The sequence below is a fragment of the Girardinichthys multiradiatus genome, chromosome 2 (assembly GCF_021462225.1).
Source record: "Girardinichthys multiradiatus isolate DD_20200921_A chromosome 2, DD_fGirMul_XY1, whole genome shotgun sequence".
Taxonomy (NCBI): Eukaryota; Metazoa; Chordata; class Actinopteri; order Cyprinodontiformes; family Goodeidae; genus Girardinichthys; species Girardinichthys multiradiatus.
Window position 1 is genome coordinate 27,590,679 of NC_061795.1, and position 121,896 is coordinate 27,712,574.

The following is a 121,896-nucleotide window of genomic DNA, read 5'->3' on the forward strand; positions in this document are numbered from 1 at the left end:
AAACACTGAAAGACAGGGCCATGTGGATCATCGGTAGAGGGTGAGCATTAAGTTGTTGCCAGCAGAAGCTTGGACGATTCCCCCTTCCAGAAAGGTGTCACAAGTAGACACAGAGCCAAGCCAGGTGTAGCTTCTAGGAAGACAAAACAGAGAGAACTAAGTTAAAAGCTGAAATAACAGCAAATATTGCAAAATTGGAGAGTAGTGTGACAATGTAGCGAAGAGGGTGAAAGTGGTCATTATGTCCTCCAATATCTAGGAGAGAGAAAGGGTTAAACACTAAAAGACAGGGCCATGTGGATCATCTGTAGAAGGTGAGCATTAAGTTGTTGCCAGCAGAAGCTTGGACGATTCCTCTCTCCAGAAAGGTAGACACAGAGTCAGGCCAGGTGTAGCTTCTAGGAAGAGAAAACAGAGAGAACTAAGTTAAAAGCTAAAATAACAGCAAATACCGCAAAATTGGAGAGTAGTATGAGAATGTAGCAGAGAAAGTGAAAGTGGTCATTATGTCCTCCAGCAGCCTAAGCCTATAGCAGCATAACTACAGAGATAGCTCAGGATAACCTAAGCTACTCTAACTATAAGCTTTATCAAAAAGGAAAGTTTTAAGCCTAGCCTTAAAAGTAGACAGTTTGTCCATCTAGAGCCCACTGATGGCCATTGTTATACTAAAAACCACCACGATTGGTTTACCTCTCTCTGTCAGATTGATTATAACCATTGGAAAAGAGAGGGGGTTATACAGGTAGCAAAAATGGAGGGTGTGTTTGCACCTCAACCATAACTGAGCTGGTTTAGGCTAAACCTGACTCCCCTTTACTCCATCTAACAGGGAGGGAAGAAGACGGAGGTAAAAAATAAGGAAGATAGCTCAGGATAACATAAGCCACTCTAACTATAAACTTTATCAAAAAGGAATGTTTTAAGCCTAGCCTTAAAAGTAGACAGGGTGTCTGCCTCAAGGACTAAAACTGGGAGCTGGTTCCACTGGAGAGGAGCTCGATAACTAAAAGATCTGCCTCCCATTCTACTTCTAGAGACTCTAGGAACCACCAGTAAACCTGCAGTCTGAGAACGAAGTGCTCTGTTAGGAACATATGGAACAATCAGATCTCTGATGTTTGATTGAGCTAAATCATTAAGGGCTTTATATGTGAGGAGGAGAATTTTAAATTCTATTCTGGATTTAACAGGGAGCCAATGAAGGGAAGCTAAAATAGGAGAAATATGATCTCTCTTTTTAATTGTCATCAGAACTCTTGCTGCAGCATTTTGAATCAGCTGAAGGCTTTTAACTGCATTTTGTGGACATCCTGATAGTAACGAATTACAATAGTCCAGCCTTGAAGTAACAAATGCATGGACTAGTCTTTCAGCGTCACTCCTGGATAGGATATTTCTAATTTTGGCAATGTTCTGGAAGTGAAAGAAGGAAATCCTAGAAACCTGTTTAATATGGGATTTAAATGACATGTCCTGGTCAAAAATAACACCAAGGTTTTTTACTTTATTATCGGAGGTCAATTTAATGCCATCCAGGTTGAGTGATTGACTAAGCAGTTTCTTTTTTAAAGACTCCGGTCCAAAGACGACAACTTCTGTCTTGTCTGAATTTAGAAGCAGAAAATTTAAAGTCATCCAAGTTTTTATGTCTTCAAGACATGCTTGTAGTCTATCTAACTGGTTGGGCTCATAAGGATTCATGAATAAGTAAAGCTGAGTGTCATCAGCGTAACAGTGAAAATTTATTCTATGCTGCCTGATAATTTTACCTATTGGAAGCATATACAGTACAGACCAAAGGTTTGGCCACACCTTCTCATTCAAAGAGTTTTCTTTATTTTCATGACTATGAATATTGTAGCTTCACAAGGAAGGCATCAAAACTATGAATTAACACATGTGGAATTATATACTGAACAAAAAAAGTGTGAAACAACTGAAAATATGTCTTATATTCTAGGTTCTTCAAAGTAGCCACCTTTTGCTTTGATTACTGCTCCGCACACTGTTGGCATTCTGTTGATGAGCTTCAAGAAGTAGTCACCTGAAATGTTTTTCACTTCACAGGTGTGCCCTGTCAGGTTTATTAAGTGGGATTTCAAGCCTTATAAATGGGGTTGGGACCATCAGTTGTGTTGTGCAGGAGGAGGATACAGTACACAGCTGATAGTCCTACTGTATACACTGTTAGAATTTGTATTATGGCAAGAAAAATGCAGCAAAGTAAAGAAAAACAAGTGGCCATCATTACTTTAAGAAATGAAGGTCAGTCAGTCCAAAAAATTGGGAAAACTTTGAAAGTGTCCCCAAGTGCAGTCGCAAAAACCATCAAGCGGTCCAAAAAAACTGGCTCACATGAGGACCGCCCCAGGAAAGGAAGACCAAGAGTCACCTCTGCTGCGGACGATAAGTTCATCCGAGTCACCAGCCTCAGAAATCGCAGGTTAACAGCAGCTCAGATTACAGAACAGGTCAATGCCACACAGAGTTCTGGCAGCAGACACATCTCTAGAACAACTGTTAAGAGGAGACTGTGTGAATCAGGCCTTCATGGTAAAATAGCTGCTAGGAAACCACTGCTGAGGAAGAACCTAATTTGCACTTGCACCAGCTGAAGGCGCTTCTCGGCTGTGGTGCTGCTTTTAAAATATGTGACAATCCTCCGCACTCTTGATCGGATGTCATCGAGCCCAGGAGTCGCATCAATGGATTTTTTCACAATCAGGTTGAGTGCATGGGCTATGCAGATAGCCTGCCTAACTTTCAGTATTCTGGCAGTGGCTATGTTTTGGGCTGCATCCGTCACCAAGCATCACACCTTTCCACCAATTCCCCACTCCTCCATTAGCCCCTGCACAACAGCTGCAATATTTTCAGCTGTGTGGCTACTGGGGAAAGGATGGACTCCCAGCAGAGTTGTAGCTAACTGCTCATCAGCACCAACAAAATGGCAGGTAACAGCCAGATATGCATCCATGTTAATGGATGTCCACATATCTGCTGTGAGGCTGACGCTGTCGGTGGTCAGCAACTCATCCTTTGCCTTTTCCTCCACATACCTCTTCTCCACCATGGCCTTAACTGTATTCCTACTTGGAATGGTGTATGTAGGATCCAGTTTTGCCACAAATGCCCTGAATCCAGGATAATCCACCACAGTAAAAGGCTGGGAGTCCTTCACTATGAAGTCTACAAGAGCTTCATCAAGCTCTTGCTTTCTGGATCCTAAACAAAATAAATAAAGAAAACAATAAAGAAAAGTAACTTCAATTTAAATTACAAACATTTAACTGTTATTCTTTCTAATTCCGCATGTATATCTATGTTATGCTGACCTATGTTATGCTGACATAACATCAAGATGGCGCCACAGATAGACAAGGAATGGACATTAGACCAGTGGACATCTGTCCTTTGGTCCGATGAGTCCAAGTTTGAGATCTTTGGTTCCAACCACCGTGTCTTTGTGCGGCGCAGAAGAGGTGAACCGATGGAATCTACATGCCTGGTTCCCACCGTGAAGCATGGAGGAGGAGGTGTGATGGTGTGGGGGTGCTTTGTTGGTGACACTGTTGGGGATTTTTTCAAAATTGAAGGCATACTGAACCAGCATGGCTAGCATCTTGCAGCGGCATGCTATTCCATCTGGTTTGTGTTTAGTTGGACCATCATTTATTTTTCAACAGGACAATGACCCCAAACACAACTCCAGGCTGTGTAAGGGCTATTTGACCAAGAAGGAGAGTGATGGGGTGCTGCACCAGATGACCTGGCCACCACAGTCATCGGACCTGAACCCAATCGAGATGGTTTGGTGTGAGCTAGACCACAGAGTGAAGGCAAAAGGGCCAACAAGTGCTAGGCATCTCTGGGAACTCCTTCAAGACTGTTGGAAAATCATTTCAGGAGACTACCTCTTGAAGCTCATCAACAGAATGCCAAGAGTTTGCGGAGCAGTAATCAAAGCAAAAGGTGGATACTTTGAAGAACCTAGAATATAAGACATATTTTCAGTTGTTTCACACTTTTTTGTTCAGTATATAAATTCCACATATGTTCATTCATAGTTTTGATGCCTTCCGTGTGAAGCTACAATATTCATATTCATGAAAATAAAGAAAACTCTTTGAATGAGAAGGTGTGGCCAAACTTTTGGTCTGTACTGTATGTATGTATGTATGTATGTATGTATGTATGTATGTGGATTATTGCCTTAGCTGTGAGATTTCCAAAGGGCTTTCAACATTTCCTTATCCAGCTTGATGAGTTTAAATTTAGCTCAGTGTGTCTTCTTCACTCGTTGCCAACTTCCACTCCAAGTGTTGTCAGTGGGACCCTGTGGTACTCCACAATTAACCCTGGAGTTTAAAGATGATTTATCATTTACATGAACAAACTGGAATCTGTCAGACAAATAAGATTTAAACCAGGCTAGCGCTGTTCCCCTGATCCCTACAGAATATTCCAGCCTTTCTAAGAGAATACTGTGATCGACTGTATCAAATGCAGCACTGAGATCTAAGAAGACAAGTACAGACACAAGTCCATTATATGAGGCCATAAGAATATCATTAGTGACTTTCACCAGAGCTGTTTCAGTGCTATGATGAGCTCGGGAAGCCTGACTGAAACTCTTCACACAGGTCATTGCTGTGTAAATGCTCACACATTCGATTAGTAACTATTTTCTCAAGAATGTTAGATAAGAATGGAAGATTGGATATAGGTCTGTAATTTTTCAAGTCATCTCGATCAAGCGAAAGTTTCTTAAGCAAAGAATTAATTACAGCTACCTTAAAAGCTTGTGGTACATATCCATTTACTAAGGATAAATTAGTCATATCTAAAATGGGGCTGGTAATCATCACTTACCTTAAATAATTTGGTTGGGATTGAGTCTAACATACAAGTTGAAGGTTTAGATGAAGCTAATATTTCTGATAACTCAAGAAGCTCCACAGGATCAAAACAGTCCAAACACAGATCAGGTTCTACAGTTACTTCCAATGTTGTCTCACTTGCTGAGGATGAAGTAATCATCTTCGGGAGTATGTCAAAGATTTTCTTTTTAATAGAATCAATTTTATTTAGGAAGAATCCCATAAAGTCATGACTGCTGAGAGCCAAGGGAATGGATGGCTCAACATAGCTATGACTCTGTGTAAGTTTAGCAACTGTACTAAAGAGAAACCTAGGATTATTCTTGTTCTCTTCTATTAATGATGAGAAATAAGCTGTTCTGGCTTGGCAAAGTGTCTTTTTATACAACAGTAGGCTATTTTTCCAGATTAAGTAGAAATCCTCTAGGTGTGTAGAGCGCCATTTTCTCTCCAATTTTCTAACATTGTGCTTTAAAGTATGCAGCTCTGAATTAAACCAAGGAGCCTGCCTCCTATGAATAATAACCTTTTTCAAGGGGGCTGCATTGCAGAAAATATTGTTATGTCTTTACACTCAATGCCATATGTCAGCACAAGGTCCAGAGAATAAAGACAAAGGTGGGTAGGTTTGTTAATGTTTTGAGCAAGGCCAATTGAGTCTAAGATAGCATTAAAGGCTATATTTAAGCTATCACTTTCAGTGTCAACATGAATGTTAAAATCCCCCACTATAATAACCTTATCTGTTTTTAACACTAAATCAGATAAAAGGTCTGAAAACTGATTTAAAAATTGAGAGTAAGGGCCTGGTGGACGGTACAAAACAACAAACAGAATTGGTTTTAGTGCTTTGCAATTTGGATGAGGAAAATGATTAAATATTCAAAAGAGTTGTAGCTATTGATTGGTCTGGACTAGTCAATAAATCGGACTGAAAGATGGTTGCTACTCCTCCTCCTCACCCAGTATTTCAAGGAATGTGAAAATTTAAATAATTACTAGGAGTTGACTCATTTATAGTAACATAATCCTCTTGCTGCAGCCAGGGTTCTGTGAGGCAAAATAAATCAATCTGATTGTCACAAATCAGGTCACTAACTAGCAAAGCCTTTGATGAGAGAGATCTTATGTTCAGCAGGCCACAATTAATTGTTTTATTTTTCTTTTCGTTCTGAGTTGTGTTTATTTTTATGAGATTTTCCTGATTTCCTCCTTTTAGATTGTTTTTTAATCTATTCAATTTTGGCTGTGGGCGAGACACTGTCTTAATAGGGTAATGGGTGGGTAGCAGTACAGAGGCTGCAGAGAGGAGTGTTAAACTACAACCCTGCTTCCTGGTCTGAACCCTGGGTTGTCAGAGGTTTGGAGAACTAATAAATTGGGATGGGTGCTGTCTCTCCGGATCAGACCAGATTTTCCCCAAAATGTTCGCCAATTATCAATGTAACCCACATCGTTTTCTGGACACCACCTAGACAGCCAGCGGTTGAATGACAGCATGCGGCTAAACATGTCGTCACTGGTCAGATCGGGGAGGGGACCAAAAAAAATTACAGAGTCCAACATTGTTTTGGCAAACTTACACACCGAAGCAACACTAACTTTGGTGACCTCCGATTGACGTAACCGGGTGTCATCACCACCAGCGTGAATAACAATCTTACTGTATTTACGCTTATCCTTAGCCAGCAGTTTCAGGTAAGATTTGATGTCACCCGTTCTGGCCCCTGGCAGACATTTGACTATGGTCGCTGGTGTCTCTAGTGCCACGTTTCTGACTATGGAGCTGCCAATTACCAGAGTTGGCTTCTCAGCGGGTGTGTCGCTGAGCGGGGAAAATCTGTTAGAATAGCAAACGGGTTGGTGGTGACCTGTGGACTGGGATCTAGGAGTATGCTTTCTATGTACAGTCACCCAGCCGCCCTGAGGCCCCGGCTGCGGGGGCTCTGCTGAAGGACTGCTATGGGGAGCTACCCTCGGGTGGCTCCGCGCTGGCTAAGGGGCCTCGGCTCTCTGCTGGTTTTTCAATAGCGCGGAGCCGGGCCTCCAATTCCGACACCCTCGCCTCCACAGCTACAAAAATGCTACATTTATTACACGTACCATTATCACTAAAGGAGGCAGAAGAGTAACTGAACATCTGACAGAGAGAGGAGGAGACTCAGAGAGAGAAACAGCAGAACGGGTAGCCATGGTGGAGATAAAGCTAACGCTAAGCTAGCGACCCCTTACCACTACTAGAAAAAAACGTGTAAGACACGGAGAGTCCCCAAACGTTAAAAGCAGCAACAGAAAGTATGTGTTTTAATGTGCTTATGTATTAGAACAAGTAAGAGGTATCACAGTAGAAAGAAAATCAGATCAAACGAGAGAGCCTTCTAGTGATGTTACCTCTAACACCGAGGCTTCAAAGCATGCTTCAAACTTGACAGGGTAGATATGGTGAAGCAGTGGGCTGGAGCTTGCTTCATGTGAGGTCACCGATCACGTGTGAACCACTTCACTGCTTCATTCAGACCGAGTCAGCTGACTGCTTTGAGTTGAGTGGCGGAGTTTCAAACATCTGGCACGATTCAGTGCATTTAAGATGGCTCAAGCCCCGGTTCACATCCCTGTTCTACACGTATTATACGTTACGAACAGCTCTCGTTTTTGTATATTCTGAGTTTTTGTGGATCATTCTATCGTGGAGCAACCATCTAGGAACTGTTCCCAAGTGTGGGAATATTTCGATTTGGTGCCACCTAATAAGGTAATGTACATTCAAAGTGTTTATTAGAACGTCTATAGCCTATACTATGCAGTAGTGTTATAGTCATGGTATCATTTTATGCAAGACGTGTGGTAACGGGTTGTTATCTTGGTTTTACAGGTGCAGTGTTTGCTTTGCCCGCAGCTGCTGACGTATAATAATAATACGTCATCTATGCTGAGGCATTACAGAGCCAAACACGAGAACACTCGTGCCACCGGTAAAGAATCAGAATCAGAATCAGAAAAGCTTTATTGCCAAGTACGTTTTTGGACTTACAAGGAATTTGTTTTGGCGTAGTCTGTGCAATACAGAACTCAAATTAAACAGTATAAACATAGCTACAATATAAATATAAATATATGTGCACAGTTTTAAGTGAGTGAGAGTAAATGAAGAGCAGTATGTAGAGCAGTATAAAATGCGAGAGCGGTACAACAGTGCAGGTGATCAGTGTGCAAGAGCAGAGGAGAGAGAACACAGCCTTGGGGGGAACCGGTGCTGATGGTCAGGGAGTCAGAGACGTGCTTCCCCAGCCTCATGCGCTGCTTCCTGTCAGACAGGACCACAGGCCCCTTTTGAGGTTGGGGAGGTGGGGGTGGTGGATTGTGGCTGCAGCTGCTGGGGGCTGTCGTGGGGGATGGTTGCAGGACTGTTCCATTGTCTTTCAAAGCAGCAGTAGAACTCGTTTGGGCCGTTGGCGAGGCGTCGGCCGTTGATGGAGTGGATGGCTTTCAGCTTGTCGTTGGTGATCTGCTTGAGCCCTTTTCAGACATACGCAGAGTCGTTGGCTGAGAACTGGTTTTGGAGCTTCTCAGAGTACAGTCGTTTGGCCTCTTTCACTGCCTTGCCAAACTTGTACTTCGCCTCTCTGTATATGTCTTTGTCCCCACTCCTGAAGGCCTCTTCCTTATCTAGTCTTAACCTTCTGAGTTTGGCTGTGAACCAAGGCTTGTCGTTGTTGTAACTCCTCTGGTGTAGTAGCCCTGATGTTCATGAGTTCTTCTCTGGTGAGAGAGCTCCGGGTACCATCACTGAAGACCGTTTTAAAGCAAAAAACAAAACAAAACAATGTGCACCAACACGCTTGGCAACTATCTGTGGTGCCATCTTGATGTTATGTCAGCATAACATAGGTCAGCATAACATAGATATACATGCAGAATTAGAAAGAATAACAGTTAAATGTTTGTAATTTAAATTGAAGTTACTTTTCTTTATTATTTTCTTTATTTATTTTGTTTAGGATCCAGAAAGCAAGAGCTTGATGAAGCTCTTGTGGACTTCACAGTGAAGGACTCCCAGCCTTTTACTGTGGTGGATTATCCTGGATTCAGGGCATTTGTGGCAAAACTGGATCCTACATACACCATTCCAAGTAGGAATACAGTTAAGGCCATGGTGGAGAAGAGGTATGTGGAGGAAAAGGAAAAGGCAAAAGATGAGTTGCTGACCACCGACAGCGTCAGCCTCACAGCAGATATGTGGACATCCATTAACATGGATGCATATCTGGCTGTTACCTGCCATTTTGTTGGTGCTGATGAGCAGTTAGCTACAACTCTGCTGGGAGTCCATCCTTTCCCCAGTAGCCACACAGCTGAAAATATTGCAGCTGTTGTGCAGGAGCTGATGGAGGAGTGGGAAATTGGTGGAAAGGTGAGATGCTTGGTGACGGATACAGCCAAAAACATAGCCACTGCCAGAATACTGAAAATTAGGCAGGCTATCTGCAAAGCCCATGCACTCAACCTGATTGTGAAAAAATCCATTGATGCGACTCCTGGGCTCAATGACATCCGATCAAGAGTGCGGAGGATTGTCACATATTTTAAAAGCAGCACCACAGCCAAGAAGCGCCTTCAGCAGGTGCAAGTGCAAATGGGCTGCCCTGTAATGAAATTGATGCAGGAAGTGGAAACCCGGTGGAATAGCACTTTTGAAATACTACAGCGCATTTATGATCAGAAAGAAGCAGTGGCAGCAGCTCTGGCTACTCTGGCTACAGGTTTGGCTCCTTTAACAGCCAATGACTATGAGGCAACAGCTCAGTGTATCACTATGTTGTCACAGTTTCAGGCAGCGACTGTGGAGCTCTCCCAAGAGTGAAGAGTATCAGGCTCCAAAGTAGTTCCACTAATAGGTATGTTGAAGCACACACTGAATCAGTTGCTAAGTGGAGCTACAATTGATATGGCCAAAGAACCAGGACAAAATTTAAATAGAATAATGACTGAGAAGCTATCTGGTGTAGAGATGATAAGTCTCAACTCCATGGCTACATTGCTGGATCCGAGATTTAAAACCCTTGGATTTCACAGTCCCAACAACTGTGACACTGCGGTGAAACGCCTAAAAGGGGAATGTGCGGCATTGATGAAAAAAACAGAACCAGAACCATCTACATCAGCAGCACCACAGCCAGCACCTGCTGAAGCTTCCACAGGTAAGACACAATGTCATGCCACATTGATGTCATTAAAAATATAATATGTAATGTGCCTTTTCTCTTCCCCCCACCCCACCCAGGTATTAACTTGTGGCAGCTTTTGGACAATGATGCAGAGGATGCAATAAAATGGAAAAATGCAAGAGCAGATGCTATTGTGGAGGTGCAGCAATACTTATCTGCTCCTCCTCTGGACCGGGCACAGGATCCACTGAAATACTGGGCGCAGCAAAAAACTCTGTATCCAAACCTATACCACCTAGACAAACAGTTCCTTGTCACACCAGCCTCCTCTGTTCCCTGCAAAAGAGTATTTTCCAAAGCTGGAGAAATTGTCTCAAAAAAAAGAAACCGTTTGAGTCCTTCTACTGTGCAGAAATTACTTTTCTAGAATAAAAACACCTGATGTAACACAAGCATCCTCTTTATTACACCAAGCACAATGTCCAAAAACACTCAGTACACCAAGTATACTCCCAAAGACAATAGGAATGAAAAAATCAAAAATTTTCACTTCATTTATTTTTTGGGTTATTTATTTAAAATGGGACAGTGGAATTTCATAAAACATATGACAATTCAAGTTAAAGAAGCCAGAATTAGCCTAATGGCTATTTTTCATCTATAATCCCCTACAGTTCACATTGTTTTAAAAAATTTTTTTTTCATGGATTAATTACTCAAAATCTTTAATGAGTTACTAAAAACACATATGTACAACACACAAATATACATACATAAGTGCTATTATTTACACAAGAGGTGCATCACATTTGCGGGACTTCATTTGGTGCAACAATTGCTACTGCCAGTAGATGTCACCCAAGGGAATTGAATTAACCTTCGGGTAGTGAACCATTTTATGACACAATGGTTCAAAATGATTCAATGCTTCAAAAAGCCTCATTTTGACATCACTAGAGCCTTCACACACCAAACAATCCACCGAGTGCAACAGTGAAAACAGAAAGTGACGAATACGCCTTACCACGCCTTCCAGCCATGGATGTCATGGATGCAGCTTGCTTTACGTTCACAAACGGCATTAGACTCCTAACTGTAAAGATATTTTCATTGAACACCGAGGGCACTCACTCAGTGGGGGATGTCTGATAAGAGATGTTAAATCATACCACTTCTACACATTGGTGCAGTTTGAACAGCATTGTTTGAAAAAGCTTATTAACATAGACATTTTAATTTTTGACAAATTTGAAGAAGTCCTGGGTCTTTTTTTCCTTTGACATTTTATAAATCTATAAATCACAGAGATGAGAACATCTTTATCTCATCTGTCATGTTTTTTATGCTCCACCAATGAACGTTAATTCGTTGTACAATGTACAATGACAATAAAGGAATTAATTTGAATGAAATTTTTACTTATAGATTCTAAATTTAGACAGTTTTTCTTTTGTCTTCATTTTTAAGGATATAAAGATTGAGATTATGTTTTTTTTTTTTTTAATTACATTAAAGAGAATTTTCAAACACTTCAAAGTCATATTTATATTTTTTTCCATTTCATATTTACCAGTTCCTTTTAATATGTAATCATGTTGCACCCCTTGTACTATTGGTATTTTGTGTGTTTGATTCACTTTTGTTTCCTGTTCTTTAATGTGAATAACTTTGTAACCTCTGTTTTTAATTGTGCTAAAATAATTATTTAAAATTATTATATTTGATGTAAACATTTATATTATTACTACTACTACAATTACTAGTACTACTCCTGCCACTACTAGTACTACCACTAATAACACTTTAAAATCAGTAAGTGTATTTTCTTTAACATATCCGTCTGCCTGAATCAGGATTGCATGGCTGACACTTAATTGTGAGGATAGTTTTTACATCTGATATATTTTTTATCCTAAAAATTATTGTACTTTATAGATTATATATTATAGTTCTCAAAGTAAAAGCTGATCCTGCTGCAGAACAGTCACAAAGACAAAGACACAAAATACAATGCCATTGACATAAACAGATTATTGTTGACTTTGGCAAATAATAGTGCAACAATTTATAAGCTTTTGGCTGAGACAAGGAATCAAAAGTAGCTTGTTTGACATCATAGGACTGCACACTTTTTCTCCCTGCAGTTGATGTTTGTTTTGCAAATACTCTCTAGCAATATGTAAATTACAGAATTGCTATAAATTATTTTCTTACAAGTTCATGTTTAATTATGCAAGTAAGACTACTACCAAAATATTTGCCCAGTGCCGACTGAAGCCCTAAGTAATGAATCAAATTTCCTGTGTTTGGATTGTGGCATAAATATTATTGTAATAAAAGTGGTTATTAGGACCAGTCACTATATGTTTTCTCTACTGCGAACCATTGCCACATGCACTAATCAGGCATAAAATTATAACCACTATAAAATTATAACCACTGATAGATGATGTCAATTAGTTTGATTTTCTCTCCAGCACGGCATATATTTGTGAATGGGTTTTGTTTGGCAGCATTTTCTCCCTAAAGCCCACTAGGATAGGTAAACAAGCTTCCTTGTTGTTTTACTGTTTTCCTCATGATCAGACTTGATTTCTTAATCTCCTGTGTGTTAGGCCTTTTGACTGAGGTTATATGTTTCCCTGCCAGCACAGACAGACAATGCAGGCAACGCCCTCGCGCCTGAAGAGACAGACCATAGTGGGCAAATCAGATATTGCAGGTTTTCTGGTTAGGTGAAAAAAGTTTCTCACCAGCGATGTTTAAAATATTGAAAGAAGAAACTCTCTTGAAGTCGTTCCCATGCCAGACATTATGTATTTCCGATTTAGGACTTCTGCTTCCTGCGAATATCTGGTAAATACAGTGCCTGAAGACCCCTCTCAAGCAGACTTGGAGGTAGGAATTGGGGTTTATGCTGGTCATACTACACAAAGTTACCTATTGGGCTGCATAGCTGTCCACCCGCAAAAGGACGTGCAAATGAACACCAGAATTGGACCACTGAGCAAAAGAAGATGGTGGCCTGGTCTGATTAATTACATTTTTATGTGCCTCACGTGGATATTAAGATGCATGGTCAGGGGAACACATGGCACCAGGATGCACTTTGGAAAAAAGGCAAGCTAGCAGGGTCAGCCGGATGACCCAGGGAATGTTATGCTGTGAAACCTTGGGTCCTGCCATCAAGGTGAATGTTACTTTTACACCTACTACCCACGGTGGGTGTGTCTTCATGGTTGTAAACCATCAGCCTTGCATGCAACTGATGTTTCTTAATGACTGTGGTCTCTTTTAACAGTATAGTGGAGCCAGCAACAAAGACAAATATGTACAAAACAATGACTTCCAAGTGTTTTCCCCAAATCTTAGTCTAATTGAGAATCTGAGATGTGCTGGACAAGCAAGTCGCATATATGGAGGCTCAACCCCAAAACATACAGGACTGGAACTGCTGCTAACACCTTGGTGCCACATACCACCACACAACTTAAGGGGTCTACAGGAGTCCATGCCTTAACAGGTCAGGGTAAGTGTGTCTTTAACACGCTATTGGACAAGTGATCCTAATGTTATCAATCAGTGTTTTGTATTCTTTGATGATGCTTTTAGTAGTACTATCTACTCCCTCAGCCCAATACATGGATAATGCTTTGGAAATCACCTTCTTCTATCACCCTGCCTCAACTACTTGGCTTGTGTGCACATAGCCTGTTTGATTTATTTTTCTTCATTTGGCACTAAGACTTGTCTTTTTACTCTATACCTTTAAACATTAGTGTAGGCTTATCTTCTCTGGTTTTAACTTGACTTTCATGGTGGCAAGGCCAGTAAAAGACACTGAGCTTTTGTCTGTGCCCTTCTGATTTAATCTAGCACCTGTTTGCTTCGCAAAGCCTCAAGAAGGGCTCTTTGATATGGGAGTGTGTGTGTGTGTGTGTGTGTGTGTATGGGTGCATGTGTGGTTAACACCCAGATTCAAAATCTGATACTATCATGTGCATTCTCTCTCAGACTCAATGCTGTGAGGGTGGTCAGAAATTTTAGATTATGGAAATGTTTTTTTAAGACAGCAGAGAATAATAGAAATAACAGTTCCAGATAAGCCTTTTTTTATTTGTGAGAGCATGATCCAAATGAATGAAAACACTGCTCTGTGTTTTATTCAGTAGCTGTAATTTAATTAGATATGTTCTGATTTGAAATAAATCATACAAATATGACGATACTAAGCTACATATTAAATTTGAATCTTGGAATTGGAATTCAAATCCCGTATTGCAAAAACTCTTTTTCCAAATTTTGTTCTGTGTCTTTTAGCTGTAAGTAGAAACTGGAGCACCAACAGCACTGGCTTGTGTGTCACTTTGCCACAGTGGCCTCACACCAAAATGCAGGTCACGCAATGCGCTTGGGTCCTCTCTGCATTTCTTATTCATCACTTATTTAAAAGCTACCCAGAGCTTTTCATTATCACCTGTTCAAGTCACCCATGCCAGCATTCAACCAACTCAGCAACAGGAAGATACAAATGTGAGTGCGCATACAAGATTACACTTATAGAAATGCATAAATGATCTCGTTAATAAATCTTTTTCAAATAGCTTTTTGGAACCCCCCCATAATAGGATGGACATTTTGGCTGTGCCAGCTTTTCACTGAGACCTTTATCCACACCAAATGCACGTTAGTTTGCATCATAGTTTTTCTCATTAAAACACTTTATTCTTAAATGTTTTTCTGGGATTTTTTGAGCTCAGTGATGCAATGTTATGTGATTTTAAAAGAGATAAAAACAACAGCATATAAGATTTTTTTATATTTTTAAGTATTGATATCACTGGCTACTCTGCAAGAGAGAGGTTGGTTGTGTCAGGCGTAAATTATGTCTTTGATGATTTTCCATTCCCATCTCAGAAACTGCCAAAAAAAAGTAACTTAGGATATTTTTTCCACTTTAAGTATGACAGATGTTTAACTACTTTCAACCTGAAATGTTTATGGAGTTTAGATGAAAATTCAGAACGAAAGACTCACCTTCACCGCCTCCACCTTCCAATGACTCTTCTGTGCGTCTCCCTGCCTTCCAATCAGCATCCTGTCTGCCTGATTCACCATCCAATCACCTTCTGACGCCTTGCTTTTAAAGGACCTTCTGCCGTGCTCATCCTCGCTTGTCAACTGAGCTCATCCCTCCTCCACCCAACCTCCACCATCTTCCTTCCCATCTCCTCCCGGCTTCCTCGCTCCCTGGCCACCAATCCACCACCAGTGTCGGATCAGGCGGAAGACATCTCTAAATCTTAACCTTACAAATGTTCATGTTAACTCATGTCATTCTCAGCATTCATGTCTTCCTCCCAGGTCCTAGCGCCAAATAAATAACCTTGTAAAACTTTTCTAATTGCCATCCCTTTTCTTTGTGAGTCTTTTCAGATTGAAATGTCAAATATGAATTATATTTTGGGTATTTTAACCCTTTAAAGGCTGGTAAGTTTACCTCAGCTTTTTAAAATTACAAATACCAAACTTATTTTTACCAAAATACACATTTTAGGCCATGGGTCAAAAACAGCATGACTGATTTTTCTTGCCTCATTATTTTTTCTTCATTGCCAGATAAAAAAAAACATACTTTTGATCCTTAGGACAAGACATGCCATCTATTTTTACCTTCAAACAAGTCAGTCTTTTAAAAAACTGTAAAGAATAAAACAGAAATATAATTAATGATAATAATAATAATATTGTGGGAATTTTTATTATTTAAACATCATTGTGTTAACATTCCATTCATTTTATAAACATCACATCAAAGGTCTTAAGGACTATAAATGGCTGCTGCCAAAGATAAGCTGTTAGATTCTATATTAATACTTTGTTTTTTCCACTTTAAATGAGTCAGACCTTTAAACATTCTTTAGCCTCAAAAAGTTGAATGGAATATTTAGTATATTTTACTCATTTGGTATTTCAACCCTTCAAAGATGACTATTTCTACATAGGTTGTTAATTATTTAAAATAAACCCTGAAAAATAAAACAACTCAAAGAATTTTAGTAAAATACTTTACACACACATGCATGCACACATACACTCATTATTTTACTGAACACATCATTATCAACATTAGCATTAACATTAATAGACATTAATAGGGACAAGTGACAAGTAACAAGGCACCCATGCAGAAAAAAGTAAAAGGTGTTGCTTTGAGTACCAGTACTGTAAAGGCAGAAAAAAATAACTGTTCATTGAGGTGTACACCAAAAAATTCAAAAGCGATAGACTGTAAGGCAAAATATGCTCTTAACATAAAGGAATGCATCGTTTAATGCTGAGATAAATGTGGGATCAAAATGACATTTTCAGTCGTGTTCAGTGGGACTTTTTTCTTGTTAGAAACAAACGTGCCGATTTTGTGTTCTTTCACCTGAAAATGATTAGTCTCTGGTCACCAGATAAGTAATCATTGCATTCTTATCTTTGATTACAAGTTCCCCTGTCATTATGTTGTAGATTGTCTTTAAAAGGTCTGTCTTACTTAAACTGTCAAAATACATCATCAAGCTTTAAAACAGGGAGATGTGGCCTAAGGTCGCAGAGCAGTTTTTCCAAGTTTTGCATGTGTTCGCATAAACACCATTTGTCCTCAAGGATTTGTTACATAATTTCAATATGAAAAATCAATAACATGCTAAAATATGGTTATTTTATAAAGTTTTGATTTACTGACCATAGACATTCACAAACCCAAAACGTTTAATTTATTCACATCAGACGTTAATGCTCAGGAAGCATCGTACATGTTAGAGGATGTGTGTTGTTTCTGAAATGTAGGTATATAACTGCTCTTCTTTTGTTTTAATTTTATACTGCAGTTCAGTTAGGGCCCAAATATCTGATTAAAACTTTTTGACTTTGACATTTGTGTCAACTGTGTCAAATTACATTTCTAATCCAATTGCCTCAGTGAATGTGTCTGAAGTCGGATCACACATACAAAATATTAAGCTTAATCTGAATGCAGCTCTCTAAATTGATATGAGCTGGACTGATAATCTGCAGCCGCAGACCAGAGCTAAATATCTTCCAATCTTGTACTGTGGTTTTACTTTGTCTTCCGATTCTGACAGAAACTCCACTGTAAGAAATGTTCAGGTATTTAAGAGGCCTCAGTCAGATGTCTCCTTTGGACCTTTTTTTTTTTTTGCTTTGACGTGGTATTTTATTACTTATAATACAACACTTTGAGTTTTTGATCATGTGGGTATCTTCTGCAAAAGTTGACTTTCTTCCTTCCAGTCTTTTATCCTCAGTGTGTCATGATTTGCAGATGTTTGAGTTTTGTTTAGGGTATGGCCTCTGATTATTATTGTTTATGCTTTCCAGGTGGTACGTTATGAACTCATTTCTTTAGTTTTGTTCCTTACTTAAATCAGGTTTATACTTGATGCACTGAAGGTGCACAAGGGCACAAGGGTGCGTCTGCCAACAGTGATGCAATCGCACCACTTGGTTAGAATGTTTTCTTGCTTCTCTGTTCAAACTTATATCTTGTAAGGAAAGTAGGCTCTTGTTTAGCTAAGTCCTATGGATCTTGTTTTGCAGGTCTAACCTATAATCTATAGTCTAACTTCAAGTCTGCAACATGCAAGTCCCCAAAAGCTCAAATTTAGGTCTTTAGTTTTGAACAAGAGCACATTTTTTAAAGTCTAGGATCAGAAGTTGCAATCTAACCTTGCAAGTGTATTTGCTAACTCACATTTTCAGTGTCAGACAGCAATGTTATTTTCTGAATTCAGTGAAGTTAGTTTAACCGGTTTCTTCTTCACTTCACTGTCGTAGATCGGCCCAAATACTCAACGTTGTGTGTTTTTCTTAAAGAAGACTAGGAGCTTTCTGGTTGATCAGGTGAATTTATTTCCTGAGTAGAAATAAAACAATTATGAATCAGTGCAAATGGCACATCACATGTAGCTCTAGTACAACACACTCTTGCGACCCTACAAATTCTTGTTACCTGGTTCAATAACTTCTGAACAAACCATTAACCTCACCTTCCCTTAAAAACATAAAGTTAAAGCAAACACAAAGCTGTAGGACTCAGTAACCCTGTTAATGGACGTCCAGAGCTCAGAGGGAAGGCTTTATAAATCGCAAACTGCCACATGCCACTAATATCTTTTCTGAATTTTTAAATTTGCAGTTGTTTTAGAACCTTTGATTCGTATCCAGGAATGTTTTCTTTAGTTTCACTGTTTAAACTGAAGACCTTATCTCGACACAACATCTGTTACTCTAATATACATATCTGTGCATGTGGTTCACTAATCCAACTGCATCTTCTGGCTACTTCTTCTACATCAAAACCTGGGACCTGGCAATCTCAATCCAAGCTCCCAATCTTTACATCATCTGCAAAAACCGCCTCTGCTGGTAGACCAAATTCATTCCATTCTTGCAATTTGGTCACCAGCTGGGTTTCTTATTAAACCACAAGAACAAGCCTCTGATTTAAGAACCGTAGCCAACATTTTTCAATCAGGAAGTTTTACAATTCAATTCTAATTTGTATTTTAGTTTTTTAGACTTCAGGTAAGGGTTTACGAGTAATCTAAATATGAGTTGCTTTTTTTGTTTTTTTGCCATGACTACTTCTAAGAACTGAGCTGCTTGCTTAGTTATATTGTTGTTGTTTTTTTTTTGCCATGACTACTTCTAAGAACTGAGCTGCTTGCTTAGTTATATTGATTATAATCAGTATCTTTTCCCACAGGAACAAGAATATTTAGACACCTGTCATTTGTTTTTCAAAAAAGCTCGTACGTCAAAGCAAAGTTATTTAATCACAATCTCAACTTTTTCTCTAAAAGCCACAAGGTTTACATTGCAGGAATGTGTCAACAGCACCCCTAGTGTCTGATGTGGTACTTATCAAAGCTTTGCCTGCAGTAATTTAAGAGTTCACCTTTTCCTTTCAACTGTGGCCAAGCGAGTGTGTGTGCTGTTACATTACAAAAAAACAAAAAGCCCCCTGAGCTGATAACTAGGGCTCCTTATGATTTGACCTTGCAGACTGAGTCAAAGAAAATATTTATTAAGTAACTCAATATAGATCATTTTTTCTCTACACATCTGAGCACAAACCTCTAGGGCGTGGTATGACATGGGTTGAATTAACATGTGTTGCCCAAATTCAGCACTCTTTATATATTTAAATATATTGATTTCTACAAAATCGACTTATTTAAAAATAGTTTTAATCCAAAAAACAAGCAGAAATTCTAACAATATCACTGAATTACTGATGCAGCACTAGTTGGTGTTGCATGGATAATAAAAGGCAAATAATCTTTCTTGATTCTTACAAAACAAACTCAGTTTGGCGGACGTGGCTCTGTTTTTATTCTGGTTTCTAGTGCACAGAAAAATGTTGGCACACATTAATTTGTCTGTCATTTTATTGTCCTATCTGCACAGAATCATCTTATAGGTTTTCAAAAATTGCCACTTGGAAAATGCTTCATAAAAATTTGTTTGCATCATAGACGAAAGTCAGAAATGCTGAAGAAAAAAAAACATTGGTGGAGAGGCCTTTAGTCAAGCTAGTTTTAATGTTACCTAACACTGTCAGGAACTGAGCTGACAAATGGCACAGACACGAAAATAATCCTTAACTTAATAGTGATGCTAATGCAGTTTGGATGCTCCATTCAGTTTATTTTGTAGGTTTCAGCATGGACCTGGGAATGTGTTCATACATAAGTGCCTTTGGAGGGTTTGCTAATTTCTGTTTTTAGTGACCAGGCTACTATAGCAAACCACTACTGATACATTTGTCTCTATTTTATGTATTTAAACTCTAAAGAAACACATTTCCAGATTTATGTTGAACAGTTCCATTTGCGAACTGCTTCATTGTAGCACAAACCATCAGAAGGTGCAAGTTAACAATTTAAACAAACAACATAACTTTAACTTCGCATCCAAAAGCTTCTCTACCGAATTCAGATCTGGAGCCTGTGGAGGGAGTTGGAGTATGATGAAGACATCGTCATGTTTAACAAACCAGATGATGAGATGATTTGAGCTTTGTGACATGGTGCATTTTCCTGCTGGAAGTAGCCATCAGAAGATGGGTACACTCTGATCACAGGGGTATGTACATGGTCAGCAGCAATACTCTGGTAGGCTGTTGTGTTTAAACAACACAATTGGTAAATGGCTTAAAGTGTGTCAAGAAAGATCCCTCACATCATTATATCACCACCACCAGCCTGAACTGCTCATTCAAGGCAGGATAGATCCATGCCTTCATGCTCTTTACATCAAATTCTGACCCTAACATCTGAATGTCCAACCTGAAATTGAAAGTGATCGGACCAGGCAACATTTTTACATTTTCAGTTCTGGGAGCCTGTGTGAATTGTTGCCTCAGTTGCCTGTTAACAGACTGGAGTCACACCCACTGTAGCCTTCTGCTGCTAAAGCTGATCAGCTTGCAGATTCAGAGATGGTATTCTGCATACAGACCTCTAAATGTCCTTGGATTCGGACTTTAGGGAACAACTTGTATCTAAGAACTTTCAAACATTCATAGACAAATCGAATGCACCATAAATAATACAGTGCTGAACGCATTTCAGTTGTGGTTTCCCACAGTAACTTACAATAACCAAGAAGGTTATTAATTATATTATTTATATCTCTCTTGCACTGGCCACTAATGATGTTGCTTATATTGCAAAAAGGGCAAGTTTGTTTGCATTTTTGTAGTATAGCAAAATGTTGTAAAAATGTATCTCCTACTCCTGTTTAGAAAAATAAATAAAAGAACACAAAGACAAAGAAATGTACATAACGTAGTATTAAAAACAACTTAGAATGTACTACATAAATACAGTAATAAAACACAAAAGTCCTAAAACACAATAAATAAAAATATCAGTTGAGAATATAAAAATTACTGATGCAATTGAAAATATTTGTCACGGTGGGGTTTTGGAGTCGACCGAAGCGCAGACAAGAACTTGGAAGCAGCATTTCAAAAAGCAGTCTCTCAGCTTTAATAAAAAAAAAGTCAAAACGTAACAAAAACACTGCAGGTACTAAACAGGGTCGAGATCCAAACACTTACATTGCAGACACTGCAGGAACATTGAGACTCAAGGCAGGGACGAGGATAAAGGGTCGAGTTGTAATGCAAGGAACCCACAAAAACATAATGAAACAAACCAACTAATATGCAGAGAGAAAACAAAGGCAGGTAATCAAAGGAACTAAGGACAGGTGAGACAAGGAGGCAGGAAGGCAGAGGGAACAGGTGAACCTAATACAAGTAATTAACAAGACACCGAGCAGACCTAAAACAAAACTATAAACAAAGATAAAAATAAAGCATAAGAATCAGGGATAACATGAACTGAAGGAAACTGAGAAACTGAAGGGAACATAAGAAACACCAAATCTAAGAACGAACAAGGAACCCATAAAGCAAACCAGATTACAGAGTAATAAAACCTAACACCACACAGACTGAACTGACAGGAAGGGAAGCAGAGAACACAAGGACTAGGATGTAAACAAACAAAATGTAAACAATAAGTAAACACAACCTAACCAGAGGGGCTGGAGAAATATGATAATCAGTAAACAAAACAAAACACAAAGTCCAAAATGTCACATCCTGACAATAACTGAAAACAACTTGAAATATGCAGTAGCAAAAACAGTTTAAATATTGTAAATGTTACTGAGAATTTGGTGGTCTTTCATGAATGTAGAATAAAGCTAATGCACATTAATGTTGTTCTTGATTTAATGGAATATCTTTCGTTTTTTTACCTAATTTTGTATACATAGCATTTTTAAGAAATACATTCACTCATCTTAGAAGGACAAAAAACTGCTTCCGTTTTATACAAAGGCCACAGAAAAATTGCAATAGATTCAAAGTCAACCTTATCTTAAAGGTATCATAAGCAATTACATCTGCTTAAAAAAATCTCTAGCAGTCAGAACAAATGACTCTCTTTGTCTTCAGTGTTGGCTAAATTGATCTGACAGTTTTTTGTTTAATCCAGGAATCAGGTTTGTCTTAGTTATGCAGGCGAAGTTGCTCTGAATCATGTTGGCCGTCTGAGGACTTAATCTTGGATTCTTGTTTGTTTTTGGCGAAGTTGTACACAACGCTGGTTGTCAAGGCCGTGTTAATGCCACTGGCATCATCAAGCAATATTTGGCTGATAAACAAAGACTTGTGAAAGTATGTAAGGACTGTGGGGTCATAAAGAGCCCAGAGACAGCCAGTTCGGTCATAACATGGTGGGAAAGACAAAATAACTCAGTGTATTCACTCAAACAATAAAACAGACCTGTTTTTTCCCATTCAGTTTGCTGATTCTCTTTTATCAGGGCAAGTGTAGAAATGAACATGTTTCTAAATTAAACCAAAGCCCATCTTTTTAATGCAATCCCCTACTGAGCTTTTATTCTTCAAATGCTTGGTTTTATCTGTTTTAATAGGTGTAATATAGAGTAAATGCATTTACTTATTGTAATATCCTAAGCGGACACAACACCTGTAGATGAAGAAAATTATATTTTCAGACTTTTTACTCTGTTTGCTGCTAGAAACCAACTGGTCATGCTGTTGTGTGCAGGAAGACAGCAGTCTGTGGATTAACACCATTGAAATTATATCTAGAGCCATTTTTATGATGTGCACATGCCAGCACATCTGCTCTCCTGCACCCTAAAACAAACTGTTCACTCTGCTAGAGGGCCATCAATTCTGCTGATTGCACATACCAACCAATAAAACCGCATGCATCTGCTGTGTTTACTAATAGGAAACGTCAGGATCAATGTCAAACACCCGGCAGAGAGGGTCCATTTAACTGTGTGCAAAAGCCTGGACAAACAAAGCTTTGCTCAGACAGAAGTGTGGGAGAATTTGAAAAAGAGCACAAAAAAAAAAACTTTGACTCAGACAATTTGCCACAATTGTATTTTATCTTAGTGTGCATTTGATTCTAAAATTTGATGAAAAGCTAAAGTTGAACAAAAATCTGCAACACCATAACCATAACTCTTTTTAGAGTGACTCTCTGTGGACAAAAAGTTAGGTGATAAAAAAAAAAAAGTTAAATTCTTGCTTTTGTTATTCATACATTTTGATAATAATGCAAGAAGTATTGAATGAATATACTTACTTACTTGTTGTGGGGGTTTCATTTATTTATTTATTTCACTTATACCACTTATACCCTTGAAAATGGCATTCCAGCATAACCTTCGTGTTTATTGCTGTAGGTTACACAGTTGGACTTTTAGCAAAGCCAGGCTGCCAAAGATTTTTTTGTACGTGTCAAAAAACATCCTCCTTTTTAGTGTATTACTTTTCACATGCAATGTACAATGCACATGTGTCACTGCTAAAACATTGATGCAACTACGACTCAAATATTTAAGCAATGACCCAATTATAATGTTTCTTAATCGTAGACTATGCCACGCTGTCTGGACTGATGAAGTCTCACTCACCTACGTATGCTGAATGCTTGACACTGGAAATGTAACTGAAAGCTTGAAATACTTTCTTATTAATTCAGCTAATAATAATTTCACCACTTTGCGGCAGTCATAGAGCTTTGCAATTTATTCTCAAAGTTTATCCTCAAATATGACAAAATAGTAAAACAAGAAAGTCCCAGCTGACTTGATGCAGATAAACACTGTGAATTCCACATTATTGATCCCAATACACACAAACACACACACACACACACACACACACACACACAAACACACACACACACACACACACACACACACACACACACACACACACATACACACACACACACACATCCGTGTTTTACTATCTTTATGAGGACTTTTCGGTTACTTCCATTGACTTCCATTCATTTTCCTTGATTTTTAGTGCCTAACCCTGACCCTCACACTAACCCTAACCCTAACCAGTTAATACCTAGCCCTAACCCTAAGAATAACTCAATTCATACCCTAGTCCTAAACCTAACCCCTGTCCCAAGAATGGAATTTGAAAAAGTGAGGACCAGGAAAATGTCCTCACTTTGTCAAAATGTCCTCACTTTGTCAAAATGTCCTCACTTTGCAATAAAAATATGAAAAATGGTTCTCACTCAGCAACAAGTACAAGAACACACACACACACACACACACACACTTAAGAACAGGAGCACATGAAAAGCCCCACATACGTCAAAGACATGACAAGACATGATGTTTGACAAAGTCCCGTAATAACTTTCCATTTAGACCCATGTAACACGCTCTTTTCAATATGCTGTCATATATGACCAGATAGGAAACTGTAGCAGCTTAGCAAATATACATTTACAGTAAAAACACGGCTGGATGATGAAATTTAGACTTCCTCTTCAGAATTTCCCAAAATATGTTCTGACACACTGCAACTGTTTACACTGCTTAATCTTGTACTGCTTAATCTTGCTGAAGCCAAATTGAATACAAGTCAAAACCTTTAAATTAGGTTTTGACTTAAAAACACGTGAAAAGCAGAAAAAAACAAACAAGAAAATGTCAAAGGAATTTCGACTAATTGTTTTATGTGATGTCAAACTTCTGGATTTACAGAAAAAAATAGCAAACCAAATGAAGAAACTGACCATGTCATGTTGTTCTATATTTAGTAAGCTGCATCTAAGTTAGTTTGATACATTTTACAGAAAACTTTGGCTAGCAGCTTTAAGCCAGAGGTGTCCAAAGTGCAACCTGGAGGACATTTGGAATAATTTTGTGTGGACCCGACCACAGATCAGGAATGGAACAAATTTGGCCCTGCAGTAAATGGATCGGATGTAGATGAACACCTTTTTTTTTATAAATTGTTTAGGATACATTTTTCAATTACAAATTTATATCTTCTTAAATAGAAAATGTTACGTACAAGACAAAGTATTTTTCTTTTATTAGACATGTTTTTCCGTAGAGCCAAAAACATCCACTGACTTTTTACTCAAAAAGAGACTTCCACACCCATCTATTAACTTGACTAAAATGGCAAGGAAATTCAAAGAATAATTTGTTCTTTTCAACTTTGTTTTATTAAAATATTGGATGTTTAATCTATTGCCGAGCATGTAAAAAGAAAATCTTTTCTTTTCCTTTTTAATAAAAAAACTGGCACCATAATTCTTTCAAATTGGCAATTTTGGTCCATGGTGCAAAACGTCTGGACACCACTGCTTTAGGGTTTATAAAATCCTTTTAAAAATTGATGCATATCAAACAATTGTTTAAATCTAATTTTCTCTACATCAGTTTATGTTGATTCTTAATGGCAACTCCTAAAAGACTCAATAAAAAGCTGGCTTTCATAGAGGAGTAGTACATCTAAATACCTGATTATGGCCCACATTTGGATTGCTTCTGAACATACTGTAAATCAAGTCTGGTAAACCTAAACCCTCTACAAACAGCCTTTTTATTTAAACCATGTGTGGCACAAAAGATAGTGGAATACATGCCAGGTTAAATCTTATGAGAATTTATTTCTGCAGCATCTGTTTGACATTTTGACCCTGACCAAGTTGGATATTTGCAGGTATGGAGAAATGTGGAGTTTCACCTTCACTTGCTGGTCTGAATTTAGGCGCTTAAGATTAATGTGCCTCAGCCGATGTGGTTAAATTGCTGTCTTTGAAGAACATTGTTTTCTTGTATTCTGCAGGTCTTCACTACAACATGGTCGAGGTTAAAACTGTAGCTCAGAGCCTTGAGATTGTGAGCAGTTGTCACATATCTTTGCTCTCTTTGAGGGATTGCCATACGACCCAGCAGAAGGCAAACATGCTCTGATCTGGTATGTTTCTGGGGCTGAGCTAAGTTTAGAGGCCTGCAGAGAGGGTTGACCTGAGAGGATTTCTGGGTGAGGCCTTTGTTGCAGCTGTAGCGGCTGTGCCCTGCATGCTCTTGGCAGTGTATTATTAGGCTTGGCATGAAAGAAGAGTTTGCATTGTAAAATGCAACCTTACCTCGTGTGTATCTGTTGATTTGTGTGCAGCAACCGAATAGAACCCAATGTTTTCCACAAGTAGATATAATAATTTGCAGCTTTGTTTTATTTTACCAACCCAGAAAATGACAGTCAGCCATGTGTTATTCATGGCAAATGCATGTAGAACCATGTGCAATGCACTGCAGTAACTGACAACCTAGATAAATTGCATGCATAATACAAATATTCTACGAATGCTGACATAATTAAAAGTAAGACGCTGAAATTGCATTAGGACTACATAAAACCTAAATAGGCAAATTCAATGAAAAGTCAGAATTAAAAAATAATGCACATAGAAAGGGTTTCAAATAAACATAAACTAAAGTAAACTAAATATAGTCAGTTCATAGTAACTAGCGGGAGAGGGGACTCAACAAAGTTTCTTAAAAATGAGATGTAGATGTGAAATGTATCATAATCTCAGCCAGTCCTTAACATAAGGTATTTCAGAAACTAGTTTTAGGTCTAATATTAAATAAAGAAAGTGTGTCTGCTCCCTAAACTAATACTTAAAGCTGGCTCTTCATAAAAGCTGATGGATGGATGGATGGATAGATAGATAGATAGACAGAGCTTGATTAAAATCAGAAGAGGAAAACCAAAAAACTGGAAGTAGTAATTTTGTGTTTTATTGGTATCTTTTTTCAACAATTCCATTTTGGTTTATTGCAAAACATTATGACTACGTTTTACTCTAAAGTGTTGCATTTCCTTATGTTGTTAAAGTTTGTAGTCATTTAGGTTTTTGACCTGATGCAAGCAATGTTGGAAAATTAATGGCTCCTAAACATAATAAAAACAAACCGAAAAGAAAAAAACAATTGAGCTTGGAGGTGAAGGCCCTGGAACCAGAGTTTCAGACCCATATGGAGCAGAAGCTTTATTACTCTTCACCTAATCATTTACTGTCTCTTATAGGTGTGCAATTACAGTGATTTGTTAGTGTAAGAAAAGCATGTATAGCTCATCTTTAAATAATCTAAAGCACACTTGAAATATGTAAAAAAATATGCCCCATTTTAAAAGCTGGCATAACAGATTTTATTGTCAAGTTCCCTTTTCAGATAAATTAACTCAAGTTCAATTCTGATTAAAAAGATAATTGAGTCATGTTTGCTGCTCATTGATTCTAAATTCTGAACTCAATTAAATGTAACTTTTTCATGAGATAAGGTCATCTAAAAAGTTACAATCTAGGAGATGTATTTTAATGGATCATGTAATGGATTAGATGCTTAAACATGTGTCTATAAATTAGATATCCAATCTAATTTACCTCAACTCACTTGCTTTCTTTCCTTTGTGCTTATAAATGTCTTATTACGGCGAAGTACGAAATATAACTGCAATCATAACACAAAATAGTTTGAAATCATGAAAGAAAAATGGTGGATCAGGAATACTATACATGTTTTAAGGTACCTCCCTTTGCTTTGGCATATCCTGGTTTTATTCAAGCACATTGTAATCTCACAAATCCTCACCCATGTTAAATAAAAAGTCAAAAAGGAATGTCTTCCTTGCTTTGCATGGATGGAGTTTACCTGAACACTCTGTGCATGTAAAGCATGACACTTGAGCTTGGGAGGAAATACAGAACATTTCATCTATAAAACATACAAATGCGTGTTTGTTCTAAAGGTCTGTTGGTTTGTTCTAAATTACTGTCGCATGAGTACTGCTCAGCAATCACCCATTAACTGATGAAAATTGACTCACCTCAGCATGCTGAGGGCATCTTCAAGCACCCAGCATGCCAAAACCCATGTAAAAAGCAGTTTTGATAGTTTAAGCTGCAAAGCAAAATAGAAAACTGTGACAGTGGATTAGTTAAAAAGACGTTTCTTAGATTTCTGGTTTAGAACACAATGAAGAGGCACAAGGTATTTGGATTTCTTAATGCTGAAAGAAAATTAAATTTGTCTCATGAGCCAAAACTGATCTAGAGATCAATTAAATATTTGTTTCTTGTTCAGTAATGATTGAAATGAACAAATTGTTGATGTTGAATTGTTTCACAAATCTGTAAATAGTATGAATATAACATTTTATATCTGTTAGAGTTAGAAAGCTGATAAACACAGACAAGTGTAAAATAAGACACAAAGTGAACCAAGTAACACACAGGAGTATATTTTTGCACGGCATAGCTGGCTTAATGTCTTAAAACTGTCACTTTTTTTGACATTTCATCAAATTCTCTAACTTTGCATCTATTGTTTTCCTGTATAAATGTTGGCTTAAACCGATTTTGAACAACTCAGGTTAGACTGAAGCTAAAGCAGCTCTAAAGCTTGTTGTAGCGATATATTTTAATATATTCAGAGGAATGACTGCCTGCCTCAATTCACTTCATTCAAATAAATCCCCAGGGTTTTATTTTTATTTTTAGCAGTCATAGATGCTCTCCATAGTTCTTCAATAAAGTCTTGATTTGAAGTTATTCAGCTTTTGTTTACATAATTGTAGTTGTTTTGTTTTTGTTTGCGAATAAATGTCTACTTTAGAAGCACATTTTTGTATAATATGGTGGAGTATGGTTTAAAGTTTTTTCTAGAAGTTGCTTTAAACTGATACAAGCAGAATGAAATCTTAATGGTCAAACAGACCTTCTGCTTGTGATCTAGAATCTCAAATTAAGGAGGCTGAATTGCTTTTTTTTTATTGGAATTGCACCCTCTCATTAGAAGAGCAGCAGACAGGTGCTTGCAGTTGATAAGCAGCCAGCAAGGTGCCTACAGATTACTGTGCTGCAGTCATACCTGCTTTTTAAGTACAGCCCTCAAAATACCATTTCTCAAATCACCTCAGACATTATTTGTGAAAGAAGACGTAGGCAGGAAAAGATTAAAAAGATGTTTGGTTTTATTTTGTCCCAGAATTAGAGTTTTCATTGATTACTTTTCTCAGGACAGGTGTTGTTGGTGGTGGTGTTGTTTTATTTATAAATATATATTTTGCATCCACCCTCACTCCAGCATATTGCTGGGGAAGGTTCTATGCACAAATTACATTGATTTTGAAGTTTGAAACACCATTGAAACAGCCTGAAAAAGGAGGTCTACCAACTTAATGTGAACTTCCTGTTTATATAAAGACAGAGGATCTCAGTAATTGTATAGCTACTGTCCTATGTTATTTTCTGCTTGCACATTCATTGTTTGTTGCCAAATGGCCAAATTTCTGTTATTGGAACAAGTCAGATGTTTTCACTGTGGCATCACATCATGCATATGAATGTAAAAATCCCTGCTCATCTTTACAACCTTTACACATTATCGCGGTTGTTTAAAACATTATGACAACTTATATGTAGCATATATAAGTCAAGAATGAAAAATTGTGTTTTCTGTATTACAATACAATGTATTGGAAGCCCAGTTTTCACAGGCGGATGCAAAATTTAAAGGTCTTCATGTTATTTCACCATTGCTTAGTGGCACTGATTCTTTTTTATGGCACAATGAAATACTCGAAATCCAACCTGATTTTGTTATTGTACAAAACAACATTTTTTAGTTGTTCCTTGTTTTTGAAAAATGTAAATTCATGATTTATGTGGTCTTCATACCCCTTTAGCCATGACATAGATGTTTAAAAGCACATGCAGCCTGATAGCTCCCACCTGCACAAATAAAACTGACGTAAATATCTTAACTAAAAATGGACTTTTCCATACAGCTTCCAGTGGTAATAATTTTTCTTTGGGCTTCATTTTAACCCCTGTGTATGTTATCTTTAAAGACTATTGTTAAAACATCTTATACCAGAAACTAGTCAGTTAGTCATTTTCTACCACTTCTTCCATAGTGGGTCGTGGGGGAGCTGGTTCCTATCTCCAGCAGTCTACGGGCAAGAGGCAGGGAACACCCTGGACAGGTCGCCAATCCATCACAGGGCAACACAGAGACATACAGCACAAACAACCATGCACACACTCGTTCACACACCTAACAATTAACCTAACAGGCATGTCTTTGGACTGTGGGAGGAAGTACCGGGTGAGGACCCACACATGCATGGGAAGAACATGCAAACTTCATGCAGAAAGACCCCTGGCCGGGAATCGAACCCAGGACCTTCTTGCTGCAAGGCAACAGTGCTACCAACTGCGCCAAATAAGTAAATTTTATTTTCTGTCATTGCCAAGCCTTTAATGATATGCAAATGGAAATAGAAATGTCCTAATGTTCTGACAGGGAAAATGTAAAATACAATATTGAACTAAAATTCTGATAGAGTTTTGAGTTCTTTCATATTTTAACACTAAGAGAACTAAACAAAGTTTAACTGAAATTCAATTTCTACAGCAGCCACCAGAACTATTCATGAGTCTGGTAAAGATGAGTAATATTTTAGGTTTTATTTTAAATTATTCTAACAATTTGAGTGTTTTCTGGTTTGTGCATGTTTTTTTTACTGTTTTTGTGATTTTCAATAAAGATATAAATTAACCTTTCACTGCAGAAGCACAATCTAATGCTAGGGCTGCATGATATTAGGAAAACATGCGATATGCGACACTGCCTGTTAATGTCCTGATAATGATGTCTGGTGATAAATATACAACAGTGGTAATGTCTCTCTGCTTCGGGTTACATAGCTAACACAGACCCCAATAATGAGTCATTTGTCCAGCTACTGGAAAAAAAAAACAACAAAATCATTATTTCTAAACAAGTTTATTAAAAAAAAAAGGTGACGTGCTGTTTTGGCAATAAAACAACTTAGCAGTAATTTTTTTATGGCTTTTTTTGTTGATGGCACAATAAATTTGCATCCTCACCTTGCCATGGTTGTCACAGGTTTTAAGCTTTTAATTACTGCTCTGACTGTAGATGTGGGCAGGTTTAGTCATGTAATTATTTTCTTGTTGCCTTTTCCTGACCTATAAAGGTCAACACAAATCTATCTACTCACTTGAATGGCATGTTCTCTTGCTTTTCCTATTTTGAACAGGAGCTAAAAGCAAAAAGGCTTCTGAGTCACATCATATTTATCCCTCAGGGAAACAACTAATTAAAGGTTCCTAGACACTTTTTATCAATTAAAAAAAGGTCAAGAATATGTATCAAATGTTGCTTTAGTTGCTTTAAAAACTGATTTTATTAAAAACAGATATTACTTATTATTAGATATTTTTTGTAGTTTTACTGAAGTTAGAGGTTAAATTGTCTTCTACGTTTTTTTAGTGTGAGACCATGCTACTTCTAAACCATGCTATAAAATATACATAACTTTTTACTTACCTTTATCAGGGTCTTGTATACAGACAGAGAGTCAGGATTTACTTTAAGGCAGCTTAGGAGTTATTTTATATAATGATAACAACTTTGAAGTCCTGCAAACATCATAATCATGGATGGATGGATGGATGGATGGATGGATGGATGGATGGATGGATGGATGGACAGACAGAGGGATCCTGACTAAAATCCTTTGCTCTACCTGCTAAACATGTTCTAATCTTTCTTTTAATTAACCTTTCGATGCTTGTTGTGATATACCTGCTTTGCCAGCTAAATGAGATGGTTTCCCAAGAGTGTGGGGTGGGGTGGGGCTGCAGGAGGGCTTGGGTGGACTCGAGGGGGTGTGAATGAGGACATGAACATAATCGCATTGTTGCCTTGGTTACCAAGAAAACGATACTGCAGCAAGAGTCAGTAAACAAGGTAACGACTTAGGCATAGCTGTAACAAAAGAATTCAGAGTAGTTACATGAAGCCTCTTTGGTCAGCAGGCAAGTGAAAGGAGGTGAAACAGTAGAAAATATATTAATTATTTCAATGAATGCATTTGTAGATGGAAATTGAGAAAAAAATTTGAAATGCTCTGTTCAAGAAAAGGAAAACTTTCTTTATGGTTATTTCTTTTTGAAAGTAACAAAAATTAGTCAATACAACAGTACTTATTTTACCATTCAAAAATATGAATACATTAGCCAGATATTTTTACCTTTACTTTCTAAGGCTGGCTCTACTTAAACACATGACTGAATACCAGAATTTTCCCATGGAAGAGCTGTGAATTTTGTGGTAGAGGTTTATATGAGCAGCTGTACCAAGACCTCTGAGACCCTGAATGAAGATGCCGAAGGAGGGTCTCTGTTTAATTTTTGGCTGGGATTAACGTCACTATTCTAAGACACAAAAAAGAAGATGTAACTGTTGTTCTGCTCCTTCTTTTTACTGAAGCATCTGTGGAGTGCAATCCTAAAGATCGAGCTTGATGTACCTGTGTGCAAAACTGTCATGTCAGTTGAGTTCCTGTTATAGGGTTGGGCGTGTTGTGAAGTGACCTCTGATTTTGCCCAAGATAATATAATAAAAGCAGAGGTTTTTATGAGAAAATAGAAAGACTCTGGGCAAAATGGCATCCTTGGAAAAGCTCCAAGGTCAAAACCAAAAGAACATAAAAGCCTGTTTTACATTTACCAGAAACAATCTCGATGATCCCCAAGACTTGGGAAAATATCTTTTGGACCGACCAGACAAAAATAAACCCTTTTGGAAGGTGTGTGTCTTGTTACATCTGACCTTAATCTGACGCAGCATTTCAGAAACAGATGATTATACTGGCAGTCAAACATGGTGGTGGAGAGTTTCAGGATGCTTTGCTTCCTCAAGACCTGGAAGCTTGCTATAATTGATGGAATCATGAATTTTGCTCTTCGTCAGAAAATCCTGCAAGAGAACGGCCAGCTATCATTGAATAACCTTAAGCTCAATCAAACTTTGATTATGTAGGGGGACAATGATCCAAAGCACAGTGGAAAGGCCACCTCTGAATGAGTCAAAAATAAACTACATGAAGTTTTCTAGTGGTCTAGTCAAAGTATGAACTTAAATCCAATTCAGGTAATGCAGTATTGTTAATATTAATAGATTGGGCAATTAATGTTTCACATAGTGAATATTGGTTTGGATAGCTTTTCTTTCTGTATGAATACAATCCTCATCTGAAAACTGCTATTTGTATTTTTATCCATTATTAAAATTTGAATACCTGAAATTTGTAAGTGTAACAGCGAAGCAAAAACAGAAAACATCTGTAAGTGTGCAAACCCTCATTCACAGCACTGTACGTTAAAAAGTGAAATGTTTCTGTTATTTGATGTGTTTGCTGTGTTTCCTACATGGCTTGTAACAAACTGCAAAGTGGGGTTCTTATACCTTATTTTCAATTATTTTCTTCTTGCCACTCTTCTAAAAAGGTCAGAATTGTGGTTTTAAGTTGCACCAGACGCACCAGAAGTGATAAACCTATGTGTAATTTTTGCCATTTGAGTCAACTGTCAATAAATGTGGGGGGGTCCTAATTTATTCCTAACTAGACATTACATTTTTATTAGGAATTACAGTAACATTTTCAAAGGTCGGTTGTTTAATTGCTTCTTTCTATTACTCGAATTATTCAGTATTGCTAAAATTGATAATACATTTCCACATGTCCTTGTATCGACATAGATTCTGGCTGCTGTAGGGTGTCCTAATTTTTTTTGCATGACTGTACCATCTCTACAAGAAATTAAAAGCTCTGTCTTCTCTCACCTCATCTCATAAAGAAATCTGAAATACATTTTGAATACATGTGTGTAAAATTAACCAGTTTACCCCTGATTGGTTTGCAGTTTAAAGCATGGCTGCATCTGTGCAAAGGCTTGTGTTATTCTCAGTGCTCTACTGCATGTGACAGTGGTTTATTATTCCCTCTGGAGTTTGGTTACTGGTAGATCAGCCTCTCACTTTTGACCTTCTTTAGTTTGAACTGGTTTCCAGAGCCTGGGGAAAGAGGAGCGGTGGGGAGTAAGAATGCCGTTGTTAAGTGGAATCAATCAACACCCTCCATCACAGCTCCCCATCTTTTCTTCCATGTGTGAAGTCTAAATAATTCTTTGACACCTGCCCCTCCAGGGTATTTTTTCCTTAAATAGGATAAGTCCCTCTTCGCATTATTTTTGATAATATTCTCTAAAGCTGCAACATAAAAGCAATCGGACTTATCCTGTATAGGTACCACTTATGCTGCCAAACAAGCTGTAACCCACTGAAGCATAACCTCCACAAGACCTGCCAGTGTGTCCTCTGATATTAGGCATGAAGACATTATCAGCAGATTATCTAGTTCTTTGAAGCTATTCAGTGGGGTCTTTGATCATATGCTTCAAGAAATCACATGAATGCCTGCCTGAATTGAGCAGAAACACTTCTTGAAGTGTGTTTAGAGTAGAACAGTGATGTGAAGTTTAACCATTACTTAGACTAGGCATCTGTTTCTGTTCTGGTTGACAGCAAATGTATCAGCTGTTATACAGTCCCAGCCAGCCTTATCTCCACAGGAAGTCTTAGGAACCATTAGGACAGGTCCCTGTTCTTTCCTGCACCAACAACTAAATATCTGGAAAAGCTTTCAGGATATGTCACTCAAACAAAGGTTTACCTTTGTGCTCTATTTCAATTAGATTACACATTGGTTTAACAATATGAAAACAAAGACGATCCCATCAAACCACCTGATCATTTACACATATGGTGACCAGATCCAGACCCACAGATATGAGGGGAATAGATCATGTTTATATGGGAAACATTATAATGTATCCAGGTCTAATCTAAATTGAGATTTAAACACACCAAATATGCATGTTATGTAGGCTTTTAATATTATGAATGCAGTAATATATTTGCTTTAATATACACATACACTTTACATGATAATTATAGTTCAAATCAATTTACTACAAAAATACTTTATGAATTACAAAGGGAAAACATTTATAGTTGTTGTATTTCTCTGATCCAGCAGTTTAAGTCACTGTACTAATGGCTATAATTTTAAAACAATACAGAACAAACTGTCATAATGCTGAAATTGTTATTGACATCCAGTCTTTAAACCTTTTCCATCTAAAACTGATGTTCTGAAAATGGTTTGCTGTAAAATTTAGGGAAGGCCCATTAAACAAGTAGAGAAGCTAACAACAATCATGTGCTGTTCAGTTTGTATTCCTGTTTGTTCATCCATAACACTTAATTACACTTGTGGTTTTCATGCTCTTCTACTTAAGGCACTTCAGCACATGATCCATCATAAGACTGATACTGAACCATCTACTACAGAACACCAATATGTATGATTTGCTTTATGTTTTTATATTTCAACGTTTTAACCAAATACAAACCACTGCATTTTAATAGAATAATATGCAAAAAAGTTTTAGATAGCAAAACAAGGTAATGCAAAGAAAAACCAGTTGGGAGGCAGCAAAACCAACTATTTATCACTGTAACTGCACCCGCCCTCTCATGTAGCCAACCTAGCTTTACAACCAAGCACCAAGGGCATATCATATATTTATACTACAAAACATACAAATGTCATGATACCTCATACCTTTCCTTAAATTTCTTTAGCTGGGGTTTTAGCTTCCAATAAAGTCTTTTCTGTTGTACAATTCCTCAAAGCTGCACCAAAAGTTGAACTTAATTATCAGTTTTAACAGATCAGTTCAGCTGGTAAGTGCTGTACATAGTTATCATTTTTTCTACATTTTCTTCTCTCGATGATTCATTTACACTATTTAAAAAAACGTATAAATTACCTTGTTTTTGAATAAGCTGTTTCTTAAAAAGAAACAGCTTATTCACCCTATGTGTGTGCAACATCTGATAACAGCTAGCACAGCCTGCGATACTAGAACCTTTGCTGATATCTTTAAAATATTGGATCAATAAAGATTTTGTCAAGCAAGCTTTCAAGTAGTGAAACCCAATCATAATGCCGGACATCTGCTCAATTTGCTGCAAGGGGTAAAAAAGGCAGAAAGGCTTTGTGTTCCCACACAAAGCAGGACACATGGTCACCTTATTACACATCTGGACTAATAAGCCAAGTCCAGGGACAGCGTTTGCATACAAACCTAAATTGACAATGACGTAATAGCAATACTGTTGCTTAGCACTATACAATGCACTTTACAACTGCTCACTAACTCAGCTTTTCTGAATGAAAGGCGTAACTGCAGGTTCTTTTATCTGAAGTGGTCATTTTACATTCAAGTGATTTGGAAATAAAGTGTTTCAGGACTGATATGAATGTGTTGTGTGAAAGGGACTAAAATTGCAAAGTTCATTTTCCTGCTTCCAAGGCAGTGGTATCGAATTTCTCCCTGAAATGCTCCAAAACTTCTAAGAAGTAAAAGGATGAAAATGGTTATTCAGCTGAGCTAGTCATGTATTCATTGCTGTATTTAATCAGTCTGTGTACAGATTGCAGAAATGATTTCAGGTATTTTTTGTTATTTTAGGTGCATGTTTTTTTTTATTAACACTATGGTTTGATTATTACATAACAAATAAAAATGATACAAAACAGTTACATTAAGTGCTAACTTTAAATTGAATATTATGACTGTAAATCAGAAATAAACTGCATAATAATCCTCGACATTAACAATGAAAAAGTAAACCTTTAACAGGCAGATCATCCTATATAATCTTTTTGATAAAAGTGGAAATTACATTTTTTTACATGACCTACATGTGATCTACTTGTGAGGCCCCCTCCTGTCTTCCTTTTTCTCGAGAACATAATCCTGAAAAAAAAACCTAAAGATTATTGGAGAGGTTCCACATTTCAAAATCAAGCACACTGCTTTAATTATTGCTGCCAGCAGAGCAAAACAGGAAACAGCCTCCATGCCTAAGGGGAGATGCAATCATAACAGTCCTGTGGTAAAATACACCAAACAGTGCTGAAACTATTTGCATACAATTCAACTTGAACTTGAACTGAGCAGCATCTACCAAAAAAAAGTCCCTCCGATAATGTTGGAGCTAATTTCTTTCAAAGAAACCCATTTTTTTATACTTCAGTAAAAACCTCTAATGTTTTTGTTTGTGCTAGGGTCATAGCTGTAATTTACAAATGGGCTGGCAATATACAATTGCTTCCACATGTAGGACTTTTAATATGGTACCCCATAATTTAACAAAATTTCACTTTTCATTGTGTTATTGTGTTTTTAATAATTTTTCGCAAACGTTTCTGAAACAGATCTTTATTGTGAAAAATGGGATGGTTTCACGCTGAGGTCAGTCACTTGCTATAAATTGCTGCCATTTCCCCCTTCTTTTTCCTTTTTTTTTTACAAAGAAGTTTTAATCTGTTTGCAACAGTGAGACAGAAGAGTTCTTAGGCAAAGAGGCTCGTCTGTGTTCTGCAGCAATAATATTTCAAAGCTGCTGTCCCCTGCGGTCAGAAAGGGTTCAGTCAATTCATGTTAGCAAAGGTCAGGTCCATCTGGAGTGCTGTTTACATTCTGTGGTAGCCTCTTTCCTCAGACGTTTTCCGCTGAATGGTGTCAAAATCCTACAGCCTTGTCCTAGTACTGCAGGCATTCCAGCCAACCTACACTACTTGGCATGTGAGGAATTTTGTACGCTCCCTTAAAAAAGAGAGATGGACAAAAGGGCAATTGATTAGATTTTTCATGCTCTTTTATTTTCTCTGCCTTTTTGGATGTATTGCTCTTGAAATCATGTTATTTTTATTTATTTGACAACTATAACTCCAAGTTTTAAACGTGCATCTTAATTCTCTGTTTTTTAAGCATTAAGAAGAGCAACTTGCCTATTTTCTGTTAAAATATTTAAATTCTTTCTATGCATGATGTCACCCTCAAGAATGTTTTTACATATGTGGTCAAGGTTTCTGTACCCTGTCATTGTTGCTTCTCAGAACTGTTATATTTACTCCAGTTCAAACTCGCTACCTTCATTTAAAATCATCTGTCACAATAAGCTGCAACTACAGCTGTAACTCAGACTAACAGATCCATTTGTTCCTAGTCAGAAAAATCAACTAGAACTCTCACAAATTCTAACTTTAAAAACAAAATGGCTTTCTTGCATGTAAAAATTAGGGATTGCTCTAGATAATATGCATTAGTAAGTTGACAGCTTTTATTTACTAGGATGCAATGCACATAAATGCAGCAAAATACACTATAAAGTTATATTGTCAATAGGCTGGCTACTCACAAAGTGCAGTTCCCACAAGTATATAGACTAGCAGCTGAAATATGGTATTGATGTAAGTTTTGATTTGATGGTAAATGGATGCAACATTAATTTGTACAACATGCCTAGCTTTTTTGAATTTATACATGTAACTTTACCAGTTTTCCTCTTTCTTTCTTTTAGCTGTTTTATACAATATATGTAAAAAACAGCTAATCTAAATTAAAAATATATACATATTTTACAAGTGTGTAAGCTTTAGGTTTCACATCAGGAATGCAGCGAGTTGATGACTGAGAGCGATGCTTAGACCCTGTTACAGCACAAATGGGTAAATGAAAATGAATGAGCTGGTTCTGAGAAAATGCCAGTTCTGATCAACTGAGCAGAACTGTTTTTACGGAAGAGGTGTCTTTCCCTCGGTCATCATTTGATGTGATGCAGAGATAAAAACTGTTGTGTTCACGCATTCAAAAGACACATGTTTCAAACCTCTTCCAAAAGTATTTTGTGGTTTGGAAGTTAAAACGTTTGTAAATCCTATGACCTACAATAATAATGCTGCTGGGCTTTGTTTTCTTCTGCTGTTTTACTACAAGAGTGCCGTTAGCAGAAAACTGTGTGACAAAACTTTTGAGACTTTCCCAAAGTTTGAACCTAATGCACAACTATATTTTTCTACTAAGCTGTGCCATTAAAAATTGATTTAGCAATCAAACGTTGAAGCTTTCAAGATGTGCTAACAAGTGCCGACTGTCCTTGGCAAAAATACACATTTGTCACATTCAATAATTATTAATATTAGGAGCAGAGGCAAAGTCACACTGCTTCGGAGAGCAAATCTGGTTTTTATTTTAAAACAATGGATTACAGAGTAAACATTTTAAGCTAGCTTTAGTGTTTTTGTGCGATTAGCGGAGTTAGCGTGGCTAGCATTACAAAAATATCAGTCTCCATGGGAATATCCTAGAGAATGTACAGTACATCCTTACCTTATTCTCTGAAATTTCCAAGAGGCTGCCAACATTTCCAGATCCAGCTTACTAGCTGAAAGGTCAAAAGCTGGAAGACATCAAATTTGCACTGCCTCATTTAGCCTTCCTGTTATCTGCTGAAGATTTTGCTCTCTCTAGCCTAAATGAAAAACGGACACATCTCACAATTTTTTTAATATCTTATTACACGTTTGTGCTTTTCATTAAAGTGTGGCAAGTTCTCAGGTCAAGCAGACAGTGGCAGACACAGAGTTGTGCACAATAGATAAAATAGTTATTGCTTATATCAATATGTGTGCATACAGCAATCTCAGCTATGTGACAAAAACTCATTATATAGTCAAAATGAATAGCATCGCAAATGTCTAAATTAACAGATTCCCTAACACAACTCAAGACCTACCAAAACATCTTAGAATATTTTTCTGGGTTGTAGTGCCAGATGCTTGCCATCTAAATCTTTATCCTTTTGATATCAGTTATTATAAAACGTGTACTATCAACTAATTTTAACGACATGTGTTTTTTATGAGAGATACCACAGTATCAGGAGAGCTATTCTTACGTAAGGCCCTAAGTCTGTACTTCCACTAAACTTCAAATAAAGATGAAGAACATTGTGGCCACACTAAGGCTGTCCTTTTGCTTGTGAGGACACTTTTAATTGAACTTTATTACTTGGTCAATGCAAGAATCAGTTCTAAAGGCAGTGCAGCAGTCTTCCTTTCAGTGTACCTTTTAAATTGTACTTCAACTGTTTGCATATGTTCGAATAATGACCAACGACAAAAGCAGAACCCAACTTTGCCTGCCTGGATATGATCCTGTTGAATAAACTATATTCACAGCACAGCCACACACCTGACAAATTAGAAGAGAATAATCTCAAGTTGTTTCTATTCAGTTATGCCTAACTCTAGGGATTTCAAGCTGGCTTAAAATGATGAAATTATTGTAAGGCATCTAAAATTACTTTTTACAAATTGCCTAGGGTAGGCAGTGCCTACCGTGACAGTACATTACAGTGCTGACTTCCTTTTTAAATACCTCACTGATGCTGAAAATATCTTATACAGAGTCTTCTTCCCACAGTAACAGCTTCCATTTTGAAGAGAGTTCTTGTCACCATGATGTGGTAGCACTTAGCATCTTTTACTGATCAGAAAAAGATAATTTCTTTAAGTTCTGATTGGCGGCTCACTGCCCATGATGAGTTGAGAAAGTTTTCCTCCTTCATCTTTTATAAATAAATAATAACTGTGAATCCTTGGTGTGTGATTTTGCACTCTTGACGATAGATTTAATTCATTTTAGAACTTAATGAATACCAGATCGCTTTTATGTTAAAAACCCTTAAACTGACAGAAGAGGTACTTTCATTACCGTTGACAGTTGTTGTGCACCACTGGCATATTCAAGCAACAGTTTCTGACAAATTTGTTGTGACAGGCAAGTTAACACTAATCGTCGCTCTTACAGTTGTACCTATTCACTCTCAACCACCTCAAGCAATCTGGAATGACCTTTCAAAGAGGTTGAATATCAGCATGCTTTGTGAGCACTGGTAGGCAGGCACTGGTCACGCAATCGAATTGCGGCACACAATAGATACTGCGGGGGCTTCTATGCTCCAGACCTACGCTCACACACAGACACAGTCTTTGCCCCAGAAGGATGAAGACATCATAGAGTACATCATCCATTCTGACAACAAAGCCCAGTGATCATATACAATTAAGAGCAGTTGACCGAATTATCTCATAGGTCTGACTCCAACCACTGAGAGCATTTTGCAGTCACCAGATCATAAATATTAAATTTGGGCTTGTGCATGCACTGAAGCAGTGACAGGGAGTGCGCCGTTTCAAGGAGCACCTCCCTTCCCCTGTCCACTCCTCTCCCACCCTTCCACAGAGGCAGCCTATGATGTAATGCTCCTGCTGCTGATAGAGCAGCCCCCTCTCTCGTCTTTTTTTTCATATTTTCCTCCCCTCCCCTATCCGATCTGCTTCTGCTGCCGCTGATCTCACCGGCGGTGATAGTGGCTGTGGATGCATGCGTGCGGTGCCGGCTCAGCCGCATCTTTGGGCATCTCTTGGGATTCCCACAGAGCTTCTTTTCCTCTGTCACCACTTACATGAGAGAACCTCCAACTGACCTTGTCCTCTGCTGATAAAAGGTAATTTGACTGGCTAATGACAGAGGAGAATAATTGCAGAAAGAGAGGAAAGAGATGGAAAGAGTACGAGAATGATAGACAGCAGGGTTGACTGAGTGTGCAGTTCGCTGCAGAGTAAATTGTTCTGGTCGCTTAAAGCTTTTGGTCGCCTTAGTCCTGGATGCCATAGCAATTGCTCTGTCAGTGTGCGTGCATGTGGTATGGTGTTTGTTTCCATGGTAAAGATGAGACAGATTCCTGTGCTGGCGTTGTGGAGAGCTGCAATTACCTTTTAGTGTGGAATAATTTCTAATCTCCTGTGGAGTGGGTTGGAGATGACAGGGAGATTTCACTGACATTGTTTCAAAGATCTTTGCTCTTAGTTCACTTTTTGTTTCAAAAGAGTCAGTTTACATTAGGTTGTAATTTATCTTACTTTCTTGGACCATATGGTTGACTTTGACCTGCCAGCTCTACAAAAACTGGGCGTGTACAATGAGAGTCATGTAGCCAAGACGAGCGAAGCAGTGGTCGTTTTCTGCATGCAGATCTTTGACAGATTTGGAGAATTACAGAGATTTACAGAGTGTCACTTAGATGTTCAGTCAAACATTATTTCCTGACTGTTGATGTGTTTGGATTTAAGGTCTGGTCTTAAAATATTTTTTTTTTGTGGACAGTGGGTCATTATTTCCAGGAGTTTTCCTAACCTTAACTCATGCTCTAAATCAAATGGTGAGTTAATATTTCATGTCTCAGTTGCCTTCCATGTAGATGCCCTTATAACTTATTCATCCTCAGGATCTTCCCTCTTTAAATCACCGCTTGTCTGAGCTTCCTTGTTTAATTGTACTTATTCATCTTACTGGGTTGTTTCCCAGAGGGCACAAACTGGCAGGAGTATAATGTTTCTCTTTATTTGTAATTGGTACAATGAACCAATAATTATTTACTCAATATTGTCAGTGACATGTTGGGGTCTGGATCTATCCTTGTGGGGAATCCTGAGTAAAGAACAACCATGAAAGGTTCTTTAAGGTTTTCACGTTTAGGGACGGACAATATCCATTCTAAAAAAGTACTAGGATGTATAGCGATACCATCTGCATAGAGAGGCTTGTAATGTACAATGACTAAATATATGTGTTAGAATATTTCAGGGCATTCCATTTGATTATCTGATTTTAGTTTTACTTTTAAGCGTTCAGGTATACTTTTGTGGGGGTCCTTTCTCACGCTTGTTCCATCATCAGCAAGAACAGTGTTGCTTTTCATAATGCTTCTTCAGGTTTACTGCATTCACTGCAGTTTTCATTTTAAGCAATAGATGTCGCTACAGAGAAATTCTGCTTCTCTTCAACAAGTGGTAGCTGAAGAAGAATCCGAAATTTTGTACCTTTTTCTTTGGATGGGGTTTAGCTCACATGTCATTCATCTCCTTTTCAGCAGGCTGCATACTTGCAGATAAAAAAACATTGTTCGAAGTGACTGACAATGGATCATATACTCTTCCCCATATCTAGTCAGTTCTCATTTTGATTCTGGTTATTGTGTGAACACCATCTTATTGTGAGGAGACTGCATCATATAGACTGTTGAACAGTTTTAGCTTACTCTGCTTTGGTCTTTAGCGTCTAGAAGCTCCTGCTATAGATTTTCAACAGTTACAAAAAGATGCAAGAAATGTTTGCTTTGATTAGTTTGTACAATGTAGATTACAGAATTTCTGTCATTAAGAGATTAAAACTTTACATATTCGTGTTAGAATATAGCAACACTTTGCTAAATGAAGCTATCAGCTTCAACACCATGGAGTGAATGTTTATTCACATGAGTTAGACTCAAATACCAATTGATTAAAGAGGTAGTGGTTTCAGAAATACGTGTATCAAAACAATATCGCCTAATTATTGTGCTAAACATAAGGCGTTGCTGTGGAGAAGCTGTATTTGTGCAGATTGAGCCTGTTACATTTTTTATGCTGAAAGGGAATGTTCACATTGCCCTTTAGACTGTGTTCCATCTCGTCTTTCAAAGACTTATTTGACACTTTTGGTTTGACCACTATTGTTTTGATTAACATGTCGCTCTCATTAGGCTCCCAGTGGCTTTTAAGCATGCTGTTGTCCAGCCTCTCTAACTACAGACCAATGTCAAAATTGCCATTTTTCTCTGAGGTTTTAATAAAAGTAGTTTTTATCCAACCTCAGAGATTTTTAATCACCTCCAACATTTGTGAAATTTCCAGTGTGGTTTTTAAGCACATCGCAGTACTGAGACATCCCTTTAAAGACTTTTCAATGACAATTTCTTGATTGGCGACTCTGAAAATTCTGCTGTTTCAGTGTTTTTAGATCTCTCTGCAGTGTTTGATGTTGTGAATCAAACAATCTTGTGGTCGTGAGTTGAATTTGTAATCGATAATGTACGTTTTGCTCTGGACTAGTTTAAATCAACCTGAAAAACAAGAGCTGATGGTACAGTTACGGGCAATGCACATCGGGAGTGCTGCATCTTTTGGCACCACACATTGAAGTGGGGCAAAACAGAACAGATCACTATTTCTGTGGGTTTTAACCCAATGCAGTTATGTACTTAGCTTTCCATGAGAAACATAAATAAATTAGTTACCACACTAAAATGAATTTGTTATACCATGAAATGTTTAATCTTTCTATATTTTAAACTACTTCACATTAGTAGTTTAGCAATTCTTCTTTATATCTTAACTAGATTTCTAATCAAAATAGGCAATCTTGTGAGAAAACGATTACCAGGCATTTTTTTTATTTTTGCTTTTGTCCCTATATTGAAAGGTTTCCGAGGTGAACCCTTAAAAAATTTGATCTTTCCTCCCCCATTTTGAATTACTTTCCCAATTCAAATTGCCACTACAACACATCCACAGAAGAAGAACGTTCAAACTTTCAAAGAACACGTACAAGAGACGGGATTTTGTGGCATTTGTATTGATGTTCTTTTGAGGGGTATCAACTCCTCTAATAGAAAAGGTCTGTAAAGGCTCAGTTGGCACCGGCCAAATGCTGCAAGTGTTGGTTTTTCCATAGAAAATAATGATGGATTTTCCAGATTTTTTGATACCGCCAATGCGCACTGCCCTTTAGGGGACTGTTGTTCAGTTGCTTCTCTCAGCTGTGAGGTTCAATGTAGTTAAGAATTTGGATGTAATGCTTGCAAGCTTTCTCAAGTTAGAAAGATTTGGTAAGTTCTGTTGTTATATCATGTTTCTGCATTCAAAGTCATTCCTAAGAATATGCAATATTGACCTCATATTTAACTGGGACTATGCGGCAGAAACATACCACTACAACCTGGAACCACTGGCTTCCAGTCCTCTTTTGGACTCATCATAAAATTTTAACACCTGTACTTTAATACTTATACATAATACTTAGACACATCCTAATTACGTGATTGTCACGATACTGAGATGACAATCAGGGGTTAGGTTCTGTACACTGCACACTCGTTACTGACTAACTCTGAGAATGACACACACTTGTCACAGCTCCACATCTTTATCTGAGAGTCCTCTACAAAAGTATCTACTTCATTCTTATATTCACAGCTCAAACACCATGCAAAAAAGTCTTAACATGTTACATTTCAATTTCTTGTGTTGACACCATACTGGCTACTGATGTCAGTCAGATGTTGCAGTTATAATTTATTGTGTTTATTTCCTTCTTTACAGCAAGAGGTTATGGAAACATCTAGTTTTTGTTAGACAGAATTTATTTTAGCATTTTGGCATTTAAACCTCATTTACTCAGGCCCAGAATAATTTACTCTTAAATTTCAACATCCACATCATCCTCCAGGTCCTTTCTGTTAGTTGATACCAAGATTAGCAGTTTAGGCATTGTACAAGTTGAGAAATGCCATATGCATTTTTTGGAAAATAGACCATTGGGCTTAAGTGGTAAATTTGTTCTTTATGTTCTGTTAGATTTCTGTTCGATGCTTTCCTGGGTTTCTCTGTGTTTCTGCTCCATTCGTGTTCATTAGCCTCTCTCCTACAGCTGCTGTGCCATCTTCTCTGCTTCAGCTGCAACTCATTTTCTCTGATTAGTTCATCTGGTTTGCCTGTCATGTTTCTACCTCTACCTCAGTTTATATACTCACTGGATCTTCTTGTGCCTCACTGGATCCTTCCTTCACACTACCTTATGGTCTGTTACTCTACTCAGTTGCCCGTTCATATTTCTAGTCATGCTCCTGTTATCCTCATGCCTGTTGTAAGTTGTTTCTCAATATGCGGCTTCCAAGTTTCTGTCTGCAGTCTGGTTCAGCTACAGCCTCACAGTTCATGACATTGATGTCCTCAACACCCACACATTGTAAGAGCACTCCCGTAAACCAGGCAGTTTCTCTTAGATGTTTCAGTATCCAGACTAAAATGCAAATTGTGTTCATTGTAGCCGCCCCAGAATGTTAGCATTGTTTAAAACTAATCTTTTTAATCTGGTTTGAATATCAGACTCCGTGAGTTTATATTTTTTCAGCTTTCTTAAATCTGTCTTATTAGTTTTTTCTTTACATTTCTTCATGGTAACTTTTATACTGGTTTTATTGGAATTTATCATCTTGGTTTTATGAACTTGATTTAGCTTGACCGTAAAGCCCTTTGCTTAGTCTTGGTTGTTTTTACACATGTGCAATATAAATAAACTTGCAGTGACATTGAGGAAATCATACCACCACACAACAGGAATTGCAGAAGAAGTGCTGAAATTGGTACAATCTCCATACTTAAAGGCAGATGTAACAGATTTATATTAAGCAGCACTGTTGCTATTTCTATACACAGGTACGCCTTGCTGCATTACCGCCCAAGCCAATTTGTGTTGATAAGTGGTGATTTTTAATTTGAAAACTGTAGATAATAGAAAAATTGTTTTGTTAAGAGCAATGTTTACTCATTATTAAAGAGCAATAAACATAAAAAACAACAAACAAAAAATATCCAAAAGCAAAGAATTTTTAAATTGTGTTACTCCAAATCTCATATAATTCCCTGTGGGTCAGATATCAAAGAGGGAGATAGTTAATGACTGTTGATTGAGCTCAGCTCTCATGTAAGCAAAGGAAGAGGTCATTGATTTTATATCAAATTTCACTTAATGAGACTCCCAAGATCTTCTATTAGTCAAAGACCAGTGAAATGTCTTTCAGTGTCATGCAGGCCTACTGATTTGGATCATATAACCTGGGAATGTATTTTTTTTTTTTTACCTTGTGTCAATATTTATTGTCAATGCCAATTAGATTTTAACAACATCTTAATTAACTGGTTTTTGCTGTCAGACCATGTGAAACTTTTATCCATTTGATGAAACAGGTATTTGGAGGTTTTTCACACAACTAATATACTGTCCATGCTCCTCTAAAGGAGGAGCATGGACAGTATATTAGTTGTGTATATTAGTTCCTTCTTATTTTAAACAAAAATCTACTCCCATTTACTCTGATACCCCAAAATAGATGGAGATCACTGTGATTAAGAAATCAATTAGAGGATTTACTGTCTATTTAATATCATGATGTAACATCCTGGATTATAGGAGAACCGATTAAAAGTGCTATAAATAAAGCCTTCATTCTTGGATATTTATTAAGGGGATTATAGATTACGTTAAATACAACTTGCATGTAATAATGTAATTACTTAATTAAACTCTTGGTGCTTTTCTGGTAATCTAGTATTCCTTATAGAAAGAGGCCCCTCATGAGTTTATAGATATGTCTTCAATGAACTTATACAAGCAGTGGTATATAACAAACTACCACAGTATAATCAATTTCACAGCTTTACTTTATGACATGAGCTCCGTGCTTTGAGAGAATCGGAGAAAAGAGCCTAGCTGTCTCAGTATGCGGTGGAGGAGGTGTATCTGTGTGGGAGCGACAGACCTGAATTGGAAAACGCAGACGAGTTGAGCTGCTGCCACAGACGTGGTGGGCCACCTGAGGAGCGCTCGAGCTGTTCCTCTTGCTCCGATGAATTTAAAACAAGCCCACTTGCTTTGGAGAAGAGCCACTTGCTCTTGTTTGACAGCCTTGTAATCTGATAAACTGTTTCGCTGTCTGACCCATAAAGTATTATGTTTTGTTAGAAATTGAAAAAAACATTATGACCCAATTAAGAAGTAACAAATACGTATTGTGAAAGAGAGCATGATGTGAAAAGTTACACACATCCTGTGATGATGTGGTGAACTTGTGATGGGAGTGCTGAGAAGTTTAGAGGCAGTTTCAGATTTAGTAAGTCATCCAAGATTTCTAATGTTATCTTCTAACAGTTTAATGTAAGACAAACAATGGTATAAATGCCCATAAACATACAATGCCATGGGTTGGATCACCTTTGTGCCAGAGGGCACTAGTCCCACAAACCCCTTCTGCTGGAAGCGTCATCCTAGAGGAGAAACACTAAAGCTTTTTTCACAACAAGGTATAAGAGCTCAGCTCTTTTCACCAGAAAACCCCCCCCCAAAAAACCACACAAATCACATCGTTCCCAGGCTCCAGTGTGCGTGAAGGGAGGATGATAGATCATATGCTACTTGTGTTACACTCCATGTAACGTGTTCTAGTCATACTCCATCAAAAAACCAGTCACACATCTCAGTTGTGTCACAAAGTTTTCCTCCTCAGCTTGAACCTTTCCTCTCAGATGTGTTTTAAAAGTAAAAATTAAGAAAAGATTACGGCTTTATAAACTAAAGGTTACTCTTCCTAAACTTTTACAAATTAAAATGCTTATATATTGTATGTTTGTAAGTGGTGACACGTCAAAAGTCCCAGAACACAAAATGTCCAGATTTTTTCTTTATGATATGTATGAAGACATTATTTTGTTTAAAGAAAGATATTGAGAGTTCCACACGAAGACATCTGAAATTTCCAAAAGGTTGCCAACATTTCCAAATCCAACATGTTCCATGACAAACAAAGGCTTGAAGTTTTTTAAAAGTATAAAATAGAACGAAATTGCAGAACTCTGTTCAGTCTTCCTGTTTTCTAAAAGTCCCATTCTCTCTGACTCGCTTGCGGCCTGAATGAACCACACGCATGTGACGTATTGTAAAAAAAAAAAACTGTTTTGTTTTAAATAGCTACTTACATTTTATTATTTTCACTGAAAATACTTTAAACACCTCTCTGACACTGAACATATTTTAGTTTAGTCTGAATTACTCAGAATCAGTGTTGTTGTAAGCCAAGGCAGAGCTGAAAGTCGTCCAGAAGCTGCAATCGTCCAATTCACCAGACAGTTTCTTAATGCATCTCCAATAAGAGTAAATGGATAACTTCCATGAACTTAAATGTTAGGAAAAGGGATAAAATCTTCCTTTTTTTCTAATGAAACCATCTTGTTTTATTAAAGGTGTTAATCTGATACTGGCAGAATCTTACAATTAGGTTCTGTATGGGATTAGGTTGCCTATTCTTGTTAGTGATGCTTATAGTTGGTTATTGGTGATAAATGAATTGAAATATTTTGAAGATATTTGCGCATACCACTTTTTAAAAAAATCATTTACTGGTTACATAAAGGTTTAAAAACAACACATTTCTGTGAAGTCAAGAAATTATTTAGATCTTCTGTAATAGTGTTATTGGCAGCAAACCTCTAAGGTCATAGAGCAAGTGTAAGCACTGGGACCATCTATGTCCTTGACTATGTAGTTGTGACTTTGCTGTACTTTTTTACATCCTCAGGGAATTCGCTGAACAGATGCTTGATGTAAAAGTCGACTAAGGTCCCTCTGTTGTTATGCAACTGTTAACAACCTGTAAGGTACGTGGGGGTGTTTTTGCTAAAAGGTGAAATATTTGTCACAGCTTGTTAACAGCAGCTTTACTCCTGAATGCATGTGTAGACCCCAGGGTTGTTCATCATTTTTCCTCCTAAAGAAAATAAGAAAACTGGTAATCAGTGCTTGAGAGGAAATGTCTGACTGTTATTGGGCCTGTAGCCTCAGCAATACAAGGAAGAAGACATCCTTGCGGGTTTTGTATGTCACATTTTTCTATCAAACACTCCCTAAACTCAGCATTTCAACAGGCTGGAGAGTTGGAGAGTTGCAATAACTAACACTCCACAGATGTAAAAATGGGATGTTACACAATGACACAGAAAAAACAGCATTATTCCTGAATTCTGAGGATAATTTGAGATTTAAATCTGAAATGGCACAATTTTTCAGTTGTTGACAGGGCCTCTGGCCTCTTCAGTGGCTCTAAGTAGGCTAGTGGTGATATCTGGTGGGTTTCCATTAGAACAAAATGTGGAACACGAGGGTTTATCGCTGAGCTGTAATTCCTCAGCTCTTAATCATTTATATAGAATGAGCTGTCAGCGCTTCAGCTTGTTGTGTGCCCGAACATGAAGATGGTGGAAATTGATTAAATTTCCATTTTCAAGAGAATCATAAAAGCCCATGATGTAGCACATGCTGAAATATAAATGCTAAAAAAAACAAGAACTGTGCAGTTCTTCTGCAGAATGCTGTGGTTTAGTTGGTTGAAACTTATTTATTCCTCTCGCAAGCTGAAGAATTATTTTTAATTCGACCAAGAAGTTTGTTTCTTCCAAAAGAAAGCACAATGTAGAAGCGTATCAGTTTAAAAAAAGTAAAACAACTACTCTGTTGTGATTGACTGTGAAGAAATAGCACTTAAAATTATTTATACCTTTCCTAAGAATCTGTTTTATGACCGTTCTACTGTTGTGATTCCCTTTATGTATTCTCTGTTTGATTCAAGACTCTGGCTGGCTGGACCACTCCAAAACATTAATATTACTTCCAGTCAGAAAAAAATAAAGAATTACTTCAAATCTAAATCTGCCAGGGGTATCAATAATTTTATGCTTAACTGCAAACTTCTTCAGTCATTAGAGGTTGTGATGTGTGTGGGCAACAAAGATCTTCTGCAGCCATTATGTCCTTCAAAAGTGCTTTTAAAGTTTTGACTTCAATGTTGTTCCTTTTTATTTAATTTTAATTTTACTAATATTTTCTATATTTGTGCGTGCATCTAAAGCCTGGTTCAAATGGCAAGTATTGTCGGTAATTTTCAAAACCTGAGAGACCCCACAAATGACATTAAGAAATCGTAGATATAACAGGTTTGGTGTGTCGTGCACAGCCACACGGCAAGCACAACACACCAAACACAAACAGATTTCACTCACAAACATTCAGACGTCAGACGGAAAATCTTGTAAACCCTCTCGAGATCAAACGTGAGTGCAGAGTAATTCCTTACTGTGTTTCTGTCACCTCGCTTTCTGATTTGGCTACATGTCACATTCAACAGTCTGTGTGCTCATTTGTCCTCAAGGAAAATCCCACATGGTAGGATATCGGGCCCAGGTAATCCAACATGTAGAATATCCCTGATTTGAGGTCAAAGTGGTTCTGACTTCCTTCCGAGCAGACTAGATCACTCAACACACCACACACAGCAGGAATATCTCATAAGATTATCTTAAGAGCCATCACGATGATTGAGGCATGTCGAAGGGGGAAGATCGGGTCAAAAATCGGCATAAAAATCATGCCGTGGGAACCAGGCAAAAAGCTCTTTTGAGCAGGGATGGGCATTGTTTGAATTTGAACGATTCCAGTTCTGATTTCAATTCCAATTCCTTTTTTAGATTCAGGTTTCTAGTGATTCTCGACTCTGATTCTTTTAAGAGGCAGGGTCTAAAAAACTGTCATGGTTTACTCTTAAATTTTTTGCACCGACATCTTTCCCTTGAACGCTGTGGTGAAAGGAGTAGGACATCACAGAGTCTGGTCAACTGCATCGGTAACATTAGGAATTTTAGGTAAAAAATACTCGGGTTAACATTGGCTGAGTATTTGCATTTGAGTCCATCCACTGTTTTTGGTAGAATTTAACTTGTTAGCAGCCTCATTGTTGGTATAATACCTATTTTATTGTTTTACGTACCTGATTCTGACTGCAGTGCGGCTCAAGGCTGAGTGTCAGGACTGAGGAAGAAGCAGCGGAGAAAGGCCGGAGCAGCGTGTCATAAACGGGGCACTATGTTACTTTTAGTGTTTAATCATGTGGGTCATTTACCCTCCTTTGCATAATATAACCTTACTGTGTTGCACTGAGTCAACTAGTCATTTCTTTTATTAAAATTAAAACACACTTTTGATTGCCGCCACAAACACACTTCCTGCAAATTCCTCTTGGTTGGTGTTCGGTGGCATCTTCTTCCAATCTACAGATAGAAAAGTGACATAAAAAGGATACGTTGTAATTATCTTGAAACTATTTTTCTAGTTGTTAACCATTATCTACATGAACATGTCTTTGTTTGCTAATTATAACTTGTGGGTTAACCTTATAACTCAAAGGAAGCTTTGACTATTAAAAGTGACATTTTGAGAGCATACTGAATATTTAAAGATGTGTTTGGAAAGTGTGCCGCAGGAGTACCTTATGTCTTATGGATCTTTTACAACAGGAGCTCTGCAGGGCAGCAGCAGGTGGTTCCCTTCAACCATAGGTGTGTCAGCAGTTTCACAGAGGGGGTGGAATATGTCTGATACCGGCTTTAAAAAAAGCCATCCATTGAGTATCCTCGGTGTGGTTTTAGAGTTTGTACAGAAACACGGAGCCAGCATACAGACTTCCAACACCTCAAACTTGGCTTCATGTCTTCCTCCTTAGCAGTTGCCTAAAGTGTATAATTAGCATCTGCTATTTTAGAAAGAGGCACTCCTGTCTCAACACCCTGCTATCTTACACTTCTCTCTGTTTACCCAGGAAACAATTTTGGAGTGGACATGTGAAGTTTCTTAAGAACTCTATGAAGACATTCATAGCACTCTGCTGTATATTTCATTAGCATGTTATCCATAATCTACAGACATAAATTATTTCTCCATTCACACGTCTTTACAGAATATTTAGAAAATTATTTGTGACACATTAAAGAGTGTTTTAATAGGTTGCTGTTTAATATGAGTTGATAAAACATTAAGCAGTATATAGTTCTTTTGAGCTGACTGTTCCCTTAACAATTACTAAGAGGGCCTCCTCTGAGACTCTATTGCATCACATCTGTTGTTCTTTCAGTGCCATGTCCTAAAAATTGTCCTTGTCGGAGTTTCTTAAGAGGTACTTTGTTTCCAGGCTTCACACAGGGCATCATCTGATTTAAAGGACTTCTGTGTCGAGTTACAGGATACCTGGACTTTTAAAATAGTTTGAAATAAGAGGCTTTGACTGTGAAATTGCATCTGTTTTAATGTGTCAACAACTGTTAATCTGAGCTGCAGATTTTATGATAAAGTTTAAATGGGATTGTTGCTTCTGTGTTTGTGGAAATTAACATGAAAAATGGAAAGAATGTTCCCAATGCAGAAACAAATATGTAAACAATCTTCGTCAAATTTCTACAGTCAAACAATATTTGAACAATTGCAACAAAATATGTGTTGTTTTTGGGCTTCTGAGAAGGGAAATGCTAAAATTGGTTAGGTTATAATTAGAAGGTACATTGGTATCTATAATGCTGTTACTATGCACATCATAAATGTCTTTGTTGTTTTTTTGCACAACGATGGTTTTCTAATCAGTTTGACTGAATTTCAAAATGTTTTTTTTAAGTTTCAAATTATCACATTGTCAGTTAATGTGTGTTTGAAGTTCCAGTGTGGAAAAAACAACCAAATTGGCCACTGAAGCAAGTTTATCACCCAAAACCTCAAAATCCAATATGGCTGTCACATTTATAGAAAGTGCGGATACCTGCTGTAAAATACAACCTTCTGTCACTTCTTATGATTTGTATCTCATCATTTATTTGTATATAATTATCTCTTGCACACAAGTTACTGTAAAATCCCTATTAGCTGACATGTTGCTCTCCAGTGTTTAAATGCAGGACATTTTGAAAAAACATTGATATCGGCATACCCCATAACTGGAAATCTGTTAGAGTTGGGCGTGAAGTTATTCCTAGAGCTGGGTCCTGACTTACAAGGTAAATAGAACCCAGCTGTAGAAAGGTTACACATGTTGCTGTTTAATAAAATAAACATATTTATGTACTGAATGTATTTATTGGCCTCTTTCTCAGAAGACAGATTTAAAGTTTAACAGTAATCAAAACAGACTTGCTAGGCCCTATGCTGGAGTTGTAGCAACATTGAATTTCTCTCTCATCATACTAATTTTGTTCTACATTTCTGGCTCTCTCTAGCTTCTTGAAGTAACTGTAATTAAAGTAATTAAAGTTAGACTTCGTAACGATGCTAACATCTGGCTGACGGGCAAACACCTGCAGTCAGAGCTTAAATCTAGGAGAGATAAAAGAAAGAAAAATCATCCACTCGGAGGGTATGTTTGATCTTTGTAGGGGTGTTTGTCTTGCAGGAGCATGCTCACTGATGATTAGTTGATCTTGTGACTCCTAACATTACATAATGTGTTTTGTCACAGATGTGCTTGTTAAACACATACTTTAACAGCTTTAAAGTCTGCTCAACTATATGACTATCCTTGTGTGTTGTTGTCTGGACAATTATTGCTTTCGCCTAGGTTTGAAATAAACTTTGGCTAAATATATTTAAAGGATGTGAATTAAAATGCATTATTTTCAGCCTTGGGGCATAGACACCAGATCTCTTCTGAGGTCTATAACACCGAGTTTTGCATATTGGTCCTTTGTTATTGGGACCTGTACATCCCATTGTGTTACTGAGTGAAGGTTCAGCTCAACACTTTGGTGTTTTCGTAGCATGCCCGGCGGGGTGGGGGAGGAGTCCCCGTCTGAGACCCCCCATCTCAGAGACTGTACTTGAGAGCGCATCTAAATTTAGGTTGGTAAAATATGTGAAAAAGTAACATTAAAACAGTTATTGCTGAGCTGTAGCATGTTTATCAGAATTTGTTTTAATGCATTGCTTGCTAAAAGTGTTAGCACTGTTGTTTCACAGCAAGAAGGTCCAAATTCAAAGCCCTTGCAAGGAATATCTAAGATCTGCAAGTCCAGAAACATAGGTTAAGTGCCACAAGTAAGGTATTCTTCATTATCAGTTCATATATGAAGAATATGCTGTATAATAAAATGAATGTACTGTATAATAAAAATAAACTTATTTTCTCTTGTCCAGAGAATATTAATGAAGTTTTCCTTCAGATGTATTAGGGTTGCTGACTAAGAAGTCAGTGTAACTCTTTATACATCAGTAACGTCCATCAGTCCACGTTCAGTCACGATGGTAACCAACTGTTGTACTGGCCGTTAAGTGCTGGTGGTCTCTGCTACATTCATTACTGCATCAGGTTTTAAACCAGACGCTCAACACAGCATTGATATCATAATAGGTTTCACAGGAAACACGTTCTTTGTCGTCTCAACAGAAAGATCTTAGCTGAAGACCTGCTAGTTTGCGTTGTTATGGAGATGGTCTCAAACAAAAACACCAAAATCCCTTATCTGCCGGTGTACATGCTAGGCGAATAATCCATCCCGCTATGCAGGGGGCGAATTATTTGCAGAAAAATGCAGAAATGTAATTGTTTCGTGCAGCATCCTCAGGTAGTGCTGCCAAGTGCTCATCTGCAAGCACACTACACTTCGTGCATCCTCAATTGATCAGTTCAGCAAACCATGGCTGTCCCTTATGCAGCCCCTCCTTCACAACACCTCCTCCACCATCCATCATATATCATCAAAGGCTGTCCATGAAAAAACAAATTATAATAATTTAAATAAAGTCACTATTTTAACACTTGGAGCCAATCATAAAATTTGTCTTCCGAAAGCAAGAGAGCAAACACAAACACTTCCCGTTTCTAATTTGGGTTAGGTGTGAATCCGTCCCGTTTGTCTTTGTGTTGCCCTTTGATAGACTACTCGTCCAGGGTGTACCCTGCCTCTCGCCGATGGACAGCTGGAGCTAAACACCAGCCCAGGATGGTGGTTTTATTGTTTTGCTCATAGATGCAATTGAAAACACAAGATAAAGCAAGTAAAGTTTTCATAGTATATGTTAATACACAACCTAGCTCTTCATTTATTTTGATATAACTTATATAGCTGCAATTTTTATTTAAAGGTTTTCCTTGGTCCTGACAGCTACACAATGTTTGTTACATAAGTAAAAATATAAGTACATGAATATGAAAGACTGAGAAGTTATCAAACTCTTTACTGTTTCTCCCAAGTCCTCTGTCCCTCCCTCCCTCTCTTTCTGAGTAAGTGATGGGAGGAGCTCCACAGTCAGACAGATGAAGGCTGTAGTACCACACGCTGTCAGAGAGAGAGAGACAGAAGGACCTGTGGACGCACAGCTGTCCTCTAACAGAGCTTCAGATCCGCTCTTCCTGTGGATTCTTCTTTGACACTTTGCCTGCTGAGGAATTAGTCTGTCTTTTTTTATGTTGCCACCTCCAGAAGGAAAGCCTGTTTGAGATGTGAAAGAGAGTTTTGGTTTCACGCCTGGCTGATACAGAGCGTAAGTAATACTGTTATAGACACTGCCTTTCTGTTCATTAACTGTTCAGTGCCTCAGCTGCATGAATCATTGATGCTGCAGTTCTGGTTACTGCGATGCCAGGATAGCCCTGCTGAAGAGTTATAAAATCTTCACGACCCACACTGTGTTGGGGTTATTGTTGGTTTCTCTTTTTGAAAAGGAAAAGTGGGTGTGAGGGGAGAGAATACACCCTGCAGCCCTCTCCAGTGAGTCTTTATTCGTAAGGTGATAGCATGGCAAGTGGTGGCGGTCATTAAATACTCACTCTGAATGCAAGCATCTATAGGTGGGTGAGCTTGCATGTGGGTTTAGGGAAGATCATTACTTAATGTTGGTCTTTAACTTACATTCTCAAGAATCACAGCAATTCAAAAGGGTGTGTTATATATATTTAAGGCTTGATGCCTTGTGTGTGAGTGTCTTTGGCACAACAGCTCATCAGGACTAAGTCTGTGTCTGCAAAGGGCCTTCTCTTCTGTTATGAGTTACTGAATGTGGCAGCAAATGCACTAACATCCTCTCCCTCTCCCTCTTAAGGAGTGTAGAACATCTTACGAACCAAAGCAAGACAGGATATACTGAACAGCTTTTGATTTTTGAGGTATGAAGGCCAGCGAAATGAGACTGGTGTACTTTATTTTGTGGTATGAAACTGAATACGGCTTTATGAAGTGATGCATGAACAACACAGAATCCTCAGGTGCTTTTGTGTGAAATTCAAATCTGTCACCCACACACACTGCTGGCAGCGCAATCAACATTGATGCTGTAAACTTGCCAGAAGTGCGGGTGACCGCTAATGGATAGGTACCATAAATGGAAACATCTGTCAAGTCATTAAGGTCAATTTATGATTTTTATATGTTCAGTTTGCTTACTTTTAAGAATAAAACAGCATGACCTTTGAAAGATCTCACGCTCTTTCGCAAGAGCTATGTGCCAGTAAAGATTTACTATCAGGAACCAATAAAAGATTTGGAGCTCTTGTACTTCAATGTATTTTACAATGTTTTACGTTATAAACAAACACAAAGTAGTGCACAATTGTGAATTGGAAGACAAAGTATACAGTAGGCCTACATGGTTTTCAATAGTTTATTAAATAAATGCCTAAAACGTGGCATGCCTTTAAACTCAGCTTTCCTGAGTTAAATCTTTGCAGAACCAGCTTTGTAGCAAACTGCAGTTATTTATGGGAATGTCTATACCAGCTTTGCTCATCTACACACTGACATCTTCGGCCATTCTTTGCAAAATACCTCAAGCTTAATCAGATTGTACTAAAAGCATCTGGGAACATCGGTTTACTATCGTTGCCACAAATCTTCAGTTGGATTTATATCTAAACTATGGCAACAGTATTTTAATGTAAACATGACTTAACCTATTGCGATGGCAACCTCTCCAGGGTGTATCCTGCCTCCCGCCCATAGACTGCTGGAGATAGACACCAGCTTCCCCGCGACCCACTATGGAAGAAGCGGTAGAAAATGACTGACTGACTTAATCTAAACCATTTAATTGTTACTTTAACTGTATGAATAGGGTCATTGTCCTGCTGGAAGGTGAACTTCCTACCCCAGTTTAAAATCATCCATGGCCTCTAACAGTTTTTATCCAGGATAAAGTTCTTCACTTTAACAATGTAGTGCACTACATTGATTTGGTCTAAAACATACAAATTCTAATAAAATACCATGAATTTTGTGGTTGTACTGTGACAAAATGAGAAACAGTTCAGCAAGGCAATGCGCTGTAAGTGGAAATAATATGCTGATGCATTTGGAAACCCTTAGACTTTTCTTTTGCATCTTTGTATGTGTAAGATACAAAATGTATGAATTAGCAAATTTCTCTCTGTGATGGTTTCAAGCTGCATTCTTATGTTTTCCTTAGTTGCATATGTGGCAACTGTGAAAAGCTGATCTCAGGTTTTATTTCTGCTAAGCCTTCTTTTTAAACTTTGAATAATGATAAAAACAGCCTTCTAGTGTCAAACCGACATCAGTCTATACCTCAAGATCAAGAAGCCAAGTGGTTTAGCAATAAGCAAAACACATTATGGTTTTATCTCCTTCATTTTCCCAAGAGAAAAATCTGTCTCTGTCCTCTAGTGAATGATCAAAAAAACTTGATCACCCTACCAAAAGCCTGTCTAATCAGCTGCAATATCACATTTGTGGACCAGAGTTTTTCTTGGATGGCCTCACATATGGAGATTCATGTTTTTACTGCTAGAAAAATGCTTGTCTGCGCTGACCTTGGCTCCACTGTTTTTTTTGGTTTGATCCACAAAGAAAACAGCTGGCATTTGCATTCTGGTTACTGCCGGCGGCCTTGACAATGAACCGCGTGCACGATGCTGTCAGGAAAAATGTGGTGTCTGTTATATCAATAGGTCAAACCAGACTTCACAAAAAATATATATAATTTATGACATGCTGTTAGTCACTTCTACAGACACCTACAATTCTGTGATTCTGCTTTGAAACTTACTCAATGCAGGAATTTCCGAAATGAAATTTACTTATAGAATCAACGTTCTGTGATCAAGCTTGAAGTAAAAGTAAACTTGTTACAGATAATTAAATAAGTGTAAGCAACTCGCCTGGCTTCAAATGTGTATCTCTAAGATTTAATAAATACTAGGTTTTCAATTTCTGTTTTATGACTTTGTGATTTTCTTTTCTATTTCTTGTGTTGAAGGGAAAAAGTACAAAAAAGAACATAAAAATGTATGTAAATATAATGTAATTGAAGCAAAGGCTGTTCTTGTTAAGGAGTCTGATTGTTTATGTATGTTGGTATTTATTGTGTACACTGTGACCTTATTGAGTGTATGTGTATAGGTGCATGAAAGGACTTTGTATCTAGTGCAGGCAGGGCTCTTTCTCAGTACCTTGTGGCTGAAAACCACTGCTCCACTGTATATAATATAATATAATATAATATAATATAATATAATATATGTCTTTCTGTCAGTTTTGCATAATATTTTCAGTGGTGATCAACTACATTCAGATAGGCGGCTCACGGTTCAGAATACTTTCTGGTAAACGTTTGTTAGCTTCCGTCCGCATCTTCAAAACAAAGTTTTAAGATAGACAAAGTAAGTGTAAAATACTTGAATTATTTCTGTAGTTAGTCTACATTGCTCTATTTTTGGTGAGCATATTAAAATAAATTCCTTCAACTTCTTACATACTGTGTAAAGGAAAGTTATTCTGATCTTGTTTGTTATCTCTTGTTCATTTTGTTTGATATTATCTAACTTCCTCTATTTTTTCTTACCCTTATGAAGAAGAGCCAGAAAAGGGTTAAGATCTCTGGGAGGGGCGTGGTGTGGAGTGGCCAGGCACTTGTAACCCAAAGGTTAAACACAGGCCTTCAGGGAGTCCTGTTACTGCGTGTTCACTTATGGGAACTCTGCAAACATTCATTCAGGGAGCACAGCGGTTTTTTCTGTGTATTCCCAGGCTAGTGTTGTGCCATGATGTGGGAAATGACTGGAGACGTGGAACTTGGCCAGATCCCTGCCAGATCCCTGCGTTCCTGTAGTGTTTCCAAACTGCCTTCTGCCCCTTGTGAAACACGCACCGCATACGTCACAAAAAGCGCTTTGTTGTTGTTGCATGTCAGCTGTGCATTAAAAAACCTTGCTGTAGTTTATTTTAATTTTCGCAAACGTTTTTTTTTTTTGTATCATGGTAGGAGAATTATCTTTTCAATAAGTATGTTTATCAGTCATATTATTCCTCCTATTTAATATCAATTCTTCAAAATGATATCTATGGCTTCACTCCTGATTGGAGCTTTAATATGATGCAGCAAATGTTCATCACGTTGTTGTTGTTAGTGGCTGTGTATGTCTGTGTTCTTTCAGACAGGAGTACCAGGAGTGCTTGTGATCACTGAATGAGTCTCAAACTGATCCCAGTTTAGCATCCCGCACCACCTCCCTCCCCCCTGCCTCAGTGATTTGATATCTCCGAGCATTCCAGGTTGTGCCCTTTACTCTGCTAATGGTGCTGCTGACCCTTTAAAGACATTCCTGCCGTCGCCCTCTGATCACACACATCTAATTGGTCCGGTTTAAACAAGCTGTTCTGCCGTTTCTTGTTGAAGCACAGCAGCTTTTTAAACTTGGGGTTAGGGCTGTTTGGAACACTGCTGAAACATATGAATGATGATAAAAGAAAGATGAAAGACTATGTGTGAGGCCAGTACTACGCCAGTAATATGATGCTTTGATAAAATCCGGTAGGGAAATGGAAGGTTCCTGTTCACCTTTTAAACCATTACAAACCCTGCTCACTTGAGTCAAGTATTTGTCAATATAGGAGATTTTTTTTGATAATACAGATAAAATGCACCTGATGTTTTGAAGAATTTGCATGTGGTCCGTTACTAACCTTTCCCTGTTGATGTTGAAAGTTTTAGAGACATGATGGAGACAGGAGATTGCTATGAAAAAGTAATTGTTCCTTTACAGATTTCTTTCGTTTTTCATCATTTTGTGACTTTGGGATGTTTCAGATAAAACAAATTTTTATTTCAGCCAAAGATAACATGAGTAAATCATGGTGTCATTTATTAGGGGAAATAAAGCTGTCAGACCCAACTTTGACTTTTATGAAAAAGTACAGGTGCATCTCAATAAATAATATTATTGAAAAGTTCATTTTTTTCAGTCACTCAAGTCAGAAAGTGAAGCAAATTATCTGGATTAATTACACACAAACTGTTCAAAGCTTTTATTTCTGTTAATTATAATGATTTTCAGCTTATAGCTAACGAAAACACAATGAGTCAGGATCAGGATATTACATCAGACCAAAAAAATAAATGTTTGTGTAGCAATGTGGGCTTTATGAGAAGTATGTTTTATACCTGCCTAAATGTTATTTTCAAAAGGTACTTTTAATCTGACTGACAAGCCTCATTGGAACATATATTCCTATTTACTGAGATGAAGCTGGAGTTGCCCCCTAAACTAATAACTGGTTGTATAACCCTTGGCAGCAACAACTGTTGTCAAGTATTTGCAACAACTGACAAATTATGTGAACAAACTGATATGGTTCAGTAAAACCCTGCACACAAAAACAGGCATTGCTTGTTAAAAATAGGCCACTCAAAACCAGGCATTAAGCTGGCATAATCATTGGTAGTAGTACACCAACCACAAGTATAGGAAGTTTAGTTTAGGGACCAAGATCATTTAAAAATTGAGTAATTGGGAACCTGAGCTGTACCTGGGATCAGATCTAACACACATCTAATTACACTAAACATAACTTCCAAGAAGTCAAATTTTTTTTGGTAACCTTTTTAAGAAAAATTGGAGGACAAAAGTGTTATGATCATTAAGTGTTTGAATTTTTGTGTTTCTTTTTTCTGCAGCATTCCATTGTTGTTCTCCGTTGTTTATGTTCTCTAAGGTGTTGCCATTTTAGTTCATTTCATTGTGTTTGGTTTCTTAGATTATTCTTGCGTTGTGTTCTATTTACATTTGGACCTATTTCTGTTAGACCTCTGTTAGAGTTTTTTCCTTGGTCTGATAGTTTCTTTGTGTTTCTGTTCAGCTCTATTCTGGTTAATTAGTCTCCCTCCCTTAGCTTCTCTGCCCTCACTCTGCCTCAGCTGCTTCACATTTACCCCTGATTATCTCGTCATTTTCCACCCCTGCCTCAGTAAGCTCATTGGTTCTTTTGGTTCCTCCCCGGATCCTTCGGTTAAGCCGCCTTTTCCTTCATTATTCCCTTTTTCTACAAATGCTGTATGCCTAGTTCTCCTTGTGCCTTGACATTTTGTGAGTTCTCCTTTTTTTAACCCATTAAGAGCTCCGCTGTCAGTTACATCTGCACTTGGGTTCTTCCCTTAACCGACAATCATGACAAAAAGAGTCTAAAAGTCATGTCTTTCAGAAAGATTCAATATTCTATGATATATCTTTCAGCGTACCTTCATTAAAACTGATCATCTACTGTATGACAGGTTTGCAGCTAAAAACTCTGGGAATACCCTTGTTTAATCACAAAGTCATTAATACAACTAAAGAAATGAAAACACATTGTATCTTTGTGACCGACGGCTCATAAAAAAGTGCTCAAAGATCCAACTTAAAATTTGTTATTTTTGGAGCGTTTAATTTCGGAGTCTTTTCATACTGATTGAAAAGTAAGACAATTAAAAAAAGTTATAAAATTGTGTTTACTTAAATTGTTGTACAGTACAGACCAAATGTTTGGACACACCTTCTCATTCAAAGAGTTTTCTTTATTTTCATGACTATGAATATTGTTGCTTCACACTGAAGGCATCAAAACTATCAATTAACACATGTGGAATTATATACTGAACAAAAAAGCGTGAAACAACTGAAAATATGTCTTATATTCTAGGTTCTTCAAAGTAGCCACCTTTTGCTTTGATCACTGCTCTGCACACTCTTGACATTCTGTTGATGAGCTTCAAGAGGTAGTCACCTGAAATGGTTTTCACTTCACAGGTGTGCCCTGTCAGGTTTAATAAGTGGGATTTCAAGACATATAAATGGGGTTGGGACCATCAGTTGTGTTGTGCAGGAGGTGGATACAGTACAAAACTGATAGTCCTACTGAATATACTGAATTTGTATTATGGCAAGAAAAAAGCAGCTAAGTAAAGAAAAACGAGTGGCCATCATTACTTTAAGAAATGAAGGTCAGCCAGTCCGAACAATTGGGAAAACTTTGAAAGTGTCCCCAAGTGCAGTCGCAAAAATCATCAAGCGCTACAAAGAAACTGGCTCACATGAGGACCGCCCCAGGAAAGGAAGACCAAGAGTCACCTCTGCTGCGGACGATAAGTTCATCCGAGTCACCAGCCTCAGAAATCGCAGGTTAACAGCAGCTCAGATTAGAGAACAGGTCAATGCCACACAGAGTTCTAGCAGCAGACACATCTCTAGAACAACTGTTAAGAGGGGACTGTGTGAATCAGGCCTTCATGGTAAAATAGGTGCTAGGAAACCACTGCTGAGGACAGGCAATAAGCAGAAGAGACTTGTTTGGGCTAAAGAACACAAGGAATGGACACTAGACCAGTGGAAATCTGTGCTTTGGTCTGATGAGTCCAAGTTTGAGATCTTTGGTTCCAACCACCGTGTCTTTGTGCGGCGCAGAAGAGGTGAACAGATGGACTCTACATACCTGGTTCCCACCGTGAAGCATGGAGGATGAGGTGTGATGGTGTGGGGTTGCTTTGCTGGTGACACAGTTGGGGATTTATTCACAATTTAAGGCATACTGAACAAGCATGGCTACCACAGCATCTTGGAGCGGCATGCCATTCCATCCGGTTTGCGTTTAGTTGGACCATCATTTATTTTCCAACAGGACAATGACCCCAAACACACCTCCAGGCTGTGTAAGGGCTATTTGACCAAGAAGGAGAGTGATGGGTGCTGCGCCAGATGACCTGGCCTCCACAGTCACCGGACCTGAACCCAATTGAGATGGTTTGGGGTGAGCTGGACCGCAGAGTGAAGCCAAAAGGGCCAACAAGTGCTAGGCATCTCTGGGAACTCCTTCAAGACTGTTGGAAAACCATTTCAGGTGACGACCTCTTGAAGCTCATCAACAGAATGCCAAGAGTGTGTGGACCAGTAATCAAAGAAAAAGGTGGCTACTTTGAAGAACCTAGAATATAAGACATATTTTCAGCTGTTTCACACTTGTTTGTTCAGTATATAATTCCACATGTGTTAATTCATAGTTTTGATGCCTTCAGTGTGAAGCTACAATATTCATAGTCATGAAAATAAAGAAAACTCTTTGAATGAGAAGGTGTGCCCAAACCTTTGGTCTGTACTGTAATATATTACACCACTTTACTTTTCTATTAGGTTGTCATTCAGACTGGAAATGCTAACATGTTGCAGTCTTATTACATATTTCAAATAGAAGGATTTTTGGTAAATGGACTGAACTTACGTATCACTTTTCTTCACCTTTTAGTTGGTTCGATCCAAATCAGACTGTGGTTATACCACAGTCTGATTTGTAATTAAAAGTGGCTTCATCTCAATGTTATCTTTTCAGTCGGACAACACAAAATGAACAAAATCTGAATCAGCTTTGAGTGTTATCACCATGCTGAATATCTCTCACACACAGTAACTCTGATAACATGTAGTGGAAAACCTTTTGAGCACTGTTGGTGTAGGCTGCTGGAGGCTCAGATCTGTGACTGATCTACAACAGAGTGGAGATGCGAACATGTGCAGGTGTCATCACCACTCACAAAATCCCAAGGATTATTTCGACCGAAATCTAGCTGTAAACTCTTTAAATGTGCTTATTACTCAGGAGACGACCAACACAGCAAAACAAAAATAACAATTCCTATCAAGCTTTAAACTAAGTATCTCTGGCACAAAAAGAAGATTCTCTATACCTCTAAGCAACCACAAGATTTTGCCAACTATGGGGTAATAATGCTGTCAAAAACAATGTGTATGTAAAGACTGAAATGTGTGCATATTAGTCAATAGTTGTGCATAAGGAAAATCCAAAAGAGGTATTACATATTTTCTCAATAAGAATACAAAATAAAATGTTACAGCTTCAAGAAATTACAAACACAAAGTTCAAGTTTACAGTTATGGTTTATTCTTTATGAATACAATATGCTATAACAGTTTGTAAATACAATTTATTTTCTATGAAAATACAAATTTACCTCAGCGACTTAGCATCACGTGATCTCAGGCTGGTTGGTGGAGCACAGAGTTAGTCGATTCCCGTTGCGCATGCGCTGTCACACTCCTCATTGCCAGTAAACGTAGTGCTGGGATTGGATGACGGAAAAATGGTAATGGGAGATAATTCAGTCTAAAAGGAATATTAGGAACAGAGGGGAGATGGGGAAATCAAGAGTGTTATAAATAAAACATTGTTCTTATTTTTATGAAATACATAACTAAAAGATAGAATATAGTGGGTGGAGTTGATGTACATTAGGTGGCGGTACGCACCTCTGAATTTGTTGCGTACCGCCAGCAGAATAATAATAAGAAGCAGCAGCACTAGCGCTAAGATGACGGACCAAGAAACTATGGTACAAAGCCAGGTAATGTTAAAAGGTTTATATATGTCTTAATGTCGTTAATATATGGTCTTGGTCCATCATCTTGGCGCTAGTGCTGCTGCTTCTTCTTCTTCTGCTGGCGGTACGCAACAAATTCAGAGGTGCATGCCGCCACCTACTGTACATCATTGTATAACTCCACACACTATATTCTATCTTTTAGTTTTGTATTTCATAAAAATAAGAACAACAATTTATTTATAATACTCTTGATTTCCCCCCTATCTCCACTGTGTTCCAAATAATCCTTTTAGACTGAATTATCTCCCATTACCTTTTTCCATCATCCAATCCCGGCACTACGTTTACTGGCGGTGAGGAGTGTGACAGCGCATGCGCAACGCGAATCAACTAACTCTGTGCTCCACCAACCAGCCTGAGATCATGTGACGCCAAGTTAGTGATGTAAATTCGTATTCTCATAGAAATGAAATCGTATTCACAAACTGCATATTGTATTTATAAAGAATAAACCACAACTGTACACTTGAACGTTGGGTTTGCAATTTCTTGAAGCTGTAACATTTTATTTTGTATTCTTATAGAGAAAATATACAATACCTCTGTTCCCACATTTTCTAACACAATCAAGCATCCATGGTCACACTGATCGCTCAAAGTGCTTTAACAGGACACATCTCAGTGCCAGCCAAACTCACAACCAGTCACACAGTTCGTGTCCCTTGTGGTTGTACATTGCACACCAAGGTTATAGCAACATGTGGTGTGGGGAAGCTGAAATCAAACTCACAACCTGCCAGACAACTACTGTTACCACCATGCCACAGTCGTCCCAACAGGTTATCTTCTGAAAATGGCCAGATGTTTGACTGAAAAAAAAAACTCCAAAGAAAGTGTTGAGAAAACCTTAAAATATTGCCGAGTACAACTTTAAAAGCCCAGGGGAATGTGATTAAACCACATTTAAGAAGCAATGTGAAAATTGTTGCCTGTAATTCTACTTGAGCTGTCAATGTCTATGACATCAGTTTTCTATTCTTTGTATTTTCAGTTTATCTGAGGTAGTTTTTGGCGTGCTTGCATTACCTCTGAAAAAAAGAGATATTTGAGCAGTAGCAAACCTACTGTCCTTCCTTTAAAAGCTTTGTGCACACTGATTCTGTTTGTTGACACAGTAACCTGATCTCCTTTTCTTGGATGCTTTATTCCTGAAGTCCAAAACATGTATATAGAGATAGAGGAGGGGGGATAAAAGGGAAGCACACCACAGGATGGCAGCCGGACTAAAAGCTTCCTGTGGGGGTGCAGGCAGCAAGGCGGACCTGGCAGATCAGCTGGCAGGGCAGATGTTTTAGGTGAGAGGTACAGCAGATAGCTCTTTCTGAATAATTCATCAGATTGGATTGAAGATGTGATATATTAAGACACAGCGAACAAGACATCCTTTGGCCTCTTTCAGCACTTTTTGTGTACAGTGTAGTGTGGCTGCAGGGCTCAGATCGGTATGCATCTCTGCTTTCCTTCTGGCAGCTATCCACCAGATTCTGTGCTGTGCAAGAAACAGTCAGATATGTGCTGGCGAGACCTGCAGACATCTGCAAAGGAAGGAGCTGCTCGGCATGCAGGTGAAGTTTAAGCTCAAAGGACATAACACTGTTGATATGTTGCATCTGATAAGACCTGCTTGGGTCAGTGGGGTCTCACTGGCTTTGGTGACGAACAAAAATAAAATCTTTCCAGCAACACAGTGATGAAGAATAATTAGCCTTTTTTAAATATTCTTTTTACAGAACAACGTTCTTGATGCAGCAAAAAAAAAAAACCTTTCTAGTTTCCTACATTGTCTTAAAATCCCCCAAAAAAACTATTTATTCTGTCCTTTCTCCAGGGTCAAACCATAGATCCCCTGTCCTGTTGTTTGACATTAGAATGATGCCAGAAATTCATCTTATTATTTACAGAGATAAATCTGAAGAGCACCCTCTTGGGCTTTATGGAAATAGAACTTTGAGAAAGATAAACACAGTGGGTGTTTGTTAGCAAGAGACTTGAATTCTTTTGGTAACAACTTGTCTACATATTATGACTAATGTCACCACTTTTAAACAACATTTTTTTAATATTGTGAGTAAAATTGAAAAAGGCTTATCATGGATGCATATATACTTTTCTGTACATCTGAGAACAGAATAGTATCCCAATTTCCAATTACCAATTTTCTGGAGCTCTGACCTGAGGTTTTAGCCGATTCTGAAAGAGAAAGCTATAAATAAGACTCAACTAAATCGCATAACAGCATATCTCATTTTCTCTTTAACAAATCAAATTAAAGCATTTTCTCACCTAAAAATGTAAAGTGTACCGCATCACAGGCCTGTTTTTTCAATGACATCCAACTAAACAGGGCCCTTTTGAAGCCTTTCTGTCTTGATCATATTTATTTATATTAGGATCAGAGGCAACATCACACTAGGTCTGTCTAAGAGAGAGCAGTCAGCATTACACAGCTCTGCAGGTTTGGTCAAACATTTTTTTAAACACAAAATTATTACAGAGTTGACCTGTTAAACTTTCTTTGGCATCTTATACAGTGCCTTGCGAAAGTACTCGGGCCCCTTGAACTGGTCAACCTCTTGCCACATTACAGGCTTCAAACATAAAGATATAAAATTCAAATTATTTTTGAAGAATCAACAACAAGTGGGACACAATCATGAAGTGGAATGAAATTTATTGGATGTGTCAAATTGTTTTAACAAATAAAAAACTTAAAAGTGGGGCGTGCAATATTATTCGGCCCCTTTACTTTCAGTGCAGCAAACTCACTCCAGAAGTTCAGTGATGATCTCTGAAGGATCCAATGTTGTCCTAAATGACTGATGATGATAAATAGAATCCACCTGTGTGTAATCAAGTCTCCGTATAAATGCACCTGCTCTGTGATAGTCTCAGGGTTCTGTTCAAAGCGCAGAGATCATCATGAAGACCAAGGAACACACCAGGCAGGTCCGAGATAGTGTTGTGGAGAAGTTTAAAGCCGGATTTGGATACAAAAAGATTTCCCAAGCTTTAAACATCCCAAGGAGAACTGTGCAAGCAATCATATTGAAATGGAAGGAGTATCAGACCACTGCAAATCTACCAAGACCCGGCCGCCCCTCTAAACTTTAATCTCGAACAAAGAGAAGACTGATCAGAGATGCAGCCAAGAGGCCCATGATCACTCTGGATGAACTGCAGAGATCTACAGCTGAGGTGGGAGAGTCTGTCCATAAGACAACAATCAGTCATACACTGCACAAATCTGGCCTTTATGGAAGAGTGGCAAGAAGAAAGCCATTTCTCAAAGATATCCATAAAAAATATCGTTTAATGTTTGCCACAAGCCACCTGGGAGACACACCAAACATGTGGAAGAAGGTGCTCTGGTCAGATGAAACCAAAATTGAACTGTTTGGCCACAATGCAAAACGATATGTTTGGCATAAAAGCAACACAGCTCATCACCCTGAACACACCATCCCCACTGTCAAACATGGTGGTGGCAGCATCATGGTTTGGGCTTGCTTTTTGTCAGCAGGGACAGGGAAGATGGTCAAAATTGATGGGAAGATGGATGGGGCCAAATACAGGACCATTCTGGAAGAAAACCTGTTGGAGTCTGCAAGAGACCTGAGACTGGGACGGAGATTTATCTTCCAACAAGACAATGATCAAAAACATAAAGCCAAATCTACAATGGAATGGTTCACAAATAAACGTATCCAGGTGTTGGAATGGCCAAGTCAAAGTCCAGACCTGAATCCAATCGAGAATCTGTGAAAAGAGCTGAAGACTGCTGTTCACAAACGCTTTCCATCCAACCTCACTGAGCTCGAGCTGTTTTGCAAGGAAGAATGGGCAAGAATTTCAGTCTCTTGATGTGAAAACTGATAGAGACATACCCCAAGCGAATTGCAGCTGTAATTGCAGCAAAGGGTGGCGCTACAAAGTATTAACGCAAGGGGGCCAAATAATATTGCACGCCCCACTTTTCAGTTTTTTGTCTGTTAACAAAGTTTGACACATCCAATAAATTTCATACCACTTCACAATTGTGTCCCACTTGTTGTTGATTCTTCACAAAAAATTAGAATTTTATATCTTTATGTTTGAAGCCTGAAAATGTGGCAAGAGGTTGACTAGTTCAAGGGGGCCGAATACTTTAGCAAGGCACTGTATCAGCATTTAGAGCACTTAGGGGGTTAGTATTACTAACACAAGTTCCTGTATGTATGTATGTATGTACAGGTCCTTCTCAAAATATTAGCATATTGTGATAAAGTTCATTATTTTCCATAATGTCATGATGAAAATCTAACATTCATATATTTTAGATTCATTGCACACTAACTGAAATATTTCAGGTATTTTATTGTCTTAATACGGATGATTTTGGCATACAGCTCATGAAAACCCAAAATTCCTATCTCACAAAATTAGCATATTTCATCCGACCAATAAAAGAAAAGTGTTTTTAATACAAAAAACGTCAACCTTCAAATAATCATGTACAGTTATGCACTCAATACTTGGTCGGGAATCCTTTGGCAGAAATGACTGCTTCAATGCGGCGTGGCATGGAGGCAATCAGCCTGTGGCACTGCTGAGGTCTTATGGAGGCCCAGGATGCTTCGATAGCTGCCTTTAGCTCATCCAGAGTGTTGGGTCTTGAGTCTCTCAACGTTCTCTTCACAATATCCCACAGATTCTATATGGGGTTCAGGTCAGGAGAGTTGGCAGGCCAATTGAGCACAGTGATACCACGGTCAGTAAACCATTTACCAGTGGTTTTGGCACTGTGAGCAGGTGCCAGGTTGTGCTGAAAAATGAAATCTTCATCTCCATAAAGCTTTTCAGCAGATGGAAGCATGAAGTGCTCCAAAATCTCCTGATAGCTAGCTGCATTGACCCTGCCCTTGATAAAACACAGTGGACGAACACCAGCAGCTGACACGGCACCCCAGACCATCACTGACTGTGGGTACTTGACACTGGACTTCTGGCATTTTGGCATTTCCTTCTCCCCAGTCTTCCTCCAGACTCTGGCACCTTGATTTCCGAATGACATGCAGAATTTGCTTTCATCCGAAAAAAGTACTTTGGACCACTGAGCAACAGTCCAGGGCTGCTTCTCTGTAGCCCAGGTCAGGCGCTTCTGCCGCTGTTTCTGGTTCAAAAGTGGCTTGACCTGGGGAATGCGGCACCTGTAGCCCATTTCCTGCACACGCCTGTGCACGGTGGCTCTGGATGTTTCTACTCCAGACTCAGTCCACTGCTTCCGCAGGTTCCCCAAGGTCTGGAATCGGCCCTTCTCCACAATCTTCCTCAGGGTCCGGTCACCTCTTCTCGTTGTGCAGTGTTTTCTGCCACATTTTTTCCTTCCCACAGACTTCCCACTGAAGTGCCTTGATACAGCACTCTGGGAACAGCCTATTAGTTCAGAAATTTCTTTCTGTGTCTTACCCGCTTGATTGAGGGTGTCAATAGTGGCCTTCTGGACAGCAGTCAGGTCGGCAGTCTTACCCAGGATTGGGGTTTTGAGTGATGAACCAGGCTGGGAGTTTTAAAGGCCTCATGAATCTTTTGCAGTTGTTTAGAGTTAACTCGTTGATTCAGGTGATTAGGTTCATAGCTCGTTTAGAGACCCTTTTAATAATATGCTAATTTTGTGAGATAGGAATTTTGGGTTTTCATGAGCTGTATGCCAAAATCATCCATATTAAGACAATAAAAGACCTGAAATATTTCAGTTAGTGTGCAATGAATCTAAAATATATGAATGTTAAATTTTCATCATGGCATTATGGAAATTAATGAACTTTATCACAATATGCTAATATTTTGAGAAGGACCTGTATGTATGTATGTATGTATGTATGTATGTATGTATGTGTGTATGTATGTATGTGTGTATGTTGATGAGCTTCAAGAGGTAGTCACCTGAAATGGTTTTCACTTCACAGGTGTGCCCTGTCAGGTTTAATAAGTGGGATTTCAAGCCTTATAAATGGGGTTGGGACCATCAGTTGTATTGTGCAGGAGGTGGATACAGTACACAGCTGATAGTCCAACTGAATAGACTGTTAGAATTTGTATTATGGCAATAAAAAAGCAGCTAAGTAAAGAAAAACGAGTGGCCATCATTACTTTAAGAAATGAAGGTCAGTCAGTCCGAACGATTGGGAAAACTTTGAAAGTGTCCCCAAGTGCAGTCGCAAAAACCATCAGGTGCTACAAAGAAACTGGCTCACATGAGGACCGCCCCAGGAAAGGAAGACCAAGAGTCACCTCTGCTGCGGACAATAAATTCATCCGAGTCAGCAGCCTCAGAAATTGCAGGTTAACAGCAGCTCAGATTAGAGAACAGGTCAATGCCACACAGAGTTCTAGCAGCAAACACATCTCTAGAACAACTGTTAAGAGGAGACTATGTGAATCAGGCCTTCATGGTAAAATAGCTGCTAGGAAACCACTGCTGAGGACAGGTAACAAGCAGAAGAGACATGTTTGGGTTAAAGAACATAAGGAATGGACAGCCCTCCAGGCTGTGTAAGGGCTATTTGACCAAGAAGGAGAGTGATGGGGTGCTGCACCATATGACCTGGCCTCCACAGTCACCGGACCTGAATCCAATCGAGATGGTTTGGGGTGAGCTGGACCGCAGAGTGAAGCCAAAAGGCTCAACAAGTGCTAAGTATCTCTGGGAACTCCTTCAAGACTGTTGGAAAACCATTTCAGGTGACTACCTCTTGAAGCTCATCAACAGAATGCCAAGAGTGTGCGGAGCAGTAATGAAAGCAAAAGGTGGCTACTTTGAAGAACCTAGAATATAATCAGAATCAGAATCAGAATCAGAAAAGCTTTATTGCCAAGTACGTTTTTGGACATACAAGGAATTTGTTTTGGCGTAGTTGGTGCAATACAGTACAAATTAAACAGTATAAACATATCTACAATATAATATAAATATATGTGCACAGTTTTAAGTGAGTGAGAGTAAATATAGAGCAGTATAAGATGCAAGAGCAATACAACAGTGCAGGTGATCATTGTGCAAGTAAAGCAGTGCAAGTAAAGCAGGAGTCCAAGCTGAGCGTTAATGTAACGCATAGAGTTGCGGGTTACAGGTGTCCTGTCAGCAAAAAAAGGGGGGGTGTGGGGGAAAGGGAGAGTGTCAAGGTGGTTTCCGGGCTTTGTTAACCAGGCTGGTGGCAGATGGGAAAAAACTGTTCTTGTGGCGTGAGGTTTTGGTCCGGATGGACCGCAGCCTCCTGCCAGAGGGGAGAGTCTCAAAGAGTCTGTGACCAGGGTGGGAGGGATCAGCCAGAATCTTCCCGGCCCGCTTCAGGGTCCTGGAGGTGTACAGTTCCTGGAGCGACAGTAGACTGCAGCCAATCACCTTCTCAGCAGACCGAATGACACGCTGCAGCCTGCCCTTATCCTTGGCTGTAGCAGCGGCGTACCAGATGGTGATGGAGGAGGTGAGGATGGACTCAATGATGGCTGTGTAGAAGTGCACCATCATAGTCTTTGGCAGGTTGAATTTCTTCAGCTGCCGCAGGAAGAACATCCTCTGCTGGGCTTTCTTGATGAGGGAGCTGATGTTTGGCTCCCACTTGAGATCCTGGGAGATGATGGTTCCCAGGAAGCGGAAAGATTCCACAGTGTCAATTGTGGAGTCACAGAGGGTGACGGGGGCAGGTGGGGCTGGGTTCTGCCTGAAGTTCACAACCATCTCCACTGTCTTTAGAGCGTTGAGCTCAAGGTTGTTCTGGCTGCACCAGTCCAACAGATGGTCCACCTCCCATCTGTACGCAGACTCATCACCATCAGAGATGAGTCCGATCAGGGTGGTGTCGTCCGCAAACTTCAGAAGCTTGACAGACTGGTGACTGGAGGTGCAGCTGTTGGTGTACAGGGAGAAGAGCAGAGGAGAGAGAATACAGCCTTGGGGGGAACCGGTGCTGATGGTCAGGGAGTCAGAGACGTGCTTCCCCAGCCTCACGCGCTGCTTCCTGTCAGGAAGTCAGTGATCCACCTGCAGGTGGAGTCGGGCACACTCAGCTGGGAGAGCTTCTCCTGTAGCAGAACTGGGACGATGGTGTTGAAGGCAGAGCTGAAATCCACAAACAGGATCCTGGCGTAGGTTCCTGTGGAGTCCAGGTGCCGGAGGATGAAGTGAAGGGCTAGGTTGACTGCATCATCTACAGACCTGTTGGCTCTGTAGGCAAACTGCAGGGGGTCAAGGAGGGGGTCGGTGATGTCTTTTAGGTGTGAGAGCACAAGGCGCTCAAAGGACTTCATCACCACAGAGGTCAGGGCGACGGGTCTGAAGTCATTAAGCCCTGTGGTCCTTGGCTTCTTGGGAACAGGGACGATGGTGGAGGACTTGAAGCAGGCTGGCACATGACATGTCTCCAGTGAGGTGTTAAAAATGTCTGTGAAGACTGGAGACAGCTGATCAGCGCAGTGCTTCAGGCTGGCTGGTGAGACAGAATCCGGACCAGCAGCTTTCCGGGGGTTCTGTCTCCTGAAGAGTTTGTTGACGTCCCTCTCCTGGATGGAAAGAGCCGTCCTCGGCGTGGGTAGGGGGCTGGTGGGGGGGAACTTCAGGGTGGGGGTTGGAGGTGCCAAGGCCCCTCTTGAGGTTGGGGAGGTGGGGGTGGTGGATTGTGGCTGCAGCTGTTGGGGGGCGTCGTGGGAGATGGTTGCAGGACTGTCCCTTTGTCTTTCAAAGCGGCAGTAGAACTCGTTCAGGTCGTTGGCGAGGCGTCGGTCGTTGATGGAGTGGGGGGCTTTCGGCTTGTAGTTGGTGATTTGCTTGAGCCCTTTCCAGACAGACGCAGAGTCGTTGGCTGAGAACTGGTTTTGGAGCTTCTCAGAGTACAGTCGTTTGGCCTCTTTCACTGCCTTGCCAAACTTGTACTTAGCCTCTCTGTATATGTCTTTGTCCCCACTCCTGAAGGCCTCTTCCTTATCCAGTCTTAACCTTCTGAGTTTAGCTGTGAACCAGGGTTTGTCGTTGTTGTAACTCACCCTGGTGTATGATGGTACACAGCTGTCCTCACAGAAGCTGATGTAGGAAGTCACAGCCTCTGTGTACTCGTCCAGACTTTTGGTAGTAGTCCTGAACACATCCCAGTCTGTACAGCCTAAACACGCCTGGAGATTCTCCACAGCCTCACTGCTCCACTTCCTTGTCGTCCTCACAACAGGTTTGCAGAGCTTTAGTTTCTGCCTGTATGCAGGAATCAGGTGGACCATGATGTGGTCGGATTGGCCCAGTGCAGCACGTGGGACGGCGTGATAAGCGTCTCTGATGGTGGTGTAACAGTGATCCAGAATGTTGTCCTCTCTGGTCGGACATTTTATAAACTGTCTGTATTTGGGGAGTTCGTGGGTGAGATTACCTTTGTTAAAGTCGCCAACGACGATTACTAAGGAGTCCGGGTTGGTCCGCTCCACACTCAGTATCTGGTCGGCGAGCATGCGCTGTGCGACCTGCACGTTAGCTTGCGGCGGGATGTAAACACCGACCAGGATGAACGAAGCGAACTCACGGGGGGAATAGAAAGGCTTACAGTTTATGATGAAGGATTCCAGGTATGGAGAACAGTGCTGTTGAATCACTGTCACGTCGTTGCACCAACCACTGTTGAGGTAAAAACAGATTCCTCCACCTTTCGCTTTGCCGGAGAGTTCCGTGTCTCTGTCCGCTCTGTAGAGCTGGAATCCTGCCAGCTGCAGCGCAGAGTCCGGTATTAATCCACACAGCCACGTCTCCGTGAAGCACAAAACTGCCGATGAATAAAAGTCCCTGTTTTTCCCCAACAACAGTTGTAGTTCCTCCATTTTGTTGGGAAGTGAGCGCACGTTAGAGAGAAATATTCCAGGTAACGGTGTTCGTAGTCCACGCTGGCGAAGACGTACCAGCACCCCAGCCCGTTTCCCTCTCTTCCGGCGTTTCACCGCGTGAACAAAGGTGAGCGCACCTTTGACCAGAATGTCCAAAAATTCCAGAGCAGTAGGCAGAAAAGTGGGAAATAACTCCTCTGGTGTAGTAGCCCTGATGTTCATGAGTTCTTCTCTGGTGAGAGAGCTCCGGGTACCATCACAGAAGACCGTTTTAAAGCAAAAAACAGAACAAAACAATGCGCACCAACACGCCGAGGCGACCATCTGCGGCGCCATCTCCTCACATAAGACATATTTTCAGTTGTTTCACGCTTTTTTGTTCAGTATATAATTCCACATGTGTTAATTCATAGTTTTGATGCCTTCAGTGTGAAGCTACAATATTCATAGTCATGAAAATAAAGAAAACTCTTTGAATGAGAAGGTGTGTCCAAACTTTTGGTCTGTACTGTATGTATGTATGTATGTATGTATGTATGTGGATTATTGCCTTAGCTGTGAGATTTCCAAAGGGCTTTCAACATTTCCTTATCCAGCTTGATGAGTTTAAATTTAGCTCAGTGTGTCTTCTTCACTCGTTGCCAACTTCCACTCCAAGTGTTGTCAGTGGGACCTGGTAGTGACTATGTATGGCGTGTGCTATAATCAGAAAAAATACTTTATTTGTAGGTTTCAACCGGTCAGGGAAGTCAAGCGTAAAAGTCAGATCTAATTGTGACCAACAGCCAATTTGTGGGTGCATCTCTAGTTCCTAATATTTCATAGTTCAGCAGGTTATTTGACAGTTTATTTGTAGCACACAATTACCTAAAATTAAGAAAGTGAGAGAAGATGTTGAAAAACATGCTACGTGCCTCTATCTTCACAATGTGGTTGCTTAGCTTTCTTATGACACTTCACTTCAACTCCACATACAGGCATCCAACTTTAGTGGCCAGGATACAGTTTTAACATGTCAGGACTCTGATTTCATCTGGAGAAAACACTGATAAGGGTTTCCTTTTGAAACACACAGGGACATTCACTGAGCATCCTTAAGTTCAGAAGCCAGTGTTAAACAGCGTTACTCTTCTTCTGCATTTATCTGGAATGAAGTAATTTATATAATCTGCACAGTTGTTAGCAAAATGTGTGACTGCTCAAATCTGTACTGTACCTGCAGTCAAGAACATTGAACTCTGTCATCTGATAGTTTGCTAATCCTTTTATTATGCTTGTCTGGTTAAATACTGCAGTCAGTCAGCCATTAAATCATCCAGCAAAGAGGTCAGTGAGGCCCATAATCTTGCTGTCCAGGCCTTTTAAAGAGTTGGCTCAAAAGGAAACGAAATTCTGAATCACAAACAACTAAACTGTAGAGCTAAACTCAGCTATATGGTGCATTTTCACCATGGTTCTCAAAATGTGGTACAGACACTGCAAGTGGTATCTGGGCTGTCTCCAGAAGAAATTTTGATATCATTAGTTTGCAAGGTTTGTACAAGAACTACTAAAAACAGCTGCCAGAAAAATAGGAGTTGTTCAGGCATATTTATATTTCCTTCTCAAGAAAACTCACAAAAGAGAAGAGCGGTGGGGAAAAGTTGAAGGACTTCCAGTATGAAGTGAAGTGAATTCGGAAAATGTGCTTTTTCTGTGTTGTATTTACCTTTTAAGTTGGAACTTGGGTCTGGGAGATACATACTTTGCAATGATAAAACCAGTGGGATATGCTAACTGATTTGCTCAGTAACCCAACTAATTAGTATTAGCAATACAAGGTAATACCTGTTTATTTCTCAGAATTTTGCTCTTTTAAGTACTATAGCAACCTGTTGACTGTAGGAGGTTGTTTAGTATTGTATGCATGAAAGATAGTGAGAAATGATCTCTACTGTGGCTAGGGATGGGTACCTTTCACATTGAACCGATACGGTACCAATGCCTGGTACCTGGGAATCAGTATCGGTACTCAACGGTACCAGTTTTTGGTACTTTTGTGTGTGTTTCTATGGTAACAAATGTTAATTCATATATGCAAGGCAGCCATGTTGGATTTTGATGTCCCCGTTTAAGCCTTTCCCACTTAGAATGGCCACTTCTATGAACCCTTTAATGAATTATTTGCTATTTAACAGTTGGAGTTTTTCTACTTCTAAGTAAATATTGAATGCATATTGACACTACATCCTTTAATAAACCATGCAGCTCCAACAAAAAATTAAATGTATTGTTTTTTTTCTGTTTTTACTAAACAACATAAATTGAAAGTCTGGTCGTAGCAGCGGTAGCTGTATGGTTTTTAAATTGTTGTTTAAGGTGCTGATATTTGAAAACTTTTTGTTTTTATGGATTTTGTACTTGGTGCAAACCTTGACTTCATCTTTAGCATGTCCTCAAGCTCATGAGTGAAATGAGCTGGAGAACCCCCCCCCCACTCCGCCCTCTGGGCAGATACATTGCCCCCAAGGGTCAGAATTGGTTGTCTAGGATGCTTGACGTTAATAACTGGAATTTAACCCAAGCATCACTTTTCTAAAGAAATCCTAAAGTGGTTTGGATGACTGGGATACCAAGGCTTGAGTGACTGCTGAGGACTTGGACTGAGGAATGTGCAGCCGGCTATTGATCTTTACTAAGTGAGGTCACTTCATGTGGGGTGCAGCTGCCCACTTTCAGGCGACTCATACTAGGGACAGACTGACCCCCACAAATATATTCTTAAGCGGGCAATATGCCAAACAAAGACACCATAGACAGAAGAACTTGATTAGAATAATTCTAAACTTCGTGCTCTAAAAAGAATTTGCATTTCATTTATGCTCGTGCAGAAAAAGGATGATTATCCCATATGTTTTTTTTTTGTTTTGCAACTGCTTGTACAAAAAGTCGTGGACATATAAGTTCTCTTGCTGTCTTTCCAAGCTCTGCATACCATCTGGAAAGTGTCTACTTAGATTAATCTCTTTTAAAGGGTTAGGAATTTCAAGACTCTTTCTAGCTATGCTTATTCTGCATTTGTTTGAGCTCAGGGGCATCATAAATCAAAATGAGGCTATGAAGAGTTCCCATATGTATAATTTTAGATAGGGTGCCATAAATGAATGAAGACTAAACATGAATCTTGTAACATAGGCCTGAATGAACAGGTAATTCCCTGATCTAATACTGATCATCTCTCAGAAATCTTTCTTGGACATATTTCTTTTCTGTTTTTACATAATCTTGAGTCGTTTTAGCAGATGAAATCAACAACACCATCTCAACTGATCTTTAGCTAATCTTTCAGCATCATTTAAGTTTCCTGATAATCTAAGAGTAATTTGTAAATATGTAGCTTCATTGTAAATCCACCTTCTGAGTTGAACAAGATGTTTAAGTTTGCAGCACCTATCAAACAGCATGTATTCTAGTGGTTTGGAGAAATGCAAAACTGGAGTTTTGTTGTAGGCTTGTATCTGGACTATGTGGAAAAATGTCTGGTCTGAGTCTTTTATTGGCCTCACACATTGACGGATGTGTACAGCTCTATGCCCAGTGGCCTATAGCCTGAGCTTCTGTTTAGACCTCTAAGCTACTGGAATGCATGCAGCTTCTTGCCGCCAACATCAAGGTGGAACAGCTTTTGTTTACAGCTTTTCAGGGATGACACACCAGCCCAATCAATTTCAGCAAGCATAAATGTGTCAGAGCCTTTTCTGTTGATTGAATGCTTCATGCATTTGTAAGGGCAAGAAAAAAAAAAGATCTGCTCACTTTGGAACCACTAAATCTATTCTATTTGTTTATGAGAAATGGTTATCTGAACCTTTATTGAGATTTTTCATTGGGGTTTTACTGTATTGTTTCAGTTTATTGCGCAAAATCTTTACCAACATTAAGTCCTATGACTGATAAAGTACTTAAATCTTTGGGACAAACTTATCTGGATATATACTAAATGAAAAATCCAAGAGAGTATCTACTGTGGGTAAAATACAAAATGCTTATAACCTATTGAAACACATGTAAAAAAAAAAATCTGAACTATCCCTTTAACAGTGCATTTTGACATAGTCTGTTTTCATTGGAATTAGCAGTGATTTTTGATGCATTAATGAGGGAAATATGCCTCCTTATGTGACTTGAAAAGATGCAAAAAGATGGAGAAGTACAGAAACACCTGACTGTTTTAGAAATAAAAAAGAATTAAAGATCTGGTTAATATTTGTAAGTTTTGAAACTGAGAATCCTGATATTGTAGCTTATTCAACGGACATTGCATTACACGTTTCAGTGTAGTTGAGAAAAAAGAATAAGCAGTACAGGTTAATGCAGGTTATTGCCCATTCAATATCATAGCCAACATCTCACTCCAGCAGATTCATACTGTCTATATATTTATTTTTACTTTTTTTCAAATGGAACAGTGACATTTAGAATGGGACTGAATGTTTCAACAGGCCTAACCTACTTACCAGCAGCCAGATCTGAAACAGCTCTTCACCTGTTTCTGGCAGCAGTCAGGAACCCTAATAAAAACACAAGCCCTAGATATCTTTTTTTTTTTTTATAATCAATTTTATTATTTCTTCTTATTAGACTGGACTGCACATGGGCATGCTTTATATCTGATGCAGTATAGAGCTCTTATTTCACCTGTGTTTGTATGCAAGGAGTCATATTTATTATTAAAGATCTAGTACTGTAAGATATGCTCAGTATCAGCCCTGTAAGAAACAACTCTTAGTAGTATTTCTACAGTAAGCCTTGGTTCCTCAGTAAATCTTTTACTGTTATAGTTTATTTACAGTGGTTAATTAAGGTTGACAATGCTTGCTGAGCAATCTTCTGCTGCTCATCAACAATACCTATTTAAGAATGGAAAAGGCTGCAATGTAAGCAGCAGCACCAACTGTCAGGATATCATGCAGCACAGATAAAATTCAAAAGGATTCCTCTTTTGAATTTTTTCAGTGTAACATGATATCCCAGATGGTCCACAGATGTAGGTGCTGAATGTTGCATGAAGAAATATTTAACTTTAGACAACATAAGGAGTTTGATGTTTGAATATCATATTGAACTTGAAAATGCCATATGAAGTCAAACTACCTTAAAAAGAAATGTCAGTCATTTTCTACCGCTTATTCCATAGTGGGTCACAGGGGAGCTGGTGCCTATCTCCAGCAGTCTATGGGCAAGAGGCAGGGTACACCCTGGACAGATCGCCAGTCCATCGCAGGGCAACACACAAACAACCATGCACACACTCATTCATACACCTACGGTCAATTTAGAGTGACCAATTAACCTAACAGGCATGTCTTTGGACTGTAGGAGGAAGCCGGAGTACCCGGTGAGAACCCACGCATGCACGGGGAGAACATGCAAACTCCATGCAGAAAGACCCCAGGCTGGGAATCGAACCCAGGACCTTCTTGCTGCAAGGCAACAGTGCTACCAACTGCGCCACCGTGCAGCCTAAAAAGAAATGTTTAGATAAAAAATAAAAAAAAGTGAGAACAAATAGTGTTTGTTGTTTAGTGAATAAAATGCTGTAATGTAAAACTTAGTTGCCATTTCAGCATTAGACCTGAAAGGTTCCTTAGAGGTAGAAATGCAAACTTTCCCAGAACAGGGTGTGACTACAGCAGAATAGACTTTAGAAAAGAAATAGGCCATTTCAGCAAGATCAACAGAGCAGGCTCCTTCGTTTAAAGTGGATCAACTTACACAGATTTTTTTTTAAAGCTGAAAGGGGCACAGCGAAAGAAAAAGAAGCTTTTGCCTTCTTCTCCTCCTTCATGCTTGAGGGTTTATTAGTGACAACATGTTGGCAATTTTAAGCCAGGTTAAGCTCTGTCAGATGTGTTTTGACGGGAGATGTGACTGAGTTGCCTGAAAAAGTTAAGTACAAAGCCGTGGGAGCTCACTGTACTTTTTGGCAAGATTAGTAACTTCCAGGTAATTTCTGTTTCCATATACACATTGCCTTGGAAAAGTATTTTTTACCTCTTGGACTTTTACATTACACAATAAACTTCAAAATGAATTTCTACAAGACATTTAGGGTTTGTCTTGACATTTAGGGTTTGTATTTGGATATTTTTGCTCATTCTTTTTTTGGTCCACCTTCCCTGTCCCTGAAGAAATGTATCCCCACAGCATGTTGCTGACACCACCTCCGCCAGCATGTTTCACCATAGGGATGATGTCTTCAGGGGGATATGAAGTGTTAGTTTTCAGCTCTGTGCTATTTTAAAGCTAGATCAAAAACATTTATGGCTCATGACACAATGGAGAGTAAACTTTTTCCACATCTTCACTGCTTCTATCTAGTAGCAAAATTAAAACGGGCTATCATAGGACTTCCTTTAAACAATAACGCTCTTCTTGTCACTTTTCCACAACAGGTAAAATGTTTCCACCTGAGCTGTGGATCTCTGCAGGTCCTCCAGAGTGACAAGAAGCCTTTCAGTTGCTTCTCAAATAAGTGCTCTCTCTGCTAGCCCTGTCAGTTAAGGTAGACAGCCATGTCTTTACAAGTTGGTAGTTGTGCCATACTCTTTCCATTTTGAGATTATGGAAGAAACAGTGCTCCATGCGTTATATTGAATCCACTGGATTTCATCCACACACTTAATTGTTAAGAAATGTTAAAATCTCTTTGTTTTTCCCCATCCAGTTAAAAATCTAGGCTTACATTTTTCAAGTTCTGGTTCCTTTATTGTCATTGTTACACCAATGAAGGAAAGTTCAATTTCACTGGTTAAAATTGTGAGCGTTAAAGGCAGGATAAATAGAAGAGTGAGATTGAATCCACTGGATTCCGTGTTTATATATCATTTTTCCTCATTACTTTCACACATCTACATTGCTCTCATGCACACCCATACAATAGTAAATTACCTAACTTTATTCATTTACATGTTTATTTTAAATCATTTAAATATTTTATAATTTGTATCTGCAAAAAGTGCTCCATACATAAACTTTATTTACTTATTTAAAATTATGGACTGCTTTGTGTTAGTCAATCACACAAAATCCCAGTATATTAAAATTTGTGGGTGAGACATGACAAAATGTAGAAAGATTCAATGTACATGAATACTATTGCAAGACACTGTATAGAAAACCTTCAGTAAAAGCTGATTTTGTCCCTAGCTTTGCCTTTCTTTGTCCTTACCTCTTCCACTACTGATATTTTTCTATCGCGGAGCTCCTGCTGCTCTTCTTTCACAGAGTCTGGCATTAATAGCTATGGCAGAACCAGAGACAGACCTAGGAGCTCCACTGCTTGACATTTAATCAGCGAGCCTCGTCTCCAGTCTCGGCATCTGTTATGGAAATTGGTACAGAAGGGAAATTGAATGAAATTCAATTGAATATCTTTTCATACATTTGAACTTCTGAGGGCTGATTTAGGCACTTGTGTTGCTTTTTAAAGACAGAACTAATGAAATGTGCTCACTTACTTTCACAGCCATATATTCCACTGATCTGCCAATATATTCTTAACTTCTTTTAGCTTCATATGATATTTAAGAAAATCAGCACTTTTGATAAAAATGACCATTTTTAACCCGGTGTTACAAGCCTCTTCATACAGGAAGCAAGCTTGATGCATTAAACTTCCCTGGAGCTTGAGTTCAAAATGTCCCTTATCTTTGTTCAATAGTTTAATAAGATTTTAATTAGGCAATTAAAAGTCTTTGGAGTAGCATATAGTCATAATTACTGCTGTTTGCTTCACTCTGAGATGAACGGGCTATTAATTATTCTGAACAGGGTCTGGGGATTGGACGTAAAATGGGTCAAGCAGCAAGGAGTATTTTTTTGGAGGAATCATCTGATCAGAGATGCAGATGTCTTGTTGTAGTATTAACTAGAAACAGAGTGATGCTGCACCAGCTGTTTGCTCTCTAAATCTAATTTAGGGGGTTACAACTGAGCACATATTAAAGACTAAATTTGGATGTGCATTTGAAATGAGAAATGTCCATCTATGTTTACTTAAACTAATTCCCAAAGATAAATGAAAAGTTCCTTTTTATGACTCAATCATTGCAAAATTACACTATCCTCTTTGTTTATTGCCATACTTGGTAAACATTTTTTTAAAACGTTTTAAAAAGTAATATTTTATTGCAATAGCCTTATCACAAGTTTACAAATGCACTTGTCTCATATTTGTACTTCAAGAACATACAAAGTCATATATTACTTAAAGTTCTGAGACACTCTGAGCTACTTGAAAAAGTAGAGTACAATTTAAAAACGCTTTCAGTTACTAATATTTCTTAATGTGGGATTTGTTTTCCTCAATTAAGAAAAACTGTATTTTTACAAAGTTTTTGTATGAGACTATGCTACTGCAATAAAAGGTAATTTTAATGCTTTTCAAACATGTTTAATCAGGGATGCAAATAAATGTGGATAGTGCAGCATATGCATTGATAAAAGCCACATTTCCACAACCCTCTTTTGCAATGAATTGATGTAGAAACGCATTTAATTTAATGATTTAACACAAAACAGTTTGTGGCAAAACTGACAAAAATCCCAAAAAATATGACCAACAGTAAAGATGGAATACAGTTTAATTGGAATTAAAACTGGAACTTTGCACAACCGAGTCACTGTAGTGACACCACACAATTCTCCTGATAAATCAGACACTCTGTCAATATGTGCAGTAAAAAAGGAAATACATTAAAACCAAATGAAGTAATACACTCAGTTGTGGTCTTCAGTTCAGTTTTGAACATTCAGTGGCTTTGACATTACATGTGCCAAGTATCATAGGTTCTCAGAAATTCATAATGATCTTTAAATACCTGTTTTTGTGACTAGATTAGGAATATTTTCTATTTTGCAAAAAAACAAACAAAAACAAAAATAACTTTTTTGTAAAAATAAATTCAAAGCATATTTTTTCCCTTCTACTTCACAATCATGCACTATTTTGTGTTGGTCTATTGCATACAGTCCCAAAAAATATGCTAAAGTTTGAAGTTGTTGAAATTTGACAAAGTGCTTTGCGGCCAGAAGGTTAAACCATTTACCTCCTTGTGTCATAATATCCTGGGTTCTGCAGAACCAAAGTGCAAACAGGAGCTTGGAAGTCGCATGGGCAGTTTGAAATATTTAATGAAAACAGAACTGGTGACTTCCATGTTCCATGTCCTGATGAGGCAGGACCAGACCAGAGGACCAGACAGGGAACTGGCATGGAGGCAGGCAGGCAAACAGTGTCACGGAGGAAACGGAAAAACCCAGTAATGAACAATGACAACCAGACTGTATAAATGCAAAGAGAAGAGTGGAGAAAGGTAGGGCAAAACAGGTGGGAGTAATCAGAAGAAGATGAGACACAGCTGAGACCAATGGAAGGAGAGAGAGCTGAGAGAATAGAGAACATGGGCAGGAGCAGACAGAGTGGAGCATGGAAACATTAAAGAAATCCAACAGAAATCCAAATTTACCAGAATAGAAGAAACATATCAAATAAGAAACTCAAACACCCAAAACTAATTTACACAGGCAGATGAACTGAAGAATACAGCATCTAAGAACCTGATAACAGCTAGTAAGTGGTCAAAAGGTACACACAGGAAAATGAAGACTCCAAAAACCTAACACAGGCGAATCATGACACTATGGTGTTGAATTTGAGTATGAAGCGCCTCAGACTCATTACCTGAATATTACTCTCTCCATATTTGCACCAGACAGACTCCATTTCCATTTAAATCTTTCTAGGCTGATGACACTCTCCATTTCTCACATCTGGCTTAGTTTGGGGGGGAGGTGCAGGATATCACAGGTTGAAGGCCACATGTGGAAACACGTAACCTGGGGTGTGATCTGTGTGCATCTGCATTGAGGTGGTTTTTTGACATTCATGGCAAACCAAGAGGTCGCATTTATCATTCTGCACTTTTCCAGACAATATGTCGAGCCTTGACCCGTGCTGTTCTACTGAAATAGCAAATGTTAATGGTCCAGCCACCTGTTTCAGCTGAGCTGCTATTTATATCACTCACACTCATACAAGTGGAGCGGTCATGGAGCAGCTTTGTCTGTCGGTGATGTGTATATATACTGTATATACTACAGACCATGAGCTGCAACAGGAAATGACTAGCATATTTCTGGGAAACTCCCAGTTCTGTTAATTATAAGAGTTCCTTTTTTTCTGAAATATCCTGTTGTAAAATGTTTTTTATGAGTCATAAAAAATGTCATTCAAATGCTTTTTTTGTAACACAGTTCATCTTTATTTTTTATGTGTTTATATCAGTTTAACATTACAAACAGCTGGTCAAGACAGGCAGCTGCGCAAAAATACAGTTTTAGTAAAACATTTGACATTAACAATCAAGACACTGGATGAACAAATGGACAATAAATGGACAGATGAAGAGACAAATATATGAATGATGATTGGATGACGTGCAAACTTAACATAACTTCTCCAGACCAAGTAGGAACCCTGGCATATTGAAAATCAACAGCTCACTGCAATTTCTTTATGTCTCAATACATTTATTTAGATTTAAAGTATGTCTTTAAGTATTTCTTCCTCTGTAAGAAAAACATTGCATAAAAATGAGGGAAGTCCTTTTGATTCATTGTGATGGTCTGACAAATGAAATAAATGATATCAAATTGATGAGTTTAACGTGTTGCTGAAGGCAGTACAGAAAAAAATGTACGAGCGCTGTAGAAGGAGATGGTGGACAGAGTTTGGAGAGCATCATCCAGAGCGGTAGCACACTATCATGTCTGTGTAGAGGGTGAAAGGGATGATTCAGTTTATGCATCATGCAGGCGAGAGCAGTGAAGTGCAGAGCTGCATGTAGATTTCTCTGCTGTCAGAGGTGCCCTTGTTCTCATACCCTCCATCTTTCTCCACATTCCTCGAACAGATTCATGCTGGTTTCTTTTGCTGACTGACACACAAACCTAGAATTAATGATATGTCCCAGGTTTTAATAAAACTCTGCTCCATATATAAGCATCTTTTGCTTTCTATCTCAGTCCTTCTTGCTTTCCAAACATCCTCCGGCGCTGTCAGATTCAGAGACAGCTCTGTTTGTAACCAGCATCTGAGTGCTTATTGACTAAAAATCTGGATCTCCATGACAGAAACTAGGAATAGACTCGCTCACTATAGTCTGCCATTGATTTCCACAGCTCAGATGAAACTGAATCTCCATTTGGTTGTGTCTGAGGACTTTCTTGTGGCAGGTGTAATGGAGCATTTGAGGTTGTAACTGGAATGTCCGTATTGAGGTTTTCCTTTACGCCTCAATGTGTTCAGTAGACTTACATCAATGAATTACCCTATAACTCTATTACTGGTATAATAAATAGCTTTGGGTTTTATAGGTGAGGAGATTTAGTTTTTTTTTTTTTTTACTATGTAAGCGGAGGAATTAAAGCAAAAAAAAAAACAATAAATTACTATATTACTCTTATTTTTTTTTACAAATTAAGTGGGTTTAATATTTTAAGTTTCATTTCAGGCATAACATTTTTTTGTTTACTTTACATTGACTTTAGCACTGAAGACATGCAGAGAAGGGCATCATTTATAAAATTCAGTTATTTAATACTGCAAACATAAACCTTACTCACTCAGAAACAGAAAGCAACGTCATCAGTTCAGCTCTGCCTGAGATGAACATTGGAAATAGTAGACATGTAACCCCTAGTATGTGGTGCAACATTTTTTTTCATTCACTTATGTTACGAAGCAGTTTACAAGCCGGTTACAGGAAAATGTATTTTCTAGGGTTCCAATGAGGCTCTTTCTGTTATTGATGTCAGTTGGAGTATTTAAGAATATGCCTCAGCCAATACATGATCATATTTTAATACTTCAATAGTCAATAAATCAATGCTGTGCTTCTGCTTTTAAACTGCAATAAAAAAAAAAACACTCTACGTTTCATCATTTTTACAGTCTCTCATATTCTTCTTCCTATTCCTCCTTTCCTGACATCAACTGATATATTGTCCCAGACTCAATATGCTGCTACAACACAGGATTAAGTAATTTAAGAAAACTACTTTAATTTTTGACAATATGCCACCTAAAATGTGCACAGCTTTACTATTTGCTTTGAAAAATTATATCTGACTCAACACATACAGCTACTCTTTAATAAACTTACATCTTGCTCCTGATGGGGATGTTCACACAGAAAACACTTCCCTGAAGTGGCAAGCTAACTTTAACGTCTACTCGGGTTACTTGTTACTGCCTGAATTTTCTCATCATTTAATAAAAATAAAAAAAATACTTTTATGTACATATTTATGTATTTTGGGCATAACTTTGATCTGTTGATATGCCAATTATTGCTTCCGATATGATTCCTGTTGGATTTTGAATACGCATTAACAGGCTTTAGTGGTACACATGCACAGTCTTGGCAGTGTGGGGGTTTGGGCAATTGGTCACAGTAATCAACAAAGGATGAATAATGTGGTTTGTGTTATATTTCAGTGTGGTTGCAGTTAATGGTGTGCTGACAAAACTTACAGTAAAAGTTGCTTTTGAAAAGTTGTATTTTGCCTTTACTGTGATACATTTTTTTGTATTTTTTTATTTATTTATCATCGAGAGCTATATGTGCATGTTCTTGAGGTTGTACAATTAATATGTCACCTATAAAGGTTGTTTTTGTTGAAAAGCAGAGTGCATCAGGTCTGAGCCGGGGATGAAGCAGACTGCAAACTTTACAGATGAAGGCAAAATCCGATAGTGTGTTTGCGATGCAGGGAAAGCACAGTTATGTTTCCATCATCTCAGTGAATCACAGAATCTCCAAATGATTCAGACAGCTGTAATTTTTCTGTATTTTTTGAACTTTTTTTTTTCCATTTTGATATCGCTGCTTGTCTGTGGAGTTTCTTTTCATTGTAGAAAACTGCCTAACTTGAGCATTTTTTCTCTGGCTGGCACTTGCTCATGCAGCATCCTCCTCCTTTACAGCATGCTGAAAACTTTACAGCTGAAAACTCAAACTTTCAACCAATAAACAGTTAGAATTTATATTGCTTTGTCTTCTTGTGTGACCCTTTTACATCTGCCAAATTATTGTTTTCATCATTAAGAGGCAGCCACATATTTATGTTTTTGGGGTTTTAGCTTCAACTTTAATCTTTTTTCTTCTTAGTGTCTAGGTGTTTCTGCACTGTCATGTAACATTTGCAAGGAACACAGGAATTATTCTTGTTTTGATAGATTTCCCTTACATATTTGATGAAAACTCTGTCATTAAAGAGATTAAATTCTTTTTTCATCTGACAAAAATTGTAGAGCATACTGCCAGATTGTAGTCACACCCTAAGGTAAATGGAGCAAGTGAGTTGCAGCTACACCATAGCAGAGTGACTATTACATGTGAATTACACATGCTACAGTCACTCTCCTAAACATAAGGCGTTGCTGTGGAGAAAATAATGCAGCAACAGAGCAATACCAACAGAAGAAGAGTGTTTACAGAAAGTAGACCCTAGATCAACTGTTTCACAAGTACTACAGGTGGTCACTTGCCTTTAGGGTACTCAGATTATATTTGCAAGGTAAATATGAATGTATTAAGTGTGATATAAAACTACTAAGGAACAGCAGCCAAAAGGATGAGTTGTTCAAGCCCATTCATTGTTGATGATCAGAAACCTCTCAGTAGAAAACTGTTTTGAAGAAAATTTTGAGAACTTGCGGTACGGACCGAAGCAGACAATAGTAAACCTTGCCAATACAATCAAATACACAGTGCGATGGAACATTTTTGTTAAAACGAAGTTTCATAGTGGTGTGTGAAGGATTAATTAAGCTACAAATTACCAAAGTAGAAACAAACAGTTCTTATTCACTCCAGCTTTACCACATTTACAGGCAAGGCAGCCATGTTGGATTTGGAGGTCAGGTTGGAACGCTCTGATGTTTTTTCCTACTTGAAATTTGGAATTTTCCGAGCAGGAAATTAGTTTTTTGGTCCTGTTATACTACTGTTTTAAAATGTCTGTCAGTATGATTGTTTATGGAAAATGTAGTATTTACCGAGGTGGTACCTGTAATAAAACAGCTAAGAGAATGATATGATAAAAGGCAAAAGATAAAAGCACAAACTAAGACCAGGACTTCAACCAACAGTGGTCATTTAAGCAATTTTAAGTAAGCAAAGAGTGCCATAAACACACAATTTATCATTTTCCCAAAGGGGATGTCTTGAAATGTCTTAAACTTGAGTAGTTCAAATATCCTTATCATCATTCTCATGAATTTTCCATAACAGTAAGCAAATCTTCACACTAAACAAAGTAGATGCTTAATGAATGCCTTGTCTCGCAATCAGTAGTTAAATTATTAATTACTGTAGACCAAAAATGATGAAAACCTCCTAATAAAACATACTAATATAATATTGTGGGTTTTTTTTTCTTTAAAGGTATCTGCTGAGACCGTGCTGTTTGGTGTATGGAAGAGGCTTTCTGTCATGCTCTCTGGTCACCAACTGTCATTTCAAACAGCAAGGAGTGTCCTCTCTTCCTAACATTTCACTGGATTTCCATCTGAAGTGCCTGGAGCTGACGGAGCAGGGACACAGTGAAAGGAGATACACAGAAACAGACACTCTTCATGAATTCCCCCAAAACCTAAAGAAGACAACTAGTGCAAGTTGGCTGGTGGACTTGAGGTGGCATGTGGTTGATGAGTATGGCTTGGTTGTGTCTCCCAGCCTACTCTGTCCTACTTATCGGTTTCCTTCATATGGCTGTCACAGAAAATGATGTCACACCGCGCCTCAGCTTTCCCTACAGTAAGTCTCTGTTTTAAATAACCATGACATTTATTACTTTTATGTGGGCATTTTTTTAATGTGTAATATTTGCTTCCAAGATTTCTAGGATTACATCTCAATACAGAACCTCACAAAAGTTCTCACTTTTTCATATTTTGACACATTGCAAACACAACCTTCAAGGCGCTTTTTTTTGTATTTTATTCAGTTCAGTTCACAAATACTTTATGATCCCAAAGGGAAATTTAATATTGTTGTAGCTCATATGATGCATGCTTCTTCAAAGAGCCATGATAGACCAACACAGAGTATAATTGTGAACTGGATGGAAACCAATGTATTGTTTCCAAAAACTTGTATAAACAAGTTTTCTTCTAGAATTATTCTGTATTTAAGTCCATGCATTGCTCCATCAATTCTGAAAAACGTCTCTGTCCCAGCTAAAAAGAACATTCCCATAGCATGATGCTGCCACCACCATGTTTGCAAGCCTTCTCAGTTCCCATCCTCTATAATTGATTGTTATATCACTCTCTTTTAATTCTTCATAATCTTATTGCAAATGTTATTATTATTTGTTTTGTGTGCTTACTTAGTTTGATCATTTTTAATTTGTAATGTACTTGTTTAATATCTGTCCTGTTTATAACCTCTTTGTGTTACACTTGATGTTTTACAACTTTTGAAGTGAGCTATACTTTACTTTATGAAACAAGCTTTATCAATAACCCTTGTTTGTTTGTTTGATTGACTGATATTTCATGAGGAAATGGTGGGTTCAGAGGGATATGCAGTGATTTTTCTGCATGGAGGCCAAAAAGTCCAGAACAGCCTTTTGCACATTTGCAGTATCCCTTGCATGGCTTGTGGGAAACTGCTTAATATGGCTTTCTGTCAACAATAGGATTTTTCTTGCCACTCTTCTGTGAAGGCCAGATTAGTGAAGTACACCACTAATAGGTTTCCAATCAACAGTTTCTCCCACCTGATGTCTAGATTCCTGCAACTCTAGATTTTTCATAGGCCCCATTTCTACTTATTTTATTGGTAGGCTGGTAGCATTCTGTACTCTTTCTATTGTCAATTAAATGAAACACAGTTTGGCTCTACCTACTAATTAGGGTACTTCTGAAGGCAGTTAGTTGCAGAGTTGCCCCGGAGTTTATTTAGGTGCATCAAGAAAGGGGCCAGAAAACAACTGAGCGCGACACTTTCCAGATTTGTATTTGTAAAACTGGTGCCACTTTACAATACTCCCCTTATAGATTGCTAATAAATAGTTTACAGATATGTTATTTATTTATCTGTAAACACATTACAAATCATTAATAAGTGTTTATAATGCAGTTATTAAGTAGAATATATTATATGCTACAAAAAATGTTTACAAATTGTGTTTACAAGGTGATAACTTAGTCTCAAATGTTTAAAATAGCAACTCTACATTAAATATACAGGTAAACAGATTTCACTCACTATTTGGCAAGACACCGGTCAGTTTTGTCTCTTTCTCCCCCCCCCTAATTAATGCATAATAAATACTTATTACTGATTTGTAATGTGTTTGCCGATGAATTAATAACATGTCTGTAAGCTACTTATTAGCGATCTATAAGGGGAGCCGTATTGTAAAGTGGTACTGTAATCCAATTTTAACTTTTATTCAATTATATACCCTACTTTGTGTTATCCTGATGAAATACAGTGAAATTTGAGGTAGTAGCATTACATGTAAAACCGTTTATGAATTATAGATGCTTTTACAAGGAACAGTATTCTAAAATCATAATAGTGCTTTGTGTCAGCTCTGCAGATGCCAGAGGCTCCAGATGTGGTTATGTCAGATCATTTTGAGTGAACTGCAATAAATGGCCAACTGCCAATCAATAGTCCAATAAGAAAGAAAAATAATAATACTTCAAAAGTTGCCACACCTAAAACTTTACTGAGGTGCAATCTGGGAGCATTTTCGGGGTCAAAGTTAAATGTTTTAAAATTTTTTCTCCACTCATTCTCTCTGACTGAATCATTAATAATGCAATTCCCAGTTATTTCACATTTCATTAACTATGTAAACTGGAAAAAAATATCAAGCTGTTTCCTTTGCATTAATGATGTCAATGTAAATCCACTGCAAATCGGAGCTGCCTCAGTGAGGCTCTGCCGATTTCCTGCAGGTCAAACAAATTTATAGAATTTACAGACCTGTTGTTGTAACTCACTCAACAAATTCTCTCTGAGACTGAAATGTATCTTTTCATGCTTCTGCTTGTGAAAATAACTTGGAACTTTGAAGTATTTTGATTATTCCTGTCACATTTCACTGATAAAATATATTGTAGCTGAACTCAGCCATTGTGCATTTTTTCATGCAGTAGGATTGATGATCTTGCCTACAGACCATGTAGTAAATTCATAACGATGGATCTAATTATTGTTGTGATGCACTTGAGTTGACAAGTTGGATTTAAACAGGAATTTTGCCTTATTATCTCCATGGAAATTAAACACAATGACAGATTAAAGAATCAGTGGAGGCTTTCGGTGTTTGAACTGTGGCGAGTTACTAATGGTCAGGCTTCCTTAGAGTATGTCAGGGAAGATTGTGTGGAAGGATCTCTTTGAGTGATCTTTTATGGTGTATGATTCCCTTTTCAGTCTTGGACTACTTTGTGCTGTGCACGCTTTCAGAAAGGTGAGTTGAGTGGCCTGTCTGAGCTTGCATCTTCTCAACATGTTGGACTTTTTACCTGAACATATAATCTCTCTCACCTCCCCAGCCTCAGCAGAGCCTACAGAGCAGCCCTGGCTGAGTGTTTCACAACAAAACAGCTCATCAATCACTTTGTAAAAAAATGCTTTATGCACTCACTGTTCAGCTGCAAAGATTTGCTTTTAGGGTGTGCAGTGAGTTAACCAATGCCATTAAACATGCATGACTCGCATGCCTTAAGTTGTCAGTATATAAACTAATGCATGCATTCATCATTACTGATGCCAATCAAAGTAGGTTGTTTTCTTTTCCTGTCTTCTAGGTTTGCATTAAATTTAATAGTCTCCTTAACCAGTCGGTGCAGGAACATTATTCAGCTTGAACAGCAAATGCCTTATATTTCCATATGAATAAGAACCCTGAATGCAAAAAATCTCTTGAAAAACATGGTTTGTTGATGTTTGGAGGAATCTAGATTGTGTAAGAAGGCAGACTGAGTTTCAGCCAGAGAATGAAGGTCAGCAGAGCCTAGTGATAGACGCTTCCTTGCTGTGGTAACATCAGTTTTGCTATGCTGACATTTTCCAGTCTCCCTGCAGAAATGCTTTGTCACATTGTGTAAACAGTATCAAAGCAAAATGCAGAACTACAAACCTTAGGGATGTGAACTTTATACAGCAGATACTGTCGGCCTCGTCATGGCTTCCGGTGCTCGCCATCCTATCTGGATGCCTGTTAACTTGGCAGCTTGCATGTCTAAACTCTTACAGCTTAGGCAGGCCAGAGAGCTGGCTGGCTGATCTTCATCAGTAACATCCTCATTTACTGATGTACCCTCCACTTCCCTCTGGGTCCCCCTGGTCCCCGCCTCTGTCTTAATGAAGAGGGTAATCTGCCATGAATAATGAATGGGGATTTGTATGTGTTATGGTGTGAACACTTGTCTGGTTCTCATTATGCGCCTATCAGCACAGATCATGGGTTCATGGAGAAAAGCATGCATCTGCCTTTCTCTCTGCTTTTGCTCACGGCTTTAATGCAGACCTTCCTGAAGGGCTTTGTGTGTTGGAGCACTTTTTAAAGGCACACCAATAAGCCCTTTTTCCATCCTATTTTTTTTTTTCCTGTTGATCCCTCCACCATGTAACTGGTGGAGGGATCAACTAGATCAACTAAATCAATTAATTAAATCAGCCAGTCTGGAGTAATTTGAAAATGACAACTGTGTCAAGTGCTATTACAGCATATGATGCTGTTCTTTGACATGGGATTTAGTTTTTTTCAGTGTAAAGTAAGCACTGCCACTGAGACTGTGATAAGATGCAACAACATGTTATGTTTTTACCATGGAGAAATTATTCACTTGACCCAGTATACTTTGTCAGAGCGGAATGACAAATAGGAAATATAAAGGTGGAAATACATGACAAATATAACACCTAAATTAATAATTAATAGGTAATATTGACAATTTTTTACAGAGATTATCTCAGCTTAACAGTTATTATTTTGTTCTGTCTAAGAGTGTATTAAATATATTTGGTTTTAAATAGGCTGTATTATCATCTATGCCTACTGAAACTGTGTCAATGTATTCTATGTAGCCCATATTTTACTATATCTTTTACTGACATTACCAAACATCAGTTTGGTTTGGGAAGGATCAAATACAGAGTCAGCATCAGTTTGCACTTTATTTTCTTATCCAATCAGCTGATCTGTCAAAGCAAACTATTCATTTTGGGAAAGAAGCTTCAAAGCAATGAGTGCCAAAGCAAAGCAGTTCAGACAGGAATGATAAAAAGGTTTTTTGTTTTTTGTTTGAGTAATTGTCGAGCAAACTCACTCCCCACTTTTTAGGTAAACCTAACTATTGCTGTCATCCCTTCATAAATGCCTCAGTTCTTCGTGAATGAATGTTTTCAGCACAAGGTGTTAGAAACATTCCTTAAAGTTTTTGGTCCAAATTGACATTGATACCATCATAGAGCTGCTGCAGATCTGTTGGCTGATCATCTATGATGAAAATGTCCCATTCCATCCCAAAGGTCCTCAGTTGGCTTGAGACCTGTTGACTGTGGAGGTAGTTGGAGTACAGTTAACTCATTGTCATGTTCAAGAAACCAATTTGAGATGATTTAAGTTTTATGACATGGTGTCCAGCCATCAGAAGATGGTTACTATATGGTTATAAAGGGGTGGACAAGGTCAATTACAATACTCAGGCAGCAGTTTTTTTTTTAATATTGCAATGGCAGTTTTGATTATGATAAATACACATTTTGCTATTTCTTCTGTTTTTTCCATCACGATGTTGCCACCATTACTTTCTATCTTGATCTATGTTAGTGTCAAGCATAAAGGACAGTGAAGGTCTATTATAGTATCCAAATATGAGCTCAGTATGACACTATAAAAAGCAGAGTTTCAATGCATGGCACCTGAAATACTATTGCTTTCCAAATATTGCATCCAAGCAATTTCTGCCATGGTGATATTGTACACACTGGTACTGCAAAGATGATTTTTGATGCTATTATTGCGCAGCTGTTGTTCAGTTGGGTACTAGGTGTGCCATGAAAATATCCCCTACATCATTACACCTCCACCACCAGCCTGGACTTTTGATAAAAGGCAGGATGAATCAATGCTTTACATCAAACTCTGATCCAGAAATGTCAATGTTGCAGCTAAAGTCAAGACTCATCAAACCAGGCAATAATTTTCCAAACTGCTGTCCAGGTTTGGTGAGCCTGTGTGGATTGTAGCCTCACTTTCCTGTTGTTATCTGACAGGAGTGGCAGCCTTCTTCTGCTGTAGCCTTGTTAAGAGTTGGTGTTCTGCATACTTGTAGCTAGTGACTATTGGACTACTGTTGCCTTTTTCTAATCTCTAAGCAGTCTGCCCATTCTAAACAAGCCATTTTTTTCTTGACAACTGCTTCTCGTTGGATATTTCCTGTTTTTCAGACCATTCTCAGTGGTTGAAAACCCCAGTTGATCAGCAGTTTCTGAAATACTCAGACCAGCTTGTCTGGCACCAACAACCATGCCGCATGCATTCTGACGCTTGATTTGAGCTTCAGAGGTAGTCTTCATTGCATCTAGATGCCTAAATGCTGATGCATGTGGTTCGTTTTTGAGTCAATCTATTTCACAAGTGTACATAAAAATGTGTCCATTGACTGTTTATCATATGTAATATAGGGTTCATTACATTTTTAATGTGCCATGAAGTACCATGAAGACCACCCGTCAGGCTCTAATAATTATCGATCCTTAGTTGATGGAGAAAACAATAATAACATTTTTTAATGCATACAAAAAGTTTCATTTTCTTTGGCACAAATTACCACAGTCTCCATGTTGTGCATATAATCCTGTACCTATTGACCTCTGCAGGGCTGCTTTGCATACAAGGTGCTATTTGTGCTTAGCGAGTTTAATTGCTCAGAACAAATAGTAGTCTCAGTGTTGTGCTGCATTTAGAAAAAGGTCAGGACCTCATGTGCATCCCCTCTGTTCTTAATGCTCCAGCACAGGAGGAACAACTCATAGTGAGTTCTTGATGAACCAGCACCTGCTTAACATTATTACGGTTAATAATCATCAGCATTAGTTGTGCCCTGAATGAACAAAGAGTGCCTTAGTATTATTTTTCACAAGAAAACACTTATCCTAAGGTGGGTTTACTTTTCAATAAATTACCAGAACAAAGTGTTGCTTATGTTTACAGATTAACTGGATTTCTGTTATGTCACACTGTGTTGTCGTAAATTGCACCACTAAAGCTTATATCGTTAATCCTCACTGTGTGAATGTTTTAAACCCGATTTTGCCCTCCTTCCTCCCTCACTTTCTATCAGAGTTGTAGTTATTTGCAGAGCTCACAACATGGCATTATTAAAAATGAGCAAATATCTGGGTGCCGGGGTGGTGCCGTGGGGACAACATCTCACTAATAAAACTCAGCCCCACAGTTTACCAACACAAACAGCAGGCTCACTGCTTGCCTGGAGGACCCTCTGGTGAAGTCACTGTTCCTCCCTGTTGTCATAATGCACTCCAGATGCTCTAGTCTCTGTCGTTTAGCTTCCCTGGTCCACTCTCCCACACAAATACCCATTTTGGAAGAGCTTTTTACGGCATTCTTTAAAATATTTGGGATAATCCAGTTAGTGCACCACTGTGGCTGTTTTGTGTCTTACAAGACAATTTGACAATGCCATAGGTTGACCCCTTTTGAGGCTTCTCTGTGTCACTACTTAAAGGGCTCCACATTCTCTCATAGCACTGGTAAAAGGAATAAATCCACATGGATTTTTGGTCCTTGTCCCCGAATCATAAGCAGTTGTCCCCTAATATCCCTTTGCTCACATATTTTCTATCCAATGAAAACCTACAGTATTTTGAAAGCAAGCTGTTAGATTCACCACATATAACTTTCTCTGTGGGTATTTATGTAACAAATATATGAAGATGTGTGTACCTGCCTTAGTTTTGTGAGTTTGCTATTTGCAATAATTTGGTCTCCATCAGACATCATAATGAAGGTTGTCTTTATGCTCAAAAGATTGAAAATGGGCTCTCTAATGTTCCTGAAATATGATCTGTTATGAATTTTTTACTAGGTCTTGAAGGTTGTAAAGACAATAGTACTTATTTTCTCTGAAAAAGAAAAGATCATGTGGAGTTCCTCAAGGCTCCATTCTTGGATCACTTTATTCAATATTTATGTGCTCCCTCTACCCTAGATTATGAAGTACTACAATATATCTTACCATGTGTATGCTAATGACACACAAGTTTATATCTCTGCTTCACCATACGACCACAGGTAAAAAAGTCACTGAGTCAGTGTGTCCGTAATATCATTGAATGAATGGATTAGAATTTCCCAAAAATATTTGATCATCTAGTCTCAATGAAGCTAAAGACCACACAGCATGCAAGAAACCTTGGTTATATTATAGAGGTTGGATTTTTTAAACGTGTCTCAGCCAGTTTCTGTATAAAAATCAACCAGGCAGCTGCAGCTCATCCAAAGAGTCGTGACTAACATCAAAAAATGGATCACATTGTACTGTAATTTTTCCCTGTTTGTAAAATGCGTAAATATTCATTTTAGCCTGTAAGACACTTAATTGTCTTGGGCCTAAATGCATTTCAGAGCTGCTTATTAGGGCCGAACCATCTAGTCCCGTCAGGTTATAAAAGGTTTACTGTTCCCAGGATCAGAACTAATCAAGGGGTGCCACAACCTTCCTAAATTCCTTAGCTTTGGAATATACAGGTCCTTCTCAAAATATTAGCATATTGTGATAAAGTTCATTATTTTCCATAATGTAATGATGAAAATTTAACATTCATATATTTTAGATTCATTGCACACTAACTGAAATATTTCAGGTCTTTTATTGTCTTAATACGGATGATTGTGGCATACAGCTCATGAAAACCCAAAATTCCTATCTCACAAAATTAGCATATTTCATCCGACCAATAAAAGAAAAGTGATTTTAATACAAAAAACATCAACCTTCAAATAATCATGTACAGTGATGCACTCAATACTTGGTCGGGAATCCTTTTGTAGAAATGACTGCTTCAATGCGGCGTGGCATGGAGGCAATCAGCCTGTGACACTGCTGAGGTCTTATGGAGGCCCAGGATGCTTCGATAGCGGCCTTTAGCTCATCCAGAGTGTTGGGTCTTGAGTCTCTCAACGTTCTCTTCACAATATCCCACAGATTCTCTATGAGGTTCAGGTCAGGAGAGTTGGCAGGCCAATTGAGCACAGTGATACCATGGTCAGTAAACCATTTACCAGTGGTTTTGGCACTGTGAGCAGGTGCCAGGTCATGCTGAAAAATGAAATCTTCATCTCCATAAAGCTTTTCAGCAGATGGAAGCATGAAGTGCTCCAAAATCTCCTGATAGCTAGCTGCATTGACCCTGCCCTTGATAAAACACAGTGGACCAACACCAGCAGCTGACACGGCAACCCAGACCATCACTGACTGTGGGTACTTGACACTGGACTTCTGGCATTTTGGCATTTCCTTCTCCCCAGTCTTCCTCCAGACTCTGGTACCTTGATTTCTGAATGACATGCAGAATTTGCTTTCATCCGAAAAAAGTACTTTGGACCACTGAGCAACAGTCCAGTGCTGCTTCTCTGTAGCCCAGGTCAGGCGCTTCTGCCGCTGTTTCTGGTTCAAAAGTGGCTTGACCTGGGGAATGCGGCACCTGTAGCCCATTTCCTGCACACGCCTGTGCACGGTGGCTCTGGATGTTTCTACTCCAGACTCAGTCCACTGCTTCCGCAGGTCCCCCAAGGTCTGGAATCGGCCCTTCTCCACAATCTTCCTCAGGGTCCGGTCACCTCTTCTCGTTGTGCAGCGTTTTCTGCCACACGTTTTTCTTCCCACAGACTTCCCACTGAGGTGCCTTGATACAGCACTCTGGGAACAGCCTATTTGTTCAGAAATTTATTTCTGTGTCTTACCCTCTTGCTTGAGGGTGTCAATAGTGGCCTTCTGGACAGCAGTCAGGTCGGCAGTCTTACCCATGATTGGGGTTTTGAGTGATGAACCAGGCTGGGAGTTTTAAAGGCCTCAGGAATCTTTTGCAGGTGTTTAGAGTTAACTCGTTGATTCAGATGATTAGGTTCATAGCTCATTTAGAGACCCTTTTAATGATATGCTAATTTTGTGAGATAGGAATTTTGGGTTGTCATGAGCTGTATGCCACAATCATCCATATTAAGACAATAAAAGACCTGAAATATTTCAGTTAGTGTGCAATGAATCTAAAATATATGAATGTTAAATTTTCATCATGACATTATGGAAAATAATGAACTTTATCACAATATGCTAAAATTTTGAGAAGGACCTGTACACCCTGAAAACTTGAGATCTACAGAAACTTTAGGCTGATTACTTAATCTGTTAATTTTATGATGCCTTAAATTTATATATTTTAAAAGTGCCTTTTAATGTCTCTTTTTTATATGATGCCTCAATTTTGTTTTAACGTCGTTTCCTTTATATCTGTTCTTTTATTTTCCTGTGAAGCACATTGAATTGCCTTGTGCATGAATTGTGCTATGGAAAATAAGAGCGAGCTTATATTTAAGCAGAAGTTAACTGAGCCATTAGTGGTTTGTGATAGATTTCATTGGTGATCTCCAACTCAAATAAAGTCTGTTTTTGTTTGTTATAAAATTCTGCTGAACCCACCGTTAAAAGAGCTGATACCACAGAAAAAGCTATAAAAAAGGCACCATACAGCCTGTTATTCAGTTCTGGTTTTACAAAAGAAATCATTTAGATGTCTGTCAGTGAAGGACAAACTACTCTATACCCTCTTTCATAAGGAATGTTTCACACTTTTAATAAATCCTCTGTTTTTAAGCTGACCCAAAAGGACAGAATGTTGAACTCCTTTAAACTTTATAATAATGTGTTGCCTAAAATGATTAGCAAGTCAGTCTAAGATAGTTTTTAGTGAGTTAATGATGTGATCTGTAGAAATTACTTTTAATTACATAGTAATAGCTATGATCTTTAATTGCTTGCAGCTGCCAGAGGTTAAACTACAGAGTGTGCAGTTCATGGCTTTGTGGAAAGGGTCACAGATGAAGTGCTATAACTGCACAAAGCTGCTCTCACAAGTCCAGGATCAGAGGTCTGCTATCGTTGACATGATGAGATGTAAAGCCTCCAGCTCTGCCTGCTGCTGACATTTTGGTGTAATTTATTCAGTAGCAGCTGCACAGCAGGTCATCTGTCTGCTCATTTTGTGCTTATTTTTTCATTATATCAGTATGGCACAAATATCATACGGCAAAGTTAGATCCTTTGTTTTCTGGCTTTAACCAATGAATGTCATTCAGAATTCAGGATAAGAAGATAAACTGAAAACAGACATGCATAAACTGCTTTATGAACCAGAGAAATTAGCTAGTTATAGGAAGCGGATGATTTTTCAGGTTGATCAGTCCTGACTTGTGACTGGCCAATCAGAAATGTAATAATTGTATAATATTATTTATTTTTGATCATATTTTTTATGATTAGTTAATGCACCAAATGTAAGTGTCACTAGGCCGCCCTAGTCACAAGTTCTTACTGAGGAAAGAATACCTGAAGATAGCTATATTGAGTATCAGTGAGAAAAAGGTAACTGATTGCTAACATAAGATGCTAAAGACAGTTAAAAATGTCACCTAAGTAATCGTTTTCCCTTTGTTTTAAATAAAACCCTGTTTTACTGAAACTGTTCTCTCACATACATAGTGTGACATCACCTGTGTTCTTAAAATAAATAAATAATTAATGAAAATAAAAGAAAATAAAAGAAAAAAACATAGATTGCTGTTAATTAAAGGAAGAAAACAAAAATCAGTATGGGCAAGTCACAACTTTCCAAAAGCCAGAGATCAGGCATTAGCCTCAAATCTATGATCAGTGAATGTCTCATAAAAACAGTCATTTCTATGATCCCCTTCTACTAAGGGTTTGAGATACAACAGAAATTTGTATAATGTTCACATCTCTTGTAAATAAATGTACTCTAATTTGACAAACTTGCTGCAGGAAACAGGCTGCTCATTTGTTTGAGCAGAAACTGTCTCAGGATAATAGGCAACCTTGACCTATACAGAATGCAGGGCAAGAAAGCCACTGTTTCTCCAGAGCAGGCTGCTGTTGTTGAAGTTATCTTCATGGATAAACCTTCAGTACCTCAGCAAAAGAACACAATTCCCTCATGTGCATTACTTGCCAGTAAGATAAAAACAAAAATCTGTGATATCTTCATGGAAAACAAGAAATCTTGTTGAAGAGTTTGCACGCCATAGGAATGAATTTGCCATTCCTATGGTGCAATTGTGAAAGTTTTGTTGTTTCAACTGTGGCAACCTTACTTACTTTCTGTAAACTTAAACTATGTATTACTGTTAAAAGTATGCTGGTTTTAGTTTAACACGTTGGTTTTAAGTGAAAGATAAATGACTTGTAAGACATTGTGGCTCATAAAAAACAAACAAGGTTGACAATATGGACAGATTGCTGTAACAGAATACTGTTGTACCTCTTCCCCTATGACCTGATGTATGCCTCTGCCTTGTCTGGTTCTCTACTACAGATACAGGCTGTCCTCACACTCCTAAGTGCTTCCATTTAACTCGTCTGTTTCTCTTCGTCTGCTGAACACCTCACATTGTGTTGAGCAGAAATGGCACCTGGAAAAGAAGGTCAACATTTAGTGTGAGATTCCTTCAGACAAGAGATAGACAAGTTTAATCTACTCGTTATCTCGGCTCATTAGAAGAGAAACCTGCCTGCGCTGTGCTTGACTAACGAGTTACTTTAAAACTAGGTTACTGTTCTTTACTGCTGCTTGTGTTAAGAAACTTAAGACTGCCTTTACAATGATTTTTGTTCCATCTTGAATTCAGGGGGATCAGAGCTACTCTTTGCCTTTGGTTTTATAAAAGCAACCAACGACTTATGTTTCTTTTATATGATAATATAATGGTCGGGTAATGCAGAAATGCCAAAGGCCAAAACAGAATTTAATTAAAGAGTTTTATTACTGTTGGCTCATTCGTCAGATTAAAAGTACCATTGAAAAATAACCTTTAAGCAGGTATTAAACATATTTTTCACTAAGACCATATTTCTATGTTAAAAATGTTTTTTTATTTGTCTGCTCTGAAAGTCTAATCCTAAATTTCATGATTTCATCATCATAATTATAATAGAATTATATCCTAATTATATCACAATAAAATAATCAGAATTAACATAAATAAAGAAAAAAACATCAGTCTCTGTGTAAGTATTCTGTATAATGTTTTTCACTTAGTGAAATGAGTTACTGAAATAAATTAACTCTAAATAATATTCAAATGTATTGAATGGGCTATAGAGCGGGGTAGGGCCAGGAGTTTAAAAGTGGTGTGCTACAACATTAGTGGCAATATACGACACAAGTATAAATAAATAAATAACGTAACTTAATGAAAAAATGCCTTGCATCTGCACCTCTTTGGCGATGCCAGTATTTTTGGCAGACTTTACATACAAGCTCAATAACATATTTACACGCCAACTGATTGTTCTTTTTTTAACCTATATTCAAAATAGTTTTAAAATAATTGAACAAATTTGTGCTTTTTTATCAACATTTATGGCCCAGCCTCATTTTCCCCTGCAGCTTAGTTTTGGATGGTTGGTTTTAATCATTGCTTTCTGTTTTCAGTTCTGCCAGAATTTCTTGAGATAATACAAAATGTATAAAACACTTTACCATATAATATTATTTACGTCAATGAAATTATGAAAGTTAGATTATTTTTGTTTGCAAAAGCAATATTTATAAATATATTATATATATTTAATTTTCAATATTCAGTTGTCTTACAAGTTTTTCTTTCTATGTTGTGGTTCACCAGGTTCACTGCTCTGCGGATACTCTCCCCTATAAAATCACTTCAAACATAAAACGAGGTTCACAGTATAACAGAACAGCCGTTCATTTATCCTGTAGTCTTAATGAAAAGCCCCCAGCGGGTCCATCTACATGGAGCATAGCCTCTTGTGGTCTTACAGACAGATTTAACTACAAAATGGCCCGCTGTTGCCGTGGCGATGGACACTTATTAACATGTTGTTTTCCTGAGGGAGAGGAAGTTCTCAACCTGCTGTAGAACTAAGGCGCGGTTAAATTAGGACACACATACTGCAGGGTGCTTGAGCTTCTTATGAGAAAAACTTCATGACTCTACCTGGAATGAATTGGTTAAATGTAGGAAAGCTGCCTTAACTTTAAATTGTTCCTGGCAGCATCTGGGGTTCAGTCTACTCAGATGCTGACAATGATACAACTCGACTGAATTTGACTCTGAATTAAAGTGCATCACTGTGTGTTTTTGTGTGTATCATTATTCATTAAGTTATGAATTGAATGTAAACTAAAAGAAGTAAGTTCTATCACTTCCAAAATAAATAGTTTTAGGATTATATTAAGTGTGAAATAATATGTTCAGTCCACTCTTTTCACCTCCGTAAATGCTCAGTCTCTTAGTGCATTAGCTAAAAGCTGAATCATCCACAAGACTCTCCTTTTCACGTTAAATCCCTTTACAGACCAACAATCCTAAGGTATCTTCCTCGGATAAAAAAGCTCTTTGATCTGTTATTTTTCCTTCAGCCGTCACATTTTTAGGGGCAGAGGTTCAGTCACTTCAAATTTCCATCAGCTCCCCCGCTCTGTTTACGTTGGCATGCAATTAAGGCAAGTTGTTCAAGCTGGGCCATCACTGATAGCCTGCAAAGCTCAGAAACACATGGGCCAGTAAATCAGCCGCAGGAGTGATTTAGGCAGTTGATGATTTAACCTTTGTCTCTCTGTTGAATCAAAGCCACTTAGGCACTGATGGTGCTTAACTGTAAGAGATACATGAGTCTTTCTTTCCCACGTGGAAAACACGCACATAATGAAGTCCAAATCTTGACTTGGTGTGAATCTGTTTCTAATGACTTTGGTAAAATTTCTTTCGAAAAATATTGTTGTGATTTAACAAGTAACAAGTAATTCATTTGACATTTCATACAAACTAAAAATATATTTAAAAATCCATATATCTTTTGTCTGCATGTAAGATAATTTACATCTATGATGTCTACGCACCAACCCATGTTCAGTTTCCTTGGTAGCCGACTGTTTTACAGTCCAATTGTGGTAGCTTCCATTACTTCCATTACTGCTCCTGATTTTATTCACCACAACATTAGGATATGGGTTTCAACACAGACCCATCGCTTTAACATCTGGACATAAGGGCGTTAGCCGCTACCACCGCTACAACATGCCGCAGCAAAAATAGATGTTGCAATAGAGATATTCATAAACAAGCACCCAGCTATCCCGTACTTGCGGGTGTACATGCTTTTTGTGTACTTGCAGCTGTAAATAATCCATCCTTTTATCTAAAGGGTTATTCCTACCACCGCCTCCAGGCACACTGCATTCCGGCATCCTTGCTCTGTCAGTTGCTTACCTGGGCTGACTCCTCAAGCTGTTAGGTACCCAGCTTCTCTTCCATGTTAAGCTGAAAATTATTTTTATTTGTCATCAAAAGGCCTTCTCAGCCCCCCCACACACACACAAAAAAACCTAAACCAAGAGAGGACATTGTAAACGTGTGCACAGGCGTTCATAAAGCTGTCAGAATATATTTTTCCATTAAAATTTGATGATGTAATTAGGAACAATTTCCAAATCTGTACAAAATGAGTCATCAGTGTTAAAAAAGCAACTAATCAAAAAACAATTTCAGTATGCCTGTATTTGCATATTCAAGTGCCTTTTGTAATTTAATGTTTTTTTTTTCTTTAACATGCACAATAGTCTCTAAGTGTTGTAGAGCTTTGACTGACATCCATTAAACTGAAACATTGAATAATTAATTGCATTTCATGCTCCTTCCAAAAAATTTAACGGTTTTAAAAGGAGATGCATTTCTATCACTGGAGTAAAATTATGGACTGAAGTAAGTATACATTTTAAAATGAGTAATTTTCTTTTGGTTTTTGAATGATTGATCACAAAAACTATTTTTGAATGTCAAAACTAAATGTTTTTCCTGCCATTCTAAAGGGTAGCCTCTACTACTACATCATATGTAGCCTATTGATTGGTTACAATGATTTACTCGTGTTTACTGTGTGATGACTGAAAAACGTAAAATTACTATTACTTACCATTACTGCCTTTCTGTTTCTGTCTAGATGCAAAGGAAAGGAAAACCAGAAGCTTTTCAGCCAATGGAGTCTTCAACTTCACCTCCCTCCTTCTCAGTAGTGAAGACAACATGCTGTATGTTGGCGCCCGAGAGATTTTGTTTGCTCTCAACCTCTCTGATATCAGTGCAGCAATGCTACAAAGAAGTGTAAGAGCCTGCATGCTACCACCTTTAAACTGCAATATGATGTACAGCGTATAGATATCAATATAGTACTTTGAATCTGTCCAGTAAAGTTTAAATCTGGTAATATGGATTGAGTGATCACAAACAGTGCAAACCGAATAGAATATGCTTCAATGTGTTAATGCTACAGTATGAGTATCATAGCCATCTTCGTTTTTTTCCTCAATGCAGCTCACGTGGAAAACTCCAGAGAAGAAGAGAGACGAGTGCAGTTTCAAAGGCAAAGATCTTCAGGCGAGTCAACTGCTGGTTTGAAGTGCACAGAGCTGAACTCACATGGCTCAAACATTATTTATTGAACTGCAGGGTTGCTCTGACTATTGTTGGATGACATTTGGGAAGCAATCCCAGGCCAGGACAGAAACCCGGACATTTCCTGACATCTTAAAACTTTCCAAGTTAAAACAATGGATTTTTCCCTTCCTTTTCAAACACACTTTATTGCACTTTAAACGTTTCTACGTTAGATCTACAAATTTGGCACTGGAGCACAGAGGGGAAGTGGAGCTTATTTCAAGTGGGCAGTTCATTTCACTGTACTTTATCTTTCACCTTACACAGTTATTTCTTTCTCTGTTGGAATAAGTAATACAATGTCACAAATATTCATATTTACTATAAAGTAACTGGAAAATATGTAACAAAATCCTTCTTTGTCTTTCTAATACAGAAAGACTGCTTCAACTACATAAAGATTTTACTGCGTATGAACAGCACTCACCTGTACGTCTGTGGAACGTATGCCTTCAGCCCAATCTGTACCTACATTGTAAGTTTCTACCATTTCAAAGAAATCACATCTGTTCTGTAACCAGGCTTCTGCATTTCTTTAAGATTTAAAGAAGAGAGTAATGTTTGCTGTCCCTCATAAAAGGTGATTACCCAGATACAGGACTTTGGATGGGATTCGTTTATTTGATTTTAGAGGAAGAGCTTTTCAAATCTGATGCATCCCACTTCCTGCCTCTCTACTCGCTCAGCAGTCTGTCTGCCAAGCAGACCAGTCAAATACAATATACATGCATTATTTTATTAGCTTGTATGTCCATGGGGATAGGATCAAAATATTTAATGCATGTAATCAGATTATATAAGAATTGATCTGGTTTTATTCCTTTTCTTCAGATCTTTCAGTGCATTTTAGAACAAGCCAGAACAAACAAACAAAACTGACCCGCACTTCAACTTTAACCAAAGACTGACCATCTCTTGAAGCAGAAGCTGACAGTGAGGTTACTGTCATCTTACAGCTTTGCCTTTCAAATCCTCTTATCACCTGTGGTGTGTGTATGTGTGTTTGTCTCTCAGAGGACTGTGGACTTCTCTTTAGTCAAGAGTGATGCTGGTGAGATTGTAACAGAGGACGGACGCAGCCGCTGCCCATTCAACCCAGACTACAAGTCTACTGCCATCATGGCTGGTAGGTCTATACAAATAGAAGAGTACCCAGCAGAAACCATATGGCAGGTTGTCCACCATATTATGACTGGTTGCATTGTAATAACAATACCAGTGTTGTTGGAGAATGGGTTTCCAAAATAATAGTAATCCTAATTGCTCCGTTGAACTACATTTGATTAATTATTTTTTATTTATAGTTGTTAAGCTGTGTTTAGTTCAGCTAGTTTGTTTTGTGAAAATAATTATTGGACATATAATAATAAAATAATAATAAAATAATAATAATAATAATAATAATAATAATAATAATAATAATAACAATAATACATGTAATGTTTTGTTATAATTATTGTTCTTGTCATTTTTGTATCAATGAATAATTTGCCAAATTGTTACTAATATTATTTAAATGGGGTAGACTATTACCAAGTAAAGCTTTAAGACAAGTATGACAAATTCCAATTGGGAAAAAAAAGATTTCGCATCAAACTGAACTGTAAATCCAGGCTAGCTGCCATTCATTTGAAGTCTATTGACAGGTATAGTGATAAACATGTTATTTGCAACTCTGGCAGTTTGTACCTCATTAAATATTTACACACATGTGAAACCATCCATCCATTAACTATAACAGTTTATCCTTGCAGGGTCGAAGAGGGGTTGGTGCCTATCTCCAGCAGTAATTGGGCAGGAGATGGAGATGGGGTACACACTGGACAGGTTGCTAGTCCATCACAGGGCGAGATAGAGTCACACAGGACAAACAACCAAATCATACCTCAGGGCAGTTTAGTGAAACAACTGCACCACCCTGCAACCTATGTCTTTTCTTTTCATCATGTTTTATGCATGCACAGCTTCAATTATTAAACATCTTTCTTCAGTGTTTTAATGCATATAGAAATACATTGCTATTAGCTTCTCTTGCTAAGAGAGGTCTGGTCACTGAGTGCAACAATTGTTAAATCGTACTGATTCAAACATTTTTGAGTTTGACTTGATCCTGAGATCCAAGTTGCAACTTTATTTGCAATGTCACCTGGACTTCTTTTTTTGTGTATCGTGATTAATAAGGTGTTCATTGTCATGTATTTATTATATTTTCCCCCAAAAGATATGGATTGTATGCTTTAAAACCCACTGCAGAAATCTACTGCACAATTAATACACTGACCCATCTGTCTAAACATATTAAGTATCACAACTGATGCACACATTTACAATACCGATTTTTTTACATTTAAAACAGTTAAGGATGCTTAGGTTATGTCTTGTCTAAAGACCTATTGAACTGAACTCATTTTTGTTTATGTTTTATTTCCTGTAAATGTCCCTGTACATTTTAAAAGGACATTAAAACTCTTAGAAGTTGCATCAAGCAGTATTGCACTTTGATCTTCCACCATGTGGAAGAAGTAAAGTAAAGGAATTGTTACAGAAGGTTTTTAAGGACAGCATCAACTTCTTAAAGGGTTACAGGTTTCATAAATAGGTGTATCAGAAATGATACATTTGGGATTAAAGGGTTGATAACAATCAAGCTTTGTTAAAAGTGGGAAGCAGCGTAAAAATAGGTGAAGGCAGTGATTAAAAACTGTGGGATAGCCTCTGGATTTCATTACTTTGTGACACAAAATTTATTTTCCCTTTGGATAGACATTGCGATGATTCTTCTCTTCTTGCTGGTGTTGCAGATGGGGAGCTGTATGCAGGCACAGTCAGTAATTTCCAAGGAAATGAACCCATCATCTACAAGAGCCTGAACCAGGGAACTGCTCTAAAAACAGAAAACTCTCTCAACTGGCTTCAAGGTACAGCAATATAGCTGCAAAGCAATGCCATTCACTGTGTCTTTATGCAATAACATTTCTACTGTACAATGGATAAATACTCACCTTTAAAACAGTGTGCCACAAGTGTTGCATGATCAGTCTGCAACGTAAGACTATCTTCAGTCCATGTTCGATGTGGATTTCACTCAGCAGTAAGGATTCCCAGATCCCAGTGTGACGGTTTTGTTACTTTCCTTTCAGACCCGGCCTTTGTTGGCTCAGCTTACATACAGGAGAGCCTGCCCAAGGGCAACCTTGTGGGCGATGACGATAAGATTTATTTCTTCTTCAGTGAAGCAGGGAAGGAGTTTGATTTCTTTGACAACACCGTTGTGTCACGCATCGCTCGGGTGTGTAAGGTGAGTGATGCTACAGGGCAGACCTTTCCGTCTCAATATGCTTGTATATCCTTAAGCAACATCTAGCCCTACAGTCACTCTAGGACTGTATTGAGCCGAATGGAAGCGTGGACTTGTTTGTTTCATATGTGTTTGTGCTCACTCTCCCTCCCTTAGATGAATATTTATCTGCATTTATTAGCTGCTTTTAGCTAAATACATCTTGTATAGCTCCCACACCTTCGTGGTGATGTAGGAAAACATTTCCATTCCGTCTGTCCACTTTGTTTGATTCTTTGTTTCTGAATCCCTTCTCTAAATTCCTAAGGAACAAATGTTTGTCTTCAGATCTGGATTCAATAAACAGACACAGCTGCTTCAGTTGTAGTATTTGGGTTTATTACTTGTGGAATGTTGACCTTACAAAATGTTCGTTAAAGATGTCTAATATTTACATGCTTCCTAAATACTAATATTATTATAACACACCAGACAAATGTGTAGTGACCATGCACACATCAGGTTTGACTTTTCCCCTGTAAAAACAGATTTTCTACAAGTACTTTGAAAATATTATTCAGACTTTTTAGATTTCGATTAGCTGATATAATCTCTTTTACCACACTGATGGCGTCCTCCATCGTCTCTGATTCAGAAATGCTTTTATGACCTTGAAGTGTTGCTTAAAGATAGTTTCAGACTATTTGGTAATATTTGTCGAAGTATTTTCTTTATGCACCATCTTTTTTGATAACCTAGAAATTCAGTAAAAATGTAAAATAATCCTTGATTAGTGTGATTAATGTGTCAAAACATCTATGTGGATTGTCCTTTCATTTAGTTGAATAATTTTATTATTTGAACGTGGAATAAAAATCAACCAAGAGATAGTGTTTTATTTGCAAGGACAATTTGTTGCATTTCTTGGTTCTCCCTGTGTTCAAAGAACCTGAATGGAAAACATTATATATTAAATATGTTACTTATTGGCTTACCAACATGACATGGCAGCACATTTCACAAAGTCATTATCTGATTGGCTGGTCAGGCTTTCATGGTGTCCTCTTTTCCTGGAGGCTGCCAGCTGTGTGGAGAGACTTGGACACAGCTCATTGAGAAGAACCAGTGAGAAGAATATCCCCAGTTGAGTCAGAACGATGACCTTGCCAGTCTCCATAAATATTTTTTGGTGCATCGTACACTTTGTTACTTTTGTCAGAATTTTATATATGTGAAGTTTCTCCAAAGTGTTTGTTTTTCCTCCTCACCACTGACATGCTCAGTGACTTTCTTTAAGAACGTTTTATTCCTTCATGTCTTCTCCTAACACCTTATAAGCCAAACAAGCAGCACCGCTTGTCTTTTTGAAAGCAGCCTTCAGGCAGACAGAACTTGTGTCAATGCTGGAAATACCTCAACTGTTTCCCCTCAAGTTACAGTTGTGTTTGAAGCCCCTTATTTTAACTTCTGAGAAAGCAACTTTAACATTTTCTATAATTACAATCTACAGAATTAGAGTTAGTGCCTTTGTATTAATGTGTATTATTTTACTTAAGTAAATAATAAGGAAATTGGCTTCAGTGAGAATAATATTTAATTAACTTTAAATTTTTTAATTTAAATTTAAATTTTGGATTACATGTCATTATTGTCATCAACAAATAAATCTTAATTTTGATGAATATACAGGTGTGTGATGGAAACAGAAAGTTAAAAAAAACACAATCCTTTAGAATGGATTTTTGATAGATTATGCGTCTGATTGAGACTGATTGTTTTGAAGGGATTTAACATGACTAATTCAAGTTAACAGACTGAAGTGATGTGAGACAAGGTTTTGGGCATGAATTTCCATCAGACATTGCCCAGAAGGTTTAAATATTCCTTATTCAATTATTTACTTAAGTTTTCCAAACATTCACTGAAGGCTCCACTTACCAGAAGCATGTAAGTTCTGACTCATGTAGTTTTCTCAGAAATGAGAAAATGAGGTGCCCACCATAAGGTTTCCTGGTACAGATTACCCACAGGGGAATTCCCACAAAGTTGAACAAGAATGCCTAAGTGTAAAATGTAAGTCAAGAGAGAAACAAAAGCTGGTAAAGTTGGCTACAAATGGTTCAAATGAAATACTAAGTCTACCCTTTGCTTCTGTTATCTCCCTAAATCCAACTTAAACCTCCGCAGAGGCTGCTGTCTCTGTCATTATGCATGTTCAGGTGTTTGCAGCTTTAGCTCTGCATCATTGGAGCCAACCCTGGCAGGATAAACAATGTTTTGCCTGGAACAACAAAACAAAGCGTGTTCTCATTTGTGTGATTTGCTCAGTTTCTCAGAAAGCTGCCATTATTGGCTGCCATGTCCATGCTCTGCCTTTTGAACAAGGGATGCTTTTACAAAAGGATTCATGAATGGAATGTATTTTGCTTCAATTATTTGGTAGTCTGTTTAAGCTTACGTATGTTCACTATTAGCTTAGCTTATGTATGTTCCCTATTATCCGTGTTACTACAATACTACAATAACTGCAGTCAATGCTTCAGCAGTTTAGTGTTGGTCATGTGTCATTTCATCCACACCAGGGCTCCAACTCCAATATGCTCTGATTAACTTTGGTAAAGAACACCAGACTGAGGTTTTTAGTCATTTAGATCATTCAGGTATTTTTTTTCATCCTCTGATCATCGGCCTTTCATCATGTTGGATATGTGGGCACGCTCACATCTGTAACTCCTTGTGAAACATGAGTCTTAAATCCATCAAATACATCAAACTCCTGTCTCTCAGCATGTGTAGCTAAATTAGTTCTCATGTCAACAAAGGTCCTGTGTCACTCGTGGCACTTTAAAGGATTATGCCAAGGGCAATGAATCAGAGTGGCTGTGTCAGGGAAGAGGGGTTGTTGAGGGGCATTGTTTCTCTTTCTTTTTCACTTAAAAGCACTTGCCCTCTTCAGAGGCCCGAGTGTGTTTTATCTATGCTTGTTATAATGATGTAGTTTATTGTTTTCATGACCTAGAAGCGTTCTACCTTGGGGTATGTCTCTGTGGGAGGCAAAGCTGATTGAGCCCATAAGAGGTTAATATTTTTCCACTTTTTTTAGAGTAGTCAGCTCCAAATTCAGCTCCAAATCACTTCCTGTCTCTGTTTTTGGAATGAAGATGGCAAATAAAACTATCAGCAATAATATTTTAACAATATTAAAAATTGAATATTCTGTACATGTGACGTTACAACTGTATGGACAGTTTTCCGGGACTTTAACTCATTTTTGTTATTACACCCTCTACTGGTCTTGAGTTAAAAAAGACTCTTAGCCTCCAACACTTGTCCTGCAGGGCGACATTGGAGGCGAACGTGTATTGCAGAAGAAGTGGACCACTTTCTTAAAGGCCCAGCTCCTGTGCTCGCTGCCTGATGATGGTTTTCCCTTCAACATAATCCAAGACATGTTTGTGCTCACGCCGGGCCCCGAGGACTGGAAGAACACCGTGTTTTATGGCGTCTTCACATCTCAGTGGTGAGAATAAATGTTTTAAACACCACATCACCAAAGTTATCTTTGTAGTGTGTAGAAGAGTTAAAAAGATGAGTCAAAACAGATTAAAATGTATAAAAAGACATGTAAACCTGTCAGTTGTAATACTGACATGAGTAGGATGGTTATGGAGGAAACACAGAAGATTAAAAACTAAGATTATTTAGAAAAATAAACCAAGACAAGAACAAAAATAAATTAAGACAAGGTAACAAATAAGCTCTGAAATGAATAAGTAAAAATTATGTAACTAATGATGTAAATATCAAAATCAAATACAGACATTTGTCAACCTGTCCAGGGTGTACCCCGCCTCTCGCCCGTAGACTGCTGGAGATAGACACCAGCTCCCCTGCAACCCACTATACAATAAACGGTAGAAAATGAGTGACTGGCTGACATTTGTCAAAGTTAGCTGCAATGATTTATAACATATAAATAAAAATAATAAGTGTATATAACTTAGTACTAAAAAGGATGAAAGACAAAATTTTGGAACCTATAGAAAGTAGGCAAAAAGCCAAAGTTAAAAAAGATGAATAAGAAATGAAATTATACAATTAATTTTATTCCCCAAACAGAAAACAAAAGCTAATTTAGAAGGTGATTGGGAAGATCAGATAATAAAACATTCAGAAATGCAAAATTACGACTTTAGTTAACTTTTAAAACTTTTACAACTTTTAATCTTCACTGCATGTTATGCTGTGTGTGCTTTAAATAACTTAGAAAGCAGACAATTGGAGGGCAAAACTTGGAGCCCTAACAAAACTATCTGCCACAGATAATTGTATCGGAAGGTCATGTTCAAGAAAACAAGCAAAAAAATCAGCCTGACACATGGCCTGTAGGAACAATCTACAGAATATAACTCTTTTTAAATTACTTTGTGCTAAAATTGTTCTATTTGTATTTTTTTTCTGTAAAATTGTTGAGTTTGATATTTTCAATAGATTCAACAAAAAAACAATTTAAACTAGATGTGAGCCTTTTCAGAATTGGTTCCTTTGTAAGTTGTCTGGTGTAAAAACAAATAATTTCCTTTTTAAATGGCTAAATGATTAATAAATCAGACTTTTAGAAAAATGTAGACCAAAACCAGTGAAAACTCAGGCCCCTGGAAGTAAAATGTAACTTCTGGGAATTTCCCTGCTACAATCGTACACTCCTTGTGTGATCTTCAAAGGAATTACTAAAATGTTTAGACCAGGCCTGTTGTTTTAAGGAACTTTTTGTTATTTAAGGTACAAAGGTGCATCAGGAAGCTCTGCAGTCTGTTCCTTCACCATGGACCAAGTGGAAAAGGCTTTTAATGGGCGATACCGTGAGGTCAACAGAGAGACCCAGCAGTGGTACACATACAATCATCCTGTCCCTGAGCCTCGGCCTGGAGCTGTGAGTGAATATTTGCTGCCCTCTGCTGGAGAACCTAAACACATAATGCACAACAGAGAGTTCTGTCAGCTGCAAGAGAGACATGCTCTGGCCTGCACATCATTTATGCTCTGAGTAACTACTGAACAGACTGCTATTTGATATCAGTGGCAAAAAAGAAAAAGATTCTATCCAACCACTGTTTGTGTTTTTATCCACGGTGAGATAATATACTGTATATGTAATTAAGGTCAGCTGTTTGTTGCATCCACAGTGTATAACAAATGCAGCCAGAGAGCAGGGCATCTCCTCCTCACTGCACATGCCAGACAAGGTACTGAATTTTGTGAAAGACCACTTCCTGATGGACAGCGTTGTTCGCAGCCAACCTCTCCTACTGAAACGCAACGTGCGCTACACGCAGATTGTCGTCCATCGAGTCCAGACAATTAAAAAGGTGTATGATGTGCTTTTCATTGGCACAGGTAAGACACTTCTCAAAACTCACAGGAACACACTGATCATTTCATGTTGACCAAAATATTTATCGTTGAAGGGCATTTATCATAATTTGAACAACATTTTCTTTTCATGTTTTTTTCAGGCTTGTATAGCTCTTGGTTGTTCTATAATTTCTATATTAGAGGTTGAAATATATGTAAAAGAGCATTAAAGTCTGAAATGAAAACAAAGCATGTTAGAACATAGTCGAACATTGTCGGAAAGTGATGACTTTATGCATAAAATGTCAAACTTGAGCATCAAAGGTTAATAAACAATAGATCCCCCCAAAAAAAGTAGTTTAAGCAAAGTCCCCAGTTAAAAGCACTCTGTGGCAAGTGAGGTTTGCTCGTAAATTGACCACAGTGGGGAATGACCAGTTGTGACAAAAACATCATTAAACATCATTACAAAATCTGAAATTCTAGCAATATTCATGTAGACATAAATCTGCACCAGTACTGACCAGCTGTGTGTGTTACTCTGATGCACACAGGCATTGACATTCCCAGTTCAGCCATTTCAGTGGAAAACATGGCGTCAGTGAATGGAAGCAGTTAGAAGTCTCACTTTTCTGCACAGAATGTTTAAATGTTTAGGCTGTAGCAATATAACTGCACTACAGTAATATAGCTGCCAAAACATTAATTAAAAGACATCGTCTGTCACATCACTCAATCATCCAGAATTATTTTTCTTACAATATGTTGCTTTGCCCTAAATAGTCACCTGAAGCTAATGATACACACATGGTGGTGAAAGGGTAGTCAAAAACTAATATATGCTCAGTATGTACAGAAACGGAGGAAAAAATCTATATCTGCTGCGGCTAATTATCATTGATTAATTATAGGTGAGAGTTTGAAGAGATTAGTTAATGATTTGATTTAATTTAATATGTCATCTATGGATGGAAATGTTTGGAATCAAGAGGACACATAAATCATACAAAACATAACATTTTCTTGCCCGAGAAACTTTATGCTTACAAGCAACACCTGCGGTCACCTTGATTATTTGACCCTCTTCCTCCAACAGAGCTATCTGTCTGCTAACAGCTGTGGCATGAACTGTGTTGTGTCCTGGTCTTTGGTTGTTGCTGCCATTGAGGCCAAGTTACCAATCGTTTCAAAGTCCTGGGGTATAAGGGTTTTGAACAGAAACGGTTTTTGGTGGGTGTTTCTAAACCTCGCCTACTTTTGCTGAATAGCTAAGATAATAGTTTTTTCACAGGGAGGATTTTTCTGTGTTCCCAATAAGCAGCCGCACATCCGTTCGACATATTCCCATTAGAAAGGTTTTTTTGTACTGTTTAGGTAAAAAATCAACTACTTTTTTTTACTGTTCTGTTACATATGCTACATCGTCATCCATATATGGTAGCAGTGTTTCCATTTTAGAGAAGCACGGCTTAAAAAGCCCTTATTCTAACAGAAAATAGTTTTAATTGTCTCTATGCTTTGAAAAACAATGGAAAGCATGGTTGTGGTTTCTCTAGGATTCACACTATGTGTTGGTATTCTGGCTCTAAATTATGATCAAATTTGCCCTTTAACAATACTTTTATCTAACTTCAAATTATACAATGTGTTTTCTAGATGATGGGAGACTCCATAAAGCCATTAACATCAAAAACAAGATGCACATTATTGAGGAGATTGTGATCTTCCGTGACTCCCAACCGGTGCAGCACATTGAGCTGGACACTAACAAGGTAAAGAGAGGTGCTTAGAAACAAACCAGTTGAATCTATAGAGCTCTCTCATCATATGACCGAACCATTTCTGTAAAGTTTTTAGAAAATCCTTCAGCAATAAAGAGCTTCATCCTAAAGCAAATGTGTTCAAAGCTAACTGTAAGAAGCTTTCTTTCTCAATGGGATCTTCAGACAGGTTTTAAGACCTAGATCTGTTTAAATTGCTGAATGTCAGCATTCATATACTTAGATTTTTAAGTCAGAGCAAATAAATACTCTTTAATATGGTTGATTGACAGAATGATTGAAACAGGAGTGGACATGGATGACAGTATAACAACTCACAGAGACATTATTTGGGGCACTTGTATAATGCCCGCTTTCTTGTCCTCTGTCCTTCAGGGTCAGCTTTATGTTTCATCTCTCTCTGAAATTGTGGAGGTCCCAGTAGCTAACTGCACTAATTATCAGAGCTGTGGGGAGTGCATCCTCTCCAGGGATCCATACTGTGCCTGGAACGAGAGGCAGTGTGTGGATATCAGGAGTGCTCCCGCAAGCAAGTAAGAGGTCCTCTGCATAACAATCCAGCTAAAACCTATTTATGAAATAAATAGTTAGAAAATGCAAACACAAACCGTAATGATTTGATGCATATGTTTTAGAGCCCAGCAGCAGGATGTAGATGAAGAAAATACATCAGCTATTTGCAGGAAGCCAAGCCCACGGGTTGCTAATCCTCCACCAACACGTAGGTGAACTCCTCTTCTAAAAACTGTCAATTTATTGCGTCAAGTCAATTATTATTCAGACAGCACAGCTTGTTACAACATCTGCCTCTGCTTTCCCTCCACTCAGGAGTGTCTTCATGCCAGGCGATCATTATCCCAGCCAACACTTTCAAAGTACTGCCATGCAAGCTGCGCTCTAATTTGGCTGAGAGAAAGTGGCAGTTTAGTGAAGGCACAGGTCACTTCCACTACCCCAGCCCAGAAGGGGGACTGGTGGTGGTCGCTCAGGCTGGCAGGCAGGAAACCTACGAGTGCTGGTCAGTGGAGGAAGGCTTCATGGAGCTGCTCGCAAACTACTGCGTGAAGGGCGAAGCCAGGCAGGAGAGCACCACCCTGACGGGCCGTTCCCGCACACCACAGCTTTCCCAGGAAGAAGTCATCTTTCTGCCAGGGGAAACCCGCTCTCCACAAATTACCACCAAAACCTACTGGAATGAGCTGATTGTTGTGTGCGCTCTCCTGGGGATTTCTGTTGTGGTCTTCTCTCTTTTTGTAGTCTACAGGAACCGTGACCACATGAAATCCATGCTCAAGGAGGGAGAGTGCCCCAATATGCAGCAGAAGAAGCCCAGAGTAGTGGGCAAACCAGCTGAGAACTTACCACTAAACGGCAGCACAGTCACAACATCGGCGTCAGATCACAAAGGGTACCAGACCCTTAATGACAACTACCTTTGCAGCACTCCACCGCATGAGTGCTCCTCGCCTGACAACACCAAGAGTTTTTCGGAGTCGGAGAAGAGGCCTCTGAACTTAAAAGAGAGCCATGTAGAAATTTCTCCCACATGCCCACGGCCACGAGTCAGACTAGGCTCTGAGATTAAAGACTCCATAGTGTGAGCCTGGCTGAAAAGAGCTGGAAAGCGTGCGCTTGTTGGGGAAGACTAAACTTTATAGGAGGAAGAATGCAGCACTCTAACAGTGACACATTCATTACAGATATTTTGCACTTTCCCTACTTTTGTTCTGTCCCTGTGGTTAAATGTGCATTTAGTTTTGTTTTTCTCTTTCACACAGTGCATTTGGAGCATCTTCCAGTTTGTCTTCTGATGCACTCACACATGGCTCACAGGAATGTAAGAAGCACAGAGATGGAATCAAAACCACTAGTTAGGGATTGAGTTACAGGGCATTTTAACTTTCTCCGTCCATATAATACACTGGTAATGCTTGGAAAATCCGAATATTACTCAACATTTATGCCACTGTGACTGACACAGTGTCTAATGTTTTCTTGTCATTCTGCCATCTGGTAGGTATCCACTCTTCACTGAGGCTATGCACTACTTACTGTACTTTCCCAAACATCACAGCATAGGCAAGCATGTCAGAAACAGACAGGAAATACACAGCTTTTCAATAGTAGAAATATGAACAGAAAAAGTGTATTTATAATGATACAATGCCTTTCAAAAGTATTCAAACTCTGTACTTTTTCATAGTTCATGATGTCACAACCACAAATCTTTATGTTTTATTAGGATTTTATGTGATAAATCAACACAAAGTAGTATAATTGTGAAGTACATGGTTTTACATTTTTCTTACAAATAAAAATTTGAAAGGGCAGTATGTGATCACCAACTTTACACATCCTTAGACTAAGATCTTTGACCAGTCAATTTGCAAAATAAGATTGGATTGAATGGAATGTGTTTTTGAATAGCAGTTTTCAAGTGTTGCCATGGATTCTGAACTAAATTCAAGTCTGGTCTTTGACTAGGACACTAACATATGAATATTCTTTGATCTAAACCATTCCATTGTACTTCTGGTTTTATGTTTAGGGTTGTTGTCCTGCTTGAATGTAAACCTCTGCTCCTTGTAGCCTTTAACAGATTTTCTTCAAGGCTTTCCCTGCACTTCGTTCTATGTCATCAGGTCTCAGCAGATTCCATGTTTCTTTTGAAGAAAAGCATCGACACAGCATGTTTCGATTTGGGGATGTTGTTGTCAAGATAATGTGGAGTGTTAGTTTTTCACCACACATGGGGTTTTGCATGAAGACCAAATAGTTCAGTTTTGACCTTTTCTACCAAAGCACCTTCCTCAACAATGACCTCCATCTTGTTACTTTTCCCATTGAGGTCAGATTTGTAGACTAGGGAATTAAAAGCTGTCTTCTCAACAGAGTCCCCCAGCTGAGCTGTGCATTTCTGCAGGTCCTCCAAAGTTACCATGGACCTCTTAGTTGCTTCTCTTATTAATGCTCTCCTTGCAAAGACTCTCAGTTTAGGTGGACAGTCATGTCCTGGTGCATTTGCAGTTGTGCCATTCTATTTCCATTTTCAGATGATGGATTCAACAGATGTTCAAGAAATGTAAAGCTTGGGATATTGTGTTATAACCTATCCCTGGTTTAAACTTCTCTAGAACGTTTTCGCTGAGCTGTCTATTCTGTTCCTTGGTCTTCATGAAGCTGTTTGTTCACCAGTGTTCCCTGACAAGCCTCAGAGACCTTCACCGAACAGGTGTGTTTATCTTGAGATTAAATTACACACAGATGGATGCTATTCACTGCATCCTTTTTTCTTACCACTTGATGATTCTGTGTTACTTTGTGTTGGTCTATCAAAGGAAGTTCCAATAAAATACGTTGAAGTTTGTGGTTGTAATGTTACAAGGTGTGTAAAAGTATAAAGGTTATGCATACCCTTGCAAGACACTTTAGAAAACACAAAAAGCAAAGGGGTCATTAAAAATATTACAGAAATTCTACAAATTCAAATGCTACATGAGAAGAAGACATAAATGAAGACACGTGTGTTTTTTTTTATTTATGTAAATATTACTTTGACAAAGTCTTAAGATGAATTTTGACATTTTCTGTTTCTACATGTGACAGAGACAAAATCTCAATTCAGTTATCATCATCTTAATATTCACGAGATTGGCAGTCTATGCAAAGCAAATAATGTGAAGTGAGGTATAAAGACAAAGGATAACCTCACCTTGAGACTGGGTAAGCACAAGGCTTTGTTGCTGTGAATTACATTAGAATCGGTGCCACTCAAGAAAAAAACACAACTACTCATTATAGAATCTTCAAATATGCAGCATATTCTAGCCATTTCTGGAGCGTTTCAGAGCAGGAGGCAGTGAAAACTTTGACAGGCTGGCATGACAAAACAGGAAAAATTAACAGGGTCCAGGACTGTTATGTAAATCTGTGGCGGCTGATTTATTGCAGCATGATGGAACTGTATAAATATTTATCATCATAATGTGGCCAAATGTTTTGGTTGCACAGAAACATTTTTTATAACCCCTTCTTCAATGTTTCAAATATCTATCTGTTGTCACTGGGAAGTAGTGATAAATATACAAATATTCAGACTTAAATGACACACATCTGTATAGCCTCACCATAAAATTGTTAGCCAGTACATGAAAAGAATAAAAAATCTTATCCATGAAAAGAATAAAAAACAACCTCTGCTTGCTTAAATGGCTTTGAGCGAGTCAAGGGACCATCAGAGCAATAAAATCCATTCCCATCCGGAGATAAACACAAGAATCAGTGCACTGAATAATCGTATTTATGCAGAAATAATGAACAATAAACCACAATAACCACTAAATTCATGGATATTTCATCATAAGTAAATGATGCGTTATTTTTACTCTAGCATTGTCACAAAATAAAGAACGTACAACTTCATATAGGAAAGACATATAACTGTGGAGTTTGCACATGATCTTAAAAAGCCTTTTTATGTCGCAGGTTGTGGCTCTTGAGGATAAATTTGCCTCTGCAAATAAGATAAAAATGCCTTCTGAAACAATAATCAGGTGATGTGCCTCTTGAGATGATGAACTAACCAGGTATTAGAGCTTTAGAGTTATTTGAGACACCGCAAGGTGTCAAAGAAATGGCCATACATAGGAACAATTGAAAACAGTCAAAAGATGTGTACTGTCATACAATAGTGGCACAATCGTGTCACTGTCATTGAACATAGCTCATGAGGTATTTCATTCATTTTGTTCACTGACTGGGTGGTTTCAGCCTCAGTCAGGGACTGAATTTTATTCTTAAATCACAATTCAAAACCACATCTTAAAAAATATACAAGTATTATTATCTAACATTTCCTATGAAAGTGATTTATTTCTGAGACTGCCTAGCTGCAATCACTCATGCAGTGTAAAAGACTCATGCTTTGACTGTTAACGTACCGAAATGGCAGCTTTTGGTGAAGTGACTGCCATGAACAATAATAAATGTGCTATAATCAAATGCATTGTGGCGGTATTTTACGCAAAAAGATGTACAAGTACGTTGAATACAAGCTGAAGCTAATAATGACACTGTAAAAGTATTGACGTCTGCTATCTCCTAATGAACCACTATAGTCAGGCCTTCTGTTTGACAGCACACGTTGCTCAGACTTCTGTCAACATGCATTGTACAGCTAGTAAACAGGTTTTTGTAAAGTTATTTTGTAAATTCAGCTGCCAATGTACAGGTATTGTGAATTGTATTTTTGTATCATACATCACTACTGTTTTTTTTTGTTTTTGTTTTGGTATTGTATATAAAAAGCACTTTATTTTAATTTTTCAAATAAAGATTAAAAAAGATTTTTTCAGTTGCTTCATAATTAATGTGAAAACAAATCAAGCAAAAGGGACTAAATATAATTGCCACATCATATTTTTGTCAAGATTTGATAGCTAACCATTTATTGAAACTGATGTTGCACATTTTGTATAACCTTGATTCACATTTGACTTTTACTTTGAATTCATTTAAAGGTTTTTATTTTGATGCACAGAATATTATATATATTATATATTATAAGTGCTACAGAGCAATACTGAACTGATTATTGGAAATTTTATTTATATCTAATAAGGGCAACAGAAGAATCTTCTAACAGGATATGATCAAAGTTAAATAATTTACTACCAATGTTTTAGAGGAGGTAATTAAAATTAAATTATTGCTATTTGAAATAAATACGTTTTACCACTTGTCCATTTTACCTTGAACAGGAAACTAAAATTAACCATATTTGATTTTTTTAACTTACATTATGTTGCA

The 121,896-nt window shown here is 38.2% G+C and overlaps 1 protein-coding gene and 1 long non-coding RNA gene across 2 annotated transcripts; one reads left to right on the plus strand and one right to left on the minus strand.

The window, feature by feature from the left end:
* Positions 1-55,634: 55,634 nt before the first annotated feature.
* On the plus strand, positions 55,635-121,433 carry sema4ba (sema domain, immunoglobulin domain (Ig), transmembrane domain (TM) and short cytoplasmic domain, (semaphorin) 4Ba). Its single transcript, XM_047350389.1, has 15 exons — positions 55,635-55,809; positions 89,313-89,684; positions 105,182-105,342; positions 105,553-105,615; positions 106,052-106,150; positions 106,690-106,801; positions 108,477-108,593; positions 108,816-108,973; positions 112,291-112,472; positions 113,735-113,885; positions 114,139-114,349; positions 115,964-116,079; positions 116,464-116,621; positions 116,724-116,809; positions 116,917-121,433. The coding sequence occupies exons 2-15, from the start codon at positions 89,567-89,569 to the stop codon at positions 117,687-117,689; spliced, it is 2,505 nt and encodes an 834-aa protein (XP_047206345.1). The 5' UTR covers positions 55,635-55,809; positions 89,313-89,566; the 3' UTR covers positions 117,690-121,433.
* LOC124858375 lies at positions 82,065-102,963 on the minus strand. Its single transcript, XR_007035819.1, has 3 exons — positions 102,813-102,963; positions 101,478-101,628; positions 82,065-82,181 (listed from the first exon to the last, which is right to left on the minus strand). It is a non-coding gene; the product is annotated as an uncharacterized LOC124858375 (long non-coding RNA).
* Positions 121,434-121,896: the final 463 nt, after the last annotated feature.

Coding starts and splice junctions, on each gene's coding strand:
- sema4ba (XM_047350389.1), top strand. CDS start 89,567: ATGTGGTTGATGAGTATGGCTTGGTTGTGTCTCCCAGCCTACTCTGTC. Junction 106,151..106,689: donor GCCCAATCTGTACCTACATT/GTAAGTTTCTAC, acceptor TTTGTCTCTCAG/AGGACTGTGGACTTCTCTTT. Junction 114,350..115,963: donor TGTGCTTTTCATTGGCACAG/GTAAGACACTTC, acceptor TGTGTTTTCTAG/ATGATGGGAGACTCCATAAA.